The sequence below is a fragment of the Panthera uncia genome (genome assembly GCF_023721935.1).
Source record: "Panthera uncia isolate 11264 chromosome C1 unlocalized genomic scaffold, Puncia_PCG_1.0 HiC_scaffold_3, whole genome shotgun sequence".
Lineage (NCBI taxonomy): Eukaryota > Metazoa > Chordata > Mammalia > Carnivora > Felidae > Panthera > Panthera uncia.
Genome location: NW_026057584.1, coordinates 21,118,160 through 21,262,338, shown reverse-complemented (window position 1 = coordinate 21,262,338; position 144,179 = coordinate 21,118,160). Strand labels below are relative to the sequence as shown.

General features: G+C 43.1%; 2 protein-coding genes across 10 annotated transcripts in view; both read right to left on the bottom strand.

Annotated features, from left to right (window-relative positions):
• Positions 1-46,044: 46,044 nt before the first annotated feature.
• Positions 46,045-107,737, bottom strand: MREG (melanoregulin). 5 transcript variants are annotated; one of them, XM_049614947.1, is made up of 6 exons: positions 107,551-107,737; positions 107,132-107,198; positions 86,777-86,936; positions 50,877-50,967; positions 49,130-49,293; positions 46,046-47,815 (listed from the first exon to the last, which is right to left on the bottom strand). In XM_049614947.1, the coding sequence occupies exons 3-6, from the start codon at positions 86,867-86,869 to the stop codon at positions 47,681-47,683; spliced, it is 483 nt and encodes a 160-aa protein (XP_049470904.1). In that variant the 5' UTR covers positions 86,870-86,936; positions 107,132-107,198; positions 107,551-107,737; the 3' UTR covers positions 46,046-47,680. The 5 variants fall into 5 exon arrangements, with proteins under 5 accessions (XP_049470908.1, XP_049470903.1, XP_049470904.1 ...); XM_049614951.1 differs by lacking the exons at positions 107,132-107,198; positions 107,551-107,737 and adding an exon at positions 103,102-103,396 and having other exon boundaries at positions 46,045-47,815; XM_049614946.1 differs by lacking the exons at positions 107,132-107,198; positions 107,551-107,737 and adding an exon at positions 101,130-101,200 and having other exon boundaries at positions 46,045-47,815.
• A 5,041-nt stretch (positions 107,738-112,778) lies between these two features.
• The window catches only part of PECR (peroxisomal trans-2-enoyl-CoA reductase), a 37,833-nt gene continuing 6,432 nt past the window's right edge, over positions 112,779-144,179 (bottom strand). The window contains exons 4-8 of one of the 5 annotated variants that reach the window (XM_049614941.1): positions 140,320-140,401; positions 135,930-136,026; positions 133,293-133,403; positions 125,758-125,869; positions 112,779-112,982 (exon numbers count right to left, since the gene is read on the bottom strand). In XM_049614941.1, the coding sequence (XP_049470898.1) occupies positions 112,801-112,982; positions 125,758-125,869; positions 133,293-133,403; positions 135,930-136,026; positions 140,320-140,401 (584 nt within the window). In that variant the 3' untranslated portion in view covers positions 112,779-112,800. The other 4 variants (XM_049614942.1, XM_049614944.1, XM_049614940.1 and 1 more) reach the window with 4 other exon arrangements.

The following is a 144,179-nucleotide window of genomic DNA, read 5'->3' as shown; positions in this document are numbered from 1 at the left end:
CCTCCCTGCTCGTCCCACCACTTCTACTCTCACCTTCTCTTCCTATCCCCACCCAGCAGCTCGAATGGTCTTCGAATGCAAATGAGAAATTACGAGTCTCTCGGAAGTCTCCCCTTGCTCCTAATGCCCTGTAGCATGTCCTACAATATGTCCTACTTGAGGTCTGGCCGGGGCCCTTTCTCCAGCTTGACTTCACACCTTTCGTCCCCACGTGCATGACTCTCCAGAGACAATGCCTTTGCTTCCGTAAATGTGCCCATGAATTTCTCACTTTTAAGGTCTCAGCACATGCTGTTCCCTTTGCCTGGAGTGCTCTAATCTTTGCTCTTCCCCTGGCTAAGTCCTACCTCTAATGGATCCCCATGAAAATATCCAGCTTTCCCTGACCCCTCAATCTAAATTTTATGCTAAGTGATGGCATTTTTTTCTCAATGCATGGACTTTTTCTTGGCACTTAACAGCAATTTGAATCTACCGTATTTGTCATGTGTTTGTCTTTTTCATGTCAGTGTCTTCCACTGTCCTGTAATCTCAGCGAGAGGCCGGAACCAGGTGTGTCCCTGGTTCACCTGTTTCCCCAGCACCTAGCACAGAGCCTAATACATAGTAAGTGCTCAAGCGCTATTTGCTGAATGCATGGATGAATAGATGTGCAAAGCCAAGGCTTAGCAATATTTTTACCACGTGGAAAGTTTTCATTTCATTTAAATAGCATGAATATCGAATTCCATTTTTTTTTAAGGTTAGCAGAGTACAGAGACATACAGCGGAGTTAAACCCACTTGTGTTCAAATACCGCATAAACCATTTAGTAGCAGTGTAACACGGGGAAGTTTCTTCCCTCTCTGCATCTTAGGATTTTAAACTCCAACAGTAGAAATAACGTGACCTATCTCCTAGTAGGTTGAAGTGCTTTCCGTCTTTTTCTTACAACTTTATTGTACTTTCCAATTGTTCTACTGTCATGATCAGAAAAGAACAATAAGTATTATGTGAGAAAATGCCTACCTCGCAAAGTTTTTGTGAAAATTATCTACAAGCTTGTGATTCAGATCATGTATTCGTTATCTAGTGCTGAGTAAAAATATACCCCCCACGACTTGGTAATATAAAAAAACAACAATATTGCAGCTCTGGAGTCAGGAGTGGTACATTTGAGCAGTTCTGGCTCAGGTCACTCATGAAATTGTGGTCAGATACAGCTAGCCTCTAGTCATCTACAGTCATCCGACTAGGGCTGAAGGATCCACTTCGAGGATGTCTCATTCACATGGCTGGTAAGTTGATGCTGGCTATCGGTTGGGCGCTCCTCCTCTTGTAGATCTTTCTGTACAGCTAATTGAGTGTCCTCAGATGCTGGTGGCTGACTTGCCCCAGGACAAGGAATCTAAGAGACCAAAGCACAACTTGCAATGCCTTTGATGACTCAGCCTTGGAAGTCACACACATTGTTGCTGCCACCATATTCTGTTGGTCACGTGGAGTCCTGATTTGGTGTGAGAGGAGACCTCGCTGGGGCCAGAATAGTGGGAGGCTCGGACCATGCAGCATGTGGGAGGCTGACTTCCATAGACAAAAATTTCTCACACTCACTTTCTCTCTACAAGAGGCCCTTAAACTCCCACCACTATGTGTGGTGTGTAACATTGGCAGGTGCCAATTGTGGTTTGTCTAGGATTATTTTCTTTTTAGTTCTAGGCTTTTGTTACACCGCTTCAAGTAGAGCAAAATGAGTGTCCTTTGTGTATATTCAAGGATGTGCCTGAATCAATTTCATATGCTTTAGTAGGTGATTTCTTGTTTATTTTTTTTTAAGTTTATTTATTTATTTTGAGAGAAACAGAGACAGCATGAGGTGGGGAGGGGCAGAGAGAGAGGGAGAGAGAGAAAATCCCAAGCAGGCTCTGCACTGCCAGTGCAGAGCACAATGTGAGGCTCAAAACCACGAAGCCATGAGATCATGACCTGCGCGGAAACGAAGAGTCAGGTGCTTAATGGACTGAGCCACCCAGGCACCCCCAGGGTTTCTTGTTTAATTTGCCTTATCTAACTCTTGGCATGCCACCAACTTTATTAATATTTAAACATTACTAGATAAAATTCATCATTTGATGATGATGATGTGATGATTACTCCTCTCAGATCGCTACTCCCTGATTTCATTCCAGATAAAGGTAATTTAACTAACAATATCTTTGTAGCTGTTATTCTGATATGGAAGCTGGGAAGTGGAATCCATAGACATGTAATAGGAAAGCCTTGGTCCCATATCCCATATCCAATGACATGTCATTGACTAAAATTAATTGAAATACTTGAGCACTGTCCTTATTTCTCCCCCTTACTAAATAAAATTGATGATAATAGTCCTTACCTTACAAGTATAAATAGTAGTGTCTATGCTAAACATACACAAAACACCAGGTTTCCTCTGGAGATGGGAACTAGCTATCTCGGGAAAAGAAGTGAGAAGGGTATTTGCACTGTATATTCCTTTGTACCATCTGACTTTTAAACTGTTGAATATAATATCTAGGCAATATCAAATAAAATTATTTGAAATTATTGGAAGCAACTCAACTGTTTATCAATAGGAGATTGATTAAACAAACCAGCTTCCTATCCAGAAAATGGAGTCCTATTTAGGTGAAAAAGGAAGGAAGCATAACTCTATAGAGTACTATTAAATGATCTCCAGGATATACTGTTGAGTGAAAAAAGTAGAGTGTAGAAAAATGTGCTTAAAGTGCACACTAAAATATGATAAAATATAATAAAATATATTGTCTAAAAATATATATATAATTAAAGTATAATAAAATTAACTAAAATATACTGAAATTAAAAAAACTATGGACTATGGACGATACCATAATATTTTTAAATGTGTTATTTTATTTTATGTATTTTTGAGAGCAAGAGCAGGGGAGGGGCAGAGAAAGAGAGGCAGAGAATCCAAATCAGACTCCTCGCTATCAGCACAAAACCTGATGTGGGGGGCAAACTCACAACCTGTGAGAGCCCGACCTGAGCCGAAGTGAGAGGCTTAACCCACTGAGCCATCCATGTGCCTCTAAATAAGTGGTTTTCTATGGAGGAAGGAGGACCTGGATGAAGACCATAGGGATGGAAGCTAAACTTTTTTTTTTTTTAATTTTTTTTTTTTAACGTTTATTTTTGAGACAGAGAGAGATAGAGCATGAACGGGGGAGGGTCACAGAGAGAGGGAGACACAGAATCTGAAACAGGATCCAGGCTCTGAGCTGTCAGCACAGAGCCCGACGCGGGGCTCGAACTCACAGACCGCGAGATCATGACCTGAGCCGAAGTCGGACGCTTAACCGACTGAGCCACCCAGGCGCCCCAGAAGCTAAACTTTTAAAAATATTTTTAGATTTGACTTTGAGACCATGAAAGTATTTTGCATAATTATGAAACAAAATTTAAGTTTAAAAAGTAATCCCTAAAACTTTAAAGTGGAATGGAACAAATGAACCTGTGTGTCCAATTGTTGGCACTCCATACAGTAAAGAATCTTTTCCAGTGACATTAAAGCAGAATTCCCTGAGTGAGACCTGAAGCCAACCAGCAAGGGCTCTCGAAAGCTCTGTGCCTTCCCAATGCTGCGTTCAGTGATGCAGAGTCCGTAGTTTGGAAGCAGCCACTCAAGGGTACTTACACCATGGAAATCAGCGAATGTTACATCTCAGTCTTCTGCTTATTTTGATTTTGTTGCTTCTTTGTTCTCAGAATACTGATTGTTAAACATTTACCAGCACACTACTCAATTTATCTGTACATACCTAGAGACCAGAATAATTACAAACAAAATTACCGCAAACTAGCTTCAATAATCATGTTGTTGGGAGTAGTGTTGGTGTTGTTATTCTAATATCATTGTGTGAGCAGTACAGGATAAACAAATGAATCACAACGTTGCTATTGTTAAGAACTGGGATTTTGGAAAGTGGGAGAAGGCCAGAATACAAGAGGAGATTAAGTAAAAATGCTCAGTATTGCATTTCAGTTGAAAGTATCAGTATGAATGCATGATGAATTTGACTTTATCTAACATATTCATAGGGATGGAATCAGCAAAATCCAAACAGTGGGAAGTGAGGCAAACTACACAGTTTCTTCAACAAAAACAAAATCAAAAAACAACAACAAAAAAAATACAAGAAAAATAAAAAGAAATGGAGGAGGTTATCTATTGAATAAAAGAGGTGTAAAATATATTAAACCAAACACATTGTATGAACTTTTTTGGATTCATACCAAAAAAAGGAAAGAAGGAAGAGAGAGAGAGCATATGAGCAAAAGAGAATTCCTACAACAATTACAGAAACATGAATGAAAACTGAATATCTAATGTCTCTAAGGATTTTGTGTTGATTTTGTGTGATGATTGTGTATTATTGTGTGTATTGTGATTATGATTATTAGCACAGTCTTTGTCTTTTAGAAACACTCTTGAAATATTTACATATGAAATATGTAAAAAACCAATATGCCTAGGATTTGTTTCAAAATAATCAGGGGTAGGAGTCATGAGAGAAGCTATAGAAAAGTAAAAATGATCATAAACTGATGACTGATGAAGCTTAGTGATGGATACATGGAAGGTTATTATACTTTGATATTTGATAGAAATTTTTTAAATGTTTTTAACGATCAATACCTATGCTCTTATGCCTGTTAGATTTTGCTTTTCTCCAAGTTTTTTTTTATGATTACTACAGTTTATAATACTGTATTGCATACTTGAAAGTCGCTAGGAAAGTGTATCTTAAATGTTCTCATTACAAAAAAGAATTTGTAACTCTGTATGGTGATAGATGTTAACTAGGCTTATTATGGTGACCATTTTGCCACATATACAAATATCAAATCATTACATTTTACACCCGAAACTACTATAATATTATGTCAATTATACCTCGGTTTAAAAATAAACATATATATCTATATAAAACCATACTTTTGATGAGATAAGTTTCTATGGATGTGTTTTAATCTCATCACCTACGAAAACTTACTAAGAATCTCATGTGTGGGCCTCAATTTAACAAAATTCATAAAGCACCAAAGTATAGACATAAAATCATATTGAATTAGTTAGAAAAAAAATCAACTTAATAGAGTCAATGTATAGACTGAAAGACCTTGGCAACTAATGAAATGCTTAATTAGGAAACACAAACACTTTCCAAACAATAAGCAATCAAAACTTCTTACAAAGTGACAACCCTCTAAAGGAGTTATTGCTGCTATATAACGTTACGTAGGCCCACATAGAAAGATTCTTCAAACATCTGGAATCCAAGTACCTCTGCTACAGGTGAGCAAACAGAGCCTCCATAAAGCCATGAAACAGACAAAACAAGCCGACTGACACAAGGGGCACTTTTATGAATAGCCCATTAGAAGGAAGCATAGACAGCACTTCTACCCACGGTGCATTTCTCAAGAAAATGAAACCTCAAAAAAGCACAAAGAGGCATCAGCCAAAACCATCCCCATTTGCTTTTGGTGTGAAATATCCTTTTCCAATTCAGACAGACAGCAAATATTTAACAAGGACAGAAGAGAAGCAGGTGCAGAATTTGGGCAATAGGTAACGACTCCTTGCACCATTTTGAGTCATCAGTGAGACATTTAGGTCAGTAACCTTCAGACACAGATAGTGCTTTTGATCACTATAAAAAGTAGGAAGCATTTTAAGAAGAGACCCACTCCTGTCCCTGGCCCCACAGTTCCATCCAAATAAAAAACCCACATACCATGGCAAGTTGGTGGTGAGAAACTTCGGCCATCAGCCAAAATAAGTAATGTAAGCAAACCCAGAAAGTATCCTGAAGCCAGACTTCAGAAGAGAATGAACATGGTGTTGACTTTCGGAGCTCCTCGTCAGTGTCCTTAAAGTCTCAAGTCACGTAAGAAGCACGGTTTTCTGGGTGGATTTAAGCCAAGGTCCCTGTAGATGTGTCTGTTGGGCCACCTACATCAGAACCACCTTGAGATGTTGCTAAATACAGACCTTCTAAACAAAATGGCAAGCGTGACCAGGGAATCTGTGTTTTTAACAAGTCCTTTGGGCTGTTTTCATGCCCTGTAAAATTCTAAAACCTCTGTACTAGGCCAAGCCTGAAGAGTGAATGTTACCACAGATCACAAAATGCCCAACGGCAGAAGCAAATGTTCATTACTTTTCTTTTATGTAAAGTACACGTGAAATCACATGTGCCACATCTACAAAATTCAGTGGGAAGGTGTGGGTAAGGATTGCAGGTTATTTAAGGGTCACAGATTCTTTCCAACTCCCTATCTTCTAGCTAGCCTTCTTATTTTTCTAATATTTGAGTCATTCAGATTAAGTGTTCATGTTAAAAAAAAAGTTATGAGGACAGATACTGACCCATTTTAAAAAAAATGTTTTGATATTTATTTATTTTTGAGAGGGCGAGATAGAGTGTGAGCAGGGGAAAGGCAGAGAGAGAGACACAGAATCCAAAGCAGGCTCCAGGCTCTGAGCTGTCAGCACAGAGCACGACGTGGGCCTTGAACTCACGAACCGTGAGATCACGACCTGAGCTGAGCCAAAGTCGGATGCTTAACTGACTAAGCCACCCAGGTGCCCCTGACTCATGTTTATTGATGACCTATGGTATAGAGTATATTCAAACATCTAGGACAGGGGTGCATTCATGATGCTTATTATAGAAAGACTAAATCTCACTCAGATTAGTGAGTATACCAGAAAGAATCTAGAACTGGGTTGAAGTTCCACTTATCAGCTGTGTGACATTCTACAGTTCACCTAACATTTCTGAGCACGTCCTTCCGTTTGGATTGAGAACAATGAAAATCTCTACCAGGATGTCGTGAGGATTAAGTGAAGTACTGTATGTAGAAGTTCTTTGATATCTGCTGAACACCAGCTAAGCATAAATTGTTACAATTATCCATTGCTCCAATGCCATTCAGTCATGCAACTGATACTGAGCGTCCACTGCAGGCAGACCCTGTGCTGGAAGGCACTGTGCCATTGCCACTCAGATAGATCAAATGTAATGCTTACAAGAACATGACAGACAAGGAGGAGTCCTCCCTCCAACAAGGTCTTTGAAAGGGGGATTATAGAGAAATCTTGAGCTGGGAGAGGAACAAACTGAATGTTATGTTCTATGCATCCCATGGGAAGGACAGTCAATACAGGCTAATCAGTCTCCTAACATCACTCACCGTCAGGACCCTGAGAATTCTGTGGAGAACCCCAGGTCCAGATCTCTATTCTGGAGAGACTTGTAGGGATCCAGGTTTTAAATCAGCAAGCAACTGAAAGAGAGTATATATCCCTCCTTCATGTAGGGATTTAAAACAAGGCAACCACTTTCTCTTCATCAGTTCTCAATTGCTAGGCTTTTCTTGACTTTTCAAAAACTGACTGCTGTGTACTTCTGTTTACCAAGAATCAATCAGTGTTGGTGATGTGATTTCCCTCTTGCTCTCCGTCAGCAAGTGAATATAACTGAGCTGGGCGGACTCAGAGATGCCAGCTTGGTTTGCTTCAGTGCCCGGGTCTCCCCTTTCCATATCCTTTCCCACCCTCTCTCTCCCCTCCCCAGGAGTCCTTTATCGTCAGTCTCTCCTAGCAAAGGGAGAAAACTGATCCAAGCACTAGCATGATTTTGGTATTGTTTGATATTTTACTCCTAATAGTGTAGTGTGTAATTTTAAAGAGGAAGCCAAAAGAATGCATTCCAAAGGACAGAATTCCAGGAGGAAATTTCCAGGAGGTAGGGGAGAGATGTTTTGGGTCCCCCAATGACATCGGTGAGCAACCCCAGACCGAAGAGCCACGCTGTTCAAGTCTCACTCCCTGGCCATGCTTGGCACTTAGTCACCCCCATGCTAGGCAGCCATGTCCTCTGTCATGGTGGACACCTAGTCATTTCTTTCTTCAGGGAGGGCCAAAACTCACCATCTTCCCTGAAGGCCCCAATCTTTACCCCCTAGTCATTTCCTGATGAACCACTTTGGTTTCGTAAAATTATTAAGGATATCATAATGGATTGGGCCTGACACAGCTAAGGGAAGAGCTGAGAATTTAAGTCCTTGTTGAGGACTCAGAGACCAAAGTCTCTTTCCTCCTGAAATTTCCCTAATTTCCTCACCTCTTTCAAGGCTTTGTTCAAATCTCATCTTCTCATGGCGTCTGCCCTGAGCAACCCTATTGAAAGCCACATCTGCTCCCCACCCAGTGTCCAGACTCCCAACTTCCCTATTCTTTTTGCCACAACATTTGTCAACATTCAAGATATCCTAAAATCTACTTGCTGATTCTGCCTATTATTCACGTCTGCCTTCTCCCAGTTATTATAAGCTTCATGAGGGCGACAATTTTTCTTTGTTCATCAATATACTAGTGCTTAAGAGTGTGCCTAACATATCATAGGCACTCCATAAATAATTGCTGTTAATAATAACAATATTAATAAGATAGATTGCATTAATTAACTAAATTAACAATAAATTGATGTGATTAATGCTAGGATTTTTGTTGATGATAATAATTTTTGTATGCTATTGATGGCTAAGAAGTATATTGAAAAAGCACAGTTGTTAACTGAAGTAGAGAGACAAAAAGCTAGGGGGGCCTACTCTGGGCTGGGCACTGCACAGGCACTCATGCTAATTAATACGATGCTCCCCATTCCCCACAGAGCTTCTAGAACTAGGACCTTTAACTGACAAGTCCCAACCTAACCCTCAGTGCTAAGGCCTGGCCTGGAAGGGGGCAACGCGAAGGAAAACTCTAGCATACCTTTTCCCCAAGACTCCTGGAAATTCCGGCAAGGAAAAGGAAATACTGGCCCGGTCCTGGACTTATACCTCATGTGCATCCCCCCACCACTTCATCCCCAGATCATCAGGAAAATCTTAGCGGTTTTTAGAAACTAAAAGTAGCTTCATCAGGAAGCCCCTGGAGAGCTGGCCAACTGCTCACCTCAGACGGTCCAGCAGGCCCAGATGCACTCATGAGTCTGTCACCACCTACCGTATGAGTAGATAAATCAAACTTAGGCCTAGGCTATTAAAAGTGCATTAAAAACAATATATATGAGCCAACGGAGCCCAGGAGACAGGAGCAGGGTTGCTGGGAAAATCATTGGCTCAGAACAAGGGACTGGGTTTGAACCCTGCATCTCACCAGCCCTGAATCAGCCCCAATCACACAAATTCTATTTGTCTTCTAAAACCTAAAACAGTAGCATCAGCCCTTCGTATCCTCCTGTCTTCCAAAATGGAAGACAGGCCTCACGTGGAAAAAATTGGAAGGGCATACACCGAAAGTTAACAAAAGTTACCTCTGGGAGAACAGATCACAGTAGAAGAGAAGGGGAGGCATTTAAATCTATTCACTTCTGAATTTTATAAATTGGTCAAAACAAGCACGCATTGCTCTTGTAATTTAAAAAATCAATCGCGAGTCTTTTTGAAAAAGAGTTCTATACCAGAGGATAAAAGTAGGCTTCTCAGACAGGCGTGCCATGACTGTATGGAAATTCTCAGTGAAATGCAATTCCAGCTAGCTCCAGTGGGAAGTGTGGAAAAACATGCGTCTCATCCGCCAGCGGACACCAATGCCATGTCATCCCAGGGGCTAGTTTTGTCTCTCAAGTGGCACTCCACTCCCAGGATCCTCTGATGTGCTTTTAGCCTCCATGGACCACATGTACGTGTCCACGCCTCGAAAGGGTCTGCCCCTGAAGGCAGTCTGCAGCGTCCTGCCCAAGACCAGGTTATCCCAGTCTGTGCCAAATGATTCCCCATTTGCAGGACACCCAGAGTCCTGCTCAACAAACTGGTCTAAACCCTTGAGCCCTGTTCCAATGGGAAACAGCAAAGGGTTTTATGAGAAGTCATGTCTGAAGGCAAGAGGAAAATACTGGGTAATGAGAATAGCTTTGTCCAGAGGCTGGCTGTGGTATGTAACTAGACATCCGCTGTGAGGCAAGGCAGGAGCTGGCTCATTCTATCTGGGCTCCTTAGAACCACAGTAAGCCCCATTCACAAAACCACACCCCACAGCCCAGAGCCTGGAGAGGCTCTGGGGCGTGCTGAGGGCACCTTTTCCAGAATGTGGCAACACAGACGTGTAACCAGAAAGCGTCTACATTTCCCTGTGGTTGGTATCTGCGACTGAGCTTGAGGTAAGACTGACATTGCACAATGACTTTCAGAGTTGGAAGGGACTATAGGGTGTATTCAGAGGGTGATTTCAAACTGGGTTTCACAGAGCCCCAGGGGTCAGAGCAGGCGTCTCAGGGGACAAGGGTGAGGCCAAAGGGGGCTCTGAGTTGCCCATTCCAGATTCATCAAGAATGGTTTACCATTTATCTATTTTGTATCTGGCTTCTTCCCTGTGGATACCAGACAGCCTTGTGGTCCAACCTCAGCATGAACTCGTGTTCAAAGAAACAGCTGTCCTTAAAAAAAAAAAAAAAGATTTAATCTGAAGCAAGTTCTAATCTATTCTCAGCCACTAAAACAAAAAAAAGAGCTAAAGGGGTGGAGTACATTCTTAATGCACACTAAGAGATCTTTAAAATCCATTACTCCCAATCTGCCACTCTCAATATCCTCTAAACAGATGGCAGCTGCTTCCTGAAATCTTACTCTCCTCCCTACTTTCAAAGCCAGATGAAAAACTTTCCATGACATCCAGTATGGCTGTATGGCTAATCCCTCCTCACCCTTCTCTGGCTCACTTCTCCACTGTGTAGCTCAGCTTAGCCTCTGGCTTCATTGGTTGGGTTTTGGGCTTTTCCCCCCTTACCCCATGCAGGAAAACCCAGACACTGGTGTAGTGAACATGAATCCTTCTTCCTCACAAAGTAAGGAACATGGAGAAAGACTGTGAATTCTGGTACAGTGGTTTTTTTCTTATTCCTTGTTGTGTTGAGTTGCCACAGAAAAACTCATTTTTAAAAGGATGCCATTGGTCCAGTCCATTCAAAATGGAATGTCTGAGAAAACTCTAACTGGTAATCATTCTGCCTCTATACATTCAGTGACAAGGGGCTCATTACTTCACAAATCAATATGCATGATTTGGGGCCAGCTTTCATTTGTGAAAGTTCTTCCTTAGCCAGATTTTTGACAGGATTTGAGGTCTGGTTGAAGGTCCTTCTGCTTAAAAATACTTCTCTCCATCAACCAGCAGAAATGTCTCAATGTCTGAAGTTCCCACATGGACTTCCCAAGGACTGGTTAAATATAAACACAGTCTCTAAAACATGTAACCCTTTTGGTCACTTGAATTCATTTTGCAAATTAGCTAGCCAGACAACTAGTGATACCTTGAGATTTGGGGTTAGGAGTGAAGAAGAAAAACAAAGTATGAGGCGACTAGGAGGCCCAGAGAAGACACACAGCAAAGTGGGGAAGCCTGGAGCAGCAGGAAAGGGCAGACCCCCAAGACAGACCACGTGTTAGAGACCTACTGCCGGAGTAACCGGCTGGCACCACCAGACTTAACAGTCCAAGAAGACTTGAGCTGCCATCGTTAGTCGACACTGTGGATCCAGACGTCCTCTGCATCTGCTCCTGACCCAGTTAACTCACTAATTCTTCTCTCTTCCTCTCTAACTGCCCAACCCCTTGTGGCCTCATCACCTGGTTCCAACTACCCCACCCATCCTGTGATCCTTGTTCTGTCTCCTGTTCCCAGTGCCACCCTCTCCAAGCCTGCCCACCCACTACCCTTTTCACCTCCTGACCCAGCCCAGTCTGTGCCCATGACCCGGGAGCTCCAGCCGTCTTCTTCTCTCCTCTGTCTCTAACTGCTAATCATAAGCTACATCTGGTGTCCCCTGCCTCTGATGACTCTAGTTAATAGTTTTAGCCATGTGCCCCTTCCCTGCTGGACATCACAAAGCCACACTGCTGAACCCTTTCATCCTCAGGGCTCTCTAAACGTTGTTGAAGGAAGGAAGGAAGGAAGGAAGGAAGGAAGGAAGGAAGGAAAGAAGGAAGTAAAGAAGGAAGGAAGGAAGGAAGGAAGGAAGGAAGGAAGGAAAGAAAGAAAGAAAGAAGGAAGGAAGGAAGGAAGGAAAGAAGGAAAGAATGTTTTATGTGATCTGGTGAGGGATGTTAAGAAAACTACTAAATAGAGTGTCCCTTGAGTGACAGAAGTTGTTCAACAATATCAACACCAAATATATTATGAGGTTAAGGCCCAACATGCATCTGTCCTTGGAGCCCTATCTAACCCCAGTAACTGTGTACATACATTCTTTTCTCCAATCAGCATCCGTTCCCTTTCTTCTGATCTTCCTTGGGGATTGTCAATCAAGGCACAGTGAGCAAGACACAAGCCAATGGTCTAGTTAGGCCATCCAGGCCTCTCTTTGCCAAGGATTTGTATCTTGAGTTGAGTGACCTGAGAATGGAAATAATCAGAGCAGATTCCTCCAGAAGGCCATGCCTTACAGAGACTGGTTGACTGTTTAAGAGGCAGAATGATACCATGTGGGTACTAGAACCAGCTTGCCCAGCACTAAACAGGGATGTACCACTTATTTCCCCTGTGTTTGGATTACCTAGCTCCTTGCTGCCTCAGCTTCCTTTTCTGTATAAAAGCGATATGCAATGCCCGTCGGAGGTCTTTGTAGGTTCAAATAAAGATTCAGACTCACAAGACAGCAAAGGGCTCTGCTTTTGGCATCAGTATACTCAGAAGCATATCAGATGTTGTTCAGCACAGAAGTCCTTATAATAATTCACACAGTAGGATTCAAGTACAAGATGCCAAGATCCACATCAAGTGGGGACTGCTCTGGCTTAAAATGTCATAAGCTCCCCTTCTTCACCCCCTCTAAGAGCTAGTAGTTCTTATGACCATCCCATAGGCATAGCTTGTATGTTCCCACATAGGGATATGCCAGTTGCAAGAGTCAGAGACGCCCAAAATGATAGCTTCCTAACAGGTGTTTATACTCTTCCCAGTCTAGGAGCCTTTTACCAATCAGGGGACAATTTTGCCAAACGCAATGTTGCCTAGCGTCACAGTTGACACATACCATCATATCTGGTTTTCCGGAGAACAGTTAGGCAGTGGGTTAAAGGTCAGATTGTCATGCTGCAGGGGACATGGGTCTTGCTAACCCTTTCACCCACAGGCTAATAATGGCACCCACCTCAAAGCATTGTTTTGAGGGTCAGATTAATTAGTGCATGTCAAGGGTTTAGAACAAGGGCTGGAACGAACATAGTTAGCATTCAATAAATGCTAGCTACAGTTACTGTAGATTTTGGAGGTGCTTGTGTTTTCCCTCTTTTCCAAAATCGAATTATTCAGTTTTTTTCTTCCCTGAGCTACCAGTAGTCCTTCCAGTAAATCAAACTTCTGCTTAACAGGAGCAGAACACCATCCTACATATCGATTCCAAGTACCCCAGAGTATTCAGAAGAGAAGGAGCCTGTCAGCACCAAGTTTTCTTCCTGACCCCACTCCCAGGACCTCCCGTGAGTACCAGATTTCTAGGTGCCAAAGGAGAGCCTGAAACTTTCAACATCCTGCTGATCCAAGAGTGATACGGAGGCTGAAGCTGATGTGGCTTCTAGCCCAGAGCCCAAAGTGACTTTGTCAAGGATGCAAAAAGAAGCAGCCATGTTACTCTGCTTACCTCACGCTGTGATTTGAGGTTGCTGCACTGGCTCGTGACTTGAGGGAAGAACGTGGTCAGAGCACATGGGTCTAAGCAGAGAGTTGTCTCAGAGAGAGTAAGTTGTTAAAGCAGCTCATTAGGGAATGGGGAGTGAAAACCCAGGTAAACACGGCCAGGACGCTTCCCCTCTGTGACCCTTGGCCAGAGCACAGACCTCAGTCCAGGTCGGGGGGGCGGGGGCAGGAGACAGTAAATCTGCCCCTAAAGGAGGTTCACCACAAATGGCATATTCATTTCTTTCTCCCGCCGTTCAGTGACTAGGAGTGATGGTATCAGCCGATCTGTGCCCCTCCGTGTCACTGAGGTAACTGTCTGGGGCAGAGGCAGGATGACTCATCTGAAGGCAGTTCTCCCGTCTCCTCTTTATGGCCATGGTGTCTGGTTTTTTGAATTGATAATTCCTCCCCTTGTCCCAGCTTCCCCCAGTCCCCTACGTCCAACACCCCGCAGATGTGGCTTCCACCTTCCTGTTTCCGGCACTCCGACTGAAACCAGCAGAGCGAGAACCAAGGCCGCTTTCCTGTCCTGGGTCTGGTTAGGGTGACCGTAACTGTCCTTCTTCCTAAGTGTGCTTTCCTGCCTGCTCTCTGGGTCCAAGCGACAGTGCCCAGAAAATGACTTAATTAGAAAAGGTGAGAGGACAAGTGGATACAGAAAACTAGCAAGTGTCTCGATACAGGCTGAGACTCCACAGCCATCTTTCCTTTCAAAAGAAAGTCAGCCAGTCACAGCCACTGTGCCACCCACTGGGCTCAGACTTCTTTGTGGGATGGACTAGTGCTTCCCAAGTGCCAGTCATTTGCTTAGTATATCACTGCCACCTGTGCTATTAGGTACCTATTTCATCTCAAAATTATTCCCATCTCTTTTTTTAACATCAATTCTACTTACCCTCCCCAAACTCAAAGTATCCACGCAATCATAAGTTTAACGTGCTGTTGTTAATATTCCCTCAATAAATACAGAGCTCTCATGGCATGTCCAGCCCTGCTATTAGCTCAGGCAGTCCTCACCACAATCCTGTGAGGTGGGGGCTGCTTGATTCCCATTTTATGGATTAGGAAATTGAGGCTTGGATTGAATGAGGAAGGAATCACACAGTAAGTAGTAGAATTGGGACTGAAATCCAGGCAGGAACGCTCCAGATCTTGAGTTTCACCTGAGTTAACCACGATGCTATTCTGCATTTTTAATACAGAATGAAATAACAGCCCAGCTATTAAATTGTTTCCATTTTAGTTGATGTACCACGTCAAATCATCTCGTGCATCACCAGTGGTACAAGCCACACCCTGAGAAACACCAGCTGGATGGCAAGGCCTCCGGACTTAGGGAAGAAGCCCGCATTTCGATTCCTTTCTCACTGCCGCTGGCTGCGTGGCCTTCCAGCATAAGCTTCCATTTACCAACCCCCCCCCCCCCCCAGCTTGACTAGAGGCAATAATCCCTACTTCTCTCACAGGCGGGAGAAAATCATACCTCTGATACCACTGAAAGTGCTTTGGGGAATGTTATTTCTGCAGGTCAACACTATCCCCTCTGATGATGAATTAATGTTTAAAATAAAGGAAACGGTGCCCCTCCTTTTTCATGACAAGCAGCACTTCCTGGTGGAAAAATCTTTCACGTAAAAGGGAGATCCTCACGTTCCTTTGTGTTAGAGGTTTTGGTGTTGCTGCCGATCCAAAATAGACCACTTGGTGAAGTAAGGTCTGTCTGCATTGCTTCACTCCCTGACGACTTCCTGTGTAGAACATTCAAATGGCAGCAGCTCAGCCAAAGGCCCATAAAGCCATTTCCCCCACACTTTACACTTAGCCGTGCTAAACATCTGCTTTTCTCGGCCACCTGAGTTGATGAGTCTTGCTTTGCACCATGGTGAGGCCCAGGTGCCAAGCGAGGACCCAGACATTCTCTTCCCTCTATGCCTCAAGAGGGGTCTGGGTTTATAGCCCCATTTCCACCCCCGAAAGAGCTGGTGGTAAGAAAAACACTGCAGCTGGGTTTGCTTACCCTCAATCAACAGCCACGACATTTTTTTTTTTTTAAGGTGGCAGGCAGGGCCAAAAGTTGCATTCTCAAATTTTCAGTCAGCTTGGAGCTGTAGCCATCTGGAAAGACGGATATGAATATAAACCTTAGCGCAGGAACTTTGGTTTTGCCTTTTTGGGGAGCTCCTTCTACTTAAAAATTACTTGAGTCCTTACCCTGGGAGTAATGCCTTTTCTAAACTGAGCCTGTAAGTGTGGGCAAGAATCTAATCTGTTCCTTTTTGCTCCTCCTCATTAATAAGAATAAATAATGTAGTGCACACGGGGCATTTTGATATCCTTGCAGGAGCAGTCCTCTGTAATGAATTAGTGAAACACTGATATACAGATGCCTTTTGAGGTCTCCTACCTGGTCCCAATAACCCTTCAATATCAAAGGATTTGAGTCCTGTGCCCATTTTCCCCCCGGAAAAACACGTGTCAGTATAAGCGAGAACTTCACCTGGTAACTGGTAACTGATCAATGTGAAAAAAAGGCAAGATAAATACAGAGGAAACACCTCCTAAGTCCCTCATGGTTTGTCTCTGTGTCTCTATCAGCCAAACCAAAGCCTCCTATCATGGAAAGAAAGCAACTATCTTCCTGAATCAATGCGGACTATATTTTGAAGACCTGAGCGGAAAAAAGAAATCATTCAAAACACGAATGGATTTGCACACAGGATACTGTCTGTGACACACCTCCATGCTTTATAGTGGGGCCATGTCCACGGTTTTCCTAAGCCATGTCCTTTGCCTATCCAACAAAAACAGATCACTTCTTAAAAATGGTCCTGGTTGACTGTAAATAACGATGTTCATTTAACCGCTTGGGATTTTTCCCTTCAATCATTCCATTATTGCAGAGACATATTAAATAGTATAATTTTTAGGGGCCCTCAGTCGGTTAAGCGCCCGACTCTTGATTTCAACCCAGGTCATGATCTCATAGTTTCTGAGTTCAAGCATCACGTGGGGTTCTGTGCTGGTGGCACAGAGCCTGCTGGGGTTCTCTCTCTCCCTCTCCCTCTGCCCCTGTTTTATTTTAAAAAAATAAATATTTTTTAAAGTATACTTTTTAAATTGGCTTAAAAATATTACCTGCCCCATGGGGCACCTGGGTGGCTTAGCTGGTTAAGCATCTGACTTCAGCTCAGGTCATGATCTCGTGGTCCATGGGTGCGAGCCCCGCGTTGGTCTCTGTGCTGACAGCTCAGAGCCTAGAGCCTGCTTCAGATTCTGTGTCTCCCTCTCTCCGCCCCTCCCCTGCTCACACTCTGTCTCTGTCTCTGTCTCTGTCTCTCTCAAAAATAAGATAAACATTAAAAAACTTATTTTCAAATATCACCTGTCCCTCTCCACATGTCCCAATGCCACTCAGTTTCCCCATCACTGACTTTTCACTACCATGCTCTGTTCCCAGCCCACAGGCCCAGACATCCTTCTGTGCCTCAATCCTTTAACCTTTAGGTTCAGATCCACCACATTTACTAGAGGATTGTTCCAGGTACCATGTTAGACACTTTTACATACACTACCCCATTTGATCCCCAGGATTTTTTTAAAAAAGCAAAATGCCCCCATTCCACAAACAGGAAACCCAGACAGGCAGAGGGTCACAAACCTTGTAGAGATTGATCCAGAGTATACAGTGGGGTCTTCTCCAAGTCCCGTACTCTCCATATTAAATGAACTCCTTCAAACTTCTCTTGCCCCTGCTCTGAGCTATCTCAGTTGGCATCACTAGCCCCCGAGACCCCTCTTTGCAAGAAGTGTCTGCTCTCCTTTCCATCCATGCTTGGGAATCCAGCCTTTCTGGGCTCCTTTCAGACCTATCTTCCCTGCATCCTGTGTTTTCTCCTTTCCACTGACTCCCTCTTCCTCCTTTCCTGTCACAGCCAAGTTCCCAAAAACTCAACCACACTCTTCCCATTGCTTAGCTCGTACCTGCCGCTCACCTTCTTGAGGTTGCCCACCAAAGGACAGCTTCAATTCACAGCTGGTCTAATCCTTTATTTTTACAAGGTTCTGATTCCATCCAGGCCTCAAGCAAACAAGCATATGCTGACCTGTATGCCAAGAGGAAATATATATCCAGATACACATTTTTCTCCCTAAATTTTTCAAAGCAACTTACTAAATATTTTTCCAGGGCTTTTGTATTCCTTTTAATTGTTAAACATTTCAAGCCACCTGGAAGTAAGAACTATGTCCTCTTGTTTTTAGTAGTGGCCTTAGGACATACATGAAATCAGCTTAGAATCCAGTAAGAAACAGAATCTAAACCATTCCACCAAATGGAATCAACTACACCCATTCTCTAAATAGTAGAATCCCATAACTTCAGAGAACAGAAGTATGAAGAGCCATATTATCTAGGAAACAACAATTTCTTTTTTGAAAGTTAACTAATATTACACAGAAGCCCCAGTTTCCATAGATGTAAGAGAGATAGAAAAAAGAAATTGTTAGCTCTGTCAAAAACTTGGGCTGTGTTAGTAGCAGTGTAAGGGAAAAAAACATTCTGATACATTGCTGGTATGAGTGTAAATTGGTCACACCTTTTTGGAGGAAGATTTGTCAAAATACATAAAAATAAAAAATGCATCTACTGTTTGATCCAGCAATTCCACTCTTATAGAACTAATCCCACAGATTTACTCATATCTCTGCACAGAGAAATGTATGTCGCAATATTCCTTGCAGCATTTTAAAAATGAGGTGGCACAGTATTATATGAAATCATCTACAAAAGAAGATACATGAAAAAGCAAAATGCAGAACAATATGTACAATGTGCTAATATTTTTGTGCTAATACACGCACACACACACACACACACACATGCGTCTGAAAAGACTATAGACCCATAAACACACACATACACATTTGGATTCAAAAAGACTGTCTCTGGAAGTCTTATACCAGGAAATTCTTTTAGCTGCTGTCTTTGGGGAGAGGAGTGAGGAACTGAGGCTCTGGGGTAGGAAGGAAACTTACTTTCCCTCTACATTTTTACATGCTAACTAGGAATTTTGCCTTGTGCAAGTATTTAAAAAATGTTTTATTTAATTTTTAAACAAAAAGAATTTTGTAACAGCTTGGTTTACCTTGAACATCTTTTTGCCCAGCTACATGTAAAGAATTGCTGTAATTTAGACATTTCTTTTCCATCGAAGTATGAAGAGTTGCTAGAAGATTTGAGAGGCCTGGGTGGGCCAACTCTGAATTGAAATGTTTCAGCCACTGATTGGCGATGGAAGGGTCTTCTGTTGCCTCCCACTGGTTTTCAGAACTTTAAATGAAGTGTTTCTATAAAGAAGGCACACTTAATCCATGCCCAAAAGTCAGTCCCATTAGCTCACATCACACAATGGTCACGGGCTAATCCCCAGGAGATGTTTCAAGGGACAATCTCACTATTCTGTAAAGTATTTTTCTGTCCCACAGATTCTGGAACTTATGTTTGGACAGAGTGTAAGCAGCTCCGTTCACCAGCCACCATCCAGTCTCTCCTGTACAAGGTAGAAGGAAGCATCTGAAGGTCCATAACACTAAATCAACTATTCCTCAAGCTCTCTATCCTCAACACCCAAATGGGAGTTTGTGGCACCACGACAAGTCCAGACCCTCCATTTCTGGCTCAGAATAACTTTGCGATCTTCCCTCAGGAGCCCCCTAATCTGGCATCTTCTCAACCATCAACCTCACACCCCAGGAGAGAATAGGAAATTCTGGAGACCGGGATCCCCCAAGCACCTAGAAGACATTCACAGACAGGCTGGGACTCCAGGCAGTTCTGGTCCTTGTAACCACTGTTACCGGAGAGGCAACATTATAGCAGCCCCTGTTGTCAAGTGGAAATAAACTTTTAATAAGAATAACAGCAGCGGATTGATACTTTGGCTCTTCCAGAACAGCCATCCAGGGACATTCCGGCCTTAAAATTCTATCAATTCAAGCAAAAGTTGATGTTTCCACCCCACCGGGGAACACTTTAGCCCTTAATCTCTTTTACTAGCAGCAGAGGGCCTGAGAACCAACGACAGCTGAGGACCTGGCCGCTCCCAGGTTGCCTGCGAAGGAGTGACCACCAAAGAACTGAGGCCCATGTCTGTGTCTCTGCTGTTCTCACTTGTCTTTCTTTCCAGCTTTCCTGTAGGTGTGGTAAGTCCGAATGCATACTTCTCAGAAACCATAACTCACACTTTCTCTGGGAGCCAACCACCCTCAGAATGCTAAGATGCCTTCAGTAAGGCCGTCTACTTTCTCAGCTTCAGCTTCCGTCTTTGATCAGGAGAAGGAGACTGCCTCTCGTTTACACTCTGCAGCCTTGCTCATGTACCATCAAGACTCACCTAGGGGACAGAAGTTCTCCCAGGCACACGATGTGCACATATATCTTTACACACCTAATATACTGGCTGTTCCTAAAGCCTCATGCAGTTTGAAAGAGAGTATAATGCAGGGAAAACCTGAATTGATTTTAGACTGATTTTTCCACAGAGTAGGGACTTATAAATCATTCTATGTGTCATACTCTGCCCTTTTCCCTTGATCCAGTCGTCAGTCTCCTAGGAACTTGGGAGAAATAAAGCAGACGTGTACCTACCCTGGGCTCTGATTGGATTTGGGGTGTTACGTTCTGTTAATTCACCAGTGACCTATTTTAAATGAATGGTTCAGAGCCAACTTCTTTTTGAGATGTTGGACTTGATATAAATACAATGCAGCGAGAAGTCAATTCTCCATTCTGGCTTGACTTTGGCATTGTTCTAACTGCTCACATAAGAAAAACAAAATCCTCAAATGTTTTCAAACTTCATAGACATATTTGTGTCTGTGTGTTTACTCAGAAAGATCAAGTCTACAGTTTCATTTTCATATTTTGCATTAACAGTAAGAGGATGACTCTAAACCAATCTGAAAACCCCAGCTATTCTGAATTAAAGCTAAAATTATAAAAACGAGCTAGACCCAGGAATGGTGTCTGGCTTTTAAACTATCTCTAATGCACAGACGCAGTTTAGCCACACTTTGTGTTAAAAGAGTTTTTAATGGTTTTAAAAGAAGTTCTGTGTCTTCTTTCCTCTTCTTTAGACTAACTTGTTCAAGTTCTATGGCACTAAGGTGTGGAGTTATGTAAACTACTATTATTCATAATGGATTTTTTAAAATTCAAAATTCAAGTGCAAGGAGGGACTAAAAAGCTCCCCACCAGTGTTTGTCTGTTGGAGGAAGAAGGGGGGAAATGAGTAAGCAGATAGAGTTTCATGATTCAAAGCAATGGCTTGTGCCAAATTCCTCATAAAAAGGTAAATTTGCAGGGTGCTTGTGTGGCTCAGTCAGTTGAGCATCCAACTTAGGCTCAGGTCATGATCTCGCAGTTTGTATATTCGAGCCTTCTACCAGGCTCACTGCTGTCAGTGCAGAGCCTGCTTCTGATTCTCTGTCCTTTTCTCTGCCCCTCCCCCATTCATGCACGTACACGTGCTCTCTTTCTCTCTAAAATTAAAAAAAAAAAAAAACAAGGTAAATTTGTGAGGGTCACCTTTCAACCCCAAGTTTGGAGGTTGATTTTGTACATGGCCTCTAGTGGGATCCACGATTCCATGATTCAGATACCAGGCCACGTCAGGCACATTGCTTTTCCCCACCAATATTTATGTCTCCTTCTTTTTAAAGCACAGATCTCTTTCCTACTTTTACCACTCAACTTCAAATGGTTTCTTTCTGTCTGAGCTATGAGGTCAACACAAACCAGTGAGAACTGGCTTTTCAGAAGTTGCATTCTCCCCCACCCCCCATTTTCATGAGAATGCTCTGATGAAAGCAAATCATTACTTTGGTTAGCATCCTCGTCTGATAGAGATCTTTCCACTTAGAAGGTCCTCCTTTCCCCTCCAAATACCCAAGTCCTTCCTACCCTTCAAGTCACATTAAGGACTGTTCTAATGACACTCCTTCCCCTTCGACCCACAGAGAGCCAGCCCCATGTGAGCACCCAAAGAATTGTGGAAGGGTGACGCTATGCTCTTCAAGTTGTAAGTTGAAGGTTATAACTTCAAGACCTTCATGTGCCCACAGTATACAGCTCGGGGGAGGGCAGAGGCTAAATAAGATGAAACTTGGTGGCTTAATCAGTCAAGCATCTGACTCCTGGTTTCGGTTCAGGTCATGATCTCAGAGTCGTGGGATCGAGCCCCAGGTCAGGTTCTGTGCTAAACATGGACCTGCTTTGAGATTCCAGCCTGCTCTCTGTCTCTCTCTCCCTCTGCCCCTCCCCTTCACTCTCTCTCTCTCTCTCTCTCTCCCTCAAAAAGAAACAAAATAAGATGAAACTTAGGATGATAACCCTTAGTCTAAAGCTTAGCTGTAACTGCTCTCTCTGAGGAGGTGTCCTGACCTACACTCTGTCCTTCTCACCCTTCACTCATCCTAAATGCTACCCACACACACGTTTCATCCCAGCTTGTTGAAGCTGTTTGAAGAGGAAGTTACAGATCAGATTCTTTTCCTGAAAATACAGTACGTCTCCCAAAAGAAAATGTTTACTATTAGACAATTAAACATATAGACGTGTAGGGAAAAATTATAGAAGACTGAGATGGACCAAAAAGAGAACTAGCTGTCCTCGGTGGAAAACTAGGTATTGCCAAAGTATAATCTTTTGAGCTATTTGACTCTACAAGGCCTCTGTGCCTTTCATTGACTTTGAACTATTTTACAACTCTGTAAATTGTACCTAACTGATGGTAATGAAAATGATTCTTGTCAATAGACATGCAAATGAATTTTGTTCCCTGAAAATACCATTGATTTCCCCTCCCCTGCTGTGGAATGAGCCCAGTCCTGCATCTATTTGTAGGTATATTGAAGCATTATTGCTTTGAATTCTCCTTTGAACCACTTGCAACATCTTACTGGTTCCCTCGTTAATTAATGATTTAAATAACATCACTAACATGTTAACTTTATACCTGAGATCCATGGTTATATTTTACTGAAAAATCACCCTTTGACACAAGGAATCCAGTAGACAGTACAAAACTGTTCTTTTCTCACTGAGGAATCTGTGGAGTTCCCTCCAGGTGGGCATTGAAAGCTCCTCCTCTCTGGTCTCCATCTTTGTTCTCTTCCCATCCCCACCCTTAAAGTCTTCTCTGTCTTTTTAGTCATTTACCCCCATGGCAGGCTTTCAGCCAGTCAGCCCCATCAGAAGAGAGGAGAGAAGAATATTCAGATTCCTCCTTTCCCTCAGTAGATAGATAGCAGCAACAGAAAATACAAACCTTTTTATTGCTAGTTTTGATGACCCATCAGACCAAACTTCTAGTGTGCTGTACTAATTCCAATTGTCAAAGATCTCCAACAAAGAGGGTAGGAGGGAAGGCCTTAAAATTCCACCCTTCCACCCTATACTACCTTTCTTTTCCTACTAAAAAGGTATGAGAAGTAAGTGAGATGATTCATTTTCAGAAATACCAGACCCTTAGACATTTCACTTCCTGGTTCTCCTTCCCCCTCTCCATTTGGCAGGCTTATTTTTCGTGGGCTTTGCAATGAGCATTTGCCAAAGACCTGAAGTCTCTGTGTCATCTCAAGGAATGTACATTTGTTCCAATCAGACTACTTTTGCCTTACATGGGCATAAGTGACTTCTGGTTAAGACTATAACCTCTACAGTATTCAGTCAATGAGGAATCAGGGAAGGAACTTCACGCTAGGAGATAAATTTCCTGCTGTAACTGCCCCCAGTGTGCCTGTCCATCAGACACCTGCTCTCGCAAGAATGTTGATTAAAGCCTCGCTTCACTGTGCTCCGAGTCTCTCCATCTCTCCTTTGATTGGGTCAGTGGGCTTATTCCTCACAAAAGGCATGATGATAATTTGTCTTTCCGTGGATGAAGAGGGCTTCTACTGTTCCACTCTACACATTCATCCAGTTTCTATCATGGCTCTCAACCAGTTCTCAACATCAACTGAGCATTTGCTGCATAATACGTATTGTTCTATTTGCTGGAGATTCATAGAACTCAAAGAGCTCACAGTTTTGAGGAATCATCTCCACATAAGTACATAGTTATAATAATATGTAGCCACATAACCCTTAATAAATCTATACATTTTCAGAATGACCATCGTAAAGATGTCCAGTTTTTGGCTAATTAACACAATTCAGAATATGTCCAGTATATGGCTAATTATATACAACTAAAGCACTCAGGCCTAGGGTCTTTGACTTCTTTGCCATTAAATTTGAATAAACCCAACCACCTCCATTACTAGGACCTACTGGAACACAAAACAGTAGAGATCAGATCTTTCAGATGGCTAGCTATCAAATTACTACTCACAATCCAGAAAATGTCAATGCTTAGTTTGGCTTTCCAAATGACCATCCCAATATACAGGATTAACAAAAATATCTTGAAGAGCATTCAAGTGATTGGGCCACTGCACTGAGACTCAACATTTGGGGGCAGGGGGTCCTATTCTACCTCTGGGTGCCTTTCTAAAGTGAATGGGCAATTTATTCCCCTGACCTCCAAGAGGCTTCCAGAGTTTGCCACGTTTTATGAGTGATTTTTAAAGTACATTCTAGACCTCCCTCCTTTTCCAACTGTTCAGGCTTCACTGGGCTTTTAAACTTTCTATTTCATTACAGTACAAACAACTCTACAAGCAGGCCTCCTGCTCCTTCCCTCAGGCTACGTGGAATTATTCATACTCAAGGTCTAAAGAGGAACATCAGCATGAAGGAAAAACAGACTAAAGAGTGAAAACAAATTAGCAATCCAAACAGCCCTCTCCCTGCCTGTCAGGAGAAGGCCTTTGGTGTCTCCTCCCAGAGTCAAGGGGTTTTCTGAGTCAGAGATTAAAGGATACATTTCCAGGGCTCAGAGAACAGACACTCTGTGAAATGTATATCCACCCAAGGCGACCAGGGCAAATTACGCATGTGCAGAACCACGGTGTGCTCTAAACCCTGCAGGAGTCTCCAAAACCAGATGAGCCTGGCCTGGATGTTTGGTATTCTGCACCCCTGGGCACAGGCCCAAAAGTGCATTTCATATTTTCCTTCATGCTTGGATAGGAAAAAAAAAGGGGGGGGGGGGAGAAAAAGAAGAAGAAAGGTAAGCCATTAAGCTCTTTGGGAGTGTTGTAAAAACCTTACCTTAAAGCATTTATTCTCAACCCAGGTGATCTTGCCCCAAAGGGAAATATTTGGCAACATCTCCAGATATTTTTGATTGTCACCGCTGGGGGTGGGAGACGTTACTGGCGTCTAATGGATAGACAACAAATGCGGGTAAACTCCCTACCTGCACAGCTCAGCCCCCACTACAAAGAATGATCTGGTCTACATGTCAATAGTGCTGAGGTTGAGAAACCCTGCCTTAAAGAGACCAAGCAGAGAAAACTTTTTAAAGCTCCTCTCTCTCTCTCTCTCTCTCTCTCTCTCACACACACACACACACACACACAGCTGGCTTCATGAGTATGAAACCCATGATGTTGCCTAAGGCAACACACTCAGAGTCCCTGGATTTGAGATATCCTCTTCTGTCACTGTCTGGAAATTAACAATTTTGAACAAGAGATCCCACATTTTCATTTTGCCCTGGGCCCATAAACTACGCAGCTACTACTGGGTGCAAATGCATGCACATCGAAGACTTGGCCCTTTGCTGGGGCAGGACCGTGACTCCTCCAATGCACCCTTTGCCCCAGCATTGCCCTTCATCAGAGCAGTGGATGTTCTTGTTCTGTTTTGAACCCCCTTTCCTGGGGTATGGCAGAGCTGAAGGCAGAAAACATATCCGTATCACAGATTTCAAAGGGTCTGCAGACTCCTCCCTCCTTGCCCATCAGACTGTCCAGGACACCCACAGAAGGCATCAAAGGGCAGGCTGCATTATGTTACACGTGACATAAACAGACCCTGGAAAGGAGGTGGAAGGCACTGACCATGGACAGTATCCTTCCTGCAGAGTCCTGAGATAGGACTTGCAGGAATGACAAAAATAACACAGGGCAAGCATCTTAGTACCTGAAATCAAATGAAATCAGCTCTCACCTCTATCCTCTTTTTGCAAGTCTTTCTTCATATGATGTTCTCCATTGTTAACAAACCTGTAATATGCTTACAATGCCCTATGAAAAACGCAGCAATTGCCTACCATCACTTTTTGCTTGCCAATCACCTTCAACGTACTACCACGGGTCCATCAGCAGCTATTTTGTGAGCAATCGTGAAGGGATGTAACACCCTGTTCACAGAGATCTTGCTCAAGTTTCCAAATGCATTCCTTAAAATGTCCTACTTGTGAGATAATCTGTGATGCTTGCAGGAGAAAACCATAAGAGGAACAACAAATTGGACAAGTATGAGAAACCCTGCCTGAAAGGTCCAGGTCCCTTTGTTGGAAACTAACGTCATGTGTCTCTGCTGCCATCTGCTGGTGAACCATCCTGCACACACGGCCGCTAGCATCTGCCAATTGGGATTCCCCCCTGCTCACGTTAGAACTGCACTTACAAAGTCAATGGGCTTTGAAAAAAATATTAAAGCACAAATCACAGCCGCTGCCACATTAGTAAACAGTTGAGAACATCAATAATAATTTCCAAGTTTGCAGGCAATTTCACTTAAAACCGTACACACGGAGCAGAATTCAACACCGTGGTCCGTGAGCAGATAGCCTTGACTGGGCAGGGGACTCTTCCGGGACCCGTACAAAGACTGCGGGGAAGGGCTAAGGGAGAGAGTCAAAAGGCTCTGGTAATAACAGCTTGAGTTCTTTAGAGGTTTTTGTTCGCCCTCAGGAAGGAAAAAAGGGGCCTGCTTTTCCAGGTAAAGTAGAAATACAGTCAATAACCCTTCTTAGGTTTCATCTAAGGCATGCCTACTTCTTTCTTCTCTGTGTATGGAAACCCAGGCCAGATTTGCAATAATAACGATGGTGGTAGCTGTGCAGATCCCCAGGGGCAGGGACTCGATTCCATTCACTACTGTATTCCCGCTAAAATAGTGGCTCATAGTAGGTGCTCAAGAGATACATGCTTACCAAAGAAACACTCAAAGCTGTCGATTACTGACAATATATCTTATGTCAAGTCCTTTACATTTCTTATCTCATTTAATCTTTATAGTAACCTGTGAGGTATGTATTATTATCCATGTATTATTATTTTTAAAGCTTGTTTATTTATTTTGAGAGAGAGAGAGTGTGTGTGCACATGCACACGAGTAGGGGAGGGGCAGAGAGAGGGAGAGAGAGAGAATCCCAAGCAGGCTCTGCACACTCAGTGTGGAGCTCGATATGGGGCTGGAACTCACAAACCATGAAATCATGACCTGAGCCGAAGTCAGACGCTTAACAGACTGAGCCAACCAGATGCCCCTATCTATGTATTATTGATGCAGAAATTGCTATTAAGCACACATGAGAATGGCCAGACTGACCAGAGGAAATTTGTGTTATGTTACCAGTAGCCCACAGAGAGGCTGCATAATAATATTATAAAAACCAGTTGTTGAAAAAAATTACTTTGCACCACGATGGTGCTCAGCATTACTTAACTTACTCTTAACAACAGTTCAGTGAGATCAATATTACTGAATATTGCCATTTTACAGATGAGGATCAGAGTTTAAGCAATTTGCTGGGCTTCGAACTCAGGACCGCCTCACTGATGCAGCTCTTTCTCCCCACACATCTTGCCTCTTGGGCTGTATGTCAGGCTGTACTCCTTCCCCCAGGAAGTCACCGATGAGAACAGTGTGAGTCAACTCCAGCATGGAAGGCCCACCTACCGACTAGCTACAAGATACTTCCCCCTGAAAGACTTAGCAGCCTGAGGACAGAGTAGAAAGAGTCCTGAGGTGGCAATCTAAGGAATCAGGTTGGTTGGTTTACAGTGGAATAGAGTCTCTTACATACAGTAAAAAATATTTTAAAATTTCTTGGATATACACACAAGAACTTATATACAAATGTTCACAGCAGCATTATTTATAGCAGCGAAAAAAATGGAAACAACCCAAAGCCCATCAGCCAACCAATGGATAAATAAATTGTGGTATATCCATACAACAGAATATTACCCAGTAATAAAACGGAGTCAAATACTGATAAATGCTACAATGTGAATAAATCTTGAAAACATCCTGCGAAGTGAGGAAGCCAGGTAGATACAAAAGGCTACCTATTATACGATTCTACAAATACAAAATGCCTGGAATGCATACATCCACAGAGACAGAAAATACATGAGTGGTTGCCTAGAGTTTAAGTCCCTGCCTAGGGACAGGGGCAGATGTGAAGACGGATGACGGAGTGGCTGTTGAAGAACACAAGGTTTCTTTTGGAATAATGAAAATCTTCTAAAATTGATTGTGGTCATAACTGCATAGCTCTGTGCTTTATAAAAAAACCACTGAACTGTATATACTTAAAATAGGTGAGTTGTATGGTGTACGAATTATACCTCAATAAAGCTATTACAAAAAAAACCAATATCACATGCAGGCTTAGAAACAAAATGAATAATTATTAAGGGAAGAAAACTCTTGATCCTGTCCCTCCACCTAGTCTCAGCAAATGGCACCACACTCTTCCACAGCTAGAAAGCTATGAGGAAACCTTGATTTCTCCTTCTACTGGACCACCTCCAAAATCCAAATCTATCAGCAATGGCTGTCCATTACATCTCCAAAATCTGTCTCGAGTTTTGCCCATTTAGCCTCATTCACATGGCCTCCACCCCCCTCGTTCCTTACGGATCTTGCCATCCTCTGATCCATGTTCTATAAATTGCAAGAGTGACTGTTTGAAAAGGGACATCAGATTTCCACCTCAGGACTCTTTCTACTCTGTCCTCAGGCTGCTAAGTCTTTCAGGGGGAAGTATCGTGTAGCTAGTCGGTAGGTGGGCCTTCCATGCTGGAGTTGACTCACACTGTTGTTCTCATGGGTGACTTCCTGGGAGAAGGAGTACAGCCTGACATACAGCCCAAGAGTGGCTTTCCCTGGCACAAACCCCTTCAGCAGTTGCCTATTGGAGGATACAACATCTACTTCACCGTTGCCCCAACATTCCACCTGTTATGAGGCTCTAGATGTACTGCTCTCCCTCCCGTCCCTCATTTAGGCCAAACTCATTATCATCTCTGGACCTTTGTATGTGCTATTCCTTCTGACTGGACCAGCCTTCCTTCAAATCTTTTTGTGACTGGGTGTCACTCACCCTTTGGGTCTCAACTCAAATGCCCCCTCTCAGAGATGTCCCTGACCTGCCCCATATAGAGAGGTCCCAGTATCCAATTTTACGGTCCTTATTTACCTACACTTGCCTTGCCCATTAGAACCTAGGTTTAATGTTTTCTTTATATTATACTTATAATTAATATAGACATCTTTTTTAATGAAAGGGTAAATGGAAGCCCATAGAAATTCCTACGTTTTGAGATTGGTTAGAAGGGGGGTCCAGTGAAGGAGTCAAAAAAGGAGCTATGTCCCTGCAAACTTAAATTCATAATCATGGGAAAAACAGGATTATAAGATCCTAGTGAGACTACAAAAGATATTACAATGATTTTATATTTACAGAACTCAAACAATACCAATAGAATACAAGACAAGGGGAATATCTGCAACATTTTATTCAACAGAAATTTGTAATATGGGTTAGAGAATAATTAATTTCCTCACTTATTATCCTAGTTTGAATTCAACATTTTGGGATTTCCCTCATAAATAATTCTGAAGAGATGCTTATAAATTTGCTCTGATTTATGTATGGATAATATGAATTAAAGAGGCTTTTTTCTTCTGGGTGGGGTTCTCAATCCAAAAGTTGGATGGTTTTCTAAAATTGAACATTTGAGACTTTGAGTTACTTTTCTCAAGGGGTAACAATTTATGCATGTTGTTCCAAAATTCTTATTGTTACAGAAGAATAGCACAGCATATTTTAGAATAGTTGTTTGGGGATATCAATAAGAAAGTTTCAATCAAATAAGGGGCAGGGAATGGATGATGAGGAAATGAGGTAATTGGGCAGATATCCTGGAGAACTTTGTCCCTGTTTTTCATCCCTCCACCATGCTGAACCTGAGTCCCGCTTGTGACTCAGGAGGCCTGAAGGGAGGGCTAAAGATCAGTACATTTGCAACCCCAAAGGTATTCGAACATGAAGTCAATGTCGAAAAACACAGGCCAGGCACTGTGAGAAGATCAGGTCACATTGGTACTAAGATTACCAGGATTTGGTGCTCCCCAAGAGGAGGCCTTGTCTGGGGGTGACAGTCAGAAATGTGTATTTCAGTGCACTATGACTAATGTTCTGTGCGCATTATGAGGGAAGTACAGAGAGAGCTGTCTCTGAGTCCGTCATATTGGTTCTGGAAAGATGAGGGAATTTTGAGGGCTCATATGGAGCAAGGGCTCTCTATTGTTCTTTGCAATTTTGTGTTTCCAAATAACTTTTAGTGATCTGCTTTGTGAGGGAGGTATTGTCTTTACCACCCATCAACATATCATAGTGTGATGTGGTCTTAACAGGCCTGTGTATCTTTAGTGCTCAGCTTGCTAAAATAATAATAATAATAATGGTGGTGATGAAAGGAAGCTAAAAGGACTGATAATGTTTGTAAAAGGGCATCCCAGCCCACACCCTGAGTGAAGGGAAACCAAGGTACCATTGTTGGATTAGGCGTTTGCCTGTAGTCGCTACAGGAGGGGTCAAAGATTTAAAGGGATTTAAAGTTAGTTCTGAAGATGGAAGATGACCGACTATAAAGAGTAAGAGTTAACACAGCTTGCATTTAAAAATATTTGGGTTCTGTGAATGGCCCGATGTCTAGGGGAATTCTCACAGGGGTGTTTCCATGTTGGAAATGCGAGCTGGAGAGGACCTTGTGCTGTCTTCAACCCTGGCAACACCCAATGGCCTGCCAATTTTACAGCTATCAAGGGATGGCAAATATATTCTGATAGTTCTCAATTCCTTTGGAGAATAAAACACGTAAAAATACACGCATTCACAATATACACAGCTATCGTAAATCTGGCTATCACTAAATGTAACGATAAATTTTTCTCTCCTTAGAAGATTCCTGCAAACGTATTTTAAAAGCTTTTGAAAATGAATGTGTAGGACTGGTCTTCAAGGGAGAACACAGCATATTCAGATATGCACACATATCTGGTAGAAATCAAGCTGAAGAATAGTGTGATAGAAACACTTTTTGGGGGAAAAAAAAACTGGGCTTGAATCAGACTGTACCGTCAATTAGCTGTAACAATCTGGGCAGCTGCTTAGACCTTCTGATCCTCAATTTCACTATTATAAAATCGAGATGATATAAAACCTGCCTGAAAGGAACGTTAAATAGATGATTATGCAAAATTTGGTGGTTTTTGAAGTGATGGCATAGGTTCATGGGATTTGCTATATTAGCTTTTCTACTATTGTTTAAAACTGTTTAAAGTGGAAAGTTTAAAAAAAAAATTAACAACTAGTAATGGAGAAAAAAAGTTCTGGAGACAATAGAAAGATCAGTGGTTGCCAGGGGTTAGGGAGGAGGGAAGGACAAACAGGTAGAGCGCAGAGGATTTTTAGGGCTGGGAAAGTACCCTGTATGATACCATAATGATGGATACATGTCATTATACATTTGTCCAAACCCGTAGAATGTACAACACCGAGAGTGAACCCTAACGTAAACTATGGACTTGGGGTGATAATGACATGTCAATATAGGTTCATTGATTGTCGCAAACGTACCACTCTGGCGGGAGCTGTCGACAATGGGGGAGGCTGTGCAAGCATTGGTGCCGGGGGCTGTATGGAAAATCTCTGTACTTTCTGTTCAGTTTTGCCATGAACCTAAAACTGCTCTAAAAAATAAAGGCTATAAAAAGAAAAAAAATCTGTAATGATGCCAACAACCTGGCCTATTGAGAAGTAAAGACAACTCTTAGGCATAAATTCCATTACAATATTCAAGTAAATGCCAAAGGTTGAAAACAGTCTGATATGCCACAGAACTAGAGAAACAAGTAGGCTTGTGGGTAACTTGAGTCTTTTTTGGGTGGAAACTGATAGGTACAAAAATGATCTTATCTACAAACCTCTAGTGTGAGCTGGTTGATCTTTCTCCTTTAAGAAATATTCATGCCTCTTTATCGTTCTATTACCTGCCAATTGTCAAGTGTTCTCTCGAAAATGACAACCTCTGAACTTTACTTTTTAAAAACCCTCTAAATCAATCATTAAATGAGAGGAAAATTAACAAAACTTTGTGTATTTACTTAAGCTTTTTTTTTTTTTTTTTAATTGCATCATCCTTGCTGAGACCAGGGGAAATTCTAGTGTCTAATAGACAACAGAGTGAGTCAACAGTGGCATCTAGTGTTCAACCAGAACCTTTCTGCAAAACCTCTGGACAGAGACAAGGCTTCCTGTGTTAATGTGGTATAAATCTGTGACATTTAATCAACTCTCTGAGATCACTGAGGTGCATGCACCTGAGCATTTATGGTGCTATTCCTACAGGAATTCATAGGTTGTCCTAATTCCAGAGACACCCAACATCTCTCGGACTTGGAGCATACCTCGAGTTAAGGAGTTGGTTCCATCCCCTCTGCCTCAGCCTCTCCTCCATCCCAAGTTCAAAGACAGGATAATAAGCCTTGAGAGTTCCTGGAGGACAAGAACCCTGGGTGATTGCTTAAGAGCCTTCTCTTGGAGTAAATCGAACAGATCTTGTCAACTTTGGGAAAGAATCTTAGTTTTGTATTAACTTTTTCCTGAGATGCTGAACTCCTCAATGAATAAGAAATTCTGGGGGAAACCATTTGACCTATTACCTTGTATAAAAGAGGGGCTATATTTTCTCTATAGATGCCAGAGGTTTTCAACATTTATTTTTTTCACTAGAAGTGGAACCCTTTAGTAGAAAAAGTGAAATATTTGGAATGGCAATGTTACAAAACAGATAAATTCAGACAAAATAGGTGAGCTATAGCTGCTCTATTTTAAGCAGGGGTGGGTGGAAGAATAGGATCCTCAGTCACTCAGTCTTCGAGAACCCCACCCTTTCTCTCTCCTATCCCCACCCACTCCCCTTCAGCCACTCCCCCTTGTATCCCATTACCTCAGCCCCACCTGATCCCAGGTTCTGAGGCTTTTCTGCAGAGCCCTACTTCCTCCCAACACAAGCCCTTTATTTTTTTTTAACGTTTATTTATTTATTTTGAGAGAGAGCACGCACGTGCACAGGTGAGTGGCAGAAAGAGAGGGAGAGAGAGAATCCCAAGCAGGCTCTGCACTGTCAGCACAGAGCCCAACACAGGGCTTGATCTCACAAATTGTGAGATCATGACCTGAGCTGAAATCAAGAGTTGGAAGCTTAACTGACCGAGCCACCCATGCACCCCATAAACCCATTAAACATAGATCTATTTTCTCAAGGTGACCGTCAACACAAAAGCACCTGCACAACTGTGCAAAGGATACAAGGTAATATAGTATAGGTAAAAGGTGTAACTTAACACACAAAGCTACAGCAAGCAGTAGGCTGGACAGCATTTCCCTAGTTGGAAAGACAAGCTTTCCTTTCTTTCTGTATCCAGGAAGACGCCCCACCCTCATCCTCACCCCCTTGCTAATGACATCACATTTTTGGACGAGAATGCTATCAGATCATTGAGAAACTGTTTGCCGTTCTTCCGGGAGATTCTATACGCTCCTGCTCCTCTCCCCAGGACTGTCCACTTGTCTTCCCATAGGTATAATGAACAAGTGTCCATGCAAGCAAATTTCTGAAGATTACTGGAAGAAGAGTCAACGGTCAGTGTCTCAAGGTCAGTTTTCTAGGGGCAAAATCCCCCTAACAGTCCATGTGACATATTCCTAAAATTTTGTACCTTGGAGCTTTCCCTATAGTTATCCATTCATTCATGTCTTTATTCCCTAAGAAAGCATCATGGAGTGCCTTCCAAACTATCCCAACAACAAGATCAGCATTTTTATGGCCGAAAGCTACTTATTTCTCTTAATTAGGAAATTAATATCGTCCTCGAATCCAGGAACCAACAGCCATACCTTATAGCTAAAATGTCATTTGTGTGGTTTTATCAGAAAATAAAATAAGAAAAAAATCCCTTTGGTCCCTTTTACTCAGTCGAGAGAGAGGCATGAGCCTTTGGTAAGCTCCATATGACAAATTTCTTGTCATCCCTACAGAAAGTTTATTCATGAGAGTTGACCCTGAGTGATTCCTACAGACAGACAGGATTTCTTCTCAGTACCTCATTTTAGGATTTCTCAACCTCAGGACTATTGACATTTGGGATCGTTCTTCGAGGGAAGGGGTGGGGTCTGTCCTGCACACTGTAGGATATTTAGTAGCATCCCTGGCGTCTATCCACTAGATGCAATAGCACATCCCCCCCCGTCAGGACAACCAAAAAACATCTCCAGACATAGCCAAACAATTCCTGGGGAACAGAATTACCTCCTTCCTCAGAGAGAACCACTGCCTTCTGTGAGTTAATAATTTAATTCTTACAAAAATCCCTATAAATTAGATAGCTTTATTTCTCCTATTTTATAGGTAAAGAGACCAGAGTTGAGATAAATGCCCCAATTCTACACAACCGAACTCAGTTTAGAGCCCAGTAATCCAACTCCAGAGCACCTGCTCTCAACCACTCTGCTATACCCTCCTCTCAATTCCTAGCCCGCTTATTGCCCAGGACCAACAAAACTCTCAGAAGAGCCAGTAATTTGCCTGGCACGGCCACAGTCTTGTGAGAACCTGCCACCTCTCCCAGAGGGCCATGCTGCGAAAAGAAAGACAAAAGTTGAGTTAGATCCCTTTGAGGTTTGCCCTTCTATGGGAAACCATTTCTCAGGCCATGTGAGCTTAGAGGTTGCCGTAAAGTTTCAAGAGCCGTCACAAGACAAAATTTCCCTAGCTCCACTCATGGTGGAGCTCCATCCCCCACCTTTAAATTCCTTCCAGAATCGTTGGGTTCCTGATTCCTTGTGGGACCACAGCTTGAGCCACCACAAAGCGGGATCTTAGCGGGTACTGTCTGTGTTGATCAAGTTCCCTGCAGTAGCTCACTTGAACGTCATAACAAACGTCTTTCCCATTCTGCTCCAGAGGAAACTGAAGGTTAGTAAGGCCATCCACCTTGTTGGTGACAAAGCTGAAATCTAAGTGTAAAAATCTGTGCTTTTAACTACTAAGATAAACTGTCCCCTTGGCCAGCTATGGTGTCACCGGCCTTTGTGGTGAAATTGTGGCTGCCCACACCTGAAGCAGCAAACAACATGCTAAGACCACGGCCTTTGCTGTAGAAGGCACTCGTGTCACGCCAACGGCTCACTCTTAGGCTCCTCTCAGTACCACTGGTGCCAAACCACAAGCATTTCCCAGTGTTCCAATTTGGGGGAGGGTGGTGGAGACATAAGAAATAGCTTGTTTTGTTTTCTTCTTTTTGTGTCTCCTCACTCTACAAGTCAGCTGTAAGCACATAGTGTCAAAGGAGAAGGAAGACTTCAGTGACAAACCAAGCCTCCCCTCTATCACTGATCCTTTGTTCTTGAATTCAACTCTGCCTCTTGACTCTCTCTTCTCTCAGGATCTGATCTTTCCTCATTCACCCTCTCAGTCAATATTTCGTTGATCTCTTTCGTATGCCAGCCACTCCAGGAGGCACTGGGGATAGAATCATGGGCAAAGATAGATGTGGTACTTGCCTGCTTCATGGAGCTTGCGGTTTATGGAGTAGACAATCATTAATCTAATCACTACACGAATAGAGTCAAGATGACAGCTGTGTTAAGGGCCATCGAGGAAAAGTGCATGATGCACAGTGGGACCCAAGCTAGTCTGTAGGATTGGGGAAGGCTTTGTTGATGAACATATGTTGAGCCGAAACATAAAGATCTGAAGAACAAATAGGAGGTAAGAGCAGTAATCAGCTAAGGGAAGGAGATGGAGTAGAGGGGACCAGAGAGAATGTTCCAGAGAGAACAGCAGGTGCGCAGGCTGTGAAGTGGGAAGAAGGAGCAGAGCGTGTCTCCGCCACGACAGGGACTTGTCATAGCTTCCAAAACTGCAGAACCTTATGGGCGTGTGTAGGAATTTGGGGTTTTTTTCTTAAGAATATTGCTTTTGGCGGGAGGGGACATGAACCCATTTGCATTTTTAGAAGATCACTTCACTATGAAAGAATGAATGGAAGGATACAGAGAAGGCATGGACTATTTGCAGAATATAAATGCACCACAGGCAGTAGCCCCCCCGAAGCAGATACTGCTGACTGCATGCCCAATCAGCATACTCCCAGGATTCTAGTTGAGTGCAAGGTGGTTATGGGCTCAGTTAAAATGGTGCACCTTCTCAGACTCCCTTTAGTCATGGCTAGCCCAGTGACTCAGTTTTAGCTTCTATTTTATAAGTGGAACTCTTTTTAATTAATTTATTTATTTTTGAGAGACAGAGACAGAGCATGAGCAGGGGAGGGGGAGAGAGAGAGATACAGAATCCGAAGCAGGCTCCAGGCTCTGAGCTGTTTGTTAGCACAGAGCATGACACGGGGCTCGAACTCACGAACTGCAAGACCATGACCTGAGCTAAAGTCGGACGCTCAACCGGCTGAACTACCCGGGCGCCCGCCCCATAGGTGGAACTCTTTTAGGCAGGCACAGCTCACAGGCCCTCGGCCTTCTCCTTCCCTGAATATAGAAGCTAAGACTGGAGGTAGCCACCCTCTTATGGCCATGAGAATTAAAGTCACACGTTGAGGAGCAGGAAGCAAGCCACAAACTACACAGTCGATGCATGGACTGCCCAATCCCAGAATTCTTGTTGCATTAGACAAAGAAGGCCCTATTGCGGAGGGTTCGCTACTATTCACGGCTGAGCCCGATCATTGCCTCACCCGCTGATCCCTCAAACATCCTCACACTTGCCTGCCTTCCAGAGCGAACACAGCCTCCGATCGTTCTCCAAACGTGCTCCAGATGTCACCTGCATGGAGGTCCCTGAAGGGGGAGGAGTTCAAACCGCAGCCTCTCTGCCAAGTAAGCAAGGGTGGCGTTGGCGTGCTAAGTCACGTGGATATGTGTACCTTCTGTATGACAGGATGAAAATGGCACTTCACCTCTGTGGTCTTCCTCCCCATCTAATCACAAGAAAAAATATCAGACAAACCCCAACTGAAGTACGTTCTGCAAAACACTTGACCATTATCCTCAAAAACAAGGGAAGTCCGAGAAACTGCCATGCCCGAGAGGAGCCTAAGACACAACCATTAAATGTAATGTGGCATCCTGGATGCAATCCTGGAATAGAAGGAGGGCATTAGGCAAAAACTAAGGAAATGTGAAAAAGTATAAACTTTAGTCAATAATAATGTATCCATATTAGTTCACTAGATGTGAGAAGAGCACCATACTCATGGAAGATGTTAATCACACGGTAAACTTTAAGTGGGGTGTATAGAGACCTGCTATACTATCTTTACAATTTTACTGCACATCTAAAACTATGCTAACATTAAAATTCTATTAAAATCATATTCCCAGGGGCGCCTGGGTGGCCCAGTCGGTTGAGCGTCCGACTCTTGGTTTCGACTCAGGTTTCATGGGCTTGAGCCCTGCATCAGGCTCTGTGCTGGCAGTGCTTGGGATTCTCTATCTCCCTCTCTGTCTTGCCCTCCCCCACTCATCCTATCTCTATCTCTCTCAAAATAAAATCAAATAGTAAAATAACAAAATGTCCCAGTCTCCATGCTATTGTTACAGAATCATACTATCTTTGAGTGGAACCTGGGCACCTGCATATCTACAAGACCCTCAAGTTTGAAAACTACTAGTTTGAGCCTAATCTGGGATCCCTGCTGCACTTGAAAGGCAAGACCCTTCAGGTCATCTGCTCAGCTGCCACAGAGTAAAATGCAGACCTTTTAACAGAGAGGGATGTCCAGGATATCTATAGTTACTGTTCAGCTTCTAGAACAAAGCAGGCAGTTCCTTTATTGTGTGTATTTTATTGACACCATAATGGATAGAAGTCACCAGTCCCATTCTTTGTCCCCAAACTGGGTTTGAACCTCTGCAGTAATAATGCTAATTTTTATTTCTAATAAAGTATCTGGGCTGCATTTTTGTACCTCTGTGATTAATAAAGCAAACATTTGATGATTTGATTTTTCTTACTTCCTGGCTCCCACTGTTGCCACTGTATCTTGGAATAAAAGAGAAACAAAACCAATATTTATGAATGTTTTCCAAGGCTCTATGAAAATTTTTCACCAGGCTTGAAAGAAAGAAATCATTATTTTTTGTAATGGATTTCTGACAGGGATATCCAGAAACGCAGCAATTCATTAGCTGCATTCAGATATATCAGAACCAAATTATATTGCAAAATGTAGCAACGCATGCAGCACCAGAGGAAGGCAGCAAGGCCAAAAAAAGGAAGAAAATTAACCTAGAGACCAGATAGTAAGCCATGTCGCGGTTACTTGCTAGCTGTGTCCTTTTGGAGAAGTAACCTGAACTCGATCTCTGCATCAGGAAAATGAACAGTTTGGCATAAATCACTTGTATAAGGTCCCTCTGCCCTCTGGAATTTTGAATCTGAGACCTTAAAGCCGGGAATTAGTCTTGTACCTAATATCCCAATATTAAGACCTGTATTTGTAAACTCAAAATAATTCATAACTAACCATTCAGTACCTAATCCTAAAATAGAGGTATAAACCTTAAGCAGTCTTAATCCTTGAGAATTATAACCCACCAAATGAACCAAGGAGACACAGCCAGTATTCTATTTGGCCTCTGTTTCGGATGCTGCCGTGTGGGACAGTGAGAGACCGAAGGATGAAAGCTGACAACTAATAGAGAACAAAAAATCCCCATGAAACAGATGTTTTAAACATGAAGAAGCAGTTGTTGATATTTATTGATACCTGGCTGCTGCCTAGATTCACACTGTTGAGACTTCAAAGTAGGAGTCCTCCCCACAAAGGACAAAGGAAACAGACAAGTCACAAAAGAAAGAAAAGTGTGGTAAACAAACACATGGAGTACTGTTCACCCTAACTAATAAACAGACGTGCCAATTAAGTTAACAAGAAGGTACCTTTTTTTTTTTTTCTTTGCCAGTTTTTTTTTTCCTGGTGTATGTTCCAATGGAAACAAAGATAGGGTGAAATTATATTTTCATACATCACTGCTCGATAGAGCAGAAATTGTTACAAATCTTTTGGAAAATATTTGATGAGGTCCGTAAAGAATGATTTAAATAACCATGCCCTTTGATTCTGTAATCCCACCAATACCACAGAACAAAGCAACGCGCATAAAGATGTTCATTGCGGAGAAAAAGTAAAAACACCTCTAAATGTCCAAAAATACATTAAAGGTTGTAAAATGTGTTACATCTACTCAATTTACTGTTGCACAGCTTTGTAAAAATCATGCTCTCAGAGGCTACTTAGTGATGAAAAATGTTGATGTTTATGACCTGTGAAATGTGGTAAAATGTCAGCTCATGTATATATCTTTGGCTTACACAATGTTTTAAAATTTTTAATTTGGTAACCAACATTTTTAAATTGATAAAACTTACGTAAATTTACATAAAATTCAGTTCTTCTAAAAAACATCAGAATAACTGACAGAACTGAGTCTATTTGCATAACAACAATCATTTGGAGCTGAGGAGTGATGTTTCCTTTACTTTTTTTTTTAATGTTTATTTATTTTTGAGAGACAGAGACAGAGAGAGACAGAATGTGAGCCGGTGAGGGGCAGAGAGGGGGAGACACAGAACCCGAATCAGGCTCCAGGCTCTGAGCTGTCAGCACAGAGCCCGACGTGGAGCTCGAACTCACAAACTGTGATATCATGACCTGAGCGAAGTTGGGCGCTCAACCGACTGAGCCACCCAGGTGCCCCTGTTTCCTTTAGAAAAGAAACATATGAACCCCTTTGATCCACAGTGCCCGCTCAGTGACCCTTGGAGCATTGAAGTTCATGACCCACTGAAATTTAATAATCAGGATATAAAGTTGTACATATAAATTTCAAATATGCACATGAAAAACGATGAAATCTTCCAAAATGTTATGAATGACTGTATTTGAATATAGTATTACGTTTGTTTTGTTTTCTTTCTATTTTAAAATTTTCTGCCTCACTTTCAAATTTTAAAAATGGGCTTGAGGAGCACCTGGATGGCTTAGTTGGTTAAGCATCCAACTTTGACTCAGGTCATGATCTCACAGTTCATGAGTTCAAGCCCACGTTGGGCTCTGTGCTGACAGGTTGGAGCCTGCAGCCTGCTTCGGATTCTGTGTCTCCCTCTCTCTGCCCCACCCCTGCTCACGCTCTGTCTCTCTCTCAGAAATAAATAAACTATGAAAAAAAATTTTAATGGGTTAGAAATTGACCCATCAGTGTAACTTTTCATCAAATGTCCAGTCTTTTAGTAAATATCAGTGTTCTCCAGCAATTACAAGAGGAAGGTGAAGAACATAGGTCTCCTCCCACAAGAGCTTGCAACCAGATGGTATGAAAGTGAATCTTAGTCCAAATTCTTCCAAACATACGGCACTTACGAGCCAGGAACTACACATTGGTTTCCTATAATGCCAGAGAATTCCCCCTTTCTTTTCTCAAGACCCTAAATATTGAAATGAAAGTTTGAAAGAAACTTGAGTAAAAGTTTCATTCTTTGGTCGACACAACAATACCCAATAACCACATCAGACAACACAGTGTTGTCAGCAGGCAGACAAAGGACGTTTAGAGCTCTCGGCCTTGAGCACTGCTGAGTTTAACAGGTTCTTCACACCATCTTCCTGCTAAGATGATGGAGCCAGACAGCCTTTCTAGCTAACCACTTGTCTAGACCACTACTCATTTCATAAGTGGAAAATCATTCTGAACATGCTTTATGCAACTTAATGAACCTTTTGGTGTATTTTTGATAAAGATCATTGAAATGATTGAACAACCATCTTTGGGAAGTGGATTCCTAATTAGAATACTTCACATGCTAACCACACGTCTCTAGATTTATGATGAAACTCACTTAACATATTTCACACTGCTAATGCTGAACAATTTGTAAAGTAAATTGCTACCTAAAAACTACAACTCTTAGCTTTTGAAAAAGGAATGGGTCTATAGGTCTGTGCTTTATCTATTATAAATGTCATAATTTAATTTTGTATTTACAATACTGTTCTTTCTAAATTTAATCTCACTTGGGACCCCTGTCTGGCTCAGTCAGTAGAGCATGCAACTCTTGATCTTGGGGGCATGAGTTCAAGCCCCATGTTGGGTGCAGAGTTTACTTAAATTTAATCTCACCAAATAACTAGAATATAAATCAGTATAAAATCAAATTAACTCCATTTAGATACTAAATGATTAAACGATGAGACTCAAGCTAAGACTTGGCTCCCTCAGTTTTCCACATTCCACTCTCTTAAATTTTTTTTTTAACATTTATTTATTTTTGAGACAGAGAGAGGCAGAGCATGAACAGGGGAGGGTCAGAGAGAGAGGGAGACACAGAATCCGAAACAGGCTCCAGGCTCTGAGCTGTCAGCCCAGAGCCCAATGCGGGGCTCAAACTCACGGACCGTGAAATCATGACCTGAGCCGAAGTCGGACGCTTAACCGACTGAGCCACCCAGGCGCCCCAACATTCCACTCTCTTAAACCCATGCATTAAGGGATTTGAAAATTGAGATGCCAAGTATCCTTTTGTAGGGTGTCAAAACAGAACATGGCATAGTACTCTGGAAGCAAATAGTAACACTTCTTGAAACTTTAAACTGAAAGTTCAAAGTGGCTGGCCATTTTAACTCTGTGCATGGTAGTGACTCGGAAATTGAGAATACTCCTTTCAGTGCAACTTAATCAAATTTAAACATATTTCTTGTGTTATTAGTGATAGAAAGTTGTCTGAAAAAAATGAATAAATGCATTAATCCAATGGAAAAGAAGCTGTGCCATGATGCCATGATGCCTCTGTGATCACTGAAGAGTAATGAGATAAACTAGTTTCTGCAGCTGTCAATGCCGACCTCTTCCAGGAGCTACTGATTTTAAACTGATAACCCCTAGTGAAACTTAAATGTAATGTCTTAGCTAAAGAAAAATCACTTTTATGACAGTCTTTAAAAACCACTTAACCAAGGGTGTCTGGGTGGCTAAGTGGGTAAAGCATCTGACTTGGGCTCAGGTTATGATCTCACGGTTTGAGTTCAAGACCCCAGGTCAGGCTCTGTGCTGGCAGCTCAGAGCCTCGAGCCTGCTTTGGATTCTCTGCCTCCCTTGCTCTCTGCCCCTCCCCTGCTCATGCTCTGTCTCTCTCTCAAAAATAAACATTAAAAGTTTTTTTAAAAAAAAAACATTTAACCACTTATGTCAAATGAATTGACAGATCGTGATATCCACCCAAGATAAAAATTTTTTAAAATAATGTCCTAATTTCAAAGATAAATACATTTTTTAAATAATTTGCAACTAAATAATATGTATTTCAGTAGATAAATGCTCTGGCTTGGTTTAGTAACAATAAATCACTATGTATGTGTCATATACAAGTGCAGACTTGGGTATTGTATTGTTGACTCAGATAGTGTCACAATCGAGTTCCCTGGAAAAAAGATTTTGAAATGGAGATTGCCAGGCAAGAAGTTATTAGCAAATCCCTATGGAGAAAATATTGGGTAAAATATTATTGAAATGGAGTCACAACAAAGGCTTCAGCCAATCTAATTGGGATCTCCGGAGCTGGGATTACCCTTCATACACCTGTACCAACTAATCAGTCAATAGACAAAGGGTGCTCCCAGAAGGGGGTGGGGAACCGTGGGAGAGGTAGCCCTCACCAGTTTATGGCAATTCCCAGAGACAGACTCATCTGAGAGCTTAAGCACCAGTACTGTCAGCCGCTGAGGGAGTATTTCAGCCCCCAAAGGGCAAGGCCTGAGCAGTGGCTCACATCCTCTGCCACAGTCCACCCCTGTGATGCTCAGATCCACGTGTTCTTTATGGCAAGTTCTGGGAAAGGCTCCTCCATGAGCCTGCTGCATTTCTCTTGCTGGGGAAAATCAAATGAAGAAGGCTAACTGGACAACTCACAGCCCCACTGCTGAAGCTGGTCTCAAGGCCACACTGCTACTTCTCATCATCTCTCTCTTCTAGATTTCCTGAACTCAAAACTGCCAAGGCCATCAAAAGGAAGGGAAGTCTGAGAAACTATCTTAGGCAAAAGGAACCTCAGGGACATAATGACTCAATGCAATATGGCGTCCTGCATGGGATCCTGACAGGAAAAGACACTGGGCAAAAACTATATCTGAATAAACTATGTAATTAATCATAAGAATGTATTAACATTGGCTCATTAGATGTGACAAATGTACTACATTAAGGTAATATGTTAACAGTAGGGGAACCTTGGTGTGAGGCACATAGCACCATTGTACAATCTTTGCGACTTTTCTGTAAATCTAACAGTATCCTAAAACTAAGTTTATTTTTAAAAATGACAAGGAAGGGGTGCCCAGGTGGCTCAGTCAGTTAAGCTTCTGACTCTCGATTTCAGCTCAGGTAATTATCTCATGTTTCGTGAGATCGAGCCCCCTCATTGGGATTCTCTCTACCCCTCCCCCTCTCATTCTCTCTCTCTCTCAATAATAATAATAATAATAAGGAAAGAATTGGACTACTGCTAGACCTTGACCTTATACCTTGGTGGGTCTGATAAAAACCCAGCTCATGATGAGTTTTTCAAATGATGTGTAATTCTCACCTGCAAATGGTATGGCATGCCCCAGAAACTTAGAGGTCTGTGTTGTCATTCTCCTATTGAGTTTTCCATAAATTCCACAGGGCATCTTTTCTTATCCCCAAGACTATTAACACCAAAGATGTCTACAGGGTTGTAGTGTGGACCTGTTTTGGAGCCTCTTCCTGCCCTAAACCTCCCTCAGAGGTCTAAGTTTTTCACATCACCCAGCTGTACGGGGTGGAACAGTGTTTCCAGGTGAGAACATAAAAAGGCCTACTAGGCATTCTGCTGCCTTCTTAGCAGGGGGAGGTGAAAGATGAAATAAACTGACCTTTCCTTTGGGGAAGATATTCCAACAATGCCCCTGACCACTGGACCCCTAAAACCTTCACTGAAGTGATAGATCCCTGAGACTTCGTAAGATTTACCTCCCATCCTCTGAAGTGCGTGTCTTTTGCCAAAGCCTCCATGCATTTGCCACTTCATACTCCTCAGGTCTGATGTCATTGAGATAGATGACCAATGTGATATTCTGCAGAATGTCCACATGGTACCTGTCCCTTTGGATTATATTATAACAGAGGGTGGGACACTCTAGCTCTAGAGCAAGTCCATAAATGTATACTGTTGTCCATCTCAAATGAATGCAAACTCTTTCTGATCTGCCTTTCTGATGGGTGTGGAAAGAACATATTTGCCAGATCAATGGCCACATTCCAGGTAGCTGAGTCTGTTAATTTGTTCTTACAAAGATTCCACATCCAGCTCAGCAGCTACAATTAGGGCAACCACGTGATTGAGTCTTCAATACTCCACTTTCATTCTCTGGAATCCATCTAGTTTTCATAAGGGCTAGTATGGTAAATTAAATGGAGTTGTGGTCAAGACCAACACTCTAGAAACTTTTAGGTCTTTACAGGTAGTACTAATCTCTGCCATTTCCCAGGGATGCAATATTGATTTGGGTTTACTATTTTGGCCAGGGGATGGAGTAGTTTCAGAGGCCTCTACTAAGCTTTCCTACTAAGACGTTAGTTTTTAACCCACAGACCAAGAAATTAATGGTGGTCTTGCCAAGTCCCAAATACATTCAACCCAATAACTTATTCTGGAAGTGGAGAGATAGATCCATGGAATCAATAGACCTACTGTGGGCTAGACCTAAGATAGGACTCTATAAATCCCATATGCCCCCATTCTAAAAAGCACACTATTATGATACTCTAGTCCCTGAGCATCAGTGTCATCTTGCACGTTGTGTCCCACATCCTCAGAGTGTTTTTGTACACTTCCTTCCCCGGTGTACAGTAAATCTAGGTAAATAACCACAGGTCCCTTTGAGGAAGGACTAGGGGAAACATTGCCATATATACTTGGAGTGGTGTTGCAAAGTCCCCCTTCTTGGGGATCCAGACTTTCCTTCAGTCAGTAGTTTTTGGTCTGGAAGATAGCCAAGGTCTGGAAACGTGGCAAGAGATCATAACTTTTTGTTGGGGTTGGCTGTGCCCTACCTATCTCCGGGTCATCCATCCTTGAGCTCTTTTGATGGCATAGGTTGAGCAATATTCTTATTGGCTACCCATCTATTCTGCCCATAGGGACATTATGTTCTATTAACCATCTCCAACCCTCTCCGCAGGTACCTCTCCGACCTGGCCCCTCATTATGGTAACTGTGCGCACTTCGCTTCTGTGCCACCGGGCCCCTCTTCATCCATCCCCGTTGCTATCAGTGAGCCCACTTCTGGAACAGCATCTGGACTACAGGCCTACCACTGGGCTTCTCAGTGATGCTGGTGCCCCCTCACCACGGTCAGTATGTCCACGGTGGTTTCCTGGGTGGCCTTCCACGTTTAAGGAAGCATAAATACTTTATTGTTTACTGCAAGAATATCCGTTAACCAGGATATCCATCAATTCCTGATGTGCAAATTACAGAGATTTCCCTCTGGTGCACATTAAAATAAATAACTTTTAATGTGGAAATTCCCATTCATCTACCACCTTAAATCACTGTACATACACAGATGAACATTTGAGAAGTACTTTGCTGGCCACCAGGGAGACATTTCAACAGTAGGAAAACCCTCCAGCCACCTGCACATCTGTGGATCTGGGTCCTGCTGAACACCGTGTCAGTTCTGGAACGCTACCCCAGTCACCCTTGAGCCTGTCATGTACTTCGATGTCCCCTAGACTTGAGCACAGATTTGCCCCCTTGAATGACTTTAGGATGAGGGAAGGTCCTTAAATCCATTTGCCTATCAGTTTCTTTACCCTTTAATTTAAAGGGATTATGGAAAGAATTATCTGTTCCTTATTTCTTGGAACTATAACACACATCCAACTGAAAAGTAAACGGAAAAACTTTTTAATTCCTTCCAAGGAAAATGTCCTGGATAACTCCATGTTTTTTATAATCATAGGTACATTCTCATCCTTCCTTACTCGTTCATTACCAAAAACAAAGACAATGATGACAATTTATTCTTCATAGATGCAAACATCTCATCAAAAAAGGCAGAAGGGCAAAACACAAATTATGAGGACAGAAATGAAAACAATACAATTTTCAAAGATTTTTGTTCATTTTTGTTTTTATTTGTTTATTTCACTGTTTATATGTTTATCTCGCGAGAGCCTACAGAAGTGAGGGAAATTATCTGCAGGCTAATTTTAAACAACACAAGAGAGAGATTAAGCATTAGATATAAAAAATAAAACTTTTAGCTTAGTTGCTAAACTAGAAAGAATCTTCCTGAAACATGTCAGTTAATCTGGTCTACAATGCATTAATAAATGGAGAACGTGTGTCTCCTCTAACAGATACTTCAAACATTGTGTGCACTACCGAAAGAGCTAATCAGAAAGTTTTCAAGTCATGATCCCCTGGACAGACTAATTCAAGTTCCTTTTCACCTGAAGTTAGAAGAGCAAAGTCTGTAAAAGTAAAAATATCGCCATTGTTCTCAGCAATCTATGGGTAAATCCTACAGGTTCTGAAAGTCTTTTCAATAACATGAACCATGATTTCCTGGCAACCTCCTTGCTTAAGTGGCAAGTAACGTTTGAGGCTGGACTTCTCAGCCTGTGGCTAGAAGCAAGCTGTAATTCAGCACTGCTCCATCTTGGAAATCCTCTTCTGAATGGAAGAAAGTACAGCAATGACCTTCTTCCGTGCAATATTGCCTGCAGACGCAGAGACACAAGTCTGTGCTAAAGGTCACTGGGCAGGTACAACTCTCAGCCAAGACGCCAGAAACAGATTAAAGAGAAGAGAAGGAAGTGGAGGTCAAACATTCCAGTGTACAGATGCTATTCCAGATAAAATATCAAGGGCTTGGGGTCTAGAAATGGATAGTATGCAAAAATGAGGTAACCAGGTATTGCTAATATTCAGAATTTAAGACGCGTGTCCCACAACTGAAGACAGAGCTGAAGGAAGCTCTGCCTGGGATCGATCTATTTGGAACTCCCTTCTGAGCAGCACTCTTAGATATTCCCATCATCTACCGTATCTAAACCTCTGAATACATAACTCATATTCAAAATGATGCCTCTGACACCTCCAAGGTCCTGGAGGATCTTCCAAATCCAAGAAAGGTCACATAATGCCCGGCGTTATTTTGGCATTAGCCTATATTATATAATAATTATTTAAAATTCAGTAATCCATATTTGGGCTCAACAATAGCTCTATCAATCTTATTGTTTTCCTAACTAGAGCACCCCATTCCCCCAATAGGCTTGGTGACAAGAGTTTATTGTACAACCAAAACCCAAATGGGGACAATGGGCTCTTGAAATCCAATCCCCCATGAGGAAATATCACCCTAACTCCCTGATGCAAGATCACCAGGCTGTTTGAATGCAACCTGAATTTTTCCTACAGTGGCATCCTCATGAAGACCAGATATCCAAATCCCTAGTTTTTTATAGGATTTAGAATCATTTTTCACTTAACTGGCCCTCCACGTGCTTACGGTCTCCTGTATGCATTTGTCCCACTTGGGCTGGCTGTTGTGTCCCCGTGGGGGAATCCCAGCTCTGCCTCCCAGCCTCTCCTTTAGGGACTTGGAAATGGAAGGTAGTGCAGTTCTTTCTGGCCATCTGCCAGGTTTGGGACCCCAGGTTTCTTGGGATAAGTTCGACTGGCAATTTTAAAGAACTCTTCTGCTGCATCAAGAGCAATAAGACGGTCCTGCCAAAGATTTAAAAATACAAATGTTGTCAAGATGGGAACGAAGCCACGTCAATGGGAAAACAATCTAAACACGACCATACACCCAGCCTAGAAATAATCATGGGCAAGCAAAACACATCTTAAATTTTTCTCAACAAATTTAGAGATATCCCTTCACCCTTTGCTTACATTATTCAAGAAACACTCTACATTCTTAGCACCCTTTCAAACCCTTTGTTAATCTTAGGTTATGTAAACAATGTTTCTTGAATCTCTTTGACCTACAAGTGATTCAAAAAGCTGACTACATAGCAGAATTAGCTGGAAAGTACAGATTCTTTTTTTTTTTTTTTAATTTTTTAACGTTTACTCATTTTAGAGAGAGACAGAACCTGAGCAGGGTAGAGGCAGAGAGAGAGACACACACACACAGAATTGGAAGCAGGCTCCAGGCTCTGAGCGGTCAGCACAGAGCCCGACCTGGGGACCAAACCCACAAACCGTGAGATCACGACCTGAGCCAAAGTCAGACGCTCAACTGACTGAGCCACCCAGGTGCCCCTATAAAGTACAGATTCTTTGAGCCACAACCAAGCCTTAATACGTCTGAGTGCAATCCAGAAATCTGCACGTGTAAAGCCCTTCCTGTGGTTCTGATGTAGCTAGACCCTGGAAACCCGTTCACGACATGCCAGCCTCATCTGCCAGCTCAAACTGGGTATTGCCGGCAGTGCTGGAATAAAAAATTTTTAAAAACACATAAAATAACAAAATAAAAATAAAAAATAAAATAAAACAAGATAAAATGCATAAAAATAAAATTAAAATTAAAAAATACACATAAAAAAATCACACCCACTTGGGGCGCCTGGGCAGCTAAGTTGGTTAAGCGTCCGACTTCAGCCAAAGACATGATCTCACCCTTCCCGAGTTCGAGCCCTGAGTCGGGTTCTGTGCTGACAGCTCAGAGCCTGGAGCCTGTTTCGGATTCTGTGTCTCCCTCTCTCTCTCTGCCCCACTCACACTCTAGCTCTCTCAAAAATAAACATTATTTTTTTTTTTTTTAAATCACATCCACTTGGGATGCCTGGGTGGCTCACTTGGTTGAGTGTCCGACTCTTCATTTTGGCTCAGGTCATGATCTCAAGGTTCAGTTCTTAGGATGGAGCCCCAAGTCAGGCTCCGTGCTGACAGTTGAATCCCTTCTTAAGATTCTTTCTCTCTGCCTCTCTCTCTGCCCCTTCCCTGCTCACATTCTCTCTCTCAAAATAAATAAACTTTAATATACATATATATATATATATATATATATATATATATATCTCCACTTACCACAACAAAGAGATATCTCTCCGAGAGCTCCCAACTTGCTGGAAAAATATTGGTTTCCTCGGCCAATCTTAACAATATCTCCCGAGCTTTCCTTGTGTTTTTGGAATCACTGATGGTGCTGAGTTTCGTCACTGACAACAAAGAGTCTGCTTCCTTTTGAAAACCTGTGGGGAAAAAAAACTTATCCCTCGTGTAAAAGCAGTCACAGGACACGGTGGTCCTGCAGGAGATTAAGAAGGCACCCAAATGTGGGTTCCAAACACACAGCGGAAGCCAAGGCACCTCTCCATGTGCTACTTTCCAGGTCAGTATGATCAGCGGGGTCTTTTTTTTTTTTTTAAATTTTTTTTTTAACGTTTATTTATTTTTGAGACAGAGAGAGACAGAGCATGAACAGGGGAGGGGCAGAGAGAGAGGGAGACACAGAATCGGAAACAGGCTCCAGGCTCTGAGCTGTCAGCACAGAGCCCGATGCGGGGCTCGAACTCACGGACCATGAGATCATGACCTGAGCTGAAGTCGGACGCTTAACTGACCAAGCCACCCAGGCACCCCAATCAGCGGGGTCTTTAATTAAAGCTCATTTGAGGTTTCTTCTTGTTTAATTTTCTTCCTTAGCTTTTGCCTCAGAGGTAAGCCTCAGTTTGCTGGCTGCCTTTTTTTTAATTATTATTTTGTGATTGAAATCCTCCCTCCCAGTCCCTGCTCTGCACCTACCTGCCTTCACAGTTTGAGAGCTACAAAGTGGCCCCCACCTCCAGGCCTCCTCTTCCCCAAGTCCTGATTCCCTTCCCCGGGGAAATAGGGTTGCCTGGTTAAAATTACTTACCCAAAATATGAAAGACTCAGCAATTTATACCCTCCTGGAGTAACTAAAAAGGAGACAATTAACTCCCAATAATATTGGGTCAATTAAGAGGGCTAGAGGTCCAGCCCATCCCACTATATCCCAATAAAGCAATAGGGTAAGCAACTGGGTACACCATGCTTGAAAAGTTATGACGCCAAAGTGAGTGTCATGGTCTCTTTCAAGGCAGAAGGATTAGGGACTTCAAAACTGATAAATTCACTTTTTATTTTTTAAAGTTTATTTATTTTGGGGGGAGGGGAGGCAGAGAGAGATACATGTTTATAGGATCATGACCCTGGCAGAATTAACAAAGTCAATACCCAACATCTGCTCTGATGCCACAGGTGTTTATCTGAACTCTGAAGATTTTCTACCTTTTAGTCCTTCTGTAAGTCTACACTGAGTTTTGCTGTCTCTCCTGCAAACAATATTTCTTCCCACCTGCCTCATCTTACAAAGCTACTGCTAATCGCCCAACCACGCTCATCTAATTCAATGACATAATCTAATCTAATCATAATCATAATCTAATGCCAAAAGCATACAATGACCTCTAATTCAATGACACAATCTAATCTAATCATGATCCTAATCTAATGCCAAAAACATTCAGTGGTAGTGCCCACACGACTCCCCTGTCCTATGATACTCCATTCTGAGGACAGATGGCATAACGCATGGCAAACTATGTCCTCAGGACATCGGTTGGTGTAACCGAAACATCAGATGCTTATGCTTGAGGATACAAGGCGGATAGGATTGGGAAAATAATTAGTACACAGTAGCTTTAACCAGCCAGTTATCAATATGACTTTTATAAAAACCATGCAGAAGAAAGGGAAGAGGAATGATCACCACTAGGTATTTCTACCATGTCATAATCACTTCTGGACTCACCTAAATCTTCTAAAATGCGTTTCCACCTATTCCTCACTTCCCTTCGAATCTGTCGCAGGGTGTAGATATCATAGTTGAGTTTTTGCCACTCCTGTAGGAAAATAAAAATTCAGTTTTATTTTTACCCTTTGGCCTACGCTGCTAAGTCTCAAACATACGCTAGAGACGTGTGTGGCTCTCCTCTTCACTAAGCATCAAAACCTTTCTTATTATTCTTTAATTTTTTAAGTGTATTTACTTATTTTGAGAGAGAGAGACAGAGAAAGCAATAAGGGGAGGGGCAGAGAGAGAGAATCCCAAGCAGGCTGACAGCATGGAGCCCCACACGGGGCTCGAATTCACAAACCGAGAGATCATGACCTGAACCAAAACCAAGAATCGGACGCTTAACGGACTGAGCCACCCTTTCTAAGAGGAGAAAGGTGCTCCTTCAAAACCGTTCTAAAAGGAGAAAAGGACACGGGTGAGAAGAGAGTCAAGAGGAATCCGTCAGCTACCAATTCTGGGGAATGCGCTGTAGTGGGTGATATGACATACTGTATACATAAATGATCCTAATTAAATTCCTCACCATTGCCTGGTCTCTCAGTTGCAGTGATCTTGCCTGTAAAGTGGGGATAACAATAGTGATGATTTCATTCAACACTTATAAGATTAAAGGTATGTAAAAGCACAATGTCTGCACACAGTGAGCACCCAATAAAATCTCTGTATGACTAGAGCCATTTTGTACATGAACAAACTAAGGCCCACGAGTTGGTACTTGAATCCAGGTCTGACTCCACAGTTCATGAGAAAAATGACACATACAAAGAATTTATTTCTTCCTTTATTATCAGAATAAAGTAGACGCGGGAATCCCAGGCATCTTTTTTTTTTTTTTTAATTTTTTTTTTTCAACATTTTTTATTTATTTTTGGGACAGAGAGAGACAGAGCATGAACGGGGGAGGGGCAGAGAGAGAGGGAGACACAGAATCGGAAACAGGCTCCAGGCTCCGAGCCATCAGCCCAGAGCCTGACGCGGGGCTCGAACTCACGGACCGCGAGATCGTGACCTGGCTGAAGTCGGACGCTTAACCGACTGCGCCACCCAGGCGCCCCAATCCCAGGCATCTTGATTTCACCGTATCTCAGCATTGCTCTCTTTCCCTTACATTCCATGACAGGGTGGATCTTTCCAGCATTCAGCAGAATGATTAAAAAACTCTCATTCTGAAAACTTCCATCTTATGGGCAGTGGGCCAGCATGTTGGTCCCAAAAGAGAACTTGAATCTTTCAGGAGTATTAGAATCTTTATTAAGCTAAGTGTTTCTTTTAAATATCATGGAAATTTATTTTTAAGGAGCCTTATCGATACAGAACAGTCATCTTATAGCGTATACCTTTTCCTTTTAGCAAAAACATTCACCACACAGCTATTCTAACCACAGCTTAAAAGAACATCATTCTTAATGTTCAATTTAAGACTCAAGTATGTGATATTCTGACTCGTCTAACTGCACATTTCAATGATGCCACTATTTCCCTATCACGTTCCCTTCAAGGCTGGCCTTGCTCATTGCTAATCAACTTTCTTGACTGGTTAAGATAAATTGATTTAGCTGCCATTCCCAAATATTTATAGATCCCACTTTGAAAACGAAAAGCCAGCAAAATAAAGAGTGTTTTGTGATGACTGCATCTTAGATCTTGTAGCTAGGGATATGCCAACAAAAGGGCATAGGATTTCAGCTATCCCCTACTGGAAACAGTAAGGGGTGAATTTGAGTACTTTTTCCTGGCCCCCTTCTATTTTTTTTTTTTTTTTTTTTGACTGAAGGAGTGTATGTACATATGTGGGCAAGACTCTGTGGCAACTGGGGTCAGGGATAAAGTCTGTGACCCTGGAAGAAAGCAAGGTTAACTGGGTCATCTCAGAAATATGAAACCCTCACCTCACCTTTAGCATCATGTTAAATCCCATGATATACATAATCCCTACAGAGTAGAGTGTATAAATTGTGGGGGGGGGGGGGAGAAACTCAAGTATTGTCATTTTCATTAGATGGGCCTCAATGTACCAAAGTGGCCATTCAGTATATAGCATCTTGGAAAAGAACATGGGTGCTGGAGCCATACTGCCCAGGTTTGGGTCCCAGCTCCATTATTTATTAACAGGCTGACTTTGGGCAAATACGAAACCACGTATGATGGCCTTGTATGCATAGAGGGATAATAATGCTACCTACCTCATAGGCTTATTCTGAGGATCCAATGTGTTAAATGCAAGCCCTAAAGGTGGAGTTTGGTGCCCATTCTCCTCCAAATCACAATTAAGAAACAATCCTCCAGGACTCAGGATGACTTCTTTTGTGCGGATTGAGGATACACACATTCTATTGTACGGTATCTCATTTGCGAGGACCTCCAGAAGTAAAATTTCTCTGCTCTTAGCAGCAGGTACAGCTTTACTTTTCCTGAAAACTGTTGCATCATTCTGGACATTGTGAATTTTATAACTCATCAGTCTCCAATGGGTGAAAATACAGAGTCCTTTCATGGAAAATTGATAGGATTTCATATGCATTTTTCAATGACCGAAATTTCGAGCTACTCTTTATGTCTTTATTCATGTTTTGGTTTTATCCCTCATTTTCTGATCTGCGCTCTCTCACTGTCTTTTCATGTGAGTTGCTTAGGTCCTTTTTGATGGAAAGAAGACCGTAAATAAATAAACTATTATACAGAGCAGCGTCGCACTGATTCTCAAGAAAACGGACCCTCCTTCAGTGGAAAGTGATGAGATTCTCAGTCACACTTGATTGGCGAGACCCTACATGATGGATCCTCAGACCTCAAATTATGAATCAAACCACTAGGTGGCTTCATTAACTTGTGATTCAAGGTCTCAGAGGCATTTTCTCATCCTAGGCTGATGCCTTAGAACTTATTTCCTCAACTCAATGTGGCCAGATCTTTGTTTTCAGAGACCCAGCATCACGGGGTCATCCAAGCTTCAGACTTTTTTTTTTTTTTTTAATATTTTTATTTATTTTTGAGACAGAGACAGAGCATGAGCAGGGGAGGGGCAGAGAGAGAGGGAGACACAGAATCCGAAGCAGGCTCCAGGTTCTGAGCTGTCAGCACAGAGCCCGACGCGGGGCTCGAACTCACAGACTGAGGTCATGACCTGAGCTGAAGTCGGACGCTTAACCGACTGAGCCACCCAGGCGCCCCCAGACTTTTTTTTTTTTAACTTTTCTCTTCTTGCTGTCCATCTGTCAACTATTTTGCTATTCCTAAATGCCAATACTTAATGTCACCCGAATTCATTCTGTTTCAGCGTCTGTTACTCTGATAAGTGTTTGACGGAGAAGCAACACTGTGACATTGAAATATCTGCTAAGGACGGATCCATACACGATGCATCAACTAACTTACACATGGTAGGTGCTTGTGAAGATTAATGGAATGAAACCCTACATTTCATATATATGTATTATTACTGCCTTCTTTTGACAGAAGAGTCATGGATAATCACATACGAAAGTATCTGGAAGTTCTGTGCAAAATTTAAAGTTCTAAAACCAGTAGAAGCATGGGTAGGGTTTTATCTAAGAATTGGCTTTTGATAAAATAAATGATAAGAGAGGAATTTGAATTTGTCTTTAACATATGAACCCAGGGGCGCCTGGGTGGCTCAGTCTGTTAAGCATCTGACTCTTGATTTCAGCTCAATTCATTATCTCAAAATTCATGAGATTGAGCCCCGCTTGGGGCTCCCTGATGGCTCAGAGGCTGCCTGCTTGGGATTCTCTCTCTCCCTCTCACTCTGTCCCTGCCCCACTCACAATCTCTCTCTCTCTCTCAAAATAAACAAACTTGAAAAAAAAAAATATGACTCCAAAAAACGAATCTAAATCTAAATGCTACAAATGGTGATACACAAAATCTTACTCACAACTAAAAAAAACTCACCAACTCCCTGGTACTAGAGATAAGCAAGTCTCATGGTGTCCGTCTACAATTTTAACTCGTCACAATGTGTTTTCAGATAAATAACTCAAAATTAACAAAGATCAATTAAATCTTCTTCACAAGTGAGCTGAAATTCAAATCCACTAGACATCAAAAGTTGAAGTCTTATTTTCTAAAATAGTCTTTTGTTTGTCTTCTCATAAAATCGGATGTAATATGTTGTGCTCGTCAGTGGTCAGAAACTTTAACAATAAGTAAATTAGCAAAGGCGTAATAAGAGAAATAGCACAAAATGGATTTCATAAGACACTTGGGAGCCAAGTCCAAGTGAAAGACATGTGATTGAAGCGAGTAACTGAAGGTGCTCAAAGCAGATTCTTGATGAGTCTCTCCTCTCTGGTTGTTGGCCCATCAGATTCGAGCCAGATAAGAAGGCTGAGGCAGAACAAAGGTCAGTCTCCTGCAGCCATCAACAGCCAGCACACCTCCAGATTTCACTCCCATGAGCTCGGCCTGACCTTGAGTTCTGACAGAAGCTCTCAGGGTCATTTCCTCATGCACAAAACAAAAACCGTTCATTCTCATCCGTACCATATTACTGTGAGGTTGTGGACGAATGGGACAGTTTAAAAGTATTTCACAGTTCTTTCTAAAAAAAGGTGATTTATACATGTAGAGAAATGTACTCTAATAAGAGGCTACATATATTTTAAGTCATCTTAAACTCAGGCACAATTTCAAAAGTATCAACTTATTTTTTTAATGTTTATTTATTTATTTTGAGAAAGAGAGAGAGAAGCAAGAGCATGTGTGAATGGGAGAGAGGCAGAGAGAGGGGGAGAGGGAGAATCCCAAGCAGGCTCCACGCTGTCAGCACAGAGCCCAATGTAAGGGCTGGATCCCATGAACCATGAGATCATGACCTGAGCTGAGATCAAGTCAGACACTCAACTGACTGAGCCATTCAAGCACTCCAGCTTATAATTAGTTATAAAAAGAATAGAATCACATAGAAGTAAAAACTCAAAGAGGGGCACCTTGGTGGCTCAGTCAGTTAAGCGTCCGACTTTGGCTCAGGTCATGATCCCGCGGTTTGTGAGTTCAAGCCCCGCATCAGGCTCTGTGCTGCCAGCTGAGAGCCCGGAGCCTGCTTCTGATTCTGTGTCTCCCTCTCTTTCTGCCCCTCCCCTACCCATGCTCTATCTCTCTCTCAAAAATAAATAAGCATTAAAAAAAAAAAAAGAAAGAAACAAAAACTCAAAGAGGACATAACGGTCTAAAATGAAAACTAAAAGTTTTCTTTCCCATCCTGTTTCTTGTCTATTCCTCAGTAACCACTTCTTCCTCCTCCTTCCCCTCCCCCTTCTTGTTCTCCTTCCTCTTCCTACTCCTCCTCTTCATCTCCTACACTGGTAGCTACTTCCATAACTCCAAATATTAGGCTTACATTTTCAATTTCTCATGTATAAACTTTAAACTTTCTTTGTACTGTCTGCTATAGACAATGAGTAATTTAGTTTCTCCGTCTCTCTCTCTCTCTCTCTCTCTCTCTCTCTCTCTCTCTCCTTCCAGATCATTCTCTAACTTGACTTTTTGACCATCTGGTATAGACAAACACAAAATTATAATAGGTATATATATATTTGTTTTACAGAAAATGGGCCCCTAAAGATTTACAATATTTTGTAATGCTGTATTGCATTAATCCAAATACTGATCAAAAAGAAGTGATAATCTCTGTCCTCTGTACAGAACTACTGGGGAAATGCCCAAAGAGGCATTTTGTCAAACGGCGGCACAGCCAGGAGAGTAACCAAGATGAGATGAGGTGAGGTGTTTGGAAACCAAGTCGTGGTGGCCTGGCTGACGGATCTGCAAACTAGGGGGCTTTGGGAGTATGTGATAGCATCCTTCAAGCTTAAGCAGTTGCCATAAGGTAGAAAGATTCCTTTTCTTTTCTCTATATACACTCAAAATGCAGGACTAAGACTAACAGGTAGAAGCCCCAAGAAGGAAGATCAAAGTAAGAAGAAACTTTCTATTCAGAATGAAGTCTTTGTAAGATAATGAGCCCTTCATCATGGGACCTCTAAGGGATAATTTCTATAAGAAATAGACCACCGGTGACACTTGAACAGCTCAGGGATTAGGAGTGCCAACCTCCTCAGCAGTCAAAAATCCATGTATCACTTTGATTCCCCCAAAACTGACCTACTAATAGCTTCCTACTGACTAGAAGCCTTACTGATAAGATAAACCATCGATTACCACACACTTGGCATGTTATATGTATTATGTAGGGTATTCTTATAATAAAGTAAGCCAGAGAAAAGAAAACATTATTAAAATAGAAGAAAATACATTTACAGTACTGCACTGCATTTATTGAAAAAATCCCTTAGATAAGTGGACCTGTGCAATTCAAACTCATGTTGTCCCTGGGCCAACTGTATATAATTTTAAATTTCTAGAAATAGAATTTCTATAGGCTCGTTTGATGTAATATTTTTTCCTACATCAACTGACAAAATCCAAAAGGATTTGAAGGCATTTATAAAAAAACAGAGATAGATAGATAGATAGATAGATAGATAAGTAGATAGATAGAATGTTTATAGAGCACTTACTTCTTCCCAGGCATTACTCTAAGCTCTTTACATGGTTTATTCAGGTAATTCTCATAACATGTGTTACTCTGGGCAATGCATATTATTATACATCTCAAGAATGAGGAAACTGAGGTAACTTGCCCGAGTGCATACTAGTAAGTGAAACCTGAGACTTCACATCCTGGCTTGTGGCTGTGGGGCCAATGCACTTAGCCACTGTCCACATTACCCTCTAAAACAGGAAGGGAGGGCTGAGTGGCCAGGTGGGAAGGGAGAGAAGGAAGTAGAGGCAGAGAACAAAAGAACAGCTGATAAGAGAAGAAACCAACCTGAAGCCACAGCAGCTGTGCCTGAGGAGGAACCAAGAAAACACGATCGAAGTCTTGGGAGAGAACTTTTCGACAAAGTTTTCCCAGGTTCTAGCCAAGAAGGCTACCAAACCCAAGAACATCTTTTCCAAGGGTTGGCTTCCTGGGACTTAATGCTCTGGTCCTTCCTTTGGGGACTTCAGTTCTGTCTCCTGTCCGGAGAACAAGCGGAAAGGAGCTCAACCCCCTCCCACTTTCCCCCACCCTTTCTTCCCCACACTCCCTCCTGTCCCCCTCGTTCCCATGTCCTCTCTGAGGAGGGAGACAAAGACAAAATCGTCCCCTCCAAGGCGCGTGGAGGCGAGTGGTGAGGGGTAGCCCAAGCTGCAAAGGTTTGAGATTCTGAGGACCAAGGAGAAAAGGTCAATATTTTGGCCTGAACGGTGTCTGTCTGCAACAGAGTGAAACTCCCCATACTTTTCTGAAACTATGCTTCAGGCTCCAAGACTGAGGAAAACCCTAAGTGTCTCAGACTGACCAGAGGTACTTCCCCTGCTCCTCTCCCTTGCTGCCCCACCTCTCAGTCTGAAAGGAAGCCAGCCACATTATCCCCCCTTCCTTGGAAAAGTCCCTGGAGAGCATGCAGCCCTCTTCTGCCACACTTGCAGGATTACAGGGTTACAAGGGTGCCTGATTCAGAATCCCAGCCACGTCCTCCCCAGAGCTCACATGACAGACGGCTGGTTCAACGCACTCATGTGACGGGCTTCCTCCTCCCAGAGTTAACCAGCAGGCAGCTTTAAACAGACACCCAAAAGCTTGGCCTCATGTGCCACATCCAGGAAAAAGGATTTTAGAAGGAACCGGCTCACTCTTCTTAAAAGGACAGCTGGGTCACTGACGCAAGCAGCCCCTGTACCCCGCTGGCTTCCTCAAACTCCATCCCATTCCCCAGGCCCCTCCCTCACTGCCAGATGGCTCGGCCCAGGGAGCTTCCACTTGCTGTGGTCACTTCCTCATCCCCCACCCACTCACCAGCCCCGGGCAGTCGGCCCCCGTCAGATCCATTACCCACAGAAAGCGCTAAGGTGTTTTCCCCACCTTCTCATCTCACTAGTGACCAGTCAGGGGTGGCTCTTGTCCCCTCCCGTGGCCTTCGCCCTACCTAAAGCATGGATTCCTGATGGCCATCCCCTTGTAACATGCCTCTCCGGAGAAAGGGAAGAAGGAACGCACCTCTGAGAAGTGCCCACTCAGAGCAGGAGGAATGGACTCATCCACCAGCCTCCATCCTGATATTATCAAAGGTCCGGTATCTCCCTGGAGTCTGTAGCAGCAGGTCCGGGATTTGGGGTCTGCTGCCTCTAGAGTGCACCCCCCAGCTGATCTCCCTCCCCCCGCCCCCCTCCCTTTCCTTGGCAGCCTCCTCTTCTCCCTTTGCCTCTTCCTCCCTTGCCATTCTGCACCAAGGCTCTGTCTTGGGCCTTCTTCTCATCTCCATCTGCCCGGATGATTTCCCCCAGCACCTCAGCCCTGTAGGTTACTCCCAGTCTCCTACTTTTTCCTGACCCCAAGCCTCAGCTTCAAGTCTCTCCTGGCCCCTCCTCGGGCTGTCTACAGAACCCACGAGACTCCCTGCCAGCCTCCCCGAGGCAGCGCCCTCCCTCCCAGGCGCCAAGCCTGGTTCTCTGCTGCCCGCTCCCCTTCAGGCCAGCCCTCCCAATCCAAACCAGTCATCTGCTCCTGCTGATTTGCCCTCTGCCACACGATTCCCACCGCGTCAGCCTTAACTGGCCTGCATAGCTGCAAACTCACTGGGCCCTCTGCTTCCAGAAGCTAATGTCTCCCAACCAGCCGTCTTCAAGCGCTCTGCTCAAAAGCTTTGGTGGTGCCCCACCTCTTACTGAATAAAGCTGCAATCCAGATCAGGCTCGCCATGCTCTGACTATCCAGTCTCCTTTGGCCACATCCTGCCACACGTGTGAGCCCCTGCCACACGGGACCACCCGTCTATTCTTAAGCACACCTTGGACCTGGGTGCCTTTGACCACGTTCACTCACCTGCTCACCAAGCCATCTAAATCCTATTTACTCTTCAAGGTTTGGCTCCAATATCACCACCTTCAGAAGCCTTTGCCTTTCTTACCAATCGAAAGTAATTGTTTCATCTTTTGAAATTCCTCAGCCCCTTTATGAAAACTGTTGTAGAGATATTTATGGTATAGACATTGGTATAAAGGTATTTGCAATGTCCCCTTTGCTACTAGATTGTAGGGTCCTTGGGTACAGGAACCTGGATTCATCCCTATCTTACACAATTTTCTGTACACAGCAGTGCCCCATGGGGCTTCTGAATTCAAAGAAAAATGACAAATCGCATCAAAACTAAATTCTGCCAGTGACTCAGTGCCTATTTTAATCTAGAAACCGACACTAAATCTTATCAGAAAAAGTCACTTGGGTTCTCATCCATGCCTTTTGTGGACAAGGCTGGATTATATAACCAAGATATGTTGATTTCCCTATGTTTGGGAAATGATAAATTCGAGAACGGTGGAATTAAACAAAATAATCCAGTCACCTCTTCCATTCTGTGCCTGATCAAGCATTTGATATTTGAAAAGTTGTTTTCACGTATGTCTCTTTACATGATAACAGCTGTTAAGGCTGCCCTGATGTCAGGCTGCCTCCCAGGGACTCTCCAGGTGTTGTTCTGTCATCATCAAGTCCAGTGACAGTTTTATGGGGCCCTTTCTAGCCACATGTTAAGAGAGGCTCTGGGAGTTTAAGTAACTCAGTTGAGATCCCACAGCTCTTAGGAGGAGAACCTAACATTTAAACTCAAGTCTGTCTGACTCTATAACCCATGCTCTTCCTGGTATCCTATGCTGCCACTCAATTAGGCCCAAGTTTAGCCAGCTACATTGTCCTTTCCGGTCACCAGTATGGCAACTGGGACCCAAAGAAAGAAATGGAACATAACATGCAGAGACTTCCATTCCAAACATGGCTTTCGGCACGGCCGCCCAAGTCCAGGATACACCAGAGGCCGCCTCCTCTGTCTCAGTCTACCCCTTGTCGACACACTCCTCGATGCCCTGCAGCCAGAGGAGAGATCATGCGACCAGATCCCAGGGCAAGGGTCAGGCTCAGGAGACCTGGGCAGGAAGGGAGGCCATGGTCGATTATACAGAGGAGCTTCCTTTAAACACAGCTGGTTCTGGATAGTGTCAAGGCCACCCACCCAGGAGGGGCATCCTCTTTCAGGACTATAAAAGCCTATTTTCTCCACCCACCAGATATGGTGTGTAAATGAGAAAGATAGGATTGTATTTCACTGTTCCTAGACATCCAGGCCGCTCATTAGCCCTCTGCCTCCACCTCGGCCCAAATGGCACAGGATCAAATGACAGAGCAGAGAAACTCAGCATAATAGAGGATAAACAACAGATGAGATGAACCTTAGAGGATGGGGTAGTAAGGAGTGGTGGCCAAGGAGGGCGCAGGGACCTGGCACTTAGGGCCTTGGGGGCTCCAGGGCCTGGAGGGGCCTCCAATGGCTCCCAACAGTGGCTGGCTTTATCGCTTCAGCCTGGACATCTCAACAGTCTGGAGCACTCACTCCAGGAAAGGTCTATTTGTACCTAGAGTCTACAGAAATGAGCCTTTTCAGCTGGGGAGGTCAGGGTCCCGTGCTATTATCTCTCTCCACGTTTGATCAGACCCACCTCTTTAGTGACATAAGAACAAAACTCTTGGTTTGTTACAGATTTGCATCTAGCTCTCCTCCCTACTGACCTTCCAGAGCTATCTACTTGCCCTTCTTCTGAATCCCAGGGAAAGCTGGGCCACAGTGGGGTTCACAATACCCCAGTCTAGGACCAGCCTGCTGGGCTGACCACTAGGCCCTGAGGCCACACCCCAGATGCTCTGATACTTAAAAGATAGTAAAGCAAACCTTTTCTAAGGTCTGGCAGTTTGGGCAGGCTGACTGTATATACCACTCAGAGTCTCAAACCCCTAACACCCATCCTGGAGTTACTGCTTGGAGCACCTTGGAAAGGGACATCCTTACCCTGGTTGCTAATGCTGTCCAACTGCAATGCTCATGTGTTTTGACCCAGAACTAAAACTAGAATTTTGACCTAGAACAAGTCACACGTAAATGCCAAGCAATGCCTTTCCAACTCTCCCTGTTTATTTTTATGCCACAGCTCCACTGGAGTTCTGGAATCAGACTGCTTTGCAGCCAGAAGCCCCTGACCTAATTCTTTATCTGGTTTTAACCAGATTAAGCCAAAGGCTAGCTCACAGCTCCTGCTGCCAAAGTCTGCCAGCAAAGCCATGAAACGAACTGGACTTCTGAGCAATGAGATTGCAAGTCAGTTTTGTCTAATTTGGGGGGTTCCAGCCCACTTCCGGCTTCAGAGTTAGGAGAAGGGCCAAACTCCGGATGTGATTTGGCTGATGCTGCCGGTGGGAAGAATCAGAGCATGGAGTTTGCATGTGACATTGTTATTCCTAATCAACTAGCTGGAACCAGCTCAGCGTTCTGCTGCTCTCATCACTGCAGGGGGGGGACCATTAGTTGCCGTCACCAAAAGCAAAGAATAATAAGTCTAAATTCCTGTTCATGGAGAGGAAAGGAGGACTTAAATTTCTGGCAAGGCAGAAATAACTAAATCATTCAATGACATTAAGCAGTGTACCCTTGAGGAAGGCTGCGTCTTCCAAGTACGGAGGCAAGGTTAGATTTAAGGATGGGTTGTCTGAATCCAGAGTCTAGAAGATACGCGCGATCCAGCTACCTTCAGCATCCAGCCCTGTGCTGTCCAATTCGGCAGCCAGCTGCCCTGCATGGCTAGTAAGCACTCTGAGAGCGGCTGGTCCGAATCGAGTGGCTAGTCTGTTCCTTCTATTGCTATTGTGTGTTTCAGTTTAACAAAGTGCTTTCCACCTACAATCTCAGTTAACTGATACCGACACCTACACAAATGTCCTATTACTTCTTAAGTACCTCCAAAGCGACAGAAAAGTAGATCATTTGACTAAATAAGACCCCAAAACTTTTACACAGCAAGGAAAGAAAATAATAACACAGAGGTAAGCAACATGCTGGGGAAGTGTTTGATACAAATAATAGCTAGGGGTTAACATAAGAAGAAAAATCACACTAGTGAACAAAGAGTCATCAAGAGAGAATTCACAGAAGGATCAATTGGGGAATAACACCTGCACTTTAAGAATTCTCAGTACAGTAATGAGTTTGGTGTTGCTGCTGTTGTCTAGCTAAATTATCCATTAAACATAAAACGAGAATGTCCAAGGCTGGGAAGGGTGTGAAGAAAGGGGCTCTTTCATTAAATTGAGAGTTACAGGGGCCCCTGGGGGCTCAGGTTGAGCTTCCAACCTCGGCTCAGGTCATGATCTCGCGGTTCATGAGTTCCAGCCCTGCATCGGGCTCTGCACTGACAGTTCACGGCCTGGAACTTGCTTCGGATTCTGTGTCTCCCTCGCTCTCTCTGCCCCTCCCCTGCTCGCTCTCTGTCTCTCTCTCTCAAAAATAAATAAACATTAAAAAAAAGGTTTTTGTAATTGAAAGTTATAAAATTGGTGTCATTTTATTTTTTTCACAAACAGTGACAACTATTTGGCAATATGTTTCAATATACATAAAAATGGGTAAAATATTTAATCTAAGAATTGCAGTTACAAGAGTCTGTCCTGAGGAAATAATCTCAAATACAAAAAATATCAGTGCAAATAATGTCCATGAAAGCACTAACTGGAAATGCAAAAAGGAGAAGACAAAAGACCTAAGATACATGAGTCATCAGTGTTAAGGCAGAAAATTTATTTATTATAATATACATTTTCAAGACAATTATATACATAATGTATGTTGTACATTTGTATATACATGCACATATATGTGTGTTGTATAAATATATGTATGTATACATATACATATAGTGTGTGTGTGTATATGTGTGTGTATATATATACACACACACACACACACATACATTGTTGTCTCAAAAAAAAAGAAGAAAAATGCAATAAAATAGTATACTAATATTTATCTCGGGGTAGAATTATGTATAGGTGATTTTTTTCTCCTATGTTTTCCAAATTTTCCACAATGGTTACATACTTCTTTTATAATCAGAACAGAGACTTTAAAATACCTAAGGAAGACTATTTTTACAGTTTCCTTTGTTAACCCCATCTAATTCTACTTACCTCCCAAAATGAAAAAGTCTAGTTATGGGTACTATTCTCATTTGAATTTATTTAGAGAAGTATTTACTATGTTCCGGATGACAACTGACAGACCCTACACAACTCATATGACTTCAAATGAATGCTGTCAAATTGAAAATCCTGTGGATAAATTTGCAAGCTCCTGTGTGTATGTGCGTGTTGTGATACTTAGGTGAAAACACTTGCTCCTGTGGGGCATTGACTCTGGGTTGCAGGATCTCTGCCAGCTTTCAAGAGGAGGAGGGAGACAGAAAGCAGGGGAACAGAGTGAGGACAAGGGCAGGTGTGTTGACAAAGAAGCCCCAGCAGAGTTGAGATTACCTGGGGGTGGCAGGCAGTCAGAGGAGCCAGGTAGAAACACAAGGAAGAGAAAGGAAGGGAAGAGAGAAATCAAGAAGTTATAATTCTTTTTTAAAAAGCAAAAGCAAATCCAAATGTTTCTCATTATTTTTTTAACCCAAACGTTTCTTATTGTAGGGGTAACTTTTTATAATTATTCTTCCTGCATACCTTATCACAAGGGACCCTACTAATAATTGTTCTTTATTTATTTGAAAGCTGTCAGCTTGTTTATTTCTCCCTGGCACTGAAACTTACCAGTCCTTTCCATCTTCCCCACCCCCAGAAGGAAGGGTTTTAGTTCTCCTTGGCACTGAAACTTATCAGTCCTTTCCATCTCCGCCCCCCCCCCCCACCCGCCCCCCGCAGAAGGAAGGGTTTAAAGCAGCTGGCCAGTGATCCGTTCACTCATTTGGGGGTGTGTGTGTGTGCGTGTGTTTTGGAGGAGAGGTACGCCCCCCAAAAAAAGAAAAGAAGACTAGTGACCCTGGCAGATGTCCCTAATTTCCTTATCAACCGAATTTCCTGGTAACTAGAGGTATGATATCTGCTAGGAGGAAGAAACTGTATCTATAGAATGCCCTTAGCAGTATATCTCTGGCCAAAGCATTTCTTACACTCAAGACACCCAACATCTTTGGGGTATTGCTCCCTGGAGCCATAAGCTACAAAATAATGAAGGGGTATAAAATGGAGCCCTTTCGCAACTTAAATGCTTTCCACGATGTGAGGTAACCCAGTGAACCTCATTTACACACATCTAGGACTGAGTCAGAGGTGCATGTCCTGTGGGGGAAGGGCATCCTAGGGTGACCTTCTCAATGAACCAGAATGCTCTCTGCTTCATCTGAACCTCTGGATTGCCTATGTCTTTGAAAGTATTAGCAAACCTCAATACTGGCTGGGTAAGATCTATGATCCACGTGACTCTGATTTGACAATCTATGATTTGCTCACCCCACCCCTCCCCCATCACTTGACTCGGAAGTTCTAATTTCTCCATATGTTCCTTGTATACTCTAGACCTCTAAGTTATTGATATCCTTTTTAAGACCTGGAACTGCAAACTAAACTACTGCCCTAATCACACCAAGCAGGTCTCCAGTATATTACAGCCCCATGAACACAACCCGAGTCCTACCGACCCTTTCACAAGAGGAAAAAGATGCTTACTCCCTTTGTCACCTGTCAGTGACAACACAGCCCCAGCAACACCTAGGAATTGTTATGCCAGTCCAAGCCCTACACAACTTTTTTCCTTATAATTCCAGACTCCCATTCACCATTCACTGCCCTCTTCTTATACCTCTCTAACCTTCAGCTTTGTCTCCAGGGCTGGCTCCCCAACTCAAGCGTTTGGGGGCTACTCTGACAAAGCCTCATGCATGATGTGATGCTACAGCCTGAAGGCAAAATAATCGCTCAGGCAGAAGCAGTCCTGTAATTGCCTGGAAACAAACTGGCTAACACTTTTGTTTATAATTATCCCAGTCTTTCCTGGCTATTACAGACACAGGGATGACCCTGTGCCAAGCCAATTAGGAAGCTGCCTCGTGAATCCTCAACTCGGCAGCCATTTCCAGTTGTCAAGACCTTGCCTTCTCAATATCTGCTTGGTTCGTCATCAACATGGCAGGCGTTAGTTAACTCAAGCAAAGCCCCTGACACAACTCCTGTGCAGTGGAAATCCCAGCATGGGAAGGGAAAACGGCGGTGTGCCATTAATCTACTACACATTCAATGTGTTTGGAAATTACAGTGTATTTTTTTAAATTGTGACTAATCTTACAGACAGGTCATTGTATAGTCATTTTCAAAAGGAAAAGAAAATCATCGGTAAATGAAAAATGTCTTGCACCCATAAATGAAAAGGCTAGAAGAGTCCTTCCGTTTCTAAAGAGGATCTCTTGCAAAGTATCACAAAGCAGGGCAGGGTCGGGGATGTCACAGGAAGTCTTCCTCAAAGCAGTTGGTTGTGTGCCCTTCATGTATGAAAAATTAAATCCACACAGGGGTGCCTGAGTGGCTCAGTCAGTGAAGCATCTGACTTTGGCTCAGGTCATGATCTCACGGTTCATGAGTCCCAGCCCCGTGTTGGGATTCTCTCTCTCTCCCTCTCTCTCCCTCTCCCCTGTTCTCTCAATCTCTCTCAAAAATAAATAAACTTTTAAAAAAAGAAAAAGTAAATTCACACAATCATTTGACCAAAGTCTACTGAGTGCTCAAACCAACGGCAAAGCTTGCATGATCTCAGGACAGGGGGTAAATGTTTTAGTGTTTACAAGACATGAGGCCTCTGCCACAACTAACTCAACTTGGTCAACGTAGCACTAAAGCAGCCAAAGACAATATGCAAACAAATGGACATGTTTGTGTTCTGATAAGCCTGGATTTGGCAAAACAAAACAAAAAAACCTGGATTTGGCCTGCGAGCCACAGTTTGCCTGAAATGTAGAGAAAAATGTGGCACGGAGAATCAAATCGCCCAGTTTTACTCTCCGAAATGTCCAACCCCCTCAGGTCATGATCTCACGGTTCGTGGGTTCAAGCCCCGCGTTGGGCTCTGTGCTGGCAGCATGGAGCCTGCTTGGGATTTTTTCTCTCCCTCTTTCTCTTAATCTGTGCCTCCCCACTCCTAAAAATAAAGAAACTAAAAAAAAAGAAAGAAAAGCAAAGGAAAGGAAAGGAAAGGAAAGGAAAGGAAAGGAAAGAAAAGAAAAGAAAAAAGAAAAGTCCAAAGCCCATTGCAAGCACAGTGCATGTATCTTGCTTAAAGGACATAAATGAAGTCTAGCTCCGTAAGACACAGGAGTAAGGGAATGCAACACTTAATGTTTCTTGGGCTAAAAGCCAAGTCACTGATCCATAGTTCACAGGCCTTTAAATATGGGGACTTTGAGGTCCTGTCCTTCATACCTCCCTCTAATAGACGGAAAAACAAACAAACAAACAAACAAACAGGCCCAGAGAGGTTGTGTGGTCTGCCAAAGGTCGCACAGCAAATGAGCAGTTCAGTCAGGAGACAGAGTTGGGCCTGAATCCCAGGAATCCTTTCTGTGGCACCACCCTCCTCTTCCTGCCCTATGAAATAAACATCTGCTTTCCTTTTTCACAACCGTTGTCAAAGCCCCGGGGTGACAGGGTAAAGTGGATGAGCTCTCAAATTTGTGCCGGCAGGAGAGTCTTTTTCCAAATGATAGCTCACATAGAACCCCAGTATAAAACACATGCTCTGCCTGGTCAGAGCTCGTGGGGCACCCTGAAGGGATTGTGAGGATCAAGGAAACCAAGTAAAGACCAAGCAAAGAAGGAAAATCCTTTCCACACTAGGACGGAGGGATGGCAAAAGGGCGAGTGTCGGCAAGGGCAGTTCAAATGTGATTTTATTTATCGCCTGCTGCCCTCTCCACACTTCCAGTTTCCAGCACTCTCTCTGCTACTTTTCAGTCCTGCCCGGATGCCCAGGGCCAACCACGGTAGTGCCCCTCTCTCTCAACCTCCCCCTCCGTATCCCGCAATTGTTAGTCCTGGGTTCCATTCCTTTGAAAAAGTAATTTGGGCTGACCCTTTAATGATACTAATGACACGTAAATTAATTTTTGCTGAGACATAAAGCAATCAGTCTCTGACAAGAATTAATGTATTATTGCTTCCAGAGATCAGATTTGAGGGGTTTTTTAAAGTTTATTTATTTATTTTGAGAGAGAGAGAAAGCACGAGTGGGGGAGGGTCAGAGAGAGAGGAGAGAACAAGAATTCCAAAGCAGGCTCCACGCTGTCAGAGCAGAGCCTGATGCAGGGCTCGAACCCACGAACCATGAGATCATGACCTGAGCCAAGGTTGGACACTCAACCGACTGAGCCACTCAGGCACCCCCAGATTTGAGTTTTAAAGGGCTTTTGCAATAGCACAACACAGTGTTTTTGATATTATGTGGGGTGACTCTTCCAAAGATGCCTGGGCAGGAGCCGGGGAGGCTGCCTGAGGTAAGGAAATCTTCCCCCAGAAAGGTCTTAACTTCATCAGTTTTCTGGTAGATTTCATTGGCGGGTGGGTAAGAGTTCCAACTCTATTTTAAGAAGTTTAGAAACCACAGACAAGACACCAAAGCATTGGCCCACGGTCAAGTTCTCAGCCTTGATGCCAACACAGAAGCTATTCTAAGGGCGTCAAGAACTGCGAGGCATCTGAGATTTGACTCCCTTACAAGGTAACAAGTTCTCCTGCCACAGTTTCATGAGATACGGCAAGAAAAAAACCCAAGAGATTCCTGGTAAGAGACAAAGGACCCAGCAATAGCGGGTTGGAACTTTTTATGGTCGTTTCTCCGAGCTCCAATTCCAAAGCAGGAATGGGAAGGGGGTCAAATAATCCATGCACACACAGTAGGCTGTTTTATAGGAAAGGAACCCTAAACTGAGGGAACCTGATTAATTTTGTTTTATTTTATTTTTTTAATGTTTTTTTTTTATCTTTGAGAGAGAGAGAGAGAGAGAGAGAGAGAGAGAGAGAGAGCATGAGTGGGGGAGGGGCAGAGAGAGAGGGAGACACAGAATCAGAAGCAGGCTCCAGGCTCCGAGCTGTCAGCACAGAGCCCTACGTGGGGTTCACTCTCACGAACTGCAAGATCACGACCTGAGCGCCCCCTGAATCTTTCATAATGAACAGTAAGCCTGCCTGCCCTTTGCTCCAGAGAGACGGCTACCTACATCTCCCACGCTGTTCACTATGTAAACACCCTTGAAAAGACAGTCCGGAACGAAAGGCAGGCAGTGCCTCCTGTCACAACGCGTGCAGAAATCAAGAGACCCTCGGAGAATTCTCTCCCAACGTTCAAGGCCAGGCCTGCTTAGACTCCCAAGGAATGTGAGCTTCCCAGATTGGGAATAACAGGTCCATAGGAAAAGAACAAATCTTGCACAGGGCAAATGAGCATTTTTTTACTTGTTTAGCTTAGAAAATGCTCCCCATTCCTCTTAGAATAAAATTCAAAATCCTCGCCATACCCCAGCGGGCAATCCTGGTCTGGCCCTTGCTGGCTTCCCAGTGCCACACCACAGAGCCCCTTCCCTGTGTCCCTCTGCTGCAGCCACACGGGTCTTGCTGTTCCTGGCACACACCACGCTCCTTCCTGCCTCCGAGCCTTAGAGTCTGCCATTCCCTCTGCCTGGAATATTCTCCATGAGGCTCACTCTCTCACCACACTCAGGCCTCCCCTGCCCCACCCAGAGTCACTTTCTGTCTCCTCAGATTGTCTTATCTTTCTTCAAAGTGCTCATCACAACCTACTTTTTATGTATCTGTTGTCAGTCTCCCCTCAGTACAACATGAGCTCCCCCTGAGGGCAGACCCTTTGTTCACTACTATGCCCACAGATGCTACATCTGACCAGCAAAAGAAACAACTATTCGTAATCCTATCAATGGCATACCTACCGTTATGGGTTGAATTGCAAATTCCTATATTGGAGTCCTCACCCCCAGTACCTCAGACTGTGACCCTATTTGGAGATCGTGTCTTTAGAGAGGTAATCAAGTTAAAATGAGGTCATTAGGGTGGGCCCTAATCCAGTACAACTGGTGTCCTCCTAAGAAGGGGATATTTGCTGTGATTGGTTAAAAAACGTCAACTGCTATCCACCCTTGGAGGGAGGAATTCAGTACAAAATCATCGCTCTGAAAACACGTCGGTGTGTGCTCTTTCTAGTTTCTACATACCCAAAGGTGCTTTCTGTTCCCTGAATGTCACTTTAAAACAGGGAAAAAGATAAATACTATGTCATGGATTAAAATGTTAAGGTGAACGGGCACCTAGGTGGCTGAGTCGGTTAAGCGTCCGACTCTTGATTTCGCCTCAGGTCATGATCTCACGGTTCATGAGTTCCAGCCTGCGTGGGACTCTGCACTGACAGCTCAGAGCCTGTTTAGGATTCTCTATCTCCCCTTCTCTCTACCCCTCTACCCCGAAATAAATAAGTAAACTTTTAAAAATTTTAAAGATAAAAAATAAAATGAAACGTTAAGGTGAGAATGGAGGCCTCCACGGAATGCTACATGTTTCTGGATGCGCAGCCATCAAAAGCCTGGATCCACCAGGGGCTGAGCCAGTTCCTCTCAAGGACCAGAACCTCACCTGGATCAGCTGACATATTTACATAACAACAAGCCACAGCCGGCAAGCAAAAGGAATAGAGGGATGGATGAGACCCACAGCGGTCTGCTTGTTTCCCTTCCCAGTGGTTTTGCATAGACCTGCCTGCTCTCGGCTTCAGGTGGCCGGAAACAGAGTCGGAGGGGATGGGAAGCAGGAGAAACAAGAGAAGAAAACACCTTCCAAAACTAGGGCGGAGGAACAGGTGGAGCGAGTGGTATGAAGGGCAGTTAGTGTTTCAACACCAGCCAAGGATCTGCCAGCTAGACGGGAGATTGTTTCTCAGATGTCCCTGCCTTACCCAACACCAATGGGACAGCAAGGACACCCCGGCACCCCCAGGTAGTTACCCAACATTCTTGTGCAACTCACAGATGTGTTCCATGCTGCCTGCCAGCTCACGCCAGGGTCACCCCTCTAACAAGTCGGCCCCTGGGCCCCACAAAATCCTTGGGACATGAAGCCATCTGGCTCCTCTGGTGCCTTGGCCTCCATCCCTGGGGTCCTCATGCAGGACCTGTCCCTACCCCAGAGATCCTGCATCTCAAGGCGCGGAGCAGCACTGCCAACGTGGAGAGGCTGTTCCAACCCCAGTTCCGGGTTAGATAAAGGGTTAGTATCCAAAGTCTATAAAGAACTTATCAAACTCAACACCCAAAAAGCAAATAATCCAGTGAAGAAATGGGCAAAAAACATGAATAGACACTTTTCCAAAGAAGACATCCAGATGCCAAACAGACACATGAAAAAATGCTCCACATCACTCATCATCAGGGAAATACAAATCAAAACCACAATGAGATACCACCTCACACTTGTCAGAATGGCTAAAATTAACAACTGAGGCAACAACAGATGTTTGCGAGGATGTGGAGAAAGAGGATCTCTTTTGCATTGCTGGTGGGAATGCAATCTGGTGCAGCCACTCTGGAAAAGAGTATGGAGGTCCCTCAAAAAATTAAAAACAGATCTACCCTACGACCCAGCAATTGCACTACTAGGTATTTATCTAAGGGATACAAGTATGCTGTTTCGAAGGGGCTCGTGCACCCCAATGTTTCTAGCAGCACTATCAACAATAGCCAAAGTTTGGAAAGAGCCCAAATGTCCATCAACGGATGAATGGATAAAGAAGAGGTGGTATATGTATGCAATAGAGTATTACTTGGCAATCAAAAACAATGAAATCTTGCCATTTGTAACTACATGGATGGAACTAGAGGGTATTATGCTAAGCAAAATTAGTAAGAGAAGGACAAATATCATACGACTTCACTCATATGAGGAATTTAAGATACAAAACAGATGAACCTAAGGGAAGGGAAGCAAAAATAATATAAAAACAGGGAGGGGGACAGAATAGAAGAGACTCATAAATATGGAGAACAAACTGAGGGTTACTGGAGGGGTTGTGGGAGGGGAGATGGGCTACATGGGTAAGGGACATTAAGGAACCTACTCCTGAAATCATTGTTGCACTAGATGCTAACCAACTTGGATGTAAATTTAAAAATTAAAAAAAAATTTTTTTAATAAACAAATAAAACTTGATGCTGAGCTATATCAAATAAATAAATAAAAACAAATTCACCCCTGGACATTTTCGTCCCACTTCCTATGGTCCACTTCATCCTGACACATTACCCATCCCCTCCAGACTTCAGCCTGGAGAAGCAAAGGGTTTAACAGCTTAAAGGTATGTACTTTAGTCATTTCCCATTAGAAAAGAACCTGAAACCTTACTGCCTTTAGACAGGTCACAGCATCCATGATATAAGAAGAGGGCATTTTAGAATTAATTTTTGGAGACTGCCATGGTTGGGTTGAAAGGACCCATGGGCAACCCCGCTCGAGCATCCCTTGGTTCGAAGGTCTCTCTCTCCTTACAAGCTGTTGCTATTCCTGCTTCTACCTCCCTGAGAGCACCCGCAGACTATAAGTAATAGTTGGGAAAGGGGCCAGGGCTAATGGGTAAGAGGTCATAGTCATGAAGCATGGTCTATGTTTAGTAACACCTCAACTACAATGGATTTTTATCACCACCACTTTATACTTGGTTTCAAAACTTTCTGGTAAATTCACCAAAGCTGACAAAAAAGAGAAGAAGAGAAAAATCAGCTCAGACAGACTGGAGTGCGTTCAGCTATAAAACTGAACAAAAATATTCTGGTTGTGCTTCAAACGACTCCCTCATCACTTGCTCAGTATCTGGGCCTGGTTAATCAGCAAGAGCACCTGATCTTCTGGTTCTTGGTTTGAAAAACTTGATTCCACAGCCAAGAATGGCAACACTGTGGCCCCAAAATACATTTCCCACCTGCTGGCGGCCTCCCTCCTACTGCAAAATATTATTTGCGGAAGAAGGAACGAGGTTAATTTTGACTCAGGTCTATTGAAATTTGCTCCAAGTTAAGTTTTGGAATAATAACAAAGACAACAACAATGTGATGTAAGAGCTTGGGCATGGCTTTACCTCACCTAATTTGTAATTAAACATGACAAGTATTTCAAGAGGGTGTATACCCAGTTTCTCTTCATGAGCCATGCGGCCTGCCTCTTATTGCAAAACCATGCACACAGCTCACTCCTGCACTGTAAGCAGCACGATCCTGTGGAACCAGGTAGCCAGGGCTAGGGCACCCAAATGGAAGAGCGGTTTTATAACAAGAAAAAGATGTTTCCTTCCAGAACACTTCAGGGATTTTAAGTCTGAGAAGCAGCAGATCTGGGCCCCCACCAGAACGCCATCGAGTTCAATCAAAACCAGAAAGCAAGCCAAGCTGTTCTTACAGAGAACTCTTCGGGAGCCTCCCGAAATTCCCCAGCCGAGCACATTCACATCATGAAGTCCCCGCATGCCAGGATCCAGGACTCGAACAGGCGCTGTGCAATTAAGAGCCATTTTCGGTTATTCTACCATGAATGAAACCAACCAAAGGAAGGGGCGGGGGTGGGGGGGGGTTGAGGGGGAAGCGGGAGGTGAAGAAGCCAAAAATAAAGCCCTGTTAATTACCAACTGCACCAGGCAGTTGGAGGGGAAGGAGCTTCAGAGAAACAGCCCAATTTAGCAGAAGAATCTGACAATGTTGAAAAGATAAATACTGATTGCTTCACGCACTGTCTGCCTCAGTCCATTTCAGCAGAGTTCCTCAAAGTTTGCTCCAGCTCTTCGTAAATTAACTCTCATTCTGTCTCCCCACCACCACCACCCTCCCCTTCCCCTTTTTTCAGCACACCCTCAGTACAACACACAAAACAGTTTGGAAAGACCCAGCGAAACAGCCACCATAAAGGGTGCTATGAAATAATTACTGTAATTACTGTACATGAGGTATATATATATATATATATATATACACATATATATATATACATGAAGTAATACATGCATATGATCTAAAACTGTTTTCAGGCAGTACATGTTTCCCTGAAGTTAAAGGAAAGTAGAAGTCCCCCTCCCTGAACCCACTCCTCCTCCCCAGGGGTCACCATGACTAACAAGCTTACAGGTAATATTCCAGAAATTTCACTACTATGTATTAGCATTTAGCTTTTATACAAACAGGATGACATTATGCATATCCACTTAGCAATAGATCCTAACTACCTTTCCAAGTCAGTACCTATAAATCCTATCTCATGATTTTTTTTAACTAGCACTTCATTGGATATTTTATTTCCAGCTTTTTACTTTTTTTTTCCAAAACAATCCTGCAAAGAACATGTATCTGTTTAACCGCGTGAGAATATCCATAGGATGGATTGCCAACAGAAAAGCTGCCGAGCACACTGATTTCATTTAGATTCAATATTTAGGCTACTCCACCTTAAAAAGACTTCCAAACTGGTGAAATGTAGCCAAAATGACAAATGAGGAAGCAGAGGCGCTATTTTGATCACAAGGGATACCATTCTGGGGCAACAGCTTCCCATGGGCTCTCTCGTTTCTCAGCCAAGAGAAAAATGTAGGTCTTTACTGAATGCTGCCGCAGGCTGCTTGGGCAAAGATTCCTCAAAGCTCAACAGTTCCATTGCTTTCTGTGCCCTCAGGCCGGCTTTATGTATTAAATAATAAACCAAGAAAATGAGTTAAGACTTCCATTGCAGAGTGTGACTAACTATGGGCAGCAGGGACGGTATCAGTACTTGGTTGAGAAAACAGTCAAGAGGTCTCCTGGGAGAAAACGAGCTACAGTAGGACTCGTGGAGCCTTGGTGGTGCCTTAAGTTCTATTTGTAATCATCTGTGTGCTTCACTTGGACTACAATGTCTAGAGATCCCTCCTTTCTATTCTTAATCTGCTGACTCTGTGTGGGTATTTGCCTAGACTCTTCACCAAGTTGAGCCTTTATTTGAAATACTTCTCTTGCTCTCAGTCCCAGATTCATCCACTATTACATTAGTCCAGATTTCTCTTGATTCCACATTCTGCTGCCTGCCCTCCTAAATCCATGCCTGTGTCCAGTGCCTGAGGCTACTGTTCACCTAGGGGTGATGTTCAGAAATATCTATCTACTACCATCAAGGGGCAAGGTGTCTAACCAAATTACATGAATAACTTTATACTGGAGATGAAAGCATCAGGTTATCATTATCACATCTGGAGGACAATGGTAGTGAGCCTAGTATATGAAACATACTTAGAGCAGCACCTGGTACACAGTAAGTGCTCCATAAATGTCACTTGCCATGATTCCTTTTCACCAAGCTACCTTCTGGTCTGGTCACTGATTTCCCTTACAGATTTCATTATAGAGGAGAGACTGCACTGACCAATCAAGTTTATGGCCCACTAAACAGTTATATATATTTGGGTTTATACAACAGTCTCTTGTGAATTTGGTTACCGTGAGTAAAACCCCCTGGGATGGTTAATTAGATGTCAACTTGTCTGGGCCACAGTACCCAGGTATTTGGCCAAACATTATTGTGGATGTTTCTGGGAAGGTATTTTGGGGATGAGATTAATATTTTAATTGGTATCCTCTGAGTAAAGCCGATTACCCTTCATAATATGGATGGACCCTAACCAAACACTTGAAGGCTTTAATAGAACGAAGGGTAATCTTCATGCAAGAAGGCAAACTGCCTTTGGACTTGAACTGCAATTCTTCCCTGATTCTCCAGCCTGCCAGCCTCCCTCATCAGATTTTGGATTCACCAAGCCTTCACAACTGTGAGCCATTTCCTTAAAATAAATATCTTTCAATATCTATAGATAGATAATAGATACATGGTAGATAGGTAGGTAGACAGATGATAGATAGATAGATAGATAGATAGATAGATGATGGATGATAGATATATGGTAGATAGGTAGATAGATAGACAGACAGTAGATAGATAGATAGATAGATAGACAGATCCTGTTGTTTTTTTTCTCCGAAGAACTCTAACACCCTCTCTGTGTTCGTATAGCTCTATGTGCCCTGAAAAATTCAAGTTCAAAATTTGCAAAGCTGATCACCAGATGTTGGGCAGAAATGACACCACATGCAGTACTGAAAGCCTGTGAGCTTCGCATGAACAACCGACCAGCTTCCCTCACATACACACCCATCACACTGACCTAAGAATAGCCGTGAACCTGGAAGTGGGTCTTTTTATGAGGAAAGTAGAAAGTAGAACTTAATAGAAGTATCGATCAACCAGTTAGTTCTCATACTGAGTTGAGAGGTGGGGATATAGGAAGGACAGAAAAGAACTTTCCTACATTGTCGACACTAAATTAACATCAAGACTAAAAAACAATTAGCCTTTCAGGTATGTGAAAAAACAGACAAGACTTTAACTCTAAATCAAACCTTCTTGATTCATCGTTAGACATGTAATTTTTTAAATGTTCATTTTTAGAGAGACAGACAGACAGACAGAATGAGAGAGGGAAGGACGGGCAGAGAAAGAGGTAGAGAGAAAATCCCAAGCAGGCTCCATGCTGTCAGCACAGAACTGGACGTGGGGCTCAAACCCATGAACGATGAGATCATGAGCTGACTGAAATCAAGAGTGGGATGCTTAACCAACTGAGCTACCCAGGCACCTCTAAACACATCATTTTTAACAAAATTAACCAATGAATAAACACAACAGGCAGAATTTGAGCCTCTGTTGAAACAAATCATGTATATCCACTTTGAAAAAATAATCACACATTGGAGTTTCCTTAAGAGGGAAATAAGTTGGACAGTGTCTTATACTTTTTCTCCAAAGTTCTATACCTACCCATTTATTTGAACACCTGTTTATTACTGGTCACATTTATTTTTTAATTTTTTAAAATGTTTATTATTTGTTTTTTGAGAGAAAGAGACAGAGCATGAGCAGGGGAGGGGCAGAGAGAGAGGGAGACATAGAATCCTGAACAGGCTCCGGGCTCCGAGCTGTCAGCACAGAGCCTGATGCAGGGCTCGAACTCACAACTATGAGATCATGACCTGAGCCAAAGTCGGACACTTAACCGACAGAGCCACCCAGGCACACCTAATCACATTTAAAATAAAAGATAAAGAATGGGGCACCTGGGTGGCTCAGTCAGTTGAGTGTGTCCAACTCTTTATTTCAGCTCCTAAATCTCTCCCCTCTCTCTGCCCCTCCCCTGCTCATGCTTGTTCTCTGTCTCTCTCAAAATAAATAAAACATTAAATAAATAAATAAATAAATAAATAACTACATAAATAAATAACTGGCAAAGAAAATCATTCTCCACTCCACAGTCAAGGGTAGTGAATGCTGAGTCAGAAACTCATTTCTGTTTGGACACCATCAAGAAAAGTCACTGAACCTCGTTTTAATAAATACCCTGTCCACATCAACAGACTGTGGTGAGAAGGCAGGTAATGCATGAGAGGGCACCGCGACTGTATGACCAGCAGGCACCTCTGATGATCTCATTTGTCCTAGCAAAAAACAAAGTTACTGGAGGCTTAACCTGGTATTAATCCCGGGTGTTTCAAATTTATAAGCGGTCAACTGTAATTTGTAAACATTACAACATTGAGGCACTTTCATGTTTTCAGCTTCTTCTCAGACTCAATTGGTTTGTGTGAGTTGTAAAAAAAAAGAAAACTAATGGAAAAATACAATTGCTATCAATGAAGCATCCTGCACCTGCTTGCCAATAAATATGTGGCCTTCCTTCTGGAAATTTCCACCTCACGAGCACACTAACTCCGGAAACACGGACATGCAGCCACCGGTTACCGGAACAGTGAAGTTCTGGATGTGGAGGAAGCTGGACTGCTTCCTGCCCATCCCCCTACTGCATTTTCCTGGAGATCCCCAAGTCCACGTCCCTCCTCTGTTTCATTGACTCGTCAGTGCTCTCAAGGTGCATTATCTACTGGCTTGCATGTATCTCTCCGGGGCCTAGAGGAAAGAGGCCCAGGAGGACGGAGTCTAAGGGACGGCGAAAGAAAGAGGCCTGGCTATTCCAGTGTAGTATAGGGATGCCCAGAAGAATAGAGCAGAATTTAGGCACGACAAGAAAGCTCCCCCACCCCGCCCCAGTCTTCTGTCCTGTCTACTTCCTTTCCACAACCAAGCAGCTCAGAGGGAGGGTCCACCAGACATCAACCTCTTCTGAGTTTACGGCCCTAATGCGGACACTTAGCAGCAATGACCGGCCACAACTGAACCCACTCTATGTGGATGGGGAAACTGATCAATCTGGAGCCATCAGCTGTTCTGTTGATCAATCTGGAGGTTAAGAAAGGTGACCGAAATAACAACTGTTAGCAAGGATATGGAGAAATTGGAACCCTTCGGCAATGATTTAAATGAGGATCCAAAATGGTGCAGCCTCTGTGGAAAACAGTATGGTGGTTCCCCTAAAATATTAAACACAGACATTCCATATGATAAAGCAATTGTACTTCAGGGCAAATACCCAAAAGAATTAAAAGCAAGAACTTACATAAATATTTGTACACCTGTGTTCGCGGCAGTATTCCTCAGGAAGCAGGTCAAGTGCCCGTCAACGAATAAATGGGTAAACAAACTGTGGTTTGTACACATAGTGGAATATTATTCAGCTTTAAAAAGGAAGGAAATGCTGACACCTGCTACGACGTGAATGAACCTTGAGGACATTATGCTAAGTGAAGTGAGCCAGTCACCAAACGTCCAGTCTTGTACAATTCCACTGGTATGAGCTACCTAGTCGGATTACTAAAGACACAAAGGAGAATGGTAGTTACCAGGAGCTAGTGGGGAGGAGTAATGGAGACTTCTTGTTTAACAGGTATAGAGTTTCAACTGGGAAGATAAAAATGTCCTGAAGATGCATCAAAGGGAAGGTACTCAGGCCACTGAACTGACACTTAAAAATGGTGAAAATGGTACATTTTCTATTTTATGTTATGTACATTTTACAATGAAAAAAAGAAAGGTGATCCTATGACCCAGCTTGTCTAGGGCAGCCCCAGTTTGTATCTTTGGCCTGGCATACTTCATATTAGCACCTCCTTCTCTTTACTTGAGACTTGTGACCGTCCCAAACGGGGCTGCAACTAGCACGACAACTCTAATGTTAAATCACCATTCAGTGTCTCCCATCCAAGTGCTAACCAGGCCCGACCCCGCTTAGCTTCCGAGATCAGACGAGATCGGGCGGTGAACGTTCAGGGTGGTATGGCCGTGGACACTATTCAGGGTCTCTAGCTGAAACATGGGATGGGTATAACTCCCACCCCCAAATCTATCTACCTCCAAAGCCCATGCTTTCTACCAGCTCACACCCTAATCAATATCTAATGATTTTCCCTGTCTACATCAAGCTTTCTAATATTTATTATTTCAACTCTGCTGGCTTACATAGACCTTTGATGTGCTACCTACTTCATAAAAAACATTACCTTAATGCTAATCTCCAGAAACGGGCATATGTGTGTGTGTGTGTGTGTGTGTGTGTGTGTGTGTGTATACACACACACATATAATGTTTTATGTCTATTTGCTTACTTTGAGAGAGAGAGAGAGAGAGTGCAAGGGGAGAGGGGTAGAGACAGAGGAGAGAGAGAATCCCAAGCAGGCTCTGCACTGTGAGTGCAGAGTCTGATGCAGGCTCAATCCCACGAACCTCAAGATCATGACCTGAGCCGAAATCAAGAGTTGAACACTCAACCGACTGAGCCACCCAGGTGCCCTTGCTTATATATATATATATATATATTTTTAAAAGTGGGTGGACAAGAATAGAAAGGAACATCACAGACCAACAGAATGCCTTCTGGTGTGGTCCAGTGGACTTCTGAACATGGAATAGTTCCTGGGGTATTAAAAAGTCCCAAAGCAACAGCATCTGGAGGATGTTACACGCAGTGGCCAATACAGGTTGACATGAAACACTACGGAATCACTCTGTGACTCCACTGATACAGCGTGTGTGATATCAACAAACACAAAGACGAGAGCATCTACTTGAGGCAGGAAGTCAGCATCCGTTTGGTAAGTTCCTCTTTGACCAAAAAGATTCCACTGAGGCTATTTTCTAAGCTCACTAGAGAGATGGGAGCAGTGTTTCCCTACTGGCTTCTGGGTCATCCAGATTGAGCTGGGATCCCAATTTCGCCACTCATTTCCTCCAGCACCATGCACAGATGACTCAAAGTCTCTAATCTTATGTGTCAAAATGCCTCTTTCATGGGGTTACTGTGAGAATTCAGTATTCGCCTGTAGAGTATGCTGCATGCTGCTTAGCACACAGCATAATAATACTGCCACCTAGAAACCAGAGGGTAAGACCACTTGATTCTCAGATCCTCATAAGCATTTTTATTCTCTCCCACGCTAACCCAAATATTCACCAGCACTAGCAAAGTAAGGGAAAGAATGGCTGCATTCAACAATGCAGATGATCTGGGTTCCCAAAGAAAAAGGCCTTTGGGAGAACCCAGAGTTATCTGGAGAATTGCCTCAATGTTCCCCTATTCTGCTCTCCATGCTCGGCATAAAGCTTGCAGTCCCTTCTCCAACAGTAGCCAACGTTCACCCACTTCAGCCCAGGTCCTGTCCCACATGTGGGGACCTGTGCAGACAGTCACGCAGAGCCCAGCTGGACTATCCCGGTCCTCGAGGGCTCTGAAGTTCTGTGGCTGGTACATGATCCTCTCCACCACCCTCCCTCTCATTGCCTCACATCCTCCGACCAGATACTCCACTCAGCTCTTGCCCTGTCTTTCTTTCCCTTCAGTACCAGGGATATGACAGGCTAAGTGTATCATCCAGACACTGCCAACAGCCCCTGGGAAGGTCTGTTGCTAATTTAAACGTTTTATAGGACCTGTTTACAAAGCCTGCCAACACTCTTCAAAGCAGAATCCCAACACACAGGAAGAGCAAACAAACTGTAAACCAGGAACATTTTATGTTTTTGCTTCTGTGGTCTTAGAAAACATAATACCACGTGTGTAGCTGCTCCCCAGGGTCCAGCAAAGTGGGGCCTTTATGGGATCACTCCAGCTACACAAGCATCTAATGTTCACAGGGATCCTGCTGCTGGTGTATAAATACTGCCTTGCTCAGTGACAGGGAGGCAGGCATTGGTCATGAGAAGAACATACGTTTCTGAGCACGTGATGACTTAAGAGCTTGAAGATAGGCATAGAGTGGCACCTGGGTGGCTCAGTCAGTTAAGCGTCTGAGTTTGGCTCAGATCATGATGTCGTGGCTTGTGAGTTCGAGCCCAGCATCTGGCTGTGTGCTGATAGCTTGGAGCCTGGAACCTGCTTCAGATTCGGTGTCTCCACTGCTCCCTGCCCCTCCCCCGCACTCTCTCTCTCTCTCTGTCTCTCTCTCAAAAATGAATAATGTTAAAAAAAATTTTTAAATAGGCATAGAATTTCTATCACTGATTACACCAAATACACATTACCAATGTTGCACCAAATAGTGCTTAAAAGTGTTCGGAAGAATGATCTGGTTTTTAGCATTTATTTTCATAAAGAAACAGGTATAAAAAAGTCTTTTTTAGCAGAATAAAAATGTTGACTGCTACTGAACCCTCAGAAGAGACACCAAATAACCTAAGTCAGAGAACACCAAACAAAGTGGAGAAGGGATGGAAGGGAACAAGAGAAACCGTCTTGGAGCCATTAAAACAGAAGCCCGGGGTAGGAGCCTTAACTACTGCCATCAGCATGGATTAGCACCTCCCCCGCTCCCCTGAAAGCTCTGCTATGTCACAACCAAGTAAGTCAGGATCCTCAGACTCAACATAGCTCTTGTCCCACTGATCTGAGAATGCTGTTCACTCCTCTGGCATCAAAACAAGTCACAGAGAGAGACTTGGGCCAGACGTGGCTCACCCATATTGACATCTGCCTCGAATTGCAGACAGTGTCTATTCCTCTCTCGCGATTTCAATCGTGGTGCTCTTTACAAAGGACCTCTCTGGATTCACAAAGCCAAGACTCAAATCTCAGCTTCACACTTTCGTCTGTGTGGCCCCGGGCAGGCGGCTTCCAAAAGAAACAGCAACGGTACCTGCCTCACTGAGTTGTTATGCAGAGGACACGGTTAGTGTATGTAAAGTGGCTGAACAGTGCCTGGCACTGTTTTCATTATTATTAATATCTTGGAGGACAAGACCACAATGATTAAAATTATTTATACAAATAAATAAAAAATAGGCACTGAAATTTCATAAGCCATCATTAAGCTCCCTAGAGCTGGGTGCACTATGTGAAATACGATTAGTTTAACGAGAATAAGCTAACGACACTGAGTTAGTGGCAGTACTTACAAACAGAAAGTATTTCACAGCATCATTCAAAGTCAAGAGCAGTAAGTTTTCCACTGCTTGGAGGTCTGTAGATGGATCATTTCTTCTACCGGAAGTCTGTTTCCAATGAGCTTTTGAAGCTTTTGCAAATGAAAGTGCATTCTATTCGATTGCAACAAATGTTACTTTTACATCTTCTGTCAGTCCAAGTCACTCTAAGTTCATGCTTTTGCTTCATGATTTACTCTGCATATACTTCTTTTCTGATTTTTTTTTCCATTTTGGGAAAAGGCTGCAAATTTAGCCTTCGCTATCTGCAGCATTTCCTCAACTAGGGGAATGGAGATAGTACACACACTGTTTTGAAATTATTTTTCATTTTTCAGAGACTTCCGAATACGGACATTCTCGGCATGCTACTGCTACTCAAGGGAAAACATAACGTTCAGTTTCCCTGAATACCTTGTTTGAGCTTCTGAATGGTACCATGCAGGCATCTCTAGGGTTTCTTATACCTTAGTAGGTAGAATTTGTTTTCGGGGTGCCTGGGTGGCTCAGTCGGTTGAGCGGCCGGCTTCGGCTCAGGTCATGATCTCACGGTCTGTGAGTTCGAGCCCCGCATCAGGCTCTGTGCTGACAGCTCAGAGCCTGGAGCCTGCTTCAGACTCTGTGTCTCTCTCTCTCTGACCCTCCCCCGTTCATGCTCTGTCTCTCTCTGTCTCAAAAATAAATAAACGTTAAAAAAAAAATTAAAAAAAAAAAAAAGAATTTGTTTTCCTTTAGGGGCACCTGGGTGACTCAGTGGGAGAAGCATCTGACTCTTGATTTAGGCTCAGGTCATGATCTCACAGTTAAGGAGTTTGAGTCCCACATTGGGCTCTGCACTAACAGCACAGAGCCTGCTTGGGATTCTCTCTCTCTCTCTCTCTCTCTCTCTCTCTCTCTCTCTCTCCCCCTCCCTCCCTCTCTGCCCCTCCCCTGCTTGCACATTCTCTCTCTCATTCTCTCTCTCAAAATAAATAAACTTAAAAAATTTTTGTTTTTCTTTCAGAACTAAAATCCTCTGTTTTATTAACATTGTACTAGTTTTATCCTTTGTGAAAAAGAAAATGAGCAACAGTAATAAACAAGGAACTTATTCAAAACTTAAAACACAAGCCCACGGGCTTCCCACTTCTACCTACTTAATCAACGGTGAATTCATTGTTCACTCATACTAGACAACATAACAATAATAATACGTAGTAGTCACCCTTGTTGTAAATGTTCCCTAAGCATTTGCAGCCCATACACACATTTTGTTAGCTGACACGTTTTTTAATCTAAAAATCTGGACATTTTATTCGTAAATCTGGATTTTCAGCTTCCCTTAAGAATCAAAAGCTCTAGGACTTCCAGATCCACATTTTCAGCCAGGCCACCAGCTTTCTGGAGCCCAGCAGCTGTGCCCTTTACACACTGTGTGAGCCTCCAATACTCTTCAATTTTGCGGCCCCCACTGCCTTCTCCTACGTTCCTCCAAGTGGGGGCGCCGTGGCAATTCCAGCATCCTCTTTGACCCAGCAGTTCTACTCCCGAAAAAAATCTACCAAAGGTCACGTGAGTCTATACGGATATTCACAGCAGCACTGCCTCAATACACCCGAATCCACATGAACATTTGTAGGGCCTGCTTGAATAAACGATGGCAAATCCAGGTAAGAGAATACTAGGGACCCCTCCCCCAAAGCAATGACATAAATCTAGAGCATCCTGAAGTGGATCTATGTCTAAAACATATTACTGAGTAGAAAAAAGCAAGGTGAGGAACAGTAGGTAATGTGGGGGAAAAGAATACGTATATTAATATATGCTTTTCTATACATTTCAAATTTTTGGAAGAAAATATGAGAAACCTTTTTTAACCATGTGTACATATTACATAGACATATATAATATATAATAATACCTACACATATAATAGGATTACATACAAAATATATACAATATATATAATATAATGTATACATATAATATATACCTTTTGTATATATACATATATATTTTATACTTAGTAAAAGGAAAGACCATGAGCAGAGATATGTGTTTATTATTTTTTATATATTTATTATATATATATATATAATATATACGCCGTGTGTGTATATATACATATTTTACACTTAAGAAAGTACCATGAGCACAGATATGCGTATACTTTATAAATAATATATATACTATGTGTGTGTATGTATATATATTTCACACTTAAAAAAGGAAGTACCATAACACAGATATGCGTATACTTCATATATATACATTATATATATATAATATATATATACCTTGTGTACATATATATATTTTACAGGTAAAAAAAGGAAGCACCGTGAGCAGAGATATTTCAAATCACTTCACGTGTGGTTATCATCAATCTGTGTATTATTTACTTGACTGCCGTCTCAGTTACAGAGTACCTGCAAAGCTGAGCCTGACTCCAGTTCTCAGGCGAGGGGAAGAAAAGGCCTCCCGCGTGGCCCTCCACCCAGGCCCAAGAGCAGAACAGAGATGACTCAACAGGCCACTTGGGAAGCTGTGCTTTTCCACAGTATTTCACAGCTTGCATTGTCTTCCGCACTGGCTTTCCAACAGGAAGGACAAACGGGAGCAGAGAGGCAGGAGCTCCTCCAGGGAGAGCTGCCGGGCTCAGCTCCAAACACCCCTTCCGGCCCCTTCCACACTTACTTGGGGCCTTGGAGAGAGGGGTGTGCCGTGTATTAACGGCCCTGTTGCTGTTACCCGCATTGGGCATGGTGGGGGCATGGAGTCTATTCTCACCAGCAGAAAGAAACCCTAGCTGGTCAGCCCAGTTCAGTGGAGTAAGGGGTTGGCTCTTCTCACCAAGGGAAAGCAAGGTGACGCATTCCTGTCCGTATGCTCGAGGAGGGCGGCCAGGCAGCAGTGCTCGGCCCCAGCGGCTTTAGGATGTGCTTTCGGTGTTACTAGGAGAGAAGCGAATTGTGCCAGGGACAGGGGATGCCGGGGACAGCCAGGAACACAGCCACTCGCAGGATGCTAGGCCACTGAGTTAAACCCTGTGACAAATGTCCAGCAGAGGCTGTCCTCTCAGCACTCCATACCCAAGAAAGGACTCTCATCAACAGCCCCTGTGGACTTTCCAAGCCCGCCCTCCCCCCAGGCGTCAAAAACCAGAGGCAACTTTCAGCCCTGCCCCCACCCTGCGATGCCCCCCTCCACACTCACTTCTAACCCCCAAAAGTATCCAAGCCGCACCAGAATAAAGCACATATGGAACTTCTAAAAGTTATCACTTCCTGCTAATGCATGTTTGGGGGGGGGGGGGGAATAGTTAGCAATTAATTAGCAAAAATAAAGAAACCTAGATAAGGAACAGATGACTACGCCCCCCCCATCTCCCGCCACCTGCCCCCAACAACACACATACACCCTCTCTGGTACTTGATTTCAGAGCCAGCGCCTGGGGTTTGCAATGTCCCTACTCTTAGTTACTATAAGATACAAAGTAAAACATGCAGGTCTATAGTTAATACAGATATCTACTCAGAACTAACTGATGAACACAGAATTTAGAGAAAACCTAGGTAGTATTATGTGGAAAATTACACCCACAATACTATATTATATTGTATTTATATATAGTACTATAATAAGAAAATAAAACATGACCCCCCTCTTAACTTACTAGAGTTCTCTCCTTTTCAATATTCTAGTGTTCCTGTACCAGTAACTTGGGGGTAAGAGTTCATTAGGAGTGTTTCCAGCACCTGCCATTATCCATTTATCAAAACCCTTAGAACATATGCTACAAAGAGTGAACCCTGACATACTGTGGACTTTAGCTAGTAATAATGTATCAATTCTGGCTGTAACAAATGTAAGTCACTGCCGTAGTGCAAGACGTTAATAATGAGGGAAACTGTGGCCCCTGGAAGGAGTGGCTGCACTTTTCTGCTCTATTTCTCTAAAACCCTAAAACTGCTCTAAAAAAGTAATAATTTTAAAAATTGCTAGTAAAAAAAAAAAAGATGGATTTCATGCCTCATCACAAAAGTTATGATACGCTGCCATTTAATCAAGAGGCACAATTTAACAAGCGATAAACAGGAAAAAGAAATAAAACGAATTCAGGCTCCACTGATTCACAATTAGTGATAACACAAAATATCCTTCAGCGTCAGTCTGAATCTTCTAACTGTGGCTTGCTACACAACCGGAAAAATTACAGAAGCACCGGTTAAGCCATGCAAGATGATAAACTGTCTTCACCACCTTCGGCAACACTGCTTTGCTGTTTCTGTAACCCTTGCATAATTGAGGTAATAACTGGAAGTCAGTCTTATCTGTTTATCGAGCCGGTCTACCAGGACCAGCTATAATTAGCAACCACAGGCTGCTAAAATACCTGCCCTCATTCCAAACATCTCCCCTTTCCTTCTTTTCTTTATTCCCAGCTGGCCTTCTCACTCACCGCTATGTGTTACTGGCCATTGTCATCGGCACACAGCAAGATCTCAAAAGGGGCTTGCTTACCTCTGAATCCTTGGCCTGCTGATTTCGAACGACTATCAAATTGTACAGGATTCGGTCGTCGTCTGCCTCTGTGTGGGACGCATCGTGAGGCATGCTCCACAAATTCTTTTCATCATCTCTCACCAGCGTTGCTCCAAATGAAGAATATGGATTGCTATCACTGCGGTGTGTAAAAAAAAAAAGGGTATAAGCATTTCATAATGTATGTAATATATATAACATATGCATCCCATGTATATAACATATGATAACAATAAAAGGTACACTATATACCCTATAATATAAAACATAATATATAAATACATATATTTCTAATGACAAGGTATGAATTATTGTCTCCAATAATTAAGCATAGCACAATAGAACAATTTTAAAAATCACTTTGAAACTGGCAGAGAACAAAGCCTGGGTGGCTCAGCCGGTTAAGCGTCAGACTCTTTGACTTCAGCTCAGGTCATGATCTCACGGTTCATGAGTTTGAGCCCCAAGTTGGGCTCCTCACTGACAGCACGGAGACTGCTTGGGATTCTTTCTCTCTCTCTCTCTCACTCTCTCTCTCTCTCTGCCCCTCCCCCACACATGCAATAAATAAACAAATAAAAATAAATAAGTAACTTTGAAAAAGGCAGAGAACAGACCAGACACCTGGGCAGAGGTAATTTTACTATGTTAAACATGAAATTTAGCACTACATATCCCAGCAACAAAAACATGAAGGAAAATCCAATGGGAGAATAAAATTCTCGTGAGAGTAAAAGAAGAAAACAATTCACAAGAAGAGGTGAACCTTTCACCGGCTCTGAATTCAAGGAAGCACCATAAATTTAGAGCACAATGGCACGGAATAGCCACCAAACTCCTTACCAGAAAATGAAGTGGTAAAAATACGCATATCCAAATACTTCCAGTAAACAATATGGATGTTGAGTAAGAATTTCAGTAGCCCCCTTCTTGTATGTTTGCTTAATGATTTACCCTTCACAAGGTGGTATCCGTGCTTGGGCTTATGGAGGAGGTGAGCCGCAAAGTGTCATACTCAGGACATGCTTGTACATGGCCCTGGTTACCTTCTGTGGGACGCACAGGGCGGGTCATGCTGAGGCTACTTCCTTCATCTAATTATATGTATGAAGCGCTGACTTCATGTTAATCACAGGGCTCAGTAAAACTGAGTGAAACAGACATGATCCCGGTCCTTGGACCTCACAGCCCAGGGAGGGGAACACATTAATGATCAGGTGACTATATAATGAAAAACGGGTAAGTGCTATAAAGGGGGAGTTCAGGGAGCCTTGAGAGGCAGTGGGAGAAAGCATCAGGTAGACATCATAAAGAAGGGGTGCTTGAGCTTTAAGTTAAAAGAACTATGTTCTAGGCAAATGAAACAACACATTCAAAGGCCCTGGGGTGGGAGGGAGCAGGGTGTAGGAATTGGAAGAAAGAGAACATTGGTGACAAAGTGATTTGGCCATAGTGTTTTCTAACATTGACTAGAAATGTGGTTTTTATTCCTAAAAGCAAGGTAAGATGTAAAAGGGCTTCAAACAGGATGTGATATGACATGCATAGAATTACATGTTCAAAGTCCTTTCTGGTTAAAGTGTGGAGAACGCTTTAGAAGGCCGAGAGTGGATCTGGGAGATTCATTAACATGCAAGAGAGGTAACTTGGGTGAGACACGACAGGTATGAGGATTAGAACAGTGGTGTAGAGAAAAGCACACTATTCGGGAACGTGGACAAGGTAGGAGCTCTCCGGCTTGTTCATCTGGATGGTGAGGGCTGTCATTTTCTGGAGCAGAGCTCTAGAATGTCCCGTGATCGTGGGGTGGCCAACACACCTGCAGATGTGACGTGAGACAATGACAAAGGAGGACCAGAAGAAGACTCCCAGATAAGCAGACGACCCCTGGGAAGGAGGGATAGGAGTAGCTGACAGACGGGCTGGAGGTCAATATTGAGATTTAAACAGAAGCTAGCACTGGGGAAATCTTGTAATAGGAAGCGAAGTACTAGTCAGCAAAATGGGGTTCAGCAGCAGCAGGGGTGTGGGGGTCAGGCTACCAATCAGAGACTCAGACTTAGGAGAGCTGGCCAGGACCCACTTGTAAAAACTGGAGGAAAGGTGGGGATGGGGTTTTCGCACCAAGGCCATCAGGAGGCCAGCTATCTACATCAGACAGAGGGTTGAGACACCGGACCCTCAAATCCCTCAAGCTGCATGGTGGAGTGTAGGGGCTGGGACTGGACGAAGAGGTCAGAGCATTCCAGAAAGGGGCCACCTGTGGGGAAGCAGACACAGCACAGCCACACTGTTATCAGAGTCTCCCTGCCTTCACATAGGCTGCCCGACATGCAAAGGCTGAAACGCAGAAAGCCCTTCTTCTTAAGAGTGGTGAGCCAATGAAAGAGGACACAAATGAGGCCTCGGTGCCCTGGCCACCTGGGCTTTAACGAGCATGTCAGATTCCTTCCTTCCTTCCTTCCTTCCTTCCTTCCTTCCTTCCTTCAGTTGTTTATTCGATGAACATGGAATGGATGCCTGCTGTATACTGGGCACTAGGCTGGGTGTTTCAGGGGGACTTGAAACTAAAGAGGACATTGCCCCTGCCCTTAGCGTAACTATAATGTAATGAGAAAGTGAACTTTTAAAAAGTTAAGTATAAACAGAATGTCGTAGGAGCAGAGAAGGAGTGACAACCTGTGTGTAGATAGGAGTTCAAGAAAGGTTTCATGAAGGTGACATCTAACCCAGACCTGACGAAGGCACAGCCTGTCGTCAGGAAGAGAAGCCCAGGGAAAGGAATTCTTGCAGAGGGAACAGCAGGAGCAGCACACAGAGGCTTGAGGGGCCCACGGGGCTGGGGAATTTCCAGCGTCCCTGAGTGGTTCCACCACGCGGAGCACGCACACAGGGAAACGAAGGGGTGGGAAGAAGAAAAGGTCATTTGGGGTCAGACTGATGACAGTGCTGGGGCTCGGGCTTTAGTCTCTGAACCGTGAAAAAGTGAAGGGGATTTTGAGCCTTGTCGGGTCTGGGTTTCAGAAATAACTCTGGAGAAGAAGGAACAAGGACAAGGCTTAGGAGGCTTAAGAGACAGTAGGTGTGGTGTTCACGGCCTGAACTTTGAGGTCCTAAGTCAGGGGCCCGGGAGCGGCTGTGGGGGTGGAGTGCAGCAGGGGATGGGCAGGGCTCCCCTGGCAGAGAAAGACAGAAGCCCACAAACCAGCCACAACAAGAACGGCCGCTCAATTTAAATCTCATTTGCTGGGGTTACAAGGAAGGTTTCTTTGGGGAGGTGGAGTTCTGCTAATAAAAACATGTGTCCCCATCATGTGAAATACTGGTTGGGGTGAGCACGTACGACGGTGTGGCTGGGGAAGCGGGGCAGGGACGGTCATGAGAGGCCGCGCCGCAGTGCAGCTGAGGCAGGCAATAGCAGTGCTAATGCACTGTGGCACGCAGCCCGGAGGTGCGAGGAGAGAGTCAAAGCGGATGTGGGCCAGGGATGCCTTTAACTGGGACGGCACAGAGGAGGGAGGCCAAGGCTGACCTTGAGCTCACAGGGCAGCCAGAGAGGGGTCAGGATTTGGGTTTGGGAACAAGGATGGGGCCGGACATGTACACTAGGGAGAAATGCACCTGTGTTTCTATCACCTCGACAGCCTGGGGAGTAAGGAAAGGTCTCACGGGGATAGCTAGACTTAAAAAGCAGGGATAGTGGGGTGATTGGAAAGACCAGGTGAGAGCCGAGGAAGACAGAAAGCTGGGCCAAGAGGAATACCAAAGGGCAGGCAGACACCGGAGAGGTGCCCGTGACGCAAAGGGTACCGTCATCACTTGTTTTCCGCCTGACAGATTTTACGGCCACTGACACACCATCTCTGCACCACACAGCGCTTTGCACAGGGCTTCCACGTCCCATCCTTCCTGTTACACAACCATCTGAGGTCAGAAGAGTAAGTAACACTATCCTGCTTTGCAGACAGGGACCAGCCTTCGGAGTTGCTTGACTTTCGTTGCTTAGGCAGCCAGCTGACAGCGTCCTCCCAGCATGAGGTCCCCAGTGGGGTGGCTCCAAACAGTACATGTCACAGATGTGACATCCAAATGCCGTGACGGGGATACACTCACGAATGGAGCGGCTCAGATAACAGCTACCCGTGTGAAGCGCTCCCTGCACAAACTGGCAAGTTCCCCAGGGGCGTCCCCTCCTGGCATCCAGACCCCAGGGGCACATAGAAGCTGCAGCCATGGCTGCTGATGCCATGGTACATGTCCCTCTCGGGCCACGAAACCCTAGTACTTTCCTGAAGCCACTCTTTTATTTGTCCCCGAATCTGTTTCATTTGTGTAAGTCTTGACTCTTCAATGAGCTGGTGAGTTCCTCTAGGGCAGAGATTGTACCCTGGACCTTCTGACATTCCACATGACCTGGCAGGGTCGGGCACAAAGAAGGTGCTTCAAAAGTACTTGTCAAAAAAATAAGTAAATAAAAAATAAACAAATAAAAGTACTTGTCGAAAGCAGCAAAGTGACCTATTAAAGGAAATCTCAGACATAATTCATTGTGGTCACCTTTTTAAAGCTTCCCAAAAGCAGGGTTAGAAATTAGCCAGTATCCACCTGCATAATCGGTAACCGACAACATTTGACCATGAATACCCTAGCCACTTTTCTAGCAATCCACAATTTCTTTGTATGTTTTGAGATTATGACAGGTGCCTCCCTGGCAAGTTCCCCTGCCTCTAACAACCAATCTCTCTCTCCCTCCTTCTTTGTCTCTCTCTCTCTCTTCTCTTTCACCCAACACACACACACTCACACATGAACATGCGTGGCTCCGGCCAATGTAAAACACAGCCTCTCCTGCTTAATCTGCACACCTAAAGGACGCTCTACAGGACAGCCAACACCAGGCCCATTTGGAAGGGCTCGTGTCTCCAGACAGGGGCTGCCTCCAGAGTTCTCTCCATGCCTCGCCCTTCCCTAATTGTGAGCAGCATTGCCCCGGCATCCTATGAGTGTCAGACTGCCTGGTCACTGACACCTGGGGGGAACATACAACAGGAAAGAGAATCGAGAGCTTCTGCCTCTGGGTGAGCAATAACTCTGACCCGTGGTGTTTTCTTGTGGCTCCCTCCGTCCTCCTGAGTGTGGAATCTGACCTGTGCATCTGGTCAACCAAACACTGGTCAAGGTGAAGGTGAAGGAGGGTGTGTGTTCATGCAGAAGGTTCTATCAGACCCCACCCCAACTGGCTCACTGGATCCCGGCTTCTGTGCTCTGGCATGCTAGTCCCTGCTCCTTTTATCCTGTACCACTACTCACCCACGGCATTAATCCACTTTATTTTAAAATTTTAAACCCTTGGAGTGGAGATACCAGAAGAAAGAAATGTCAAAGCAAACAACTAGAGAGCTTGGGAACCTCTGTGTGCCAGAGACTGTGAAGGGAATTTTACTGTGTAAAGAGAATTCAGTGCAAAGGCCCTGAGGTCTGAGCCCAAGTAGCCCAGGGAGGACAGAAGGCAGGGAGGGAGGGCAGGTTGAGTCAGGAACTTCATTTTCTCTCCCTCCCCCATATAATGTTTCTAAAAGGTTCTAAAGAAAGTGAGAGCAGCTGTTTTGCCCCTGGCCACCATCTGCTGATGATAAATATTTTATTAACCTCGGGTATTTGAGAGGTGGCTCTGAAGTTACATTAGAAGCAGAAGCGGCTTTCACTCCCAAAATGTAGGATGATTCTACCCCTAACCCCACCGGGGAGCACAAGACTGAATCACTCCAGAGTCTCTCCTTTCCACCCGTCTACAGCTCACAGGAGACTCAAGACCTAGCAACACTGGACTCCCCCCCGGGGACTGCGGGTGCAAAGTGCCGGTGGGCATTAAGGCTGCTTACCAAGAGTTTCCAGAACTTTCCATGAGTCCTCACTACCAACCATGTGTAAAAGATTTTGGAAGTCCCCACAGCATACCAGGCTGGCTGCTGATGCCCACAGCTGCAGTGACTTTACTGTTCTCCCCACAGACAGGCTGTGTGTCTGTGTTCTCCGGTTTAAGACTGAAGGCCTGGGTGGCACAGTCACTAAGTGTCCAACTCTTGATCCCAGCTCAAGTCATGAGATCACGGTTTGTGAGTTTGAGCCCCATGTTGGGCTCTGCATTGATCATGCAGAGCCTGCTTGGGATTCTCTCTCTCTCCCTCTCTCTCTCTCTCTCAAAATAAACTAAAAAAAAAAAAAAAGAAAAGAAAAAGAAAAAAGATTGAAATCCCCAAAACAGTGAAGACACAAAATCTCCAGTAAACAGCAGCCAAAGGTCTCAAAAGGCAAACCCCAAAGGCTGTCTGGTGGCACCCCCTTGACTACTTAAGGACTCCTCAACCGATTTCCCACCAAGAACTGAATTGCCTATGGAGCCCCTGGTTTCCAGAACTTTCCCTTCCTCTCTAAGGAAACCTCCCAGTGACAGGGCAGGTGGATCCAAGATCCTCTCCCTCTCCTTCTTTTCCCCTTCTCCCTCCATCTCTCTCTCTCTCTCTCTCTCTCTCTCTCTCTCTCTCTCTCCCTCCCTCCCCTTCCCCCTCCCTCATTCCCTTCTTTCTTCCTGTCTTTCCTCCCTCCCTGCCTCCCTTCTTCCCTCCTTACTTTCCCTCCCTTTTTCCTTCCTTCCCTCCTGCCGGATACTCTGGCTCTTTCTCAAAGCTTACAAGATCCATTATTTAACCGCAGTGTAAACATGGCTCCACAGATCTGGGAGTTTTTCTCAGCACGTCACCACCGAAGTCCATGACTTCCTTCAATGCCAGAGTCACAACCCACCTCAGCGTGAAGGATGAAAAGCAGCGACGCGGGGCCTGTGCTGTGGCCCTGCTGCCTGTCCCGTGCTCCTGGGCTCCCTGCCTTCCATGGCCATTTTGTCTCATGCCTTTGTACGGTGCCGTCAGGCCTGCAGATGGCCCGGACAGAAACCCTGTGAGGCGGGCAGGGAGGCTGAGGAGACGCCAGGGCTCGGGAGAACGAGACCCAGTCCTTGGTCCCTCCTCTGCTCGCACTCATCCTGGTCACCTCACCCAGTCTCAGGGGTTCAAATACCACCTACGTGAGGAAGGTTCCTAAGTCTATACCTGTGTCTGCAGGCTCCTACGCCTCCTGCCTCTTCCCCATTTCTGTGGATGTGTGATAGAGGGCTCGAGCACACCGTGGTCAAAGCCAAGAGCCTGGTCCTCCCACGGGCCTCCCCACCAGCAGGCTCTGCTTGGATAATGGAACCTGCATCCTTCCAACCGTTCAGGCCAAAATCTTTGACGTCATCCTCGGCTCTCTTGTCCCCTACCTCCAGTCCATCAGAAAGTTCCATTGGCTCTACGTGAAAAAAAATGTCCACCTCTGCCCCTGCGACCCCGAGCCAAGGATAAAAGGAATAGGCACTAACACACCACACCACAGAGTCTGGGATCTGGTGAGCCAGGGTGGGACGGTACATCTTATGTAAGAATCCCTCCAATTATTTTTTCTGCTGATCTACCTCTTGCTACCATTGCCTCCCACCAATTCCATCCCTAATACAACAGCCAAAGCGATCCCTTTACTATGTAAATCAGACCGCGTCACCCCTCCCTCAAAACCCATTCAGTCTAGAATATAAGGCGAAGTCATCCAGTGTTCTGTGAGGCCCCATATGACACCCCAGGCACTCTGGCCTCTTCGCTGTTCCCTGAACTCCTCAGTCACACTGGCTGATCCTTCTACCTAGAATGCTTTCCCCCAGGTATCCACACACCTCACTCTCTCCCCTCCAAATTTTTATTTACACATCAGCTCCTCGGGGCGCCTGGGTGGCTCGGTTGGTTAAGCGTCCAACGTCAGGTCATGATCTCACGGTTCGTGAGTTCGAGCCCTGTATCGGGCTCTGTGTTGACAGCTCGGAGCCTGGAACCTGCTTCGGATTCTGTGTCTCCCTCTCTCTCTCTCTGCTCCTCCCCTGCTTGCACTCTGTCTCTCTCTCTCAAAAACAAATAAACATTAAGAGTAAATTTTTAATAAGTAAATAAATAAAATAAACACCAGCTCCTCAATGAAGCCTGCCCTGAATAATCTACTTAAAATGGCAAGCATGCTCCCCTGCCCATGCTCTGCCTTTTCTTTGTCCTGTACACTTACTTACCTTCCAATTTACCTATTATGTTTGCTGCTTCCTCTCCCACTAGAATAAAAGCCCCATGGGGACAGGATCACTACCTACTTTGCTCAGTGATATACTGCAAACGCTTAGAACACCACCTGGCTCGTGGAAGATGCTCAATAAATATTTGCTGAATGATGAATTGTTGTTTCCCGAGTTCACAGGGCTCTGAATGGCAGAAATGAGTCTAGAATCCTTGTGTCCAGACTCACAGGCCAATTAACATTTTTTAGCTATTTAAGCTTATAAAAGTAGGCTCACAGTCTTGTGGGAAGAAGCAGACAGTTATGTCAGGTGACAGTGCTCTGAAGCACTTTATTCACATGGTGGATGAGGGACAGAGAAAGGGCATGGGGACACTGTTTTAAAAAGGGTTGTGAGGGAAGCACTTTATGACAAAATGATTTCGAGCACTGACTTGAATAAAGTGAGGGAGTTACACATACAGGTAAGTGGAGGAAGAACATTCTAAGTGGGCAGGGCAGGAAGTGCAAAGGCCCTGAGGCAGCCGCGTGCTTGGTGTATCTGAGACCAGTATGGCTGAAGGATGAACAGTTTTACCTTATGTGCTGACTCTAAAATCGAAACCTTGTATAATAGCCCTAACATGGAAACCACCCAAAAGTTTGCCAACAGAACAGATGAACAAAACGGATGCCCTATAAACCAATGAGAATCACAAACCAAGCTATACATAGCAACTTGGATGGCTCTCACACAGTTTGGTCTCACTTAGGTAAAGTTTAAAAGCAGGCAAAAATGAAAATACACTTTTAAGGTGCACACATATGTGGGAAAGCTATAAAGAAAAGCCAGGAAATGACTATCACAAAGGTCTAGATACAATCAGGAGTGGGGGATACAGGATGAAAGGCAGCTATCTCTTGCCCTGGAAGGTGGTTACAAGAATATTCACTTCATAGGTGTTGTTTATACTGCACATATTTTTATATGTTTTTAATTTCTAATATTATACATATAAACCTGAGTTTTTAAAAGCTAGGAAAAAAATAATAAGAGGCAATACAGTAAACTCTTACCACCTTTCAGGCAGTACAAGGCACTGATAGATACACACTGTCTCACCAAAATTATTCCCTAAAAAAAGCACAGAAGAACAGAGTGCACAGCATACAGTTGGTACAAAACTAGTATTTATTAACCAGACTAAAAAGGATTTCCATCACTAAGTACAAAAAAAAAACAAACAAACACCTATTTTACCCAACATTTAAGCAGAATTTACTTTTTAAACAAAGCTGGAGTGATAAGATCACTTCAAGAGATCTAGAGAATGAAAAGTTCCAGGAAACCTAGATCATGCAATGCCTAAGGGAAAGAAATTTCATCTTCTCAGGAACTTCCAATGTCACTGAGATTGACTTAAGCAACTCACGAATGGGGAAGAGGGACACTGGAGGTGGCCTGGGAAGAAAACCTTTAAAAGTCATCCTTAGACCAACCTTGAGGGGCTGACTTCTTGGTAAAGCATTTACCTCCTACTCATTGGACGTGAGGCCCTGTTCTGGGAACTGTGCCCTTGACCTCCACCCTTCTTCTCTTTTAAGAAGGTAAATGTACAGGCTTTGCAACAGATCCTTCCAGCCCCTTCCTGCAGCAGGAATCTTTTGTGCCTCTCTAGGCGCTTCCTGTGAATCACCGTCTGGCCCAGGGCTCCAGGCTTTGTACCTGCCAGTTCTGCAGGAAGTCATGGGTGAGCTGTGTTAGCTCGGAGAAGCCTGCCACACATAATGGGAAAAGAGTCAGGCCATCTGGGCCCCGGGCTGAGAGATCTCACTGACACGAACACTTCAGCCAACATTTTTTAAAGCCCTTCCGAGGGGAGAAGACAATTTATTCAACTCAGAGGTCACGGGAGCCCATGCCGCGAAAGGAAAAACTGCACACACGTGAAGAAAGGATTATTGTCCTTCTTGAGCTGGTGGTGACTGCCTTCCAAATAACTTAAACCCACCACTTTCCTTTCCCACAGGCACCTGCTTTCACCAGCCTGAATCAGAAAATCGGGTCCAGTGGCTCTCGATCCCAGGTTGTAACGATTCAGGGCAAGTCTCATCCGTCAAACACAGTTTCTAGCACACAGCCCATAAGCCGCTAGCTACACCCCTCCCTGCATACTAGGTGGCCCCTGCTATTTCTACGGCACTAGAATAGAATAGGAGTTGATTCCCAGCTCAGCCAGCTATGCCTCTGAGCTAGCTACAGAAGCTCTTGTGCCTCAGTTTCTTCAACTGTCAGGTGGGGATTATAGACCCAATGACAGTTGAGGCTCCTCATTACCATATCTGTACCTTTTCCCACGTACTGAAATTTATCTGTCCTCCGAAATCAAATCACCGATGCTGGTGGTGCTTTGGCAGCCCCCGAGGGAGGGGCACGTCCCCAGCTGAGGTCCAACAAGGCAATGCTCTGCCTCTTTGTGTCAGCTGTCATCCTGTACACGAGTGGACTTTTCGTGGTGTATTTAATGCCGCGTCATTTGCATTTTTGTGCTATTTATTGGTGATTCTGCTGTTTAGAATGGCCCCCCAGCATGGTGCGGCAGAACTAAAATATGTGTGTTCGACGAGCCTCACTCAGGCATCAGTCACAGTGCCGCTGGCCCTGAGTGCAATGTCAATGAATCAACAATATACTAAAACTAAGGTGTCTGTACGCAGAAGCACACAGAAAACAAGATACGTGTGGACCAGCTGACAAGTCGACTCGCAGGACAACAACCCTGGATTTTCCCCTCGGAGCAATGAGTACTTTCAGTCACCATCTGCGGGGGCCACAGCACATAGCCACAAAGAATAACGAGAATCGGGTGTACCTCACAGGGTTACGGCAACAGGCATACAGGCAGCGCCCAGTACACGGGGAACGCTAAGCACCACCTATGAAAGGTCAGGAGAGCTGAGCGGGGAAGGCTCCCGTCCCCACCTCAGTCCTCACCCCCGTCTGCATACCCAAGCAGGAGCCGCAGACGGAACGTTCCTCGATGGTCCGGGAAGTTCCATTCTGTTGCCCACACTCACATGCCCTGTTCCAGGCCTTCTCAGAACCGCATGAAACAACCATCAAAGAGCAAACTGAGGTTTTATTTTATTTTTCTCTACTGGGGACTCCAGGCACTGCAGAAAAAGGAAACCCCGACGGCTGTAAATTCTGAGAGATACGTCCGTAAATTCTGCTATCTGGCGCGGAGGCTGTGGACGGGCATGGAGGAGAGCAGGGAGCCAAAGACATGTGGAAGCTCATTATGTGGTTCACGTAGGTGGCTGAAGGGAGAGCCACAAACGAAAACTCAGCCGTGGTTGTAATTCTCCCCCTTTCTTCCTTAGCTTTTCAACAAGTGGACAGTCGTGGTGCTTATCGGTTATCGACAGCCCACAGAAATTAGAGCTTAGAGTAAGTAACATTTAGAGAGTAAGAATTGCACTTCTCTGCAAAACTTCAGTGACCTTCGTGAGATATGCTTTAGTGTCATTCCGTGGCAGGCTCTTCCAGGCCCCCCATGCCCGTCTGTATTGGATGTCATGTGGCAGTAAACTCTGGTGCCAGAGGGCTTGGGCATCGCTCTGCTTAAAGGCTGTGCTGACTGCAGCTGCGCCTCTAGAATCATATCATTTCAAGGGTCACAACTCACGCTCATGGGGGATTTTTATATGGCAAGAGTATGCTTTCATCGCCGATGGAAGAAAGCCATGCTATAAAAGTGAAATAAAAACCAATGCATTAAGCTCACTGAGCTCAAACATTTTCCCAAAAGTACCCCGTAGTGGGTTGAATAGCATCCCCTAAAAAGATACGTCCAAGTCCCAACCCCCGGTTCCTGTGAACGTGACCTTATTTGGAAATAGGGGCTTTGCAGGTGTGATTAAGTTAAGGATCCTGAGACGTGATTAACCTGGATTTACAATGGACCCTACATCCAATGACTGGTGCCCTGGCAAGAGCAAAGAGATAGGCATTTGAGACAGAGGAGAGAGCACAGGGAAGAAGACAGAGGCAAAGTCTGCAACTGAGCTGCCAGAAGCCAATGACACCAGGAGCCACCCAAAGCTGAATCCTGCAAGAAGCAATTCTCCCTAGAGTCTTTCTGGCTTCCAGAACTGTGAACGAATACATTTCTGTTGGTTTAGGCTACCAAATTCATGGTAGTTTGTTGCGCCAGTCCTAGGAAACTAACGATTCGCACCCCATACGTTCCTTTTAATTAGTAACATGAAACCTCGAGCCAAAAAGTCATTCACTGTTGTACAGACAAGTGATCAATGAGCTCGCCATTCCAAAAAAATCCATTTGTCCTCCATGCACGTTGGTTCGTTGTGGTTTTGATCACTATTTACATTAGGGAAAGGAATTAGTGCAGGGAAGAATGGCACGCAGAACCTCCGACCTTCCACGGTGACTGAAAACAGGAGTCTTCTAGGATTCCGTCCTAAAATCGGAGTCAAGAGCAGAAAACTGTGAAACTGAATAAAACCTCTGCTTTTCTTTGGGCCTGGAGCCTGGTGTCAAGGTCAGGCCACGTGTCCTTTCTCCAGACCTACTCTCAAGCTTCCTGGCATTAGAGAGGACTGCTCACCTATTCGCTGGTGAAGCAGCCCCGGGCGGCTAAGGAGTTGGGCAATCTGGCTGGGGTGGCAGCACCCACCTTCGAACTGTAATAAGCACAGGTGAGTGACCGAGGGATGAAAAGGAAGTAAAGAGAAACCATCACAACCTGGGGAAACTTTCCAAGGCTTCATCACAAAGCTGGCAACTGACATGGGCCTTAAGAAGAGTAGACTCTTGAGAAGTAGGACAGAAAAACAAAAAGTGAGGCCCCTGGGTGGCTCGGTCGGTTAAGCGTCCGACTTTGGCTCAGGTCGTGATCTCACAGTTCATGATTTCAAGCCCCGCTTTGGGCTCTGTGCTGACAGTTCAGAGCTTGGAGCCTGCTTCAGATTCCGTGTCTCCCTCTCTCTCTCTGCTTGTCCCCCGACCATGCTTAGTCTCTGTCTCTCCAAAATAAATAAACGTTAAAAAAAGTTTATAAAAAGAAAAAAACAAAAAGATGTTTAGCTACCAAATGTGACATGGGCAAAGACACCAGGAGGGAAAGCAGTGTGACTGCACCTGTCACAAGCAGAAACTAGAGAAAGCAAAATCAGAGAATCCAGGGAAAGAGGAAGCACGAAAGAAGGCACGGAGGGTCAGCACAGAACTGTGTCCTGCACGCTGAGAATACAACATCACACTTCTTTCTCTTGTAACCTTCAAGAGAGCAGTGTTCATGTAGTCAGCCAGGGGGCAGAAACCAGACTTCACGGTGGATGGGTGCTAAAGAAGACAGGGAGGGGGGCACAGTGAACAACTCTTTCAAGACATTTGTGCCAGCCACAGAGGAAAGCAAAGGATGGCAATTAAAGGGCTTGGCCATATCAGGATGAATTTTCAGTCAGGGGAGGCCTCAGCATATTTCTAGAACAAGGGGAAAGAAAGAACCAGTGGAACAGAGAGAAATACAGATCGCAAACCAGACAAGGGACATGCTTTTCCCTTCAGGTACACGGTTCCAGAAAAGGCAAAAAGAATGAGGTCGAAACATAAAAGGCATGATCAGACTGGCAAAGGAGGAGAGACTAAGAGCCGGTTTTCGTTAAAGAACAAGAATCCTTAGTGCATTCTGGAACAGGATTGCAGGTGACCATGCAGACAAAAGACAAGTGTAATTTCCCCAACCATACCTCCTCCAGGTACCGTTACCTAAGGGCATGAAGCAAAACTTGAAAACCATTACTTTACCATCAAGGACTTAGCTGAGAGGAGGGCATCTATACAAAACCTTTCTTTATAAATGAAAGGAAAAAAAAGAAAAAAGATGATGTAAAGAATGAAGTTCTCCATAAAATTAAAATTAAGGCCATCTGGCCACATGATTTCACCACACCAAGATTTCAAACCAGTCACTCTGGAAAACAATCTGGCAGTCTGTCAAAAAGTTAAATGTAGAATTACCATACGACCCAGCCATTCCACTCCTGAGCATATACCCATGATCACTGAAAACACACATCTGCTCAAAAACTTGTACACAAACGTTCACAGCCCCAAAGCAGAAACAACCCAAATGCCCATTGGTTGATGAATGGATAAGAGGTATGTAAATCTTACATCATGGATGAACCCCAAAAACACGATGCTGAGTCAAAGAAGCCAGACGCCAAGGCCACATATGTGTGATTCCATTTATACCAAATTTCCAGAACAGCAAATCTATGAAGACAGAAAGCAGATTAGTCGCTGCAGGAGAAGGGGCCGGGCAAGGAAGGGAGAGTGGTGAGTGACTGCTTAATGGGTGTGGTGTTTCTTTCAGTAGTGATGAAAATGTTCTCTATTAGAGAGTGGCGATGATTGCACAACTTTGTGAATATACAAAGAAAAAAAAAAAAAAAACACTGAACTTCTCACTTTAAGAATAAATAAACAAACAAAAAGGATTTCAAACCAGACCTCCTGATGACGTGAGTAGGAAAAAACATACAGGTACCCACACACACACCTATCACTGCCCCACACATCAATCACTAAGTGGCTCTTCCCAAACCTTGCTACCCTGAAACGATGCCAGAATTGACACTAAACCACAAAAGACCAGTCCATTCATATTCACATGCTCAGAAGAATAACAATGATAATTAACAACAACTAGAATTTATTGAGTGTTTACTATGTGTCAGACATTCTACTAAACACAGGGATTAGCTCATTTCATTTCTCATGGAAACCCTTTGAGGTACACACTGTTCTCATCCCCATTTTATAGATGAGTAAATTAAGGCACAAATAAGTTCCATAATTTGTGCCCAGTCACCCAGTTGGAATTTTCACCCCAAACAATCTGACTCGTGAGGACTATACATACTGTTCTGTCCCCCATTGGCTCCATCCTCCTAAAAATCACTTGCAAAATGTACTGACTTACAGTAAACCAGGGCAGGTCAAGATTTTTAACTCCAATAGCAATCCTGGATGGAAGACTGGAAAGACCCAAGGCACTGAGAAGGAGTGCTGTATTTCTAGTGACAGTGAATATTGACAAGTTGGATGTACAAGCCAAGCATGAAATTCTAGGTTGTTACCCACTTCATTTGGGACCAAGGGAACTTCACCAGATGTCTCCGTGCCCATGTTGACCTAACAATCTAAGTGGGAAACCATCAGCAAGGGCACACAAAAACATGGTGTATTGTGTGTACAATTGTTTATATATAAAAGAACTTGACCTGTATGTTTACATACATGTGCGCTCACTAAGCAGTGAGGGGCAGATGGTAAATCCCAAACCCTAAATCATAGGAGTGAGAGATGAATAAGCAGAAAGCAATCCAAGAAGACTGCTTGGGGGTGGGGGTGGGGGAGGGTGTTGAGAAACAGCATTTAGGAGGGGTGGGAAAGATAAAGGTCACTCCTTGAGGCAATCGTGAGGGGAATAAGAAGGCTGGATGGTTCCTAGAGCGGCCAGGATGCCTGTCTGGTTAAATCAAGGAGTCCGCAGTATTTAATATGCTGGAAAATAAGAGTGGGCAGACAGTAAGGGGATACATAAGACCTCAAAAGTCAAGGGAAGTGTTTGGACCTGACAGAGTAAGAAAAGGTAAATCATGCTTTGGAAAAGTAACGAAAGCTTTATCTTGTTAACTGTACATTGCATAAAAAAAACACTGGCTTCAATATTTGCTTACCAAACCCTTGACTTTCACTTCACCTCCTGTTCCCTAATTTCATGTTAAATCTTTCGTTTCTATCCCGTCTACCTCCAAGGCATGCCCTTGTGGAACCTTCGTTTCATCAAAGCGGAGGTACAAAATAATTGCTTAAAATGACAGCCCCGAACAAAACTGTGTCGTACGGCCCTTCAACAAAGCCACGCCAAATGTGCATCCAATTTCCTCACGCTTCCTAACTTCACCTGTAATGAGACCACATCCCAGTGAACAGGATGCCCCTTCAGAAAATAGGCATTTTTTTTAATGTGAAAAATATCCCCTGTGTTCAGTCACTTAAATTGTCTGTCTTTGGTAATAAACTTGAATGCAAAGTATCCAACTTGTTTTTTTTCCCCCTGGGTGAAACAGAAACTCACAGGCGTCCGTTTCACTGAAATACGCCTATCCGTACGCAGTCGGTCACAGCAAAGGACCCAAATCGAGCCCCTTTGCAAACTTCTCTCCGGTCCCTCCCTTGGCGCGGATTTCCACACGCATCCACCCGGGTCTCCGGCGTCTCCGGGGATCTGTGGCGGCGGGCAGAAGTCTCACCCAGGGGGCAGGGTCTCCAGGAAGGGACCAAGGGGCGCCTCAGGGGGCACCGCGAAGCCCAGCCCGCCTCCCCAGCTCGGACCAGCGCGCAGGCACCAGGCTCCGCGCGGCCGGCCGCGCACCCACCTGACCAGGGGCTCCTTCTCGGGCACGGCGGGCCCCTCCAGGCAGCTGCACGGGCAGCAGCAGCACACGGTCCTCAGCCAGTCCCGCGGCCCCATGGGGAGCGAGGTGCCCCACGGCGCCGGCACACTGGGAGACGGCCGCGGCGGCGGCGGCGGCGGCGGCGAGCGAGCGCGGCTGGGGCGCGGCCACCCGGCCGGCGTCCAGGTGCGGGGACAGTCGCGGGGCCGGGCGTCGCGGGCCAGTCCGTGCGCATCACGCCGCGGCCGGGGACGCGGGCGAGGCCGAGACGCCTGCACGGCCCAGGTCTGCGCGGCCGCGCGCTTTCCTGCACTTAGGTTTTGTTTGGGGCGCGTGTTGCGCTGGGGCTTTTTCCCCCCTCTTTTCTTTTAATTCCCCAGGCGCAAATGGGGACGCATGCGTCCCCGACACGCTCTGCTGCTGCCCTCTAAGGAGGAAGCAGGGACTCCAGGCGGAGGGCAGCACCGACGGGCAGCCCCGACTGGGGGGGAAGGCGGGGCAGGCCCCGAGTCGCCGAGCACGAGGTTGGCCTGAATCTATTCATACTTTTTACTGGCTTCACTCCCGGAGGAAATAAAAGGTCCTCCTTCCTACTCCCGTGCCTTCAGAGCAGTGCTTAGGGCGGATTTTTACCGCGTCAGCCCCACACAGAGTAAAAGCTACCAGAAGAGCACGCATTGACACATTACAGAAGTGGGTTTCTGGGGGCTTTTTTAAGATCTTTTGTTTTTAAGTCATCTCCACACCCAACGTGGGGCTCAAACCCCCGAGAGCAAGAGCCCCACGGTCCCCCACCTGAGCCAGCCAGGCGCTTCCAGAAGTAGGTTTTTTAAAAGTACTATATCGCGATGATTTTTTAAGTCGTTTTCAGGGTCACTGGTCCTTAAGTAACTCCCTTAAAAAGGGGGGGGGGGGGAGTGTGTGGGCAACCTCTATCATTAGTTCCCTGCAATTTTCCAGGCTATTTATACTCTTATTTATGCTTGTAGGAACTTGCAAGTATATGTACTTACACACCCCCCCCTCCTTTTTTCACCCAAAGCGTGACATACTCCACATATTTCTGCCCTGGCTTGTTCCACTCAGTACATCATGTAGACTGTTCCACATCAAGCCGTGTGTTTTTCCTTTATCACTTTAACAGTTATATATTGTGGAGTCATACTGATGCCCGTATGTGATTCAATCGGACCCCCTATTCAGGGACGTTTAAGTTCATTCCAACTTTTTGTCACTAAAATAATGCTGAAGGGCACTGGGTGGCTCAGTCTGTTAAGCTAAGACTCTTGATTTAGGCTTAGGTTACCATCTCAGGGATGGTTCCTGTGATCCAGGCGCTCTCTCTCTCTCTCTCTCTGCTCCAAATAAATAAAAACAACAACAACACATATACCTATTGAGTAAATGCTTGGCAGCTAAATGCTGGGTCATAGGTAAGATGCCTTTTTAAATTTTGATGGATCTTGTGATTGCTCTCCAAGGAGGCAATTCCAATTTGTACTCTGACAGCAACATGTGAAAGTACCTATTTCCGTATGCCCCCACCAGTCAAGCTACCACCTAATTTTTCATCTTTGCCAATCTGGTTTACTCAGCAAATACTTTATAAGCATCTGTTATGTGCCAGACTTGTACCAGGCGCTAGGGATACAGCAGCGAACAAAAGAAACAAAAATCCCTATTCTCTTGGAGCAAACGTTCTAGGCAGAGAGTTAGACAAACAAAACAAGTGTGTTCTTTAGTGTGTTAGTAGGTAATGTGGGCTATGGAGGAAAATAAGGCACAAGAAGTGCCAGGAAGGGGTGTGTGTGTGTGTGTGTGTGTGTGTGTGTGTAGTGGGGAGAGGGATGTTGTCCGTAGTTTTATATAGGGTGGTCACAGAAAGCCTCCTAATATGGTGACATTTAAGCCAAGACTTGAAGATGAGAAAGCTAGCTATGATATCACAGGGAAAGAGCATTTCAGGGAGAGTGAGACTGTGTGCAAAATCCCAGAGGAGAGAGAATGAACTATAGGGTGCATGAGAAAGAGAATTCTAGGGGCCCTGGAGAGCTGTGGGCCAGTAGGAAGAGTAAAAGGAAATGATGGAATCAGGGACCACGTAGGACTATGCAAGGATGCTGGATTTTGCCGAGCCAAGCTCCGAGTTGGAGGGTTTTGAGTAGAGGGAGTGATATGGTCTGCCTGGGTGGTTAACAGGATCCTTTGGCTGCTATCTTGAGAAGAAACTGGCTGCAAAGGGCTGTTTAGGGAGATACAAATGGAGGCCATTCTAATGACCCAGGTGATGTACCATGGAGATAGCAGTAGAGGTCGTATGGACTCTGGATAGAATTTGTTGTTTGCTGTTATTGTTGTTTTAATTTTTATTTATTTTTGAGAGACAGAGCGCGAGCAGGGAGGACAGAGAAAGAGGGAGACACAGAATCCGAAGCAGGCTCCAGGCTCCGAGCTGTCTGCACAGAGCCCGACGTGGGACTCGAACTCACGAACAGTGAGATCATGACCTGAGCCGAAGCCAGAGGCTTAACTGACTGAGCCACCCAGGCACCCCATGGATGGAATTTGAAGGTAGAGCCAACAAGAGTTGCTAAAGTATTGGAAATAGGGTGCGAAAAAAGAAAGAAGTGACTCCAGGTGAGGGCTGACCAGCTCAAAGGTTGAATTGCCATTGATTGAGATAGAGAAGAGTGTAGGGGGAGCAGGTTTGCAGGGGTGAGGAGGAAGAGCAAGAGTTTATTTTCAGAAGTGTCGATTCTCATGGGCAGTGGATTAATTTTTTAAATATGTTGCTACACATAAGCGTGTCCTGTTGTGGCTACATTAGAAGGCCGAGGGAGTTTATCAAGTGTGTGTTCGTTGACAGGCTGACTACCGAAGGATAGGAAGCAGAAAAGGAGGTTCCTGTGACTCTGACTTAGCTGGGGAGACTGGATGTGGACCCATCATGAAAAACTAACCTGACAAAAGTAGCAGCTACTGGCAGGCAGCACGGGGCTGTGGTATCCAGCCCAGCACCAGGCCATTTATCACTTGCATCTGTGGCAGGACGGAGGCTGAGTGTTGCCCTGGACAGCAAACTTCCCACTAGCTGGAAATCCCCTTGGGTGAATGCACTAGGTTCTAAAACTGGTTTTTGAATGTGCATCAACCCACTTAGGTTCAAGCAGAAAGTCGGTAGAGAGGGCTGCCAAAATGTGAACTCAGCCAGCAAAAAGATGAACTCTCGGGTCTGGCAGCTACTATTAACTACTGGAGTTGAATTTATCGAGTGGATGAATTACAGAAGGCTTTCAGCTCTTGGAAGATGTAGGTGCCCTGCCCCTTTACTGGCTTTGATCTTAGACAAGTCATTTTTCTGAACCGCAGTTTTCCAATCTGTGAAATGGAGACGATGAATCTGGTCCTACTGAACGAGATACAACTGTGAGATTCAAATGAAATGGTTTAAAAACCATAAAGCACCTTACAAATATCAAAGTTCAACACTATTTGTTGGGGTTATTACGGAGGATGGCGAGATTATACACAATGCTTGGCTAGCTAAAACGTAACACGGAGATCTTGGTGGCGGCATGGGAACAGAAGGGGGGTCCCCCCACTCGGGTGGAGGCAGCGGGAAGCTACGTACATTCCCAATGGCTTGAGGAATCCTTTTCACCTCTTTCTCAGCACAGAGAGGTAAAGTAACAGCCTCCACGAGGCCCTTACCTGGAGGAAGGGATGCATCGGGAAGAACATCCACGTGTGAAGGAGCCAAAGCTGCTCGCACTGACCCCTGTGTTGTTAGGGCAGAAAGAGGGAACTTATAACCCAGTTCGTGCTTCCGTTTCAGATTGGCACCCACACGTTGCCAGACGTCGACATCCAGAGTGCCGTTTTTGGGAAGCCATGGGTTAATATCTAAGGCAACCCGAAGCATATGCCGTAATTGTTTCTCATTTCTATCTGCCCCATTGGCTTCAAGTCACTGCTTTAGGACCTTGATATATCGCCTTTGTTCAGAGCATGAGGCTGCCCCACGTAGAAAGTCTTAATAACGCACGAGAGTAAAGAGAAAAGGAAGACAAAACCCAGGCCTGAAAAGTTCCAGAACTCGGCTGTTCTCGGAAGAGAAGCCGGCGACTTACTGCGCAGACTTTCATTTTCGAGCGTCCCTTCGGGTCGGTCTCAAGCGCTCACACGGGGCACCACTTGCCAGGAATGGACGGCAAACCCTGTGCTCACGGAGGAAAGATTACTCCACACTTTGCTAGGAGAGACAGGAGAAGGCCTGGGGGTCAAAGTTTGCAGACGAAGACCCCGTTTGCCTCACTCGTATTCTCGTTTATTGTGGTGTCAGGTTAATCATAAATCTTAGTGGGCTTGTGTACAGAGGGCGTATGACATTCCAGGCGTGCAGGAACAAAGGGCACATGACTTAAAGGTGAACAAGCACAAGAGACTACTAAAATCAGAGGTGGGCAGCAAGGGCCTATGTGTCCTACTGTTCTGCTAAACTGAGAATACAATGTAGAGATAACAGAGTTCCCCAAGGACTGCAGAAACACTTGTCAGGGCCGCCTAGGCATTCCGCAGGCAGGGGGGCTATGCAGGCCTGGGCATTCCAAGGTGCCCGCACCCCCTCCAAGCTTAACTGCAGCCCACCAGAGATCTCCGTGTTACATTTTAGCTAGCCAAGCATTGTGCATAATCTCATCATCCTCAGTAATCATCCCAACAGCTATTGTTTTTTAATGCTTATTTATTTTTGAAAGAGAGAGAGAGAGTACAAGCAAGGGAGGGGTTCGTCGAAGCAGGCTCATTGCTGACAGCAGAGAGCCCAATGTGGGGCTTGAACTCACCAACTGCAAGACCATGACCTAAGCTGAAGTCTGACGCTTACCTGACTGAGCCACCCACAACACTATTGATTAAATCCAGTATAGGCCTGTTGGGCAAATGTGGATTCCAATGTTAGTGGGCTTACCTATGACAATACTTCTTTTCATGTTTGTAACTCTGCCTTGTGTGGGCATCTTTTACGTGGTCTGTTTCAGACATGATATTCTAGAAAGCCAAGGAACCACATCTACTTAACGAACGTGATCAGGAGGTTAATGCCCTGTGCCTTACGAAGAATCATGTATACTGTTGGCCTGCTCTAACAATTATTAACATTTTTCTTTTAAAATTAATTTTAAGTTTTAAAACTTATAAATGAAACGTTCCTCTAAAAAAGTTGAAATATTACAGGGTAAGTTCCTTCTGACCATGACCCACAGTCCTGTTCACTTTCCATCCTGTCCAGGGTAACCTTATTATCAGTATGGTACCAACCTGTTTCTGGACAGACACGCACTTATGTGCCCCTGTGTTGTCTAATAACATCACTGTGTGTGTCATTATTTTTGGTAGTGTTTTGTTTTAATAGAAAAGGCACACATTAATCTGCCAGCTTTTTCCACCTAATAATAGGTCTTAGATGTCTATCCAATTAATGCATATAATAGTACCCCATTCGTTTTAAGTGATGTGACTCTTCTATTTATCAATTTTTAAAGGATTGTTATATCTGTGTTTTTGTAGTGCTTCTCTTCCCAGAAGTTAAATACCTGTATGATTTCCCTGTTTTTGGTAAATTGGGCCTTGGTTAGGAATAATGGTGTCACCAGACCCTCGGCTTTCAGACCCGTTTCCTGTTTCAGACCTCATTCGCAGGAGAGTAGCAGCCGTTCCTTTTTTTAGAGTGATTGTTCCTACCGCCAAGTTGACACCAACACCATCCACCACAAACAGTAGCATCTGACATTTACCAAGAGCTCTTGGGCACCTGATGTCGGTGACTAGGCATTCCCCTGGGGCAAATGGTGACTCACAGACCCATCAGCTGCTTGTGTTCAAGGCCGAACTGCTGGCCCATGTTGTCAGATTTCTCCGTGGCAGGAAAAACTCTAGAATCTTCTTTGCAAACAACTAGCATACTTTAAAAATTTATTGACAATTCTTGAGAGTTGGAGGCAAAGGCACATGCAGGGCAGGAAAAATGAGAAAACCAAAATACTTAAGCTACAACAGCACATCATGAGTGCATCCCACAGGAAAGATCTGCTTGTAACAACGTAGGTCAAGCTGATGTCGTTCATATAGTCGTTCAACAAGTGTTTATTGAGCCAGGTACTGGGCATACAATGGTGAACTAGAATGTGGGTTTTATCCATGAAGACAAGAACTTTGTTTTGTTCTTTGCTCTATCTACAACAGTGCAGATCCATGGTAGGGACTCAATATAGAAGGATATTCTGTATCACAACATCTAGAACAGTGCAGACACATAGTAGGCACTTAACAAATATGTTGACTAAATACATGAAAACAGAAAAAGAGCTGTTTAGTGAACCCAGAGTTTGCACAAAGTTATGTTTAATTTCTGAAGAGCCTATTCACGAGCTACCCAAATGCAATAGAGAACTGAAGGGCACTGTCTTCCTTTTAGAAAACAGACAAGTTCTGAAACAAGCCAGTATCTCGAGCCAACCTCAGCATTATCAGTCACCCTAAGTGACCCAGGATGGACAGCTAACATGCCTCCCATCTCTGGAGAAGTCACATCAGGGAGTAAAATGAGTAGATGTCACCAAGGTTTAGCAGGGAGCACCCATGGAATCAGCACATGTGGAAGAGAAGGGGAAGAAAGAGAGCAGGACCAAACCTCAGCCCTATAGAGACTTCACGGGGAAGTATGAGAGGGTGGTTTACACCCTCATGATGATCATCCTCTGGATGAGGGCCACCGAGGAAGAGAACATGACCTTGGCTGAGGCCACTGTCTTTGGCTGAGGTTGTCCAGGAAGGGGGCTGACAGCTGAGGGCTGTCTGCTGCCAGCATTTCCAGAAGCTGTCTGATAACACCTTTCTTCTGGAGGGAGGACCATAACATCTGCTGCCTCGCAACCCCTATACCTAAATCCATCCCTGTGGGTTGTTTTGTAAGCTCAGAATCTCCTCCTTCTGGACATGCCAGGAATTCTTTTATCAGATTACTTGATAAAATATGTAGATTTATTTTTTAATTGTGGTAAAATAATAAAGACTCCCAGGCATCATCACTAAAGCCTTCTACGCTTAGAAGGGAACATTCTAGAAATATGGTTCAAGGAACTGTATTCACCAGTGGAGGCAATCCCATCCATATTAAACATATTAAAACTCCAAGCTACGATGTGGATGAACTACAAAAACATTATGGTAGGTGAAAAACAGGCAGACACAAAAGGTCACGTATTGTGTGATTAATTTACATGACATATCCAAAATAGGTAAATCCAAAGAGGCCAAAGCTCATCTGGTTGTCGCCAGGGCTGAGAGGAGGGGAAATGAGGAACAACTGCTTAATGGATATGGAGTTTCCTTTGGGGAATGTTTTGGAACTGGACAGAGGTGGAGGTTGTGAATATACTAAATGCCACTGAATTGTTTATTTAAAATTGTTAATGTAAGTCGATTTCACCTGGATTTTTTAATTTTATTTAAAAAAATTTTTTTAGTGTTTATTTTTTTGGGGGGTTTTTTGGGGGGAAGGGGCAGAGAGAGAGGGAGACACAGAATCCAAAGCAGGCTGCAGGCTCTGAGCTGTCAGCACAGAGCCCAATGTGGGGCTCAAACTCAGGAACTGTGAGATCATGACCTGAGCCGAAGTCGGACACTTAATTAACTGAGCCACCCAGGTGCCCCTCACCTGAATTTTTTAAAATGGGTTCAAAAGACCTCTTTCCTGGGGCACTGGGGTGGCTCAGGAGGTTAAGCCTCTGACTCTCAATTTCAGTCAGGTCATGATCTTGCAGTGGTTGTGAGATTGAGCCCCGCATCAGGCTCTGAGCTGAGTGTGGAGCCTGCTTGGGATTTTCTCTCCCTCTCCTTCTGCTCCTCTCCCCCGCTTGTGCTGTCTCATTCTCTCTCTCAGAATAAATAAACATAAAAGAAAGAAAACTTAAAAAAAAAAAAAAGACCTCTTCCCTGGATGCGTCCGTTATATTAAAATTAACCCTCTACTGTAGAAGGCTTCACTTTTGAGTACCTGGATATTATTAAAACGTTGTTACTCTGTCCTCAGGCTAAATTCATTTTCTACAAGGTGAGTCAAACTATTTATATTTAAAAATCTATGTTCCTGTTCAAGTAGTAGACGCTGAATAGGTACAAAATTGTGTACAACAATAAGCAACTCCTTTAAACATAGAAGATAATTTCTGTTTGCAAGAGTATTTTTCTTCAAAAGGAGTTTAGAGTTGTGTGATTCACACACCATTAAAAGTATGTTGAAATAAAAATAATGCTCAGAGATTTCAGGGTCTCCAAAATGATTACCTATTTGGAAAGGGACACTCCAAACAAACTTTTATTTAAAAACACCTAATAAAAACCATTCCTCTTTTATTGCTAAAATGTGAAGAATTGCATCTGAATATTTTGCTTTAATGTGTTTGGTATTTGGTGACAGAAAGAATAATAGTGCAAATATATTTGTTTGAAGCTAAAATTTCTGTGAATTAAAGGATATTTAAACAAATAAGATCCTTTCGGCCCCACCGCCTCTCCACCACAATTAGCCAGCATAGTCTGGAGTTCTCAAAGAGAAATAGAACTTGGAAACAAAGAGAATAGTCCAAAAACCATGAAATAGTTAAGATACCAGAACCTTCAAAGAAGGAAAGAAAAAGAGTCAGTTTAAAATATGCCTTTGTGGGGCACTTGGGTGGCTCAGTCGGTTAAGTGTCCGACTTCAGCTCAGGTCATGATCTCATGGTTCGTGAGTTTGAACCCCGCATCGGGCTCTGTGCTGACAGCTTGGAGCCTGGGGCCTGCTTCGGGTTCTGTGTCTCCCTCTCTCTCTGTTCCTCCCCCGCTTGCACTCTGTCTCTTTCTCTCTCTCTCTCTCTCTCTCAAAAATAAACAAAGATTAAAAAATAAATAAAATAAAATAAAATATGCCTTTGTATTCTGTGTGTCCAAAAGACTCCCATGTCATACCATAATTCTCAAGTGTACAGACCTTTTACATTCTTGTTTTTAAAGATAAAATATAAGGGTGCCTGGGTGGCTCAGTCGGCTGAGTGTCCAACTTCAGCTCAGGTCATGATCTCGCGGTCCGTGAGTTCGAGCCCTTCGTCGGGCTCTGTGCTGACAGCTCAGAGCCTGGAGCCTGCTTTGGATTCTGTGTCCCCCTCTCTCTCTGCCCCTCCCCGACTCATGCTCTGTCTTTCTCTGTCAAAAATAAATAAGTTGTCTAGAACTTATATATATAGATATATAGAGAACTTATATATAAAGATAAAATATAAAAACTCTTTTTTTTCATGTTTATCAAGACATTCTGTCCTTAGGTTTAAATCAAGTTCTATTTAAATTTGAAAAAAAATTCCAGTTTTGATTTTAAAAATAATAATAAAAACAAAAATTAAAATAAAATAAAATATGCCTAATAGCAACGTGCCTAGGTGGCCCGGGGGATTAAGCAGTGGTCTTGATCTCAGGGTCTTGATCTCAGCATGTGCACTGGGCTCTGCACTGGGCATGAAGCCTACTTAAAAAAAAAAAAAAATCATAAGATAAGATGAGATAAGATAAAATATCTAAGAGCAAAACTTCCTCTTCTAGACAACTAGGAGTTAAATCACTATCCCCCTTCCCCCCCTCTGATAAAAGAGCCATTTATAAATGTCATTTTTTTTCTAAAGCATTCCAAATTTGAGAATAATGTATAAAATGCCTTCTAAATTTCAAAACACATTTAAAAGTTATTATATAATGAAATTTAAATTTTTAATGTTTACCTTTTTCTTCAAGAATGCAATTTTCTCAGGGTGCCTGGGTGGCTCAGTTGGTTAAGCCTCTGACTCTTGGTTTTGGCTCAGATCATGACCTCACAATTTGGGAGTTCAAGTCCCATATCCGGCTCCGTGCTGACAGTGCAGAGCCTGCTTGGGATTTTCTCTGCTTCTCTCTCTACCCCTCCCCCACTCATTCTCTCTGTCTGTCTCAAAAATAAATAACCTTAAAAAATGTTAATCTCTTTATTAAAAAAAAGAATGCAATTTTCTTTTTTCCCCTCTTCAGTAGTTACTTCAGACTGAAAAACTTTTAAATTTGAGGCCCAGCATTTCGAATTTCATACAGGAATTTGGATTTCTGAGCCAAAAAATAAATACCTGAAGCTTCGTGTAAATGCGATCTAAAACAGTACTTTAAATGGAAATAAACCACATTTGAAGTGTGTGGTGTTTGTAAAACAAAGATCTATTTTATAAATTGTCTCCAAAAAAATCCCTAGATCATCCAAAAATATATACAAATCAACAGAAGAGTTTCCACTCGATCTTTCTAGACAGTGTCTAAATGTGTAATATCAGGCATTCATTGTGCATTAATTTAGTTCTATTGTATCTTGATATGCTGTGGATGTTTTTCAAGCATACTTGGATTTTGGAAATTTAATTTTTGGATAGCATGAACATAATGCCTGTTTGAATTTATCCTCAGTTGTTTTAGCAAGTGGTATTCTGCCTTGGGGTAGACTTAATGAATGAATGAGGGATCATAAATAAATAAGGACCATACACCTAAAAATAGTTACGATGGAAATTTTATATTATATATATTTTGCCACATTAAAGAAAGAAGCAAAAAAGTAAGAACCCATCTATGAGAGAGAGAGAGAGAGAGAGAGGGAGAGAGGCAGGTGTTTCTGATTATTTTCCCCATAGAAACATAGAACTAAGTGTAGACCACTCAAAATATATAACGCTGTGATCAGAACATTTACAAATAGCAATTCCAATAAAAATACTAGTACAGGGGTGCCTGGGTGGCTCAATCGGTTAAGCGTCTGACTTCAGCTCAGGTCATGATCTCGCAGTTCGTGGGTTCGAGCCCCATGTCCGGCTCTATGCTGCCAGCTCAGAGCCTGGAGCCTGCATAGGATTCTCTGTCTCCCTCTCTCTCTCTCTCTCTCTGCCCCTCCCCACTCGTGCTCTGTCTCTGTGTCTCTCAAAAATAAACATTTAAAAAAATACTAGTACAATCAAAAAGACATGTTATGTTCTTAATAAATAAGTTACCTTTAAAATAAAAGGATGGGGGCGCCTGGGTGGCGCAGTCGGTTAAGCGTCCGACTTCAGCCAGGTCACGATCTCGCGGTCCGTGAGTTCGAGCCCCGCGTCGGGCTCTGGGCTGATGGCTCGGAGCTTGGAGCCTGTTTCCGATTCTGTGTCTCCCTCTCTCTCTGCCTCTCCCCCGTTCATGCTCTGTCTCTCTCTGTCCCAAAAATAAATAAAAAATGTTGAAAAATAAATAAATAAATAAAAAAAATAAAATAAAATAAAATAAAAGGATGAAGGTAGCTTCATGGGGATTTGAGGATTGAGCTGCTGAGTTAGGGCAGCAAAGGCAAACGGGGAAGACCACGCAGGAAGTAGAATCAGCACTTCCCACGGCCTGGAGGCTGGCATTCGGGCTGGCATGTCTAAAACCTCAAACTTACTATTCCTCTCTTGAGAGTCCTCAAATTCAAGGATGCTGAGTCACGCTCATAAACTCACTAGGAATTGAAGTACGTGGTGTAGACTTACATAAAACTCTCGCAGTGGCCAAACATCTCAATGGACCAGAGCAGCCCATTAACTCCCCTCAGGCAAAGCTGCACAGAAAAATCCAATTTTTAGACTTCTTTTTGGACGTGGATTCAGAGGGAAAGGAGTTGGTTTCATGAATTCGGTTCTGAGAGTCTGATGCATCTTTCTCCAAAACAGGTACCCTACATGCCAAGCAAAGCACACGTTTGTAGCCCGTGGGTGGGGCTTGTGTGTCTTATGACCAATGATAGGTGGGAGCTGTTGGTGGTGGCCACATGGGCTTTTCTTACATTGCCATGGTGATCACTCTCCCACTTTGGAGAGTTGCATGTTTTTCTGCTCACATTAATATTTCAAATCAAAATTAATTCTTGATGTGAAATGACAGGAAATTTGGAATTTACTCTAAGGTACTTAGAAATCAAGTAGGAGAGAGAGATAAATAAATTTGAGAAAATATAGATCATTATTAAAGCTGGGTATTGGGTTTTATTATACTCTTCTCTTTAGCATGTGTTTAAATAGTTCCATTAAAAAAATTTTTTTTAACGTTTATTTATTATTGAGAGACAGAGAGAGACAGAGCATGAGCATGGGAGGGGCAGAGACAGGGGGAGACACAGAATCTGAAGCAGGCTCCAGGCTCTGAGCTGTCAGCTCAAACTCACAAACCTCGAGATCATGACCTGAGCCGAAGTCGGACACTCAACCGATTGAGCTACCTGTCTTGGTGCTAGTCTGTCTCTCTCAGTGTGTCGTGCTAGTCACCAGCTCTACAGGTAGACCGCTTGCATTCAAATCCCACTTATGCCATTTGCTAAGTGAGATCTTGGCCTGTCTGTGCCAATTTTCCCCGCTATAAAAATCCTGGTAGTGGAGAAATCTACCCCACGTGGTTTTTGTAAGGTTAGGATGGCATCATTCATGGAAGGCGTTTGGCAGAATGTGGCATATAGTAATCACTCAATAAATGATAACTATTATTCTCTACCATATAGTGATTCTACAGCCCTGTGGGCAATATATTTCTACTCTCCAGTTTGAACTCTCAGGACAACCACAAGGACCATTTCTACAAACACATACACACGCATACACACTTTGCTTGCTCATCAAAATGTTTCCTTCTGTATCTCCCTGAATGCTCCTCAGGTTCATTCCTCTAGGTAAAATGTAAGAATGAATTAGAGTCCAATAAAGTTACCCATCCTCCCCAATTCCCCTACTCTCCACCCCAACAATATAGAAGAGAAGGGTTGCTTAGTCCCCTGTCCCTCCCTGCCAGTCAATCTCACCAACCCCCAGTCCAGACTCAATGCCTCACATGTGAATCTTTCCCCAGGAAGAAATAGACTTGTCCTCTCTTTTTGGTTCATCTGAAAACAAGAAGCCAAAGAAACCTAACAAAATAAGCTTTGGTACCCACAGCCTTGACTTCAGAAGATTAAAATTACAAGGTAAGAAATTCTGATTGGCAATTACTGTGAATCACCCATAGCAATGACTCCTTTTTTGAAAAGGAGTTTGTGATAACTATTTAAGTTTAAACTATTTAAGTTTGTGATAAGTATTACATTTGAAATAAAAGGTAATTCTGTGGAGTCATACTTAAAACTACAAACTCTAACTGAATTTGTGACTCAGTCTATACATATGAAAACAGAAGCTTAATGGTCCAAATAGTCAAGAGAATCAAGGAATATTGTTTTTACTTTGCTTATTTGTTTGAGTTCTTCCAAATTTACCAATTGGATACCATTTCCCTATTCGAGCATATAAACTCAGGAATATCAATGTCACTGAAATAAATGGACTATTGTCCATATCTTTCAAACCTACATGTTTACTCAATCAGCTTGTGCTGGAGCTGACTAACTGATAATGTTAACTAACCAGTGTGGGAGGCTGGCCAGGAGCACATAGGTTATGCCCACTGCCCACAGGGCAGAAATCAGGTTAAGAGGCAATAGCTTTGTACCACCAAAACATATTCTGTTTGGAACCTGGTCTTTCACTACATTTGCCACATCCATGTACCCCCATGAACCACTGTATGTCAAGTGCAAACTCTCTCCTGTTTCTCCCAAATAACCTTCATTTACAGCCAACTAATTCTTCCCCGTGTTACCCTATATCCAAGTTATGAATGAGACCATTTTCATTTTGCAATTTTTTTTTTTATTTTAGGAAGTTCCAAACTTACCCAAAGGTAGAGAGAAGAGTAGAATTAACCATCTAATGTATAATGTATCTATCGCTGGCCTAAATAATTATTACCATGCTTCCAATCTCGTTTCACCAGCTCCCCTCCCTTCCCCAATTCGTCTTTAAACTGGAGTATTTAAAAGCAAATGCCAAATATAATTTCCTCCCCGTTTTAGGTAAGGACGTCTTTTAAAAAAGTAACTGCCCTGCTATTATCACATTGAATGACCAGTAATTCTTTAATAGTATCTACTCATCCCCAATCCATATTCAAATCTCTCCATTGTCTCAGAGCTGTGACAGGAATGAGTAAGCGGTGGAAGCTGGGAATCGAACCTAGGCCGTTGGACTCCAGTGGACTCTAACAGCATAACTCATGGAAGGCGAGAATTCAGCAAGAGCTCTGCAGGGACAGACAGAAAAGGGCAAAATAAGCAGAGGGATAGGATACACGAGTGTAGTAAGCAGAAAGGTTGTTAGTAACCTCAACGAAGTGGTCTCAGTCAGAAGGGGTTTTCAAGGTTTCCTTTCAGGGAACTGACAAGCCCTAGGACAGCAAGTTTGGAGGCTACAGATGGAAACAAGTGAGAGAACCTCGCTAGATAGGAAGAGCAAGGAAACCCTGGGGGCGCAGCACTGAAACTGACTAACAGCTTTAGGACTTGCAGGTCCCCAGCATCTGACTCCCACTGGGACGTAGTGTAGATTTGCCACTGGCTCCATGGGAGAGCAGAAAAGGAAAGGGTGGTACGGCTGGGTGAAAGTAGACACTGGCCAACAGAGGGCTCTGCTTACCACGCAAATCATAAATAGCATTGTCTGCAAGATTCAAAATATCCCTTTGGATAACTGGAGATTTAACTATCCTTTTGGATAACTGTCATAAAACAAGGGCTAGATAATGCCTAGCTTTTAATCTAACACCTTTCTGGGATGCAGTTTCAACCCTTCCTGCCGGTTGATCAAATTTCAACAGGCAGCTGCTTCCGTGAAGTGAACCCCTTGTAAACGAGGAGTGTGGAAGGCTTATGAAGAAAGAACCTAAAGTGCAAGCGGAAGCTTTACAGCCAGGTCTTGGCTTCCTCAGAAGGGAAGGCACTGTCCGTCCAGACAGGCTGGTGTTCCACAATTAACCACAAGGGGACACTTTTTTGAGCCAAGCCCTGGAGTAGTGTTGAAAATTAAAGGGGCAAATGGTAACTAACTGTTTTACAGCCCCCCGATATAGGCATGTGGCAGCTATGAAATACACCATTAGGCCTTGGGGAAAATAGTTAATTGCCATCGCAGCCCTAGTAGGAGATTATTAGCTACTCATTGTATCTGCTATTGCCGTATTCTTTTTTTTTTTTTTTTTTTTTTAAGTAATCTCTACACCCAATGTGGGGCTCCAACTCACAACCCTGAGATTGAGAGTTGCACACTCTACCAACTGATCCAGCCAGATGCCCCATTCCCATGTTCTTTACAGTTCTCCTTTACTTCCTACTAGCCAATCTCTCACTACCCCCCTTCCCTGTGATAGCTAATAATGTTTTATATTAAATTTTCCATGCTCAAGTGACCATATGGTCCTCATAGTGACAAATGCCTACTCCCAAGTTAAGAGTTTGCCTTTTCTGTGAGTGAGCAGGGACTGAGATACCACCACTCTAGACGCTTATACAAATCCTGATCCATAACCATCGAATCCCACACAATAGCATCCAACCAGGTGACCCACATCCCAGTAAAATGTACGAGAGTGGGTCCCTGATCATGCAACCATTGATTGTATCACACACCATGCTTCCAGAAGCAACCAGCCTCACAGAGGGCTAGAACAACCAATGCACGGCTGAAGTGCCAGCGACCTTCTGAAAGGAGGGAGAACCATCTTTAAGGACGCATGTCCCCAAAAGCATTGGGAACGTTTCTGGGGACCAATGAGTGGAAGAGGGAGTGGGCCTACTTACTATCACTTCCAAAGATCCACTGTGGGACTTTGTGCTTCCCATCCATTTCTGGGCTCTGCAGCACTGGAAGTCATGGTCCCAAAGGAGGCGACTCTTGCCAGGGGACACAGTAAGGTCCCCCCGAACTACAACCTCAGGCTGATTCCAGGGCACATTAGCGTGCCTGTGCTCAGGCACTAGCTGGTGAAAAAGAAGCCACCCTCACCAGCAGGAGGAGCAGAGCTACTGATATATAGTAAGGACAGGGTGTTCACATGTGGAACCCAGGTAATTCTCCTGGAACCCCCTTGCTCATGAGTGTCTCCTGGAACCTCCTGGCTCACATGCAGCAAGCCTGGCCTAAAAAAGTTTCTTTGATGCAAGCTGAGATGCTTCCTGCCCACTGTCTTTGTCCCCTCCTTACAAGGTGGGGAAGCAAGGTGTCAGACTTGCTCTACAGCCTGAAGGCTGTTGCTGTCTTCCTGCTCTTTATCCTCCCTGGGCATGTTCCCCAAGTCTCATGCACATCTCATTCTGTGTTGGCATCTGCTTCCCAGGAGACCCAAACTAACACAAGCCATGAAACAAAAGAGCAGGGGGGGGGGGGGGGGGGGGTGGAAGAGATAATGTCAACAAGGGTCATCTTAATCAACAAAGTCTTTTAACATGATTAATAATTTGAGTTGCTTTTTTCCCCACTAGGTGTCTTTTTCTTCCCGTTACATGCCTTTAGCACCATGACCTGACCCTTTATGGCACTTAGAACACTTGGCGGGGGCGGGGGGGAGGAGGGGTTAAATTTGTATGTGGCTTGATTAATGTTTCTCTCTTTCTCTCTCTTGCCCTTGTAAGCTCCCTTGAGACAAAGTCCATGTGGTTTTTTTTTTTTCCAGTACTGCACACCCAATTCCTACTGTAATGCTTAGCACATAGTAGGGGCTCGAAATTATTGAGCAAATTATTACTGAGTGATGAAACTTACTAAGGAATATTTAGTCTACAGCAAAATTTACTAAGTGTAGTAGCAAAAGAACATTATTGACAGGACACTATCACAAAGTGTACAAAGTCCTGGGGAATAGACTTATGATTCTAGAATACTGATAATGGTCAGCTGCCCAATAATAGGTCTAACAAGAAGATCTAATAAGGAGTTGTAGCTAAGTCTCATGCTATGTGGGGTGACCTCCGTTCCTTAAGCAGAAATAAACAAGTGTCAATACTGTGGGGCTTTATGGGATTGTTTGCAGGCATCAGCATGAGGTAATTTGAAAAGCAAGCCCTGCCTCTTCCATCTTCCACACCAACCTGTGTTAGGGCTAGCCTGCCCTCTAGCCTGGCTTGTAATTCTTAGCAACTATGATATTATCATGTCCAGAAGGCCATTTTAAAGTATTATCTAGCAGGAAAAGATTTCTGATCTTTCCACATTAATAACATGGACACAAAATGTATGGCTGTGCTCGCACTCAGGGGCGGCTCTGCACTCGAGCAAATGCAAGAGTGAGCACCTCCTTAAATGCTGCACTCTAGGCATCTCATTGGTCTCCCCCTGGTCCTGACCCTGCATGGGAGCCTAAGAAAATGGCAGATTCAGGGGCCCCTTCCCAGAGCTTGGTAAATTACATACAACTGTCGCCAACTTAACGATGGTTTGCCTTACGATTTTTCAACTTTATGACAGTGTGAAAGTGATATGCTTTCAGCAGAATCTGTACTTCGAACTTTGAATTTATCCCGGGCTGGTGATATGCAATACCTATTCTCTTCTGATGTTAGGCAGTGGCAGACAGCCATAGCTCCCAGTCAGCCAATTGAGAGGGAAACCAACCAATACAACCGTTCTGTACCCACACACCCTTTCTGGTTTTCACTTTCAGCACAGTACTCAATAAACTGCATAAGATAGTCAACACTTTAAGACAGGCCTCGTGTTAGATGATTTTGCCAAATGTTGGCTAATGTAAGTGCTCTGGGCATGTTTAAAGGAGACTAGCCTAAGCTATGATGTTCAGTTAAGCTAGGTGTATTAAATGCATTTGTGACTTAATGATATTATCAACTAACAGTGGGTTTATCAGGATGTAACCCCTTTGTAAGTCAAGGAGGATCAGTACTTTGAACTGAGAATTACTGATAGAGGGAAATATCTACTTGACTTCAAGAGGGAATAAGTCAATTGGAAGAGGTTTAATTAAGACAAAAAATGAATGTGCATAATTTATAAGTGGCATTTCCGAAATCAGTTTGCCAGAAAAAATCAAGTGAAGGCAGAATGCTGAACCCTAACACATTTGTATCACATTTAATTAAAATGTTTGTGTTGTCAATGGAGCACTACGTGGCAATGAGAAAGAATGAATATGGCCCTTTGTAGCAACGTGGATGGAACTGGAGAGTGTTATGCTAAGTGAAATAAGCCATACTGAGAAAGACAGATACCATATGTTTTCACTCTTATGTGGATCCTGAGAAACTTAATAGAAACCCATGGGGGAGGGGAAGGAAAAAAAAAAAAGAGGTTAGAGTGGGAGAGAGCCAAAGCATAAGAGACTCGTAAAAACTGAGAACAAACTGAGGGTTGATGGGGGGTGGGAGGGAGCGGAGGGTGGGTGATGGGTATTGAGGAGGGCACCTTTTGGGATGAGCACTGGGTGTTGTATGGAAACCAATTTGACAATAAATTTCATATATTGGAAAAAAATAAAAATAAAATAAAATGTTTGTGTTGTATACAAAAGGAGAAACATGAAGAAAAGGGAATACCTTGGATAGGAAATCAAGACACAAATCAAGTACTGCAAAGAAATACTACGTATAACTTTATTTTTCTTTTGAATTAAGAAGGCTTATACAAATTTGACTTCATGAACAAAACAAATCACATGTTGATAATCACCAATAAGGCTTTACTGATCCAAAAATATTTGCTATAAGAAATGAGTCACTGTGTATCTCTCGTTTTAAGAATCACAACACTGTCACAATTTAAATTTATTGCCCACCTTTCCAATTAAATAGCAAAATCTTTTGGGAGATGATGATACCTCCATTTTTAATTTGAAATTATTGCATTTTTCAAATATTTTTTCTTAGAAATAAAAAGTAAATCATAAAGTGTGTTAAGTCCATTCCTCAAAAAATCTTTAATCACAGGCTCAACCGTATTGGTTGGGACTTAAAAATGCTTTAATTTCAGGAATAGTTTTTGTACAGGCATGATTGATAACATTAAAAAGGCAGAAAGCAATTGTTCCATGCAAATTATTAGCTCTTATAAAGTACCAAAGTGTATTCTTGAGATGTTAAGGCATCTGGGGACAAAAGACACCTCTAGTTTCCTTGGCTTAGAGCTTGGATTTATTCTTGAAAGATTCCTTCATCCTTTTGACAACAGAAATGTCCCCTGCTCCCTCAGGCCAGTTGTCATGATCTGTTAAGTAAGTAGAAAACCTCACGTCCAGCACAAATCTATGAACCTCATTAATCCTCTTGGTTTCCAATAAACCCTCCTATTTTCCCTGGTTCACCCCTCTTCTCAGCGGGAAAAAGAAATCATTAGGACAAATGGCAAAAGTCCTGAGAAAAACCTGCTTTGGAATCCCAGGTCTTCCCTGGATTAGCTCTGTAGCTCTTCCAAATGTGGAGAAGTTACTCTTCCTGAACCTATTTCCTCATCAATTATCGGAGGGTGTAACAACATCTGTTTTTTAAAGTCATGAAAATTAGGGGCGCCTAGGTGGCTCAGTCAGTGGAGCATCCAACTCTTGATCTTGGCTCAGGTCATGATCTCACAGTTCGTGGGATAGAGCCCCACGTCGGGCTCCGGCTGACAGCATGGAACTTGTTTGGGATTCATTTTCTCTCTCTCTCTCTCTCTCTCTCTCTCTCTCTCTCTCTCCTCTCTCTCTCTCCACCCCTCCCCTCCCAAAATAAACAAGTAAACTTAAAAACAAATAAATAAAGTGAAAATTAAATGTGACAGCCTGTGTACAACACTTGGCATACTGCAGACATTCAAAAAATCCTACTTCCTTAATAACCAGGATGACTTTAAAACCATGTCCTTACTTTGCACTGGGCACATATAGCTGCCTTTCCAGCATCCAGTCCTTCACCCTGTTTCCAGTAACCTCCACTTCCACTTGGGAATCCATGAGGTTCTGGGGAAGTGACCCCACTTAGGTTACTGACTGAGCTAAGTCAAACAGTGCACTCCATTCCCCTGGCTGTGGTTATTGGTTGAGGACAGCCATTCCCATAAGCTGGTCCAAAACAGAGGGGGTCTCAGAACTCTGCTAGAAATGCTGTAACCAAGTCATTCCCCTCCTCTCTCTCTGTCCAGATGGCTGTGAACAAAGAATCATGGCCTGTTAGGGGTCACAGGCAGCCTTCCTGTAACCAGGAGAGTCAATCTTAAGATAAAGCCAATACTGCATTAGCAAAAACAAAGGGAAAAGAAGAAATTTATTGTCCTTGATGAGATCTATGAGCATATGATTCAAGTCCGGCTTGCTTTTCAGTTATTCAGGCCAATAAATTCCTCTACTAGTTAGGTTTGAGCTGCAGCTAAAAGCATCCTGAACCAGGGCTTTCAATGTGCATTATCTAATATAATGCTCCCAACCGTTTATTCAATAAATGCTATAAGTGACTCCACTTTACAGGAAAGAAAGTGGAGGCCTACAGAAATTAATTTTCCCCAAGGTCACACAGCTAATAAGGGCCTAGCCAAGTCTCCATCCCAGCCCTTGTCACTCCAGGGCTGGCAATCTTGGTAGGTTTTTTGTTTTTCTGTTTTTTTAATTTTTATTTATTTTTGAAAGAGAGAAAGCACACAAGCTGGGGAGGGGCAGAGAGAGTGAGAGGAGGACAGAGGATCTGAAGCAGGTTCTACACTGTCACTATAGATCCTGATGCAGGGCTCAAACTCATGAACCATGAGATCATGACCTGACCGATGTCTGACACTTAACCGACTAAGCCACTCGGATGCGCCTAGGCTGACAATCTTAAAGAAAAGACTGGACACAAATGCTCAACATTCCCATTCATTATTTGGGGCAAGTATATTCTCAAAAAATAGATGTGGCTGATTTCTCCCAAAATTTCTTTCCCTTTATGAAGGAAAAATGAAAAATACCCTCAACTCCACTGGTGAGGAAAGTGGAGAGCTTCCCTCCCACCCTGGCCACTTTAAATATTTTCAGAACACAGAACAGCAAAATGTAGGCATTTCTGTCTTTCCAACCAAGATCCATCCTTAAAACCGTGGTATCTTATGCACATCACCACATTGATGTTATTAGTAAGGAAATGCAGATAGGGGAGGGGAAAATAATAAGTAAGACTGAAGTCCCATATTAATCATTTATTAATGCAAAGAAGGTCTTATGTCTTGATTAGACTGTCAGTATACAGAAGAGTAGGGTGAATGAACCCAGGTCCCAGATATGAAATTGAAATACACATGCATTACATCGATCACGTTTTTTTAAGTTTATTTATTTTGAGAGAGAGAGAGAGAGAGAGGGAGAGAGAGAGAACCAGTGGGGGAGGGGCAGAGAGAGAAGGAGAGAAAGAGAGAATCCCAAGCAGGCTCCACACTGTCAGCATGAAGCCCAATGTGGGACTGGAACCCATGAACCGTGAGATCACAACCTAAGCCGAAGTCGGACACTTAACCGACTGAGCCACTCAGGTGTCCTTACATTGATCACATTGTAGTTGCTCGTAGCCACTTCCTCAACACTCTTCAGCAACAGTGCAAATATGTCTGCATTTTATATTTGTGTGCAACATCTATATTTGGTTGAGCCGTATAAAACTACTGCTTTTGTATATTAAGAATGGTTGAATACAGCAAATTCATATGGTTTTGCTCAGTCTATATCCCAAAGATAATGTAAAATAATACCATACCACCAACCCCCCCCCCCAACCCCAGCCTACCAGGTCTGATTCTTCTGTTCAGATACACAAGCCACTTATTAGAGGAACAGAGAAATTAAATCTTAAAAATATGGCAACCTCTTGCCCCTTTTCCCTCTCCTCCTTATAAATGTATACTCGTATAGAGAATAGTTTTCATGACTAAAATTCCACCAACCTATGCACACACAGGCAACTTTTTAAATAGATAAAGTTGTGTGCTATAATAAAAATATTTAGATATTTTCTTCGACTGGGATCATTTCCTTTAAAGATCACATCAGGAATATAAATATTTTGTACATTTTTGATGTTCCATAAGAGAAAACCCTAATCCCTTTTGTTTTTTTTTTAATTTTTTTTAATGTTTATTTATTTTTGAGAGAGAGAGAGAGAGAGAGAGAGAGAGAGAGACAGAGAGACAGAGCATGAGCAGGGGAGGAGCAGACAGAGGGAGACACAGAATCCAAGGCAAGCTCCAGGCTCTGAGCTGTCAGCACAGAGCCCAGTGCAGGGCTCGAACACACAAACTGTGAGATCGTGACCTGAGCCACCCAGGCGCCCCTCCCTAATCCCTTTTGTAAGTGCTTAAGAAATTTTGAAAACTTGAACATGAAAAGGCATAAAGTCAGTGACTGCTCATTTCTTGAGTGCTCACCTGGTACATCAAATACTTGCGTATATAGAGACTGGCCCCCGTCCACCTCCACCAACTGTCCAGTGATAAAGGAAGCTGCTGGAGACAGCAGGAAGCAGACTATCGGGGAGACCTGGAAACAGAAGTACACACATACAGAAAAGTGGATACAACCCATTTGGGGCTGTTTCCATACCCAAGGAAACATATCTCAAAACCCATGACTGTAACATGAATTCTACAGTCCGTGTGCACCATACTCTGACAGAACAGACAACCACCTTTTTCTATTTGAGCACCATTGAAAACAAAGTGACTAGTGCAGCAAGATAGGAAAGAATCTAGACAGTGTCAAACAAGCTACACGATGTGAATAAGCTGAAAGTGATCACTGTGCTTAATCTTTCCCAAACAACTCAGTTCCTTCCACACCTTTCATTGCCCGCCATAACCCCACTTTTCTTCCTCTTCTTCTTTTCTTTTAATGTTTATTTATTTTTAGGAGAGAGAGAGAGAGAGACAGAGCATGAGCTGGGGAGGGGCAGAGACAGACAGGGAGACACAGAATCCGAAGCAGGCTCCAGGCTCCGAGCTGTCAGCGCTGAGCCTGACGCGGGGCTCGAACTCACGGAGCGCGAGATCATGACCTGAGCCGAAGTCGGATGCGCAACCGACTGAGCCACCCAGATTCCCCATAACTCCACTTTTCAATGCCATCATATGCCTTTTATATTTTTGTCCCTGAAATAGCCAATGCGTCTATATAACAATAAATTGGCATTGTAGCTTGCTCAGTCAATGGTCTTGCAGGCTGCAAGGCCAGGAACTCAGACTACAGGAGCTTCCTACAAGGGGGACTTCAAGACCCCACTGCATCAGAGGTAGATTCAGAGGTAGATGATTGAGTACAGAATTCAGAGGTAGATGATGAATACAGAAACATCTACTCCCAAAACCAAAAAGAAAGAGGACTTATTTCACTGGACAAAAAGGAACTCTCTATGAGGCTATTGGTGCAGGAGGAGTTTCTCAAAGGGAGATCCCAAACACCTGCATTAGAATCCTTGGGTCCCTACCTGAGACCTTCTAAATTGTAAGCTCTGGGGTTGGAGACCCAGAATCTGCTACTTTATGAAGCTCCCTAGCAGAAGTGAGACAAGGGGGAGGCTAATGGTGCTTAGGGCGCAGTATTTAAGGAGGCACTCACTCTCAGGGCAGACCCTGCCCTTGTGTGACCCTGAGAGTGAGGCACATCCCTAAGTTTTATGTCCATGCCTTGCTTGCCTCACCCCAGTTAGGGCTGTGTACCTAGAGTGTTCTCTTACATAGCTATGCCTCTTTGAGACTGTGAGACCCTGGAAGGCAGGCATAGCCTTCTCTCCATCCTTGTGTCCCCAGAAGCACTGGCCACATGACACAGCCCACTTTCCATATGGCTAGTCTGAACTGAGATGTGCTCTACGTGTAAAATACACTCTAGATTTTGAAGACTTGGTCTGGAGAGAAGAGGCAAAATCTATAGAAGAATGTAAAATGATGTTTTAGATACATTGGGTTGAATGAAATTTTATTAATAATATTTAATTAAATTCTTATCTATTATATATTGGTTATAACAATATTCATTTTATATTTTTTTACTCTTTTTTTTTAAGTTTATTTGTTTTGAGAGAGAGAGCATGCATGCATGAGAGTGGCAGAGGGGCAGAGAGGCAGAGGGAGAGAATCCTAAGCAGGCTCCACACTTAGCGAGGAGCCCACCACAGGGCTCAATTCTCACAAACTGAAGGTCATGACCTGAGCCAAAATCAAGAGTCGGATACTCATCCGATTGAGCCACCCAGGTGCCCCTTTACTTTTCTTAATGTGGCTAGTGGTTAGCTTAAAATTACACGTGTCACTATTACGGTATTTCTATTGGACAACACTGGTATAGAGAATTAATCATTGAAAAGTTTCCAGGTCCCTGAGAAAGGGGAGAGAGTTCTGACCTATGATCAAAAGAAACCACCAGAGCTTGCATTAGCCTGTGTTATCAATCAACAACATCTCACCCGGTGAGTCAGGAAGACTCCACTCCAGTATGCTCCTTCCTGAATGCCAGCCAAACAAAAACCCTCTCTCCCCGGCAATCATGCCCTCCAGAAGTCTGCAAATCCCTAAACCACACTTGCCCCAGGAAAACAGAAAGAGCCATAGTCTGCTCTGTTCAGAGAGACTGTGCCCGACTAGTAATAAATGTGGCTTCGTGCTGAATTTTGTTTGAAATATTTACTGATGGCCTCGTGTGTTTCGGATAAAATAAGCACTTAATAAATGTTTACAGAATGAAAGCTCTATATGCATCCCTTGCCTAAAATGAAGGGAAGTTACATCACCCAGCTCCTGCTACAGTGTTTTGCCCAGAGACTAGGCACCACTAAATGATACTGAATTGAATTGAAGCTATCTGTTAGGTAAAAGATAGATAAATATTCATAGCTCATGGTTTACTTTAGGAGCTCAACGTGGAGCTAAACTGAACCAATACAATTTTTATAATCACCAAATTAACTAGGCACTATTGTAATATCTTCCAATAGACTCTTCTAAACTTTGATTTTAACAAAATCCATTTGATGGATGGGTTTGAGGAACCAAGCCATTCACAAGAGTTTTATCAATCAGTAAACACTATTAAAAACCAGCAGCCGAGGGCACCTGGGTGGCTCAGTCGGTTAAGTGTCCGATTTTGGTTCAGGTCATGATCTCGCGGTCTGTGAGTCTGTGAGTTCGAGCCCCGCATCAGGCTCTGTGCTGACAGATCAGAGCCTGGAGCCTGCTTTGGATTCTGTGTCTCCCTCTCTCTACCCTTCCCCATTGCACTCTGTCTCTGTCTCTGTCTCTGTCTCTCTCTCTCTCAAAAGTAAACATTAAAGACTGGCAGCTTGTCTCCACTTTATCTATGTGGGTAACGCCTCTTTTAGCACAGTTACCTCTTTACTTTCTGCTCCGTTTATTAAAGACCCCGGGGATTTTAAATATGCAAGCTGGGGGTTGAATCCCAGGACCATGAGCCATGTATGACCATAGACAAGTTACCGCACCTCACTGGCCCTTAGTTTCTTAATTTCATAAAATGAGAAGGCTCTGCCAAGTGCTGCATTCCTTCCCCCAGAATGTCGAAGGACACCCTAGGAAGTCTAGGCCATTCCTTTTAAAAGTACAGCTAGGTTCTGACCCTCCTGACTGTCACTTAAAAGCCAGCAACTCATTGAAAGCAGTTCAGTCAATGGCCTACTGTGAACGTTCTGCCCCAGGGAGGATTCGCTGGGGTGATCAGAGTATCTGGGAAACACAACCTGACCGAGGGATGCCAGGACAATCAGGCAGAGGCACCCCCTTGTTCTGCATCTCCCGGAAGCTCCCACCCTCTCTCCTTCCCCTTCACATCTAAACTATTTGAAGGTTTCACCTACATTAGTCAAAGTATGGTCAGCAAAACCCTGGGCATACCTAAGACCTTTTCAGGTGCTTTGCAAGGACAAAACTGTTTTTGTTATAACACTAACTCTTCATTTGTCTTTTTCACTGTGTTGACATTTGCATTAATGGTGCCAAAGCAGTGGTGGGAAAAACTCCTGGAGCCTCAGCTCAGAAATCAGCAAATCATGGCAGGAATACAAAGAGGAACCAGGTCCCTAGGCTAGTAGTGGTCATTATATTCTTCACCGGCAAGTACACATGGGGGGAAAGGCCTGTTTCACTTTAGAATATCTTTGATGAAGCAGCAGAATTTATTCATCATATGAATCTCAACCAGTGGGTACACGCCTTCTTAATATCCTGCGCTATAACGTGGGAATTACTCATTAAGCTTCTCTACTGCAGTGGAAGTAGAAGAGTTGTGATCTGAACTAGTCACTCTCTTCATGAAATACAATTTTTCACTGGGATAAATGACTAACACGCTACGGTAATTCCCGCTGGGGTATTTGGCAGCCTTTTTTTTTTTTTTTTTTTTTCCCAAAAATGAACAAAGTGAGAATGTCTCTTCAAAGGAAGACAACGTTGTTTTTTCGTGTTTGTTGTCAATAATAAGATCTGAGCTTTCGAGTGAAAATGAGGATTTTGGAAAACTTGCACGTGTCAACATGAGCTTGACAATTTCCTAACACTTCAAGATTTTTCTGAAGAGATCAGTGGTGATATTAACAAACGTGATCTTTTGTGTAAGGGATTTTTTTGATATAATGGATTGCGTGTCGACATCCAGAAGATCTCCATAACTCAGTGAACCAGTTTTTTACCAAAACTGATGCCAATAACTGATGTTATAAAAATCGTGTGTGGCTGAAAGTCCCAAAGTGCAAGAAAGACTAATGGATTTTAATGTAACAGAGTATAAAAGATTCACTCACATGGTTTGAGATTGATGGCACATTGCAACCTATCTTTAAGAAACAGACACTCGTCAAACATCAAAGAAGAATATCCACAATTATCTGAAAGGTCCATTAAAATGCTCCTTCCTTTTCCAACTGTACATGTACATGAAGTTGCATTTTCTTCATATGCTTTAAACAAAACAACATATTGCCAACATATCAAATGCACGTGCAGATAAGAGTCCAGTTGTATTCTATGAAGCCATACCTTAAAGAAATTTGTAAAAGTGTAAAGCAAATACAAAAAATGGTTTTCCTTTGCTTTTTAAAATACAGTAATTTTTTATTAAAAATATCATTCATGTTAACATGTAATGCCTTTATTATTTTAAATGAACTGATCAGTATTTCTTAAACTTCTCAATTTTGATTTCTGTGCAGTAAATATAGATAATATAGTTCATATAAGTGAAGGGAAATGTCCTGTCCAATGAAAATTTAATCATATCATCTCCTTGATTAAAATCCTTAAACCCCTCTTAGTTTTCAGAATAGAAATACGAACACCTTGTTTACAACGGCTCATGAAATGTCTGATTTAACAGTACCTCCCAAAAACTGAATATGCAAAACTATTTTACTTCAGGAATTCTAGAAAAGTTACTTCTCACATAAGAGTGCATGTGTGTGTTTAAGGATGTTCACTGAAGAATTACCACAATGCTGAAAATATAAATGGAATCTAAATGTGCAACAATGGAGCCTAATTAAATATATCATGATCTATCCTTAGCAAGCTGCAGAAAAACACACACAGTAGAATTCCATTTTGTAAAAAAAAGTCAATAAATACAGGTATTTTTGTGTATGCATAGTAAACTTCTGAAAAAATATACATCAAAACGACAATGAAAGCTAGTTTAGGAATTAGAAAACACTTTCTTTTAAGAGTTTTATGGTTTTACTTTTATATTTAGCGTTTTAATATATCTGAAAATGATTTTGTATGTGATACAAGATAGGAGGCCAACTATGTTTCTTTTTTTAATGTTTATTTATTTTGGGAGAGGGAGAGAGAGCACACACACATGCACACGTGCAAGCGCAGAAGGGGCAGAAAGAGAATCACAAGTCGGCTGCAGCCTCAGCACAGAGCCCTACGTGGGGCTTGATCCCCCGACCATGGGATCATGACCTGAGCCAAAATCAAGAGTCAGACCCTTAATGGACAGAGCCACTCAGGCACCCCAGCCTAATTTATTTCTAGTTAAACAGCCAATTGCTGTAAAACTTCTGCTAAACGGTCAATCCTTTCCTCACAGATGTGCCATGTTACTTTCTCTTTATAAACTCCTCGTGTATACATGGTACTGATATAAGAGTGCATTCTGTTCCACTAACTTTATTTATTTATTATTTTTTTAAATGTGTATTTATTTTTGAGACAGAGAGAGACAGAGCATGAACGGGGGAGGGGCAGAGAGAGAGGGAGACACAGAATCGGAAGCAGGCTCCAGGCTCTGAGCCATCAGCCCAGAGCCCCACGCGGGGCTGGTACTCACGGACCGCGAGATCGTGACCTGAGCTGAAGTCGGACGCTTAACCGACTGAGCCACCCAGGCGCCCCATAAGAGTGCATTCTGTTCCACTAACTTTAATCTGTTCCCGTGCCAATACCAGATATTGTATATAAGTATAGCATTATAGTATGTTTTGACATTGGGAAGGTCAAATCCCCTCCATTATTTTTTTCAAAACATTTTTTGGCTGTTTTTGCATAAATATTTTTCTAGACAAACTTTAGAATCGGTGTGTGTAATTCTGAAACTACATTAAACTTATACATTAATTTAGGGAAGCTTGACTTTATTTACTTTTATTTTTTTACCATTATTTTTTTAAATTGAAGTACAGGAGCGCCCGGGTGGCTCAGTCAGTTAAGCAACCGACTCTCGGTTTTGGCTCAGGTCATGATCTCACGGTTCTTAAGTTTGAGTCTCGCATCAGGCTCCGTGCTGACGGTGCAGAGCCTGCTTGAGATTCTCTTTCTCCCTCTCTCTGCCCCTCCTCCACTCGCGTGCTCTCTCTCTCCCTCTCTCAAAATAAATAAACTTAAAAAAAAGTGAAGTAGAGTTGACACACAACGTTACATTAGCTTCAGGCGTTATGACCTTGTATTTGACAATTCGGTCTGCTATGCTATGTTCACCGCAAGTGTAGCTACCATCGGTCAACATACAAAGGGAAACCTGATTTTAATAAAATTGATTCTCTCCATTGAGGAATAGGACATGTCTCTGTTTATTCATTTTTTTCTGTTTTTTAGTAATACATTTCTTTTTGTTTAGAGCTAAGTTTACACCAGGTATTTCTGTTTTTCCTATTATTGCAGGAAAGGCATCCTTTTTTTCACTATATTTTAAGACTGTGTTTTTAAGACTATATTTTGAGATATTGCTGGCCTTTAATAAGCTACTGATTTCTACATACTTAAATATGGCCCTTAGAGAAAGCACATATGGAACTTCACATAGCCATAATCATCTGGCTTTGCTTAGGGTCCTGGGTACCAACAAAGAACATGTGATAAAATAATACAGCTGAAAAGTGCAATGAAACATTAAGACCATGCTGTTCTTAATTCACACTGCGTTCAATCCTGATTAAGGATCAGGATCTTTATTCTGTGGGCGTGCAAAGCAGGGAGCCAGAAAATAACAGGGGAAATGGTCTGGTAGCAACGGGAGCACTCATGTCTATCAGCCAACCAGACGGTGTAAAAAGGACACCAAATGTTACAAATTTCCAAAGTATAAAAGAAAGTAATTGGGGGTTGGCTGGCTGGCTCAGTCAGTGGATCATGCAACTCTTGATCTTAGGGTTGTAAGTTCGAGCCCTCTGTTGGGTAAAGAGATCACTTAAAAAAAAAAAGTAATTAGAGGCGCCTCGGTGGCTCAGTCGGTTAAGCGTCCGACTTCAGCTCAGGTCACAATCTCACGGTCCGTGAGTTCGAGCCCCGCATCGGGCTCTGGGCTGATGGCTCAGAGCCTGGAGCCTGCTTCTGATTCTGTGTCTCCCTCTCTCTCTGCCCCTCCCCCATTCATGCTCTGTCTCTCTCTGTCTCAAAAATAAATAAAAACGTTAAAAAAAAAAGTAATTAGAATCAATATTATTAGAAATATACATTACCTCCTCAGGAATTCCAATTCGCTTAGCTGGGATTCTCTCAAAGCACGCAGCAAAAATGTCTTCTGCCAAAGGACCATAGTTGTCAACAGCAGTCGGGGAATAAATGACGCCCTATGTTTAAGAATAAAATGAGACAAGGGGCGCCTGGGTGGCTCAGTCGGTTGGGCGGCCGACTTCGGCTCAGGTCATGATCTCGCAGTCCGTGAGTTCGAGCCCCGCGTCGGGCCCTGTGCTGACAGCTCAGAGCCTGGAGCCTGTTTCAGATTCTGTGTCTCCCTCTCTCTGACCCTCCCCCATTCATGCTCTGTCTCTCTCTGTCTCAAAAATAAATAAAAACGTTAAAAAAAAAAAAGAATAAAATGAGACAAAATAAAGCACATAAAACTAAATTTTAATCTCAAAGACATCAAGGCAGTCTATTGCCCAATGCCAAAAAGTAAGTGGGTTAATTTTTACAGAAAAGTCAACATCTCTAATATTAATTTTTCTCAATATTGTCAAAGAAGTGCAGCTACCATGTTACAAATGGATTATCTGAATACTCACTTTGTGACCTCCTCTCCCTTAATTACCAGACAAGCCCTAGATTTTTTCTGAGTAGACTTGCTTTCTTTTTTTTTTTTTTTTTTTAATTTTTTTTATTTTTGGGACAGAGAGAGACAGAGCATGAACGGGGGAGGGGCAGAGAGAGAGGGAGACACAGAATCGGAGACAGGCTCCAGGCTCCGAGCCATCAGCCCAGAGCCTGACGCGGGGCTCGAACTCACGGACCGCGAGATCGTGACCTGGCTGAAGTCGGACGCTTAACCGACTGCGCCACCCAGGCGCCCCGACTTGCTTTCTAAAAACATAACTGTGTGAATAGATCAGACAGGCACTTAACTAGGAACAGCGGGACAGGGGAGTCTATCTTCTGCTAAACTTCTGTTTTATAACAGAAGCCTAGGCTATGGTTATGTGAGACTTAGAAAATACAGTATTTTCATGGGTTTTCTCTACAGTGAAATCACAAATAAAATATTTGAATCCAGTATAAATAAACCAAAATTTTAATTTTTTTGGAATTCTTTTATTTAGCTTTACTAGCTTTCAAGGGTTTATAAAGCCAAGAAAATTACTCAAAAACTGTATAACACACAATAAAGCTATTGGTTATGAATCCATCACTACAGCAGAGGTTACAGGAGTGAGGGAGGAAACCAAAGGGTTTTGGCGGTATTCATTACTCCAAATGATAATGGGGCACTGTACTGGTTTCCAATGAAACAATTTGGAACTTTTATTTAAAGAGGATAAAACCTTCTAGAAGTATTAAGGTTTAGACATTTAACCTAAAAACATCTTCTGGAGATATATGTGACTTTGTAACACTAACATACTGTTAAATGTTTTCAAGAAATGCACTTCTGGGGGCCAGTATTCGAAGATATCAACAGGAAGAATGAAACTGTAATGAATTTTGTCCTGCAAATACTTGAGTGTAATATGGGTAAGGTGATGTCAGCTGTGAAGGACTGAAGAGATATGAAATTTATGGCTAGGAGCCTGCAATTTGTTAAAGATGAGATTTCTCTACTCACTTCAAGTCAGTTCTTGCTTAGTTCCCACCCAGTAGCATGGATAACAATATCTATAGATATATGGACAGGTCTGTAGATATTATAACCACAGATGTTATAGTTTCGTATATAGGGATGATTACTATCTTAGAAAAACAACAAGAGACATCACAGAGAAGTGGATTTAGGCTGAGTTTTGCCAGATGAGTGAGATATTTCACATGATATCTCTCTTAAAGTACATAGCCGGTATGTAATACCCAGGGAAGCTTAAGCTATATCTTATTTCACACACACAAAAAATGAAATTGAACATATTGTGATTTGAGCATATAGTGATTTTCCCCCCTATAATTTACAGCATGTTGCTGAGAAATTGTCTCTCGACTTCTAAACAATCTTTAACTTGAATTAGACTTCAGATTTTTCTCTCTCTCCTTGTGACGAATTAATGATATACCAAGAAATAACAAAATAATCTGGCAAAATTTGTTCTTTAAAGCAGTGGTTCTCAATCTTCACTGTGCATTTGAATTTCCTAGGTGGCTTTTAAAAATACCAATGCCTGGATTCCATAGTTTGGAGTCAAGTGTACATATTGCTAGTTTTTCAACATTTCATAGATAATTCTAATATATTGTCAAGAATGAGAATCATTGGCTTAATTTAACCTTCTTGACAATCTGGTTGTAGATCAAAGAATGCTTCTTTCTGATTTTATCTATTTTTTTAAAAAAATTTTTTAATGTTTATTTATTTTTGAAGGAGAGAGAGACAGAGCATGAGCTGGGAAGGGGAAGAGAGAGACAGGAGACCCAGAATCCGAAGCAGGCTCCAGGCTCTGAGCTGTCAGGACAGAGCCCGACGCGAGGCTCAAACTCACAGCCGTGAGATCCTGATCCGAGCCGAAGTCAGATGCTTAACTGGCTGAGCCACCCAGGTGCCCCTGATTTTATGTATTTTTAAAAACCAATCTTTTCTAGTATACATGAGTATTAACAGATATGTCTATCAACAACACAAATGGAATCAGAAGAGAACAAGTTGTCAATAGCTTTCATATGGAACGTTTACCTACAGGGGCAACACAGTTGATCCTTATTCCACTGCTGGCCCATTCCACAGCTAAGGTTTTGGTGAGGTTATAAACACCTTCTCTGGCAGCTCCACTGTGCCTTTAGAAGACAAAACATAAAAATTATAACCAGCTTCTGCTGTTTCTCTCGTTAACTGACGGATGTGCCAATGACCTGTCAGAGCCCCACAGATATATTCTTGTTGAGTCTGTCTTTTTGATCCTTTTTCTGAACATGGGGAAGGAGGAGGGTCCTTCAATGTTAAAGCCAAAACACAGTTATCTGATGGTCAAACAAATCTTACATTATAGGCACACATAACATCCTCCAAAACACCATGACTGTAAAAGAAATATTTTGAAGATCTTTTTATTACATAGAAAAAATAACAAATTGGTAATTTTAAGGGTTACAAATGTGTGGGTTTTGTGTTTTGTTTTTTTGGGTTTTTTGTTTTTGTTTTTTTTTGAAAGAGAGAGAGAGTGGACGCAAGCAGGGGAAAAGGACAGAGGGAGACAGAGAGAGAATCTCAAGCAGGCTCCAGGCTCAGGGCAGAGCCTGATGCAGGGTTTGATCCCATGACCCTGGGATCATGACCTGAGCCAAATTCAAGAGTTGGACACTCAACCAACTGAGCCACCCAGGCACCACACAAATGGGGTTATTCTTTAAATCAATTTTAGATTATAAGGGATAAGAAATTCATACATCGGGCTAGAAATAGTATCAATAGGCTTTCTAGACACCCCAAAATTTAAATAAATTTTAATATATTTCCAGAAAGGAAGTGCAAAATATTTAGGCCTGCATCCATATGGGATCTCATGCATAAAGTACAGATATAATGTTGCTTAGAATTTCTACTTACCAGGTCCTCAGAACCAAGTGTGTGAGACCCGGGGGTATATCCACTTCTCACTAAAGACCTACAGAGCCCAACCTTCTTGAAGAAAACCTATCTCTGTTCCAGTGTTGTCCGCAGCAACCCTGGCGGGACTCCATGCAGAAGCCAACTTACTTGGTCGGAATTACCCAAGTGATCCCACAACTACCCAATGGGGCCATAACTTCTGTTGCTACTGAATCCAGCAGTCCAGGGTGCATCTACAGAACACGTTCCCGTGTCCCGTCTACTGCCACCAGTGCGAGGAGGGGCCCAATTGCAACACTCAGCTGGGACAGATAATTGAAATTGAAAACACCAGGAGCAAGAGACAGGGGCAGGAACAGACATGCTTCTATAGAAGCACAACCGAGTCCTGACTCTTTCCTTTGAGGAGGACTAGAGGTGTTTGTCCCCTTGCACTCAGCCCCCTGATCACCAGGGTCACCACGTGAGGTGACCTCCTCATAGAAAAAGGCTCAGCAGTTACAGTGAGCCCCTGAAGAAACAAGTGGCAGATGTTCAGAAACTGGTAGGTGCCCGGAGCACCTGGGTGGCTCAGTCAGTTAAGCATCTGACTTCAGCTCAGGTCATGATCTCACAGGTCATGAGTTCAAGCCCCATGTCGGGCTCTGAGGCTGTCAGCACAGCCGGGAGCCTGCTTTGGATTCTGTGTCTCCCTCTCTCTCTGCCCCTCCCCCGCTCATGCTCTGTCTCTCTCTCTCTCAAAAATAAGTAAACATTTAAAACATTTTTTTAAAAAGAAAGAAAGAAACTGGTAGGTGCCCAAGAGAGAAAGCCGCTAGAATGAGAGACAGAAGTGGAAAATCAGAGACAGATATTAGTGAATCCCCATCAGGACAGAACAGATGCTGGACAATTCAGCTTTGGAGTGATGACTATGTCACATGAAGTGCTGTTCCAGTCACTCTTCTGCTAAAGGAAACACCGAGAGGGACTGGCATTTATCTGAACTAGGAGTTGAGTGAAATTATATTTTACCATTTCTGTGACAAGCTCACATCCTCTTTCAATGACCAATTTCTGTATCAGGTAATATCTGAAACCTCTTGCAGTCTGTGTGGGAACAGATTACAAGTAATAAACTGCCTTGAAGGCTGTCACATTGCTTCATTTTCTTCCTGTCATTTATAAAGAGGAGGCAGGAGGATGTACAACTGTCAGTGAATAGAGCACTAACAAATGTTTCAAATGCTTCTGCAACTTACACACATAAAACCATACAGTATATGCTCTTTTTCACTTGGCTTCTTTCACTCAGAATAATTATTTTGAGATTCCTCCATGTTGTTGCCTGAGCTAATAGCTCATTTGCTCTTATTTCCAAGTAGTAGTCTGTTACATAGATAGACTACAATTGGCGGATTCATTCACCCGCAGATGGGCATTTGGGCTACAAACTGTCTACCCATGCGAAATGGGAGTTAGTTTTTTGGCTAATCTTTTGCCCTTGTAATCATGAACAATCACCCAGAAGATCAGCAGGTCAGGCTAAACTCCCCCACATAGATGTAACAGAAAAAATGTAACGTCTTAGGCAACATTAAGAAAAATGTGCCAAGGAGCAACGCAGTTCAAACACACACACAAGATATCCAGATAGCCTTTCAATAAATCAAAAGGTGCTCCATTGAGAAGATCATTTCTTGCCTATCAGAGTTGTCCGGAAGTTGTTAACACACGTTTTGGGTGAGGCTCTAGGGAACATGCACACTCATATTCTGCTGGTGGGAGTGCAAACTGGAAAGAAATTTGGAAATACCTAGGAGTTTTGTTTTTCTTTTTAAGTTTTTTAAATGTTTTATTTTTGAGAGAGGGAGAGAGAATGGGGGAGGGACAGAGAGAGGGAGACACAGAATCGAAAGCAGGCTCCAGGCTCTGAGCTGTCAGCACAGAGCCCAACTCAGGGCTTGAACCCAGGAACAGCAAGATCATGACCTAAGCTGAAGTCAGACGTTTAACCGACTGAGCCACCCAGGAGCCCCTGGAAATACCTAAAAGCATTTACCTTTCACCTTCACCCAGCAATCCATCTTCCAGAATGTATGGTAAACATATAACTCCACAAATATGAAACAAATATGTACAGTGTTATTCACTGCAGAATTATTTATAATAGCGAAACGTAGAAACAATATAAATTTCTATTAACTTTGAGATAATATGTGCATTTGGAAAGAGGAATTTGAAAATAAGTCCATAAGTCCATAGTGGTATACCAAAAAATTTAATGATAATAATGATAATTGTAATAAATATACAGATAAGGAAGGAATGGCTATTGCAAAGAAGTCTTTTTATGAATTACCAGCTAATAAATATAGAAGCAATTATGAAATCAGAAAAATTAACATTGCCCCACCATTAACGTAATAAGTGATTCAGGTAAGAATCACCAGTGGTTGCAAAAATCACGATGGAAAACAGAATATTCCCGCAATACCAAAATATCACCCTATAGATTACAGATGATGGACTAATAATAAAGGAATTCAGATCACTGTCTTACTTAGTTAAAAGGTTTTTTTCCGGGATGAGAAAGGATAGAGCATTCAACTTTGTACCTTATGCAGTTTTGTATATATATAAAAACGAGCATGCATGTTTTTATAACACTAAGATAGACCTATTTCATAAAACATTCTATGTTGGAAAATAAAATTTTTTTCATAAAAAAACGGAAGGATTCAGAACTTATAAAAGATATGAAGGAAATCAGCAAAACGAATTTTTTTCTAAACCAGACTTTTTACCTGCTAAATGTGTGGTCTTCAAGTAGCTTCCTAGTACATTGTTTTTCTCTTTGTTCTATGTGGATGTCCTTTTAGATTATTATGAAAGAATCTACTGAGCCAGTACAGGAAATTAGTTCATTGATGGACTTTAAAAAAAAAAAAAATCAGTTTCCAACATAATATTTTACCAAAATCAGAATAAGAGTGAAATATGTCAAATTCCACTATGGAGTAACAATTCAGCAGTTCTGTCTAAAAATGAATAGGCATATTCACAGTATTCTAATCTAAATTAGCCTAGATTAGTTTTATTTCCACACGTTAACAAAAAAAGATATCTCCAGAAAATGATGACCAGTTTAGCGACATCTGGATAAGGGTTACTGGATAAAATATAGAACATTCCGTTAAATTTGAATTTCAGATAAATAACAACAACAACAACAACAACAACAACAAAACTTTAGCATAAAGATGCCCCATGCAATATTTGGAACAGACTTATAATAAAAAATGTAATGGAGCATCTGTTTTTCTTTTCTTGGTAAATCTGGCAAGTCTCATATGGATGGAAATTTTTTGGAAGTACATTTTCAACATTCAAATAAAGGGAATAGCTAAGTATTGAGATTGAAACTTATTAAAGGATTAAGGATCATGACTTATGAAGTTTTCTCCACCCTACTCCCCCCTATTCAGAAGACAAAACCCAAAGATATAGAAAAATATACATATATGTATGTGTGTGCTTACACAAATCCCGGGAGTCCATTCTTAGTAAGGATAATGATATTGACAATAGACCCTCCATGTTCTTTCATCCACGAGCTGTAAACTGCAGGAAAAAGACCAGTGACAAACGTGTAACTCTCATCCCCTGTCCCAGCATGTTGCTTTTTATTTTAAAATTTTTAATTTCCGTTTCCTTTTTATAAAAAGCCTGATTGGGCATAATGTAGGGATCACAAAATTCATCCACTTCACGTGTACAACTTCAAGACTTTTAATAAATATACAGAGTCATGGAACCACCATCACAATCCAATTTTAGAATATTTCCATTACCCCCCAAAAGTTCCTTGGTAGCTTTCTGCAGTTCAAGCCATCCCCAAGCAAACGGTCATCTACTTTCTGTTTATATAAATTTGCCTTTTCTGAATATTACGTATAAAGCAAAACACACAATATGTGGTCTTTTGTGTCTGGCTTCTCTCACTTAGAATAATGTTTGTGAGCTTCATCCAGGCTGTAACATGTGTCAAGAGTTAACTTTTCTTGCCGAATAGTATTCCATTGAATGGATATGCCATATTTCATTTATCCATTCACCAGCTGATGAACGTTTGGATTGTTTCCACTTTGAGGTGATTATGAATACAAACCTTTATGTGGACATATGTTTTTATTTCTCTTGGGTGGAAGTGCTGGGTCATATCATATGGTAACTGTAGGTTTAACTTTTTAAGAAACTGCCAGACTAATTTCCAGTGTCTCCACCATTTTACATTCCTACCAGAAATACATGAGGGTTCCAGTTTCTGCACACTGTTATTGTCTAACTTTCTGATTACAGCCATTCTAATGGGTATGAAGGGATATTTCACTGAGATTTTTTTTAATGCTTTTATTTATTTCTGAGAGAGAGAGAGACAGAGACAGAGACAGAGCAAAAGTGGAGGAGGAGCAGAGAGAGAGAGAGAGAGAGAGAGAGGGAGACCCAGAATCTGAAGAAGGCACCAGGCTCTGAGCTGTCAGCACGATGCGGGGCTGGAACCCATAAACCACGAGATCATGACCTGAGACGAAGTAACACACTTAACCAATGGAGCCGCCCAGGTGCCCTTCACTGAGCTTTTGACTGGCATTTCCCTAATGACTAATGGTGTTGAGAATCTTCTGATGTACTTGTTCATCATTTATATATATTCTTTGGTGAAATATCTATTTAAATCTTTTGCACATTTTTTAACTGGTTTGTTTTCTTAACATTGAATTCTAAGAATTCTTTTTACATTCTGGATACAAGTTCTTTATCAGATATGTGATTTGGAAATCTCTTCTCCCAGTTTATGGCTTATCTTTTCATTTTCTTAATGTTATCTTTTGAAGCACACACGTGTAATTCTGATTAAGTCCAGCTCATCAGTTTTTTCACCTTATGCATGGTATTTTGGGTAGCGTATCTCAGGACTCATTGCCTAAACCAAGGTCATAAAGATTTTGTCCTTTGTTTGCTTCTAAAAGTTACAAAATTTTACTTTTTGCTTTTAGGCCCACGGTCCATTTTGCACTTTGGGTTTGCTTTCACTTATGGTGTGAAGTAAGGGTCTTTCTCTTGTATGTGCATATCCGACTGTCCAAGCACCATCTGTTGAAAAGACTATCATTTCCCCAAAAAAATGCCTCGGTCCCTTTGGCAAAAATCATAAATATAACAGTTTGACCACAAATATAAGGATTTATTTCTGGACTGTCAAATCTGTCCCAATGATCTATGCATCTAGCCTTATGCTAGTACCACACTGTCTTGAAACCAAGAAGTAGAAGTCCTCCAACTTTCCTCTGTTGCAAAACCGTTATTTCCGAAAAATTTTGAAAATTTCTAAAAATTTCGTTATTTCTGGCTGTTCTGAGTCCTTTGCACTTCCACGTGTATTTTAGGATCTGTTTGTCAATTTCTGCAAAAATAATAGAGACTGCACTGAACCTACAGATCAACTTGGGAAAAACTACCATCTTAACAATATTGTATTTTCTAATTCACAAACATCAAATGTTTTCCCATTTATTTTCATCTTCTTTCATTTCTGGCAGCAACGTTTTGTAGTTTCTAGATACGAGTCGTATCCTTTTCTATTCTATCCTTTAACTTCATTCTTTAAGTATTTTACCTTTTTGAAGCCCCATTTGATATTTAGCCATCAAGTCCATTCATATAAATCAAGACGCCAGAGATGTTCCCTCAAGACTAGCTTTAACAGAAACCTAATTTTTAATGATATTTATTTATTTTTTAAATGTTTATTTATTTTTGAGTGAGAGAGAGAGAGAGGCAGAGTACAAGCGGGGAGGGCAGAGAGAGAGAGAGAGAGGGTGACACAGAATCTGAAGCAGGCTCCAAGCTCTGAGCTGTCAGCACAGACCCTGACACGGGGCTTGAATTTAGGAACCCCAAGATCATGATCTGAACTGAAGTTGGACACTTAACCGACTGAGCCACCCAAGTGCCCCAGAAATCTAATTTTTAGAATGTAAAGGCCAGAGAACAATTCAAGACCCTCCTATTAAAAGTTCAGGCAAAAATAAGAGTGACTTCCAATTATTACTTAATGCTTTCTAGTGAGTTCTGACCAATTCATAGAGTATGACAGAAAAAGCAGGTAAAGCCACTAGAAAAGAAGATATAAAATACAGTCTTTTAAAATTCTAAGACAATTCTTTCATATTATTTTCACATTATTAATTTTTTTAGATTTTATTTTTAAGTACTCTCATCACCCAAGATGGGGCTTGAACTCCTAATCCTGAGATTAAGAGTCATGTGCTCTACCGACTGAGCCAGCTAGGTGCCCCTATTTTCACATTTTTCAAACTGGGATATGTCTTACAGTTGGTGGCTTCTTAAGATACACATGGCACTGTTTGTACTTTCTTAGTGATATACAAAATGGTGCATTTCTGAATTGACTATATCTTTGACTCAATGAAATACAGTATTTATTTTTAGACAACATGATTGTACGTCTAAAACACCCAAAAGACTAATTTAAAAAAAACTGTTAAAGCTACAAATTGCTAGATAAAGTTACAAGCTCAACTTGAAAAAATAATTCTTCTATAAACCAACAATAATCCAGTTGAAAAATAATTGGTAAACAGCCCATTCAAAATAGCAAGAGTCATCAAAAATACCTAAGCATAACCTTAATTAAAAAAAATATATGAGTTCTATATGACAAAAACCACAAATCTTTGCCAAAAAATATAAAATAAGTATCTATTAACAGAAAGACATGCCATTATGATATATTCATTACTTTAGGGTAATAATTTCCCAGGTAGACACATTTGTCAAAGCTGATTACATTACACTTTAAATGTTAATTTAATATTTTTACCTCAATAAAGTTGTAAAATGTGAAAAAAAAAAAAAAGGAAGACATGCCATTATGGAAGGACAATATTTAAACATGGTAACTATTTTCAAATTATTGACAAATTTAACACAATTCCAACCAAGTTCCCCACCAGGATTTTTGAGGAAAAAAACCTGAATATAAAATTCATCTGAAAGAATAAAAGGTCATGAATAGCCAAGAAAAAGTTTGAAAATGAAAATAAATAAAGCACTGCGTGCCATACTGAATATCTAAAAAACTTATTAAGAAAAAAAAAGAAAGGGGAATAAGTTTATTTAAATCACCCTAACACAGACTTTCTGCTTCTGTTAGCACTCTGACATCATTGTTTTTCCCCTGACACTTTTCCTGGGTATTACAGGAATATTTCTTCACACTATTTGAGAGAATCAGACGCCAATCACAAGTACAGCTTATTTACCTGTGCTTCAGACCAACTGGCTATAAATCAGAAGTTCCTATGAGCTCTTCCTT

Coding starts and splice junctions, on each gene's coding strand:
- MREG (XM_049614945.1), bottom strand. CDS start 103,497: ATGGGGCCGCGGGACTGGCTGAGGACCGTGTGCTGCTGCTGCCCGTGC. Junction 86,937..103,402: donor GAGAAGGAGCCCCTGGTCAG/GTGGGTGCGCGG, acceptor TACACACCGCAG/TGATAGCAATCCATATTCTT. Junction 49,294..50,876: donor ACGCATTTTAGAAGATTTAG/GTGAGTCCAGAA, acceptor TTTTCCCCACAG/GTTTTCAAAAGGAAGCAGAC.